Here is a 144,179-nt window from a genome sequence, read left to right as displayed (position 1 = left end):
GGAATCCCCACAGAAAATCCCTCCACCACACGGACACAGGGAATCCCTCCCCCTCACGAAAACTGGGAATTCTCCCCCTCACGGACACGGGGAATCCCCACAGGGAATCCCTCCCCCTCATGGACACAGGGAATCCCCACAGAGAATCCTCCCCCTCACGGACACGGGGAATTCCCATAGAGAATCCCTCCACCTCACAGACACAGGGAATCCCCACAGGGAATCCCAATCCCCCCCTCACGAACACAGGGGTCCCCACAGGGAATCCCGCCCCCTCACGGACACTGGGAATCCTCCCCCTCACGGACACGGGGAATCCCCATAGAGAATCCGTCCCCCTCACGGGCACTGGGAATCCTCCCCCTCACGGACAAGGGGAATCCCCTTGGGAATCCCTCCCCCTCACAGACACTGGGAACACTCCCCCTCACGGACACGAGGAATTCCCATCGAGAACCCCTCCCCCTCACGGACACTGGGAATCCTTCCCCTCACGGACACAGGGAATCCCCACAGTTAATCCCTCCCACTCACGGACACGGGGAATCCCCCTCTCACAGACACAGGGAATCGTCCCCCTCACGGACACGGGGAATCCCCACAGGGTATCCTCCCCCTCACGAACACAGGGAATCCCCACAGAGAATCCCTCCCCCTCACGGACACGTGAAATACCCCCCCTCACAGACACGGGGAATCCCCATTGAGAATCCCTCCACCTCACAGATACGGGGAATCCCCACAGAGATTCCTACCCCTCACGGACAGAGGAATCCGGACAGGGAATCCTCCCCCACACGGACACAGGAATCCCCACATGGAATCCTCCCCCTCACGGACACTGGGAACCCCACAGGGAATCCCTCCCCCTAACGGACACGAGGAATCCCTCCCCCTCACGGACAGGGGAATCCCCACAGGGAATCCTCCCCCTCACAGACACGGGGAACCCCACAGGGAATTCCCTCCTCCTAACGGACACGAGGAATCCCTCCCCCTCACGGACATGAGGAATCCCTCCCCCTCACGGACACGGGGAACCCACAGAGATCCCTACCCCTCACGGACAGAGGAATCCCCACAGGGAATCCACCCCCTCACGGACACAGGAATCTCCACAGGGAATCCTCCCCCTCACGGACACGGGGAATCCCACAGGGAATCCCTCCCCCTCACGGACACGAGGAATCCCTCCGCCTCACGGACAGGGGAATCCCACCCTCAAGGACACAGGGAATCCCCACAGGGAATCCTTCCCCCTCACGGACACGGGGAATCCCCATAGAGAATCCCTCCCCCTCACGGACACGGGGAATCCCTCCACCTCACAGACACGGGGAATCCCCACAGAGAATCCCTCCCCCTCACGGACACAGGGAATCCCCACCTCACGGAAACGGGGAGTCCCCCCCTCTCATGGACATGGGGAATCCCCCCTCACGGACATGGGGAATCCCCCCCTCACGGACACAAGGAAACCCCACAGGGAATCCCTCCCCTCACGGACATGACGAATCCCCCCTCACAGACACGGGGAATCCTCACCCTCACGGACACAGGGAATCCTCACCCTCACAAACACATGGAATCCTCCCCCTCACTGACACGGGGAATCCTCCCCTTCAGGGACACAGGAAATCCTCCCCCTCACGGATACAGGGAATCCTCCCCCTCACGGACACAGGGAATCCCCACCCCTCATGGACACAGGGAATCCTCCCTCTCAAGGACACGGGGAATCCTCCCCCTCACGGACACGGGGAATCCACACAGGGAACCCTCCCCCTCACGGACACGGGGAATCCCCATAGAGAGTCCCTCCCCCTCACGGACACGGGGAATCCCTCCACCTCACAGACACGGGGAATCCCCACAGAAAATCCCTCCCCCTCACGGACACAAGGAATCCCCGCCTCACGGACACGGGGAATCCCCCCCTTCATGGACATGGGTAATCCCCCCTCACGGACACTGGGAATCCCCCATCACGGACATGGGGAATCCCCCCTCACGGACACTAGGAAACCCCACAGGGAATCCCTCCCCTCACGGACACGGGGAATCCCCCCTCACAGACATGTGGAATCCCCCCTCACGGACACAGGGAATCCCCACAGGGAATCCCCCCCTCACGAACACAGGGAATCCCCACAGGGAATCCCTCCCCCTCACGAAAACTGGGAATTCTCCCCCTCACGGACACGGGGAATCCCCACAGGGAATCCCTCCCCCTCATGGACACAGGGAATCCCCACAGAGAATCCTCCCCCTCACGGACACGGGGAATCCCCATAGAGAATCCCTCCACCTCACAGACACAGGGAATCCCCACAGGGAATCCCAATCCCCCCCCTCACGAACACAGGGATCCCCACAGGGAAACCCGCCCCCTCACGGACACTGGGAATCCTCCCCCTCACGGACACGGGGAATCCCCATAGAGAATCCGTCCCCCTCACGGGCACTGGGAATCCTCCCCCTCACGGACAAGGGGAATCCCCATAGAGAATCCCTCCCCCTCACAGACACTGGGAACCCTCCCCCTCACGGACACGAGGAATTCCCATCGAGAACCCCTCCCCCTCACGGACACTGGGAATCCTTCCCCTCACGGACACAGGGAATCCCCACAGTGAATCCCTCCCACTCACGGACACGGGGAATCCCCCCCTCACAGACACAGGGAATCGTCCCCCTCAGGGACACGGGGAATCCCTCCACCTCACAGACACGGGGAATCCCCACAGAAAATCCCTCCCCCTCACGGACACAGGGAATCCCCGCCTCACGGACACGGAGAATCCCCCCCCTTCATGGACATGGGTAATCCCCCCTCACGGACACTGGGAATCCCCCCTCACGGACATGGGGAATCCCCCCCTCACGGACACAGGGAAACCCCACAGGGAATCCCTCCCCTCACGGACACGGGGAATCCCCCCTCACAGACATGGGGAATCCCCACTCACGGACACAGGGAATCCCACAGGGAATCCCCCCCTCACGGACACGGGGAATACTCTCCTCACGGACACGGGGAATCCTCCCCCTCACGGACACAGGGAATCCTCACCCTCACAAAAACATGGAATCCTCCCCCTCACGGACACGGGAAATCCCTATCCCTCACTGACACGGGGAATCCTCCCCTTCAGGGACACGGGAAATCCTCCCCCTCACGGATACAGGGAATACTCCCCCTCACGGACACAGGGAATCCCCACCCCTCACGGACATGGGGAATGCCCACAGGGAATCCCCACCCCTCATGGACACAAGGAATCCTCCCTCTCAAGGACACGGGGAATCCTCCCCCTCACGTACACGGGGAATCCCCACAGGGAATCCTTCCCCCTCACGGACACGGGGAATCCCCACAGGAAATCGTCCTGCTCACGGACACGGGGAATCCCTCACTCACGGACAAAGGGGAATCCTCCCCCTCACAGACATGGGGATCCCACCCCTCGTGGACACATGGAACCCTCCCCCTACGGGGAGTCCCCCCCTCTCATGGACATGGGGAATCCCCCCTCACGGACATAGGGAATCCCCCCCTCACGGACATAGGGAATCCCCCCCTCACGGACACAAGGAAACCCCACAGGGAATCCCTCCCCTCACGGACATGACGAATCCCCCCTCACGGACACGGGGAATCCTCACCCTCACGGACACAGGGAATCCTCACCCTCACAAACATATGGAATCCTCCCCCTCACTGACACGGGGAATCCTCCCCTTCAGGGACACAGGAAATCCTCCCCCTCACGGATACAGGGAATCCTCCCCCTCACGGACACAGGGAATCCCCACCCCTCATGGACACAGGGAATCCTCCCTCTCAAGGACACGGGGAATCCTCCCCCTCACGGACACGGGGAATCCACACAGGGAACCCTCCCCCTCACGGACACGGGGAATCCCCATAGAGAGTCCCTCCCCCTCACGGACACGGGGAATCCCTCCACCTCACAGACACGGGGAATCCCCACAGAAAATCCCTCCCCCTCACGGACACAGGGAATCCCCGCCTCACGGACACGGGGAATCCCCCCCTTCATGGACATGGGTAATCCCCCCTCACGGACACTGGGAATCCCCCCTCACGGACATGGGGAATCCCCCCTCACGGACACAGGGAAACCCCACAGGGAATCCCTCCCCTCACGGACACGGGGAATCCCCCCTCACAGACATGGGGAATCCCCCCTCACGGACACAGGGAATCCCCACAGGGAATCCCCCCCTCACGAACACAGGGAATCCCCACAGGGAATCCTTCCCCCTCACGAAAACTGGGAATTCTCCCCCTCACGGGCACGGGGAATCCCCACAGGGAATCCCTCCCCCTCATGGACACAGGGAATCCCCACAGAGAATCCTCCCCCTCACGGACACGGGGAATCCCCATAGAGAATCCCTCCACCTCACAGACACAGGGAATCCCCACAGGGAATCCCAATCCCCCCCCTCACGAACACAGGGATCCCCACAGGGAAACCCGCCCCCTTACGGACATTGGGAATCCTCCCCCTCACGGACACGGGGAATCCCCATAGAGAATCCATCCCCCTCACGGGCACTGGGAATCCTCCCCCTTACGGACAAGGGGAATCCCCATAGAGAATCCCTCCCCCTCACAGACACTGGGAACCCTCCCCCTCACGGACACGAGGAATTCCCATCGAGAACCCCTCCCCCTCACGGACACTGGGAATCCTTCCCCTCACGGACACAGGGAATCCCCACAGTGAATCCCTCCCACTCACGGACACGGGAAATCCCCCCCTCACAGACACAGGGAATCGTCCCCCTCAGGGACACGGGGAATCCCTCCACCTCACAGACACGGGGAATCCCCACAGAAAATCCCTCCCCCTCACGGACACAGGGAATCCCCGCCTCACGGACACGGGGAATCCCCCCCCTTCATGGACATGGGTAATCCCCCCTCACGGACACTGGGAATCCCCCCTCACGGACATGGGGAATCCCCCCCTCACGGACACAGGGAAACCCCACAGGGAATCCCTCCCCTCACGGACACGGGGAATCCCCCCTCACAGACATGGGGAATCCCCCCTCACGGACACAGGGAATCCCCACAGGGAATCCCCCCCTCACGGACACGGGGAATACTCTCCTCACGGACACGGGGAATCCTCCCCCTCACGGACACAGGGAATCCTCACCCTCACAAAAACATGGAATCCTCCCCCTCACGGACACGGGAAATCCCTATCCCTCACTGACACGGGGAATCCTCCCCTTCAGGGACACGGGAAATCCTCCCCCTCACGGATACAGGGAATACTCCCCCTCACGGACACAGGGAATCCCCACCCCTCACGGACATGGGGAATCCCCACAGGGAATCCCCACCCCTCATGGACACAAGGAATCCTCCCTCTCAAGGACACGGGGAATCCTCCCCCTCACGGACACGGGGAATCCCCACAGGGAATCCTTCCCCCTGACGGACACGGGGAATCCCCAAAGGAAATCGTCCTGCTCACGGACACGGGGAATCCCTCACTCACGGACAAAGGGGAATCCTCCCCCTCACAGACATGGGGATCCCTCCCCTCATGGACACATGGAACCCTCCCCCTCACGGACACAGGGAATCCCCGCAGGGAATCTCCCCCTCATAGAGGGAATCCTCCCGCTCATGGACACGGGGAATCCCCCCTCACGGACACGGGGAATACCCCCCAACACAGACACGGGGAATCCCCCCCTCACAGACATGGGGAATCCCACCCCACGGACACGGGGAATCCCCCCCCCTCACGGACACATGGAATCCTCACAGGGAATCCTCCCCCTCATTGACACAGGGAATCCCCACAGGGAATCCTCCCGCTCACAGACACGGAGGATCCTCACCTCATGGACACGGGAAATCCTCCCCCTCACGGACAGAGGGAGTCGCGGCAGGGAATCCTCCTCCTCACGGACATGGGTAATTCCCCCCCTCACGGTCACAGGGAATCCGCACAGGGAATCCTCGCCCTCACGGACACAGGTAATCCTCCTGCTCACGGACATGGGTAATCCTCCCCCTCACGGACACAGGGAATCCCCACAGGGAATCCTCTCCCTCACGGACACAGGGAATCCTCCCCCTCATGGACACGGGGAATCCCTCCCCCTCGCGGACACAGGGAATCCTCCCCTTCAAGGACACGTGGATTCCCCTCTCCTCACGGACACCGGGAATCCTCCCCCTCACGGACACAGGGAATCCCCACAGGGAATCCCCCCCTCACAGAGGGAATCCCCCCACTCACGGACATGGGGAAACCCCCCCACGGACACGGGGAATCCCCCCTCACGGACACAGGGAATCCTCACAGGGAATCCTCCCCCTCATTGACACAGGGAATCCCCACAGGGAATCCTCCCACTTACAGACGCGGAGAATCCTCCCCTCATGGACACGGGAAATCCTCCCCCTCACGGACACAGGGAATCGCGACAGGGAATCATCCCCCTCACGGACATGGGTAATCCTCGCCCCCACGGACACAGGGAATCCTCCCCCTCACGGACACGGGGAATCCCTCCCACTCACGGACACAGGGAATCCCCACAGGGAATCCTCGCCCACACGGACACAGGGAATCCTCCCCCTCACGGACACGGGGAGTCCCTCCCCCTCACGGACACAGGGAGTCCTCCCCTTCACGGACACGGGGAATCCCTCCCCCTCACGGACACGGGGAATAACCCCCTCACGGACACGGGGAATCCTCCACTTCACGGACACGGGGAATCCTCCACCTCACGGACACGGGGAATCCCCACCGGGAATCCCTCCCCCTCACGGACACAGGAATCCACACAGGGAATTATCCCCCTCACCGACACAGGAATCTCCACAGGGAATCCTCCCCCTCACGGACACGGGGAATCCCCCCCCTCACAGACACGGGGAATCCTCCCCCTCACAGACACAGGGAATCCTCCCCCTCACGGACACGGGCAATTCCTCCACCTCACGGACACAGGGAATCCTCCCCCTCACAGACACGAGGAATCCCCACAGGGCATCCCTCCTCCCCACGGACATAGGAATCCCCACAGGGAATCCTCCCCCTCACGGACACGGGGAATCCCCACAGGGAATCCTCCCCCTCATTGACACAGGGAATCCCCACAGGGAATCCTCCCACTTACAGACGCGGAGAATCCTCCCCTCATGGACACGGGAAATCCTCCCCCTCACGGACACAGGGAATCGCGACAGGGAATCATCCCCCTCACGGACATGGGTAATCCTCGCCCTCACGGACACAGGGAATCCTCCCCCTCACGGACACGGGGAATCCCTCCCACTCACGGACACAGGGAATCCCCACAGGGAATCCTCGCCCACACGGACACAGGGAATCCTCCCCCTCACGGACACGGGGAGTCCCTCCCCCTCACGGACACAGGGAGTCCTCCCCTTCACGGACACGGGGAATCCCTCCCCCTCACGGACACGGGGAATAACCCCCTCACGGAAACGGGGAATCCTCCCCTTCACGGACACGGGGAATCCTCCACCTCACGGACACGGGGAATCCCCACCGGGAATCCCTCCCCCTCACGGACACAGGAATCCCCACAGGGAATTATCCCCCTCACCGACACAGGAATCTCCACAGGGAATCCTCCCCCTCACGGACACGGGGAATCCCCCCCCTCACAGACACGGGGAATCCTCCCCCTCACAGACACAGGGAATCCTCCCCCTCACGGACACGGGCAATTCCTCCACCTCACGGACACAGGGAATCCTCCCCCTCACAGACACGAGGAATCCCCACAGGGCATCCCTCCTCCCCACGGACATAGGAATCCCCACAGGGAATCCTCCCCCTCACGGACACGGGGAATCCCCACAGGGAATCCTCCCCCTCACGGACATGGGGAATCCCCACAGGGAATCCTCCCCCTCACGGACACCGGAATCCCCACAGGGAATCCTCCCCCTCACGGACACGGGGAATCCCTCCCAATCACGGACATGGGGAATCCCTCCCCCTCACGGACACGGGGAACCCCACAGAGATCCCTACCCCTCACGGACACAGGAATCCCCACAGGGAATCCTCCCCCTCACAGACACGGGGAATCCCCCACCTCACGGACACGGGGAATCCTCACCCTCACGGACACAGGGAATCCTCCCCCTCACGGACACAGTGAATCCCTCCCCCTCACGGACACGGGGAATCCTCACCCTCACGGACACGGCAAATCCTTCCCCTCACGACACGGGGAATCCCCCCCTCACGGACACGGGGAATCCCCCTCCTCACGGACACAGGGAATTCTCCCTCTCACATCGACGGGGAATCCCCACAGGGAATCCCTGCCCCTCACACACACAGGGAATCCTCCCCTTCACGGACACAGGGAATCCTCCCCCTCACGGACACGGGGAATACTCTCCTCACGGACACGGGGAATCCTCCCCCTCACGGACACAGGGAATCCTCACCCTCACAAAAACATGGAATCCTCCCCCTCACGGACACGGGAAATCCCTATCCCTCACTGACACGGGGAATCCTCCCCTTCAGGGACACGGGAAATCCTCCCCCTCACGGATACAGGGAATACTCCCCCTCACGGACACAGGGAATCCCCACCCCTCACGGACATGGGGAATCCCCACAGGGAATCCCCACCCCTCATGGACACAAGGAATCCTCCCTCTCAAGGACACGGGGAATCCTCCCCCTCACGGACACGGGGAATCCCCACAGGGAATCCTTCCCCCTGACGGACACGGGGAATCCCCACAGGAAATCGTCCTGCTCACGGACACGGGGAATCCCTCACTCACGGACAAAGGGGAATCCTCCCCCTCACAGACATGGGGATCCCTCCCCTCATGGACACATGGAACCCTCCCCCTCACGGACACAGGGAATCCCCGCAGGGAATCTCCCCCTCATAGAGGGAATCCTCCCGCTCATGGACACGGGGAATCCCCCCTCACGGACACGGGGAATACCCCCCAACACAGACACGGGGAATCCCCCCCTCACAGACATGGGGAATCCCACCCCACGGACACGGGGAATCCCCCCCCCTCACGGACACATGGAATCCTCACAGGGAATCCTCCCCCTCATTGACACAGGGAATCCCCACAGGGAATCCTCCCGCTCACAGACACGGAGGATCCTCACCTCATGGACACGGGAAATCCTCCCCCTCACGGACAGAGGGAGTCGCGGCAGGGAATCCTCCTCCTCACGGACATGGGTAATTCCCCCCCTCACGGTCACAGGGAATCCGCACAGGGAATCCTCGCCCTCACGGACACAGGTAATCCTCCTGCTCACGGACATGGGTAATCCTCCCCCTCACGGACACAGGGAATCCCCACAGGGAATCCTCTCCCTCACGGACACAGGGAATCCTCCCCCTCATGGACACGGGGAATCTCTCCCCCTCGCGGACACAGGGAATCCTCCCCTTCAAGGACACGTGGATTCCCCTCTCCTCACGGACACCGGGAATCCTCCCCCTCACGGACACAGGGAATCCCCACAGGGAATCCCCCCCTCACAGAGGGAATCCCCCCACTCACGGACATGGGGAAACCCCCCCACGGACACGGGGAATCCCCCCTCACGGACACAGGGAATCCTCACAGGGAATCCTCCCCCTCATTGACACAGGGAATCCCCACAGGGAATCCTCCCACTTACAGACGCGGAGAATCCTCCCCTCATGGACACGGGAAATCCTCCCCCTCACGGACACAGGGAATCGCGACAGGGAATCATCCCCCTCACGGACATGGGTAATCCTCGCCCCCACGGACACAGGGAATCCTCCCCCTCACGGACACGGGGAATCCCTCCCACTCACGGACACAGGGAATCCCCACAGGGAATCCTCGCCCACACGGACACAGGGAATCCTCCCCCTCACGGACACGGGGAGTCCCTCCCCCTCACGGACACAGGGAGTCCTCCCCTTCACGGACACGGGGAATCCCTCCCCCTCACGGACACGGGGAATAACCCCCTCACGGACACGGGGAATCCTCCACTTCACGGACACGGGGAATCCTCCACCTCACGGACACGGGGAATCCCCACCGGGAATCCCTCCCCCTCACGGACACAGGAATCCACACAGGGAATTATCCCCCTCACCGACACAGGAATCTCCACAGGGAATCCTCCCCCTCACGGACACGGGGAATCCCCCCCCTCACAGACACGGGGAATCCTCCCCCTCACAGACACAGGGAATCCTCCCCCTCACGGACACGGGCAATTCCTCCACCTCACGGACACAGGGAATCCTCCCCCTCACAGACACGAGGAATCCCCACAGGGCATCCCTCCTCCCCACGGACATAGGAATCCCCACAGGGAATCCTCCCCCTCACGGACACGGGGAATCCCCACAGGGAATCCTCCCCCTCATTGACACAGGGAATCCCCACAGGGAATCCTCCCACTTACAGACGCGGAGAATCCTCCCCTCATGGACACGGGAAATCCTCCCCCTCACGGACACAGGGAATCGCGACAGGGAATCATCCCCCTCACGGACATGGGTAATCCTCGCCCTCACGGACACAGGGAATCCTCCCCCTCACGGACACGGGGAATCCCTCCCACTCACGGACACAGGGAATCCCCACAGGGAATCCTCGCCCACACGGACACAGGGAATCCTCCCCCTCACGGACACGGGGAGTCCCTCCCCCTCACGGACACAGGGAGTCCTCCCCTTCACGGACACGGGGAATCCTTCCCCCTCACGGACACGGGGAATAACCCCCTCACGGAAACGGGGAATCCTCCCCTTCACGGACACGGGGAATCCTCCACCTCACGGACACGGGGAATCCCCACCGGGAATCCCTCCCCCTCACGGACACAGGAATCCCCACAGGGAATTATCCCCCTCACCGACACAGGAATCTCCACAGGGAATCCTCCCCCTCACGGACACGGGGAATCCCCCCCCTCACAGACACGGGGAATCCTCCCCCTCACAGACACAGGGAATCCTCCCCCTCACGGACACGGGCAATTCCTCCACCTCACGGACACAGGGAATCCTCCCCCTCACAGACACGAGGAATCCCCACAGGGCATCCCTCCTCCCCACGGACATAGGAATCCCCACAGGGAATCCTCCCCCTCACGGACACGGGGAATCCCCACAGGGAATCCTCCCCCTCACGGACATGGGGAATCCCCACAGGGAATCCTCCCCCTCACGGACACCGGAATCCCCACAGGGAATCCTCCCCCTCACGGACACGGGGAATCCCTCCCAATCACGGACATGGGGAATCCCTCCCCCTCACGGACACGGGGAACCCCACAGAGATCCCTACCCCTCACGGACACAGGAATCCCCACAGGGAATCCTCCCCCTCACAGACACGGGGAATCCCCCACCTCACGGACACGGGGAATCCTCACCCTCACGGACACAGGGAATCCTCCCCCTCACGGACACAGTGAATCCCTCCCCCTCACGGACACGGGGAATCCTCACCCTCACGGACACGGCAAATCCTTCCCCTCACGACACGGGGAATCCCCCCCTCACGGACACGGGGAATCCCCCTCCTCACGGACACAGGGAATTCTCCCTCTCACATCGACGGGGAATCCCCACAGGGAATCCCTGCCCCTCACACACACAGGGAATCCTCCCCTTCACGGACACAGGGAATCCTCCCCCTCACGGACACAGGGAATCCTCCCCCTCACGGACACGGGGAATCCTCCCCCTCACGGACACAGGGAATCCCCCCCCTCACGGACCCGGGGAATCCCCACAGGGAATTCTCCCCCTCACGGACACAGGGAATCCCCACAGGGAATCCTCCCCCTCACGGACACATGGAATCCCCACAGGGAATCCTCCCCCTCACGGACACGGGCAATCCCCACAGGGAATCCCTCCCCCTACCGGACACGAGGAATTCCCACAGGGAATCTCCCCTCACGGACATGGGGATTCCCCACAGGGAATCCCTCCCCCTCACGGACAGGGGGAATTCTCCCCCTGATGGACACAGGGACTCCTCCCCCTCACGGACACGGGGAATCCTTCTCCTCACGGACAGGGTGAATCCCCACAGGGAATCCCTCCCCCTCATGGACACGGGGAATCCTCGCCCTCACGGACACGGGGAATCCTTCCCCTCACAGACAGGGGGAATCCCCACAGGGAATCCCTCCCCCTCACGGACACGGGGAATCCCCATAGAGAATCCCTCCCCCTCACGGACACAGGGAATCCCCACCTCACGGACACGGGGAGTCCCCACCCCTCATGGACATGGGGAATCCCCCCTCACGGACATGGGGAATCCCCCCCTCACGGACACAGGGAAACCCCACAGGGAATCCCTCCCCTCACGGACATGGGGAATCCCCCCTCACGGACACGGGGAATCCTCACCCTCACAAACACATGGAATCCTCCCCCTCACTGACACGGGGACTCCTCCCCCTCACGGACACGGGGAATCCTTCTCCTCACGGACAGGGTGAATCCCCACAGGGAATCCCTCCCCCTCATGGACACGGGGAATCCTCGCCCTCACGGACACGGGGAATCCTTCCCCTCACAGAGAGGGGGAATCCCCACAGAGAATCCCTCCCCCTCATGGACACAGGGAATCCTCCCCCTCATGGACACGGGGAATCCTCACCCTCACGGACACAGGGAATCCTTCCCCTCACGGACACGGGGAATCCCACCCCTCACGGACACGGGGAATCCCCCTCCTCACGGACACGGGGAATCCCCCTCCTCACGGACACAGGGAATCCTCCCTCTCACATCGACGGGGAATCCCCACAGGGAATCCCTCCCCCCCCACACACACAGGGAATCCTTCCCCTCACGGACACGGGGAATCCTCCCCCTCACGGACACGGGGAATCCCTCGCCCTCACGGACACGGGGAATCCTTCTGCTCACAGAGACGGGGAATCCCCACTGGGAATCCCTCCCCCTCAGGGACACAGGAATCCCCATAGAGAATCCCTCCCCCTCACGGACAGGGGGAATCCCTCCACCTCACAGACACGGAGAATCCCCACACAGAGTCCCTCCCCCTCACGGACACAGGGAATCACCACAGGGAATCCCCCCTCACGAACACAGGGAATCCCCACAGGGAATCCCTCCCCCTCACGAACACTGGGAATTCTCCCCTCACGGACACGGGGAATCCCCACAGGGAATCCCTCCCCCTCATGGACACAGGGAATCCCCACAGGGAATCCTCCCCCTCACGGACATGGGGAATCCCCATAGAGAATCCCTCCACCTCACAGACACAGGGAATCCCCACAGGGAATCCCAATCCCCCCCTCACGAACACATGGATCCCCACAGGTAATCCCACCCCCTCACGGACACTGGGAATCCTTCCCCTCACGGACACGGGGAATCCCCATAGAGAATCCCCCCCCCTCACGGACACTGGGAATCCTCCTCCTCACGGACAAGGGGAATCCCCATAGAGAATTCCTCCCCCTCACAGACACTGGGAATCCTCCCCCTCACGGACACGAGGAATCTCCAAAGAGAATCCCTCCCCCTCACAGACACTGGGAATCCTCCCCCTCACGGACACAGGGAATCCCCACAGGGAATCCCTCCCACTCATGGACACGGGGAATCCCCCTCTCACAGACACAGGGAATCGTCCCCCTCACGGACATGGGGAATCCCCACAGGGTATCCTCCCCCTCACGAACACAGGGAATCCCCACAGGGAATCCCTCCCCCTCACGGACACGGCGAATCTCCATTGAGAATCCATCCCCTTCACGGACAAGGGGAATCCCTCCACCTCACAGACACGGAGAATCCCCACACAGAATCCCTCCCCCTCACGGCCACAGGGAATCCCCACATGGAATCCCCGTCCCCCTCACGAACACAGGGAATCCCCACAGGGAAAAACTCCCCCTCACGAACACTGGGAATTCTCCCCCTCACGGACACGGGGAATCCCCACAGGGAATCCCTCCCCCTCATGGACACAGGGAATCCCTACAGGGAATCCTCCCCCTCACGGACACGGGGAATCCTCATAGAGAATCCCTCCACCTCACAGACACAGGGAATCCCCACAGGGAATCCCAATCCCCCCCTCACGAACACAGGGATCTCCACAGGGAATCCCGCCCCCTCACGGACACTGGGAATCCTCCCCCTCACGGACATGGGGAATCCCCATAGAGAATCCCTCCCCCTCACGGACACTGGAAATCCTCCCCCTCACGGACAAGGGGAATCCCCATAGAGAATCCCTCCCCCTCACAGACACTGGGAATCCTCCCCCTCACGGACACGAGGAATCCCCATAGAGAATCCCTCCCCCTCACAGACACTGGGAATCCTCCCACTCACGGACACAGGGAATCCCCACAGGGAATTCCTCCCACTCATGGACACGGGAAATCCCCCCCCCACAGACACAGGGAATCGTCCCCCTCACGAACACAGGGAATCCCCACAGGGAATCCCACCCCCTCACGGACACGGCAAATCCCCATTGAGAATCCATCCCCCTCACGGAAACTGGGAATCCTCCCCCTCACGGACACGGGGTATCCCTATAGAGAATCCCTCCACCTCACAGATACGGGGAATCCCCACAGAGAATCCCTCCACCTCACGGACACAGGGAATCCCCACAGAGAATCCCTCCCCCTCACAGACACGGTTATCCCCCACCTCAGGGATGCCGGGAATCCTCCCCCTCACGGACACGGGGAATCCCCACAGGGAAGCCTCCCCATCACGGACACGGGGAATCCGTCCCCCTCACGGACATGGGGAATCCCCACAGGGAATCCTCACCCTCACGGACACGGGGAATCCCTCCCCCTCATGGACATGGGGATTCCCCACAGGGAATCCCTCTCCCTCAAGGTCACGGGGAATCCCTCCCCCTCTTGGACACGGGGAATCCCCCCCTCACGGACACACGGAAACCCCACAGGGAAACCCTCCCCGTCACGGACACGGGGAATCCCCAGAGAGAATCCCTCCCCCTTACGGACACGGGGAATCCATCCACCTCACAGACACGGGGAATCCCCACACAGAGTCCCTCCCCCTTACGGACACAGGTAATCGCCACAGGGAATCCCCCCCCCTCACGAACACAGGGAATCCCCACAGGGAATCCCTCCCCCTCACGGACACTGGGAATCCTCCCCCTCACGGACAAGGGGAATCCTTCACCTCACGGACACAGGGAATCTTCCCCCTCTCGGACATGGGGAATCCCCACAGGGAATCCTCCCCCTCACGGACACGAGGAATCCTCCCCCTCTCGGACACGGGGAATCCCTCCCCCTCACGGACACAGGGAATCCTCCCCCTCACGGACACGGGGAATACCCCCCTCACGGACACGGGGAATCCCCCACAGGGAATCCCCCCCCTCACAGACACAGGGAATCCCCACAGGAAATCCTCCCCCTCACGGACACTGGGAATCCTCTCCCTCACCGACACGGGGAATCCCCCCCTCACAGACATGGGGAATCCTCCCCCTCACGGACACGGGGAATCCCTCCACCTCACGGACACAGGGATCCCCTCCCCTCACGGACACGGGAAATCCCCCTCCTCACAGACACAGGGAATCCTCCCCCTCACAGAGACGGTGAATCCCCACAGGGAATCCCTCCCCCTTACAGACACGTGAAATTCCCCCCCTCACAGACACGGGGAATCCCCCCCCTCACGGACACTGGGAATCCTCCCCCTCACGGACACGGGGAATCCCCATAGAGAATCCCTCCACCTCACAGATACGGGGAATCCCCACAGAGAATCCCTCCCCCTGACGGACACGGGGAATCCCCCCCCTCACGGACACGGGGAATCGTCCACCTCACGGACACGAGGAATACTCCCCCTCACGGACATGGGGTATCCCCACAGGGTATCCTCCCCCTCACGAACACAGGGAATCCCCACAGGGAATCCCACCCCCTCACAGACACTGGGAATCCTCCCCCCTCATGGACACGGGGAATCCCCATAGAGAATCCCTCCACCTCACAAACATGGGGAATCCCCACAGGGAATCCCTCCCCCTCACAGACACTGGGAATCCTCCCCCCTCACGGACACGGGGAATCCCCATAGAGAATCCCTCCACCTCACAAACATGGGGAATCCCCACAGGAAATCCCTCCCCCTCACAGACACTGGGAATCCTCCCCCCTCACAGACACAGGGAATCCCCACAGGAAATCCCTCCCCCTCACGGACACGGGGAATCCCCCCCTCACGGACACAGGGAATCCTCTCCCTCACGGACACGGGGAATCCCCCCCTCATGGACACAGGGAATCCTCTCCCTCACGGACACGGGGAATCCTCCCCCTCACGGTCACGGGGAATCCCCACAGTCAATCCTCCCCCTCATGGACACGGGGAATCCTCCCCCTCACGGACACAGGGAACCCTCCCCCTCACAGACACGGGGAATCCTCCCCCGCACCGACACAGGTTATCCCCCACCTCACGGAAACGGGGAACCCTCCCCCTAACGGACACGGGAATCCTCCCTCTAACGGACACGAGGAAACCTCCCCCTCACGGACATGGGAATCCTCCCCCTCATGGACACGGGGAGTCCTCTCCCTCACGGACACGGGAATCCTCCCCCTAATGGACACGGGGACTCCTCCCCCTCGCGGACACACGGGAATCCTCCCCCTAACGGACACAGGGAATCCTCCCCCTCACGGACACGGGAATCCTCCCCCTAACGGACACGGTGAATCCCCACAGGGAATCCTCCCCCTCACGGACACGGGGAATCCTCCCCCTCACGGACACAGGGAATCCTCCCCCTCACAGACACAGGGAATCCCCACAGGGAATCCTCCCCCTCACGGACACAGGTAATCCTCCCCCTCACGGACACGGGGAATCCCCACAGGGAATCCTCCCCCTCACGGACATGGGGAATCCTCCCCCTCATGGACACGGGGAATCCCCCACCTCACGAATACGGGTAATTCCCTCACCTCACGGACACAGGGAATCCTCCCGCTCACGGACACAAGGAATCCTCCTCATCACTGACACAGGGAATCCCTCCAACTCACGGACACGGGGAATCCCTCCCCCTCACGGACACGGGGAATCCCCACAGGGAATCCTCTCCCTCACGGACACGGGGAATCCTCCCCCTCACGGTCACGAGGAATCCCCACAGTCAATCCTCCCCCTCATGGACATGGGAAATCCCTCCCCCTCACGGACACAGGGAACCCTCCCCCTCACAGACACGGGGAATCCTCCCCCGCACCGACACAGGGTATCCCCCACCTCACGGAAACGGTGAACCCTCTCCCTAACGGACACGGGAATCCTCCCTCTAACGGACACGAGGAATCCTCCCCCTAACGGAAACGAGGAATCCTCCCCCTCATGGACACGGGAATCCTCCCCCTCATGGACACGGGGAATCCTCCCCCTCACGGACACGGGAATCCTCCCCCTAACGGACACAGGGAATCCTCCCCCTCACGGACACGGGGAATCCTCCCCCTCACGGACACAGGGAATCCTCCCCCTCACGGACACAGGGAATCCCCACAGGGAATCCCCCCCTCACAGAGGGAATCCTACCGCTCACGGACACGGGGAATCCTCCCCTCACGGACACAGGGAATACCCCCCCACACAGACACGGGGAATCCCCCCCCTCACGGACACGGGGAATCCCTCCCCACACAGACACGGGGAATACCCCCCTCACGGACACGAGGAATCCCTCCCCCTCACGGACACAGGGAATCCCCACAGGGAATCCATGCCCCTCACGGACACAGGAATCCCCACAGGGAATCCTCCCCCTCACGGACACAGGTAATCCTCCCCCTCACGGACACGGGGAATCCCCACAGGGAATCCTCCCCCTCACGGACACGGGGAATCCTCCCCCTCATGGACACGGGGAATCCCCCCACCTCACGAATACGGGTAAATCCCCCACCTCATGGACACGGGGAATCCCCACAGGGAATCCTCCTCATCACTGACACAGGGAATCCCTCCAACTCACGGACACGGGGAATCCCTCCCCCTCACGGACACAGGAATCCCCACAGGGAATCCCTCCCCCTCACGGACCCAGGGAAACCCTCCCTCTCACGGACACGGGGAATCCCCACAGGGAATCCTCCCCCTCACGGACACGGGTAATCCCCCACCTCACGGACACAGGGAATCCTCCCCCTCACGGATACGGGAATCCCCACAGGGAATCCCTCCCCCTCACCGACACGGGGAATCCTCCCCCTCACGGACACGGGGAATCCTCCCCCTCACGGACACGGGGAATCCTCCCCCTCACGGACACGGGAAATCCTCCCCCTCACGGACACGGGTAATCCCCCACCTCACGGACACGGGGAATCCCCCCCCCGTCACAGACACGGGGAATCCACCCCTCACGGACACATGGAATCCACCCCTCACGGGCACGGGGAATCCCCCCCCTCGCGGCACGGGGAATCCCCCCCTCGCGGTCACGGGGAATCCCCCCCCTCACGGACACAGGGAATCCCCCCCCTCACGGACACGGGGAATCCACCCCCCTCACGGACACGGGGAATCCCCCCCCTCACGGACACGGGGAATCCACCCCCCTCACGGACACAGGGAATCCCCCCCCTCACGGACACGGGGAATCCTCCCCCTCACGGACACGGGGAATCCCCCCCCTCACGGACACGGGGAATCCACCCCCCTCACGGACACGGGCAATCCCCACAGGGAATCCCCCCCTCACGGACACGGGGAATTCCCCCCCCTCACGGACACGGGGAATCCTCCCCCTCACGGACACGGGGAATCCTCCCCCTCACGGACACGGGGAATCCCCCCCCTCACGGACACAGGAAATCCCCGCAGAGACATGGGGAACACCCACAAGAAATTACCGCCCCACAGAAACAGGAAAACCCCACAATGGATCCGTCCACCTCATGGGGAACCCCACCCACCCCCACACCTTAAAACCCGGGAATGCCTCCCAGGGTTTTCTCCTCCTCCCCTTAAGAACATGGGAAACCACAGCCCATGGACCTCTGTATCGGAAAGCTATGAGATGCCTGTGGGGTGGTGGGGTCGGGGATGGGGGCATTGCCGAGGTACTGCCCAGGCATGACCCTGTCCGCCTCAGGATGTACCTACCTGTGTGTCCCCAGGGAATTCCCTTCGCAAACCCGTCACCGTCACAGAATGTAGACAGGAGGGATAATGATCGAGCAGGTATGTCCGCCAATGTGTGCTAATCGGGAACCTAAGAGCACGTCTTTCGGGACTTGTGGGAGGAAACCGGAGCGCCCGGAGGAAACCCGCGCAAGACACGGGGGAGAACGTGCAGACTCCGCGCAGACAGTGACCCCAGCCGGGAATCGAACCCGGGACCCCTGGCGCTGTGAAGCAACAGTGCTAGCCACTGTGCCACCGTTCCTCCCATCGCCGTTCCTTCACTGTTGCCGGGTTAAAATCCTCCCTCCCTGATCGGGGACAATCGAAAGGCGAAAACGCACCATTTGGGGGCTCCCGCTGGATTTTCCGCCCCTCCGGGCATTGCCGCCTGCCGAGAACGAGGGGAGGGAGAATCTCCCCCACCCTCCCTCCCGAGAAGCTAAGCTCGCACCGAAAGCAACGCTCCAGTCTGAGAAAAGTTGGCACCCAGTTGGCCCACAGGAAGCTCCCACAAACCAACGTCGTCAGAAGCCCATCATCTGCTGCTACCGATGTTGAGTAAGGGTCCAGGACCCCGCAGGGAACTCCCCGATCTGCTCTTCCCTCACTAATAGCTGGTGGGGGGTCCAGTACGCTCCCCCCCCCCCCCCCCCCCCGCAGGGGGCGGGCAGGGCCTCGGGTTTGATGTGCCGATGGAGGGACGGCACACTGTCAATGGAGCCTCCGGGCCTCCTTCCTTCTCACCGAAGCTCGATAACCTCCTCCCAAAGTGTTCGGTATCCCCGGAAAAAGAGGCAGGGAGCCAGACCGTTTGATCGGGAACAAGGACAATTGTTCTGTTCATTCACGAGGTGGGTGCGTCGCAAAGGCCTTGTTACCCATCGCTCGTTGAAAGTGGGGGTGAGCTGCCTTCTTGAACCGCTGCAGTCCCCGAGGGGCAGGTACACCCACTGTGCTGTTGGGGAGGGAGCGCCAGGGTTTCAACCCGGCCGCCGTGAAGGAACGGCGATGAGAGGAACGGTAGCACAGTGGTAAGCGCTGTTGCTTCACAGTTCCAGGGTCCCGGGTTCGATTCCCGGCTTGGGTCACTGTGTGGAGTCTGCACGTTCGCCCCGTTGCGTGGGTTTCCTCCGGGCGCTCCGGTTTCCGCCCACAAGTCCCGAAAGACGTGCTCTTAGGCGACTGGAGAAGTAAAACTGCATTGCAGTGTTAATATAAGCCTACTTGTGACGCTAATAAATATTATTATCTCTTTGCAAGTCGGGGCGGCGAGTGACTCGGAGGGGGACCTCCAGGTGGTGGGGTTCCCAGGTATCTGCTGCTCTTGTCCTTCGAGATGGTCGTGGGTTTGGAAGGTGCTGCCTAAGGAAACTTGGTGGGTTCCTAACTCACCAAGTGCATCTTGTAGATGGTACACAAGGCAGCGTCGATGGTGGAGGGGGTTAGGGTTAGGGTTAGGGTTAGGGTGGAGGGAGTGCATGTTTAAATCTTTTCCGTTTCAGGGGGCAAGTTTAGTAATAATAAGAATAAGGATAATACTTGCTGGAGGCATTTACAGTATATCCTTTGCATGGCCAAAGGGCATCGAAGAGGAATTTCCCTGAGAATTCTTTCTTTTTGGTGTTTTTCTTTCGAGGCTTGTGTGACGTGAGTAGAAGAGGAGGGAAAGGGATTGGGGATGGAGGGGGGGGGTTCTGGTGGGTGAGTCTAGATGCTGCACTGTACCTGGATAAGGGAGGGTTTAATCTGCCATCTCATCTGGCATCAAATCCAGCCGCTCCAGTCCTCCCATTGCAGGCCGATGTGATATTCACAGTTATAATCACACTCACTCCCCCTTCAATCACTCATACACCACACGGTTCGAAATTTTACAATGATCCTTTTTTTATTTTTACAAATTTTACAGAACAGGGCAACAGGTTCAGGTCAAACAAAAGTTCAGATGTTAATTTCCAGACGGACAGAATTGAAAAACATTCAATTTATTACATTCATTGTTGTTTATATGACAATAAGTACGTTCCCTTGATATCAAATCTTGGGTTAGCCCACACTGGGAGTCACTGTGCACAGTTCCTGTCTCCGAATCACACTGGGAGTCACTGTGCACAGTTCCTGTCTCCGAATCACACTGGGAGTCACTGTGCACAGTCCCTGTCTCCGTATCACACTGGGAGTCACTGTGCACAGTTCCTGTCTCTGTATCACACTGGGAGTCACTGTGCACAGTTCCGGTCTCCGTATCACACTGGGAGTCACTGTGCACAGTTCCTGTCGCTGTATCACACTGGGAGTCACTGTGCACAGTTCCTGTCTCCGTATCACACTGGGAGTCACTGTGCACAGCTCCTGTCTCTGTATCACACTGGGAGTCACTGTGCACAGTTCCGGTCTCCGTATCACATTGGGAATCACTGTGCACAGTTCCTGTCTCAGTACCACACTGGGAGTCACTGTGCACAGTTCCTGTCTCTGTATCACACTGGGAGTCACTGTGCACAGTTCCTGTCTCCGTATCACACTGGGAGTCACTGTGCACAGTTCCTGTCTCTGTATCACACTGGGAGTCACTGTGCACAGTTCCTGTCTCCGTATCACACTGGGAGTCACTGTGCACAGTTCCTGTCTCTGTATCACACTGGGAGTTACTGTGCACAGTTCCTGTCTCCGTGTCACACTGGGAGTCACTGTGCACAGTTCCGGTCTCCGTATCACACTGGGAGTCACTGTGCACAGTTCCGGTCTCCGTATCACACTGGAAGTCACTGTGCACAGTTCCTGTCTCTGTATCACACTGGGAGTCACTGTGCACAGTTCCTGTCTCCGTATCTCACTGGGAGTCACTGTGCACAGTCCCTGTCTCCGTATCACACTGGGAGTCACTGTGCACAGTTCCTGTCTCCGTATCACACTGGGAGTCACTGTGCACAGCTCCTGTCTCCGTATCACACTGGGAGTCACTGTGCACAGTTCCTGTCTCCGTATCACACTGGGAGTCACTGTGCACAGTTCCTGTCTCTGTATCACACTGGAAGTCACTGTGCACAGTTCCTGTCTCTGTATCACACTGGGAGTCACTGTGCACAGTTCCTGTCTCCGTATCTCACTGGGAGTCACTGTGCACAGTTCCTGTCTCCGTATCACACTGGGAGTCACTGTGCACAGTTCCTGTCTCCGTATCACACTGGGAGTCACTGTGCACAGTTCCTGTCTCTGTATCACACTGGGAGTCACTGTGCACAGTTCCTGTCTCTGTATCACACTGGGAGTCACTGTGCACAGTTCCGGTCTCCGTATCACACTGGGAGTCACTGTACACAGTTTTTCAGGACAATTTAGGAACACTTCTACCTGTTAGCTGAACCTGTCATTGTGATGAGGCAAAGGTGAGCTTGTGCAATTAGACCACTGATCAAACATAAACTCATTTGGTGGTGGGACAGGCTCGAGGGGCTGAAAGGGTTCTGCACAGTGCAAAAGGATATTGTGGCCCGGGAGTGGGTGCAACAAATATTTCCTGGATTGTTTTGGGAATGAGAGTTTGTGACCTGTCAGGAAAAATTGGATGGTTCTGAGACCCGTCCCCTTGGGAACGAGGTTGTCCGAAGGATGATCTGGCCCAGGTGCGGAAAATGAAGGAAGGGTTCGGCTGGGCCGATACAGAGGATTGTGGGCGAGACCAGAACCAGGGGGGGGGGCCACAAATAAACTGTCCAATTCAGGAGAAACGTCTTCAGCCAGAGAGCGGTGAGGATGTGGTAACTCGCTCCCACAGGGAGTGGTGGAGGGTGAATAGTGGGGCTGCATTTCGGGGGGGAAGGTGGATGAACCCACCAATGAGAGCGAGAGACTGATGGTGACTGAAGCGACCAGGCTCTGCTCAATGTCCTTTGGGGTTTCCCACTGCCCCCCGCAAGTCTAGGAGGTCCCCCCCCCCCAATCCCCACCCAGGCTCCACTCCAGCTGGTGACAGACTCTGCAGTTGCCCCCAGTTACCCCCCCCCCCCCCACCCCCCGGCACTTTACATGATGGAGCAGTTACCCTTATGAGACTTGGTGGCAAACAGCTGCTGATACAAGGGGCGGTCGGCGACACTGATGCTTGCGGCGACGGCCTGGATGGTCGGGCCAAACTCAACGACCCGCTCCTTATATTTGTAACCCCCGGCGTGCATGCCCACCAACCCGCCGTAGAAGCTAATGACAGGCGAGCCAGAGGCGGCGGGGTCGTGGAGGAACTCCTTGTCGTAGGGCACCCGCTCGGGCCTGGCCTGCTGGGCGAACGTGTTCCCGGAGAAAGCCTGGAAACTCTGGCGGCCGGACAGGTCATCGTCCTCCTCCTGGATCAGGGGGACGAGCACGAGCGCCTCGGTGTACTGGCGGCCCACGTTGTACACGACCCCTTGGGCGATGGGCTTGGTGGCAAAGGCGGCCAGGCCAGGCCTCAACTCGGTCCCTCGGCCTTCGGGGATCTGCAGGGCCAGCACGGCATAATCCAGCTCCGGGGAGAAGGCCTTCAGACCGCCACTGGCCACCTTCCACTGGGTCTCGCCGGTTGTGCGGAAGGTGAAGCTCACGTTGGCTGCCTCTCTCACCACTGTGCCCCACTCACTCTCGGGCACCCCCTCCCCCACCATCATTTTGACCGCGTGGTAGCAGGTCAGCACGTGGCCCTGGGCGAGGTGGAAGCAGGAAGCCTTGCCTTCGTTGCCGGGTCGATTCCAGTACAGCGTGCCCACAGACTCGTTCATGCCCAAGGGCAGCTTGGCGATGTTGCTGGGCACCCGGTTAGGCACGGAGCCTCCGGTCAGCTCTTCAAACTCCTTTTGCGCCGCCTCCCAGGGCCCCCCGGCCCCAGGCCGCCCCTTCAAGTACTCGTCGAGCTCCTGGGCCAGATCGCAAAGGTTTGGCCTCCCCCCAGGCAGGGGGGCCTGGCCGCAGGCCCCCGCCCCCTCGGAGCCCAGCTCGTAAGCCCCGCCCTGCAGCTGCTTGGCAGCCAGGGTCAACTGGAAGGCCTGGCGGCTCTGCCGCTCCACCAGCTGCCAACCCTCGCCCCCCACCTCGGGTAGGAACCTGCCGTCCTTGCTCAGGGCCTCGCCCGCCGTCTCGCCTCCCAAAGCGAAGACACAGATGTCCACCCCGGGCGCGGGGTCCTTCAGAATTCCGGGAGCAGGGACAACAGTAAACATCACGCACTCCTGGTCTCCGGCAACGTCCTCTCGGCCTTGGGAGCCACCGCCGCTCCCTGCGAACAACACCTCCAGGTGGGCGTTCTCTGGCAGGCATCTGCAGGGCATCCCCAAATTGAGGGCCCCTCGGAGGTGCTCCCGCTCCAGGAGCTGGATCGTCTTTCCCTCGTTTTTCTTCTCCTCCTCGCCGAACACATTGGCTGAGTTCCTCAGGGCGGAAAGTAGAGACTCGTCGTGCCTGCCCTTGGCTGCGTGTCTCTCGCCCTCAGAGCTTTGAAAGGCAAATGTGAATCCTCTCTCGGTATCCGCTGACGCCATTGTGACTGCTCTGGACGATCGTTTCAATCAGAAAGGCCTCTCTAACCAAGATATTGAATCGGACCAGGAATTCACCTGTGGAGAAAACAAATAATGTCCAGTTAGGAACTAGAATACTCCAAAAACAATCAAGATGGTTAGCATCATCCAGGACAACTTCGACATTCAAAATTTCTAATTAGAAAACATAATTTTGTCAATCAAAACCCAATTTATAAATTAGAAACACAGTTTCTCAATTAGAATCCCAATTGTTACATTAAAAACAGAAATTCTAAATTTGAAACAGAATATCTAAATTTGAAACAGTATTTCTAAATTTGAAACAGAATTTCTAAATTTGAAACAGAATTTCTAAATTTGAAACAGAATTTCTAAATTTGAAACAATATCTAAATTTTAAACATAATTTCTAAATTTGAGGGTCGCATGGCGGCGCAGTGCTTAGCACTGCTGCCTCACGGCGCCGAGGACCCGGGTTCGATCCCGGCCCTGGGTTCACTGTCCGTGTGGAGTTTGCACATTCTCCCTGTGTCTACGTGGGTCTCATCCCCACATCCCAAAGATGTGCAACGTAGGTGGATTGACCACGCTAAATTGCCCCTCAATTGGGAAAAAAAAAGACTTGGACACTTTAAATGTATAAAAAAAAAGAAAAAATAATTTGAAAGAGAATTTGTAATTTTTAAAATAAATTTAGAGTACTCAATTCTTTTTTTTCCAATTAAGGGGCAATTTAGCGTGGTCAATCTACCGAGCCTGTACATTTTTGAGTTGTGGGGGTGTGACCTACACAGACACGGGAAGAGTGTGCAAACTCCACATGGACAGTGGCCCAGGGCCGGGATCGAATGCGGGTCCTCAACTGCTGCACCACTGTGCTGTCCCAGAGGAATTGTAAATTTAAAACATAATTTCTAAATTTGAAACATAATTTCTAAATTTGATTCAGAATTTCTAAATTTGATTCAGAATTTCTAAATTTGATTCAGAATTTCCATATTTGAAACAACACTTCTAAATTTGAAACCGTTTCCAACTTAGAAACAACATGTCTAAATTAAAAACCCAATTTCTAAATTCAAACCGCAACTTGAAATTTCAAAACACAATTTCTAAATTGAAAACACAGTGGGCTGGATTCTCCGCCGGCGGGATGCTCCATTTTGCCGACAGCCCGGGGATTTCCTGACGGCGTGGGGCTGCCCCGCAATGGGAAACCCAGTTGACCAGCCGGCGTAACGGAGAATCCCGCCGGCGGGGTGAACCAGGAATGTGGTGAGCGGGAGAATCCAGCCCACAATTTTGAAATTCCAAACACAATTTCCTAACTTAAAACAGGGCCCTTCCCGCTGGCGAATCTTCCGGTCCCGCCGATGGTGACACTCCCCCCCCCCCCCCACCCCTCCACTCCGCCTGCGGGTTCCCCAGTGGCGGAGGGCGCGAGCAACAGGAAAAGCCATTGAAAGTGGATGGACTGGAAGATCCCGCTGTTGGTCAATAGCAGGCCGCCTCTGTCTCCGCCACCAATCACGTGCCGGGTGCAGAAAATCCCACCCGCAATTTCAAAACAGAATGTCTACGTCCAAAACACAATTTGTGGAGGGCGCAAGGTTGTTGTGGGGAAACAGTCAAGACAACAATTTGTCAGGAGGCGTTGAGAAACATGCAAAAGGGACACAGGACTGCCAGGAAAGTTCAGAACAGACCAATATGAAGTGCAGCATCTTGTTCGGAAAAATAAGAGGGAAGCCTGTTATCAGGAGAATAAAGTAATCTGCTGAAATGCGATGCTGGGTAAAGTGAGCTTGGCGACGTTCACTCCCGGCCACCCCCTCCAGAGAGAGAGCGAGAGAGAGAGAAGCCAGGAGAAGAGTGGTGGGAGAGAGAGGGAAAGAGAGGTGGGAGAGAGGAGTGAGGAGGGGGGAAAAGGGGAGGGAGGGGGGCAGAGTGAGGGGGGGGGACAGAGAAAGGGGGGAGAGGGAGGTGGAAAAAGTTGAGGGGGGGGAGGAAGAGGGGAAGATAGAGGGAGGAGAGAAAGGGGGGGGAAAGAGAGGGAGGGAAAGTGACAGGGGTAGAGAGAGAGAGAGAGAGAGGGGAAAAAGTGAGAAGGGTGAGAGAGAGGATGGGAGAGACGAAAGAGAGAGGGGAGGCGACAGTGGAGAGAGAGAGAGAGAGAGAGAAAGGGAGAGACTGAAAGACGCAGTTGTAACCAAATTGGAACAGAGTCCCACGGCGAGCACGTTTAGCCGGGTGTTTTGTCAGCGAAGAATGTCCTGTTGAGGCCACCGTTTCCTGCACTGAGGGGCTTTGGTCGCTGGAATTCCTTGGTGCAGGAAGTCATCGGGACCCCATTTGTAAACGGCGTCTCTATTTCCCGAACCCCCTCCCCCCCCGACACAACCCCCTGAACCCCGACAAAGCCCAAAATCACCGAGAAGGGGGCCCCTCGGGCTACCCCGCAGCCCCCGCCTCACAGGCGCAGGGCACCGTTCGTATGCGCCTGCCGCCCTCCTCCACCGGTGTCTGACCCCGGTCACACTATTCACCTCGACCTACCCACTCTCCGGGTGGACAAGCTCCTCCGGAACATTCCCTGTTGGGTTTCCGGGGGGCCTCCCCCCCCCCCCCCCCAGGTTCTGCCCTCTCGCCCGCCAGAGGGGACATTCTCTCCGTTTCCCCGCTCGATCGAACCCCTTTCCGGGGTCTGAAGACCTCGATCAGGCCACCTGCCCCTCGGGCTTTCTCTTTCCGGGAGGGGAGGGAAGCCGGCCAGTGATTCTTGGGATGCGGATTCCTGGGCAGTAGGTGCCACTCCCAACAGAGTGGGGGGGGGGGCAACTGAGTGAGGCAGTCAACCTAAGCGTTTAAACAAGGGCGACTTAGCTCTGGGGCTCGAACAAGGAACACCGAAGGTTAGCGCGCAGGGCGATGGACCGGGTGCAGGCGGGTGGGATTGGAAAGAGTACCTGGGTGTCCTCGGGCTAGCACGGACAAGATGGGACGGATGGCCTCCTTCTGTGCCGTAGATTTACGATGGTTCTCGGCCTTGCTGCAGGTTGGACAGGGTGTTGGTGAGGCCACATCTGGAGTACCACAAGCAGCTTGGGTCTCCCAGATTTCAGGAGAGAAGTACTGGGAGCAGAGACAGATAGAATGAAGACTCAGGAGATTGGTCCCTAGTATGAGGTGGGGGGGGGGGAAAGAGTCGGCTGGGGGGGGGACCTCTGGGTGCTCCGGTTTCCCCCTCCAGGTGTTCGTTTCCTCCCACAGTCCAAATTTGTGCAGGCTAGGTGGATTGGCTATGCTAAATTGCCCCGAGATTGTACGGGGATTGGGCCGAGGTCGGGTGGGTGCAGACCCGACTGGTCCAATTGTCTACCCCTGCCCGTTTAAAAAATATATATATCTTTGTCTTCCTGAACTTTGGCCATCTGGAGCAGAGGGGAGTTGGGAAGACCTGGGATTGTTCCTGGCACTCCTGAATTACAGATGCGGGCAGAGCACAGCTGATGGGAGTGTCTCAGAACTTGCTGCTCATCTCTCTCTCTCTCTCTGTTCCGGCCAAGCCTGTCCCTGCATGATCCCGGTGAGGGAGCGCAGGGCATTGACCTCCAGCCAGGAGGCCTTGGCCCAGCCACAGCTCCAAGAGGGACCGATCAACGCCAGAGGCAAGCACCGTGATCTAATCTGCGAAGCGGTCTTTCTCAGTTTATTGAGGGGTGCTTGTCAACGGTGGAGGAGGCGCCCTCTAAGGTGGCGATGAACCGAATGCGTGGGTGGAGCAGCGAGGCAGCTTTGCGATTCGGTCACCAAAGTGAGGGAAATCTCGCGCAATGGGAAGTTACGTCCTCAGCCATCGACAGAAACTATGCATCTGAAAAGTTCAACCCAACATTCAAAATGACACGAGGGAGTCAACTCACCGAGAGTTCCCCGCAACAGCTGAGGTGACGACCAGCGAATGATTTGTGACGCTCATTCAAGGACCTCCTTTGAAGTCCTCCTTTCCGCTCCTTCACCTCGAGTGGCGCTGGCCAAAAACATCCTCCTCCTTATATCAAGGACAGGAGGGAGTGAGGGGTGGAGTTTGTGACAACCGTAGGGGGAAGGCCAACAGAAACGATCAAACCCAGGCCCTCATTAGCCAACAGTGGCAGCCAATCGGAAGAAATCAGGATGCCGCCACGTCAGGTGTATGCAAGTGCGGTTGGGTCGCGGCCAAACCACGGTGAGTCACAGAGGCTGCAGGATCTGACGGAGCCAGGAATCTGGGCCGCGGAATGATAGGATCTCACCAACCCTTTCGAAACACGGTGCCTCAGGCAAATAGAATAGATGCCTGTGAAGGGAAGCAAGGTGGTCAGGTGCAGGAGAAAGGAACAGGAGGAGATGACGACGAGGCTGAGATGCACAGGGTCGAGGGGACGCAGCCGAAACGCGAGCACGGACCAGAACGACTTCTTCCTGAGCTCCATGCAAGTCATTCACAGACCACACATTTTGACAAAGCACACTCGGGAAGGCACTGTGAGGGTCCTTTTTAAAAAGAGTACCCAATTCTTTTTTTTCCAATTAAGGGGCAATTTAGGTTGGTCATTCAGCCCCTTCTCCGGCCTGTTACACAGGAACAGGAGGAGGCCCCATTCAGCCCCTTCTCCGGCCTGTTACACTGGAACAGGAGGAGGCCCCATTCAGCTCCTTCTCCAGCCTGTTACACAGGAACAGGAGGAGGCCCCATTCAGCTCCTTCTCCGGCCTGTTACACAGGAACAGGAGGAGGCCCCATTCAGCCCCCTCTCCAGCCTGTTACACAGGAACAGGAGGAGGCCCCATTCAGCCCCTTCTCCAGCCTGTTACACAGGAACAGGAGGAGGCCCCATTCAGCCCCTTCTCCAGCCTGTTACACAGGAACAGGAGGAGGCCCCATTCAGCCCCTTCTCCAGCCTGTTACACAGGAACAGGAGGATGCCCCATTCAGCCCCTTCTCCCGCCTGTTACACAGGAACAGGAGGAGGCCCCATTCAGCCCCTTCTCCAGCCTGTTACACAGGAACAGGAGGAGGCCCCATTCAGCCCCTTCTCCAGCCTGTTACACAGAAACAGGAGGAGGCTCCATTCAGTCCCTTCTCCCGCCTGTTACACAGGAACAGGAGGAGGCCCCATTCAGCCCCTTCTCCAGCCTGTTACACAGGAACAGGAGGAGGCCCCATTCAGCCCCTTCTCCCGCCTGTTACACAGGAACAGGAGGAGGCCCCATTCAGCCCCTTCTCCTGCCTGTTACACAGGAACAGGAGGAGGCCCCATTCAGCCCCTTCTCCAGCCTGTTACACAGGAACAGGAGGAGGCCCCATTCAGCCCCTTCTCCAGCCTGTTACAAAGGAACAGGAGGAGGCCCCATTCAGCCCCTTCTCCAGCCTGTTATACAGGAACAGGAGGAGGCCCCATTCAGCCCCTTCTCCAGCCTGTTACCCAGGAACAGGAGGCCAGATTGAGACATGAGGGGCAACCTTCATTATGATAGGATCTCACCAACCCTTTCGAAACACGGTGCCTCAGGCAAATAAAATAGATGCCTGTGAAGGGAAGCAAGGTGGTCAGGTGCAGGAGAAAGGAACAGGAGGAGATGACGACGAGGCTGAGATGCACAGGGTCGAGGGGACGCAGCCGAAACGCGAGCACGGACCAGAACGACTTCTTCCTGAGCTCCATGCAAGTCATTCACAGACCACACATTTTCCCAAAGCACACTCGGGAAGGCACTGTGAGGGTCCTTTTTAAAAAGAGTACCCAATTCTTTTTTTTCCAATTAAGGGGCAATTTAGGTTGGTCATTCAGCCCCTTCTCCGGCCTGTTACACAGGAACAGGAGGAGGCCCCATTCAGCCCCTTCTCCGGCCTGTTACACTGGAACAGGAGGAGGCCCCATTCAGCTCCTTCTCCAGCCTGTTACACAGGAACAGGAGGAGGCCCCATTCAGCTCCTTCTCCGGCCTGTTACACAGGAACAGGAGGAGGCCCCATTCAGCCCCCTCTCCAGCCTGTTACACAGGAACAGGAGGAGGCCCCATTCAGCCCCTTCTCCAGCCTGTTACACAGGAACAGGAGGAGGCCCCATTCAGTCCCTTCTCCCGCCTGTTACACAGGAACAGGAGGAGGCCCCATTCAGCCCCTTCTCCAGCCTGTTACACAGGAACAGGAGGAGGCCCCATTCAGCCCCTTCTCCAGCCTGTTACACAGGAACAGGAGAAGGCCCCATTCAGCCCCTTCTCCAGCCTGTTACACAGGAACAGGAGGAGGCCCCATTCAGCCCCTTCTCCAGCCTGTTACCCAGGAACAGGAGGCCAGATTGAGACATGAGGGGCAACCTTCATTATTAGACGGGGGTCAAGTCCGGCACTTGATAGGATATCCCCTGTCGATTCCCCTTCTGAATAAATTTGGAGCCAAGCTGCAGGGGTTTGATTGATTGTTGACCCACTGAACAGCAACGTGGTCCCCACCGCGTCGCCCACATAGACAGTGGGTGAAAAATACACAGGCGCCCAGGACGTGGTTAAAACTAACAGTTTATTATAAATCTGCTTCTGGATATGTATAACACCAATGTAAGGAATCGTTAAGTTAACTGTCGAGAGACACAACACAAAATGAACAAGCAAGTTAATTTCCGTGGCCAATAGGAGAGACACCGTCAGCTTCTGCGTGGGCGCTTTCGAGGAAGGTCAACAGGTTTTGCATGGCAGGGGAACGTTGAATCGTCTGAAGGTCCTGAAGGAGTGCGTCACGATTTCCGATGTCCATCAGCTTCTCCTGTGAGCACAGAACAGACAGATGGTCACAGGGGAGCCACACAGTTATCACGTTTTCTCCCACACCATGTGGGTAAAGATGCTGCCCTGATATAGCAGGATAAGAGGGGTGGGGACGATGTACAGAACCTGCCACTGGCTTCAGTAATTTTAAGTGGGGAAAGAATTCCTGCTGTGTGGTTGGGGGTGTCATGATATTCAAACACACACATCATGATGGACACACTAACAGGCAAATCAGAGTACACAACACCACAACCAATCACAGACAAGAACACCAACCACATAAAAAGCACGAGCACGACACCTGGTGGTCAGTAGGTCTGGGGAGAAGGGAACAAGAAAGAGCTGTTGAAACACCACAAGCAGGGAACCCCCCACGTGCAGAGTGCAAAGACCAAACTGTAAATAGTAAGTTTAAATAAAGAAGCGTTGTACCATATGCAACTGTGTTGGCTCATCTGTGTGTCAGAACACCCAACACCACATGGTACAGGAGTGGATCGATACCTGCCTACTAACCTGCCATTCTGGACATGGACCACACCGGCAAACCGCAGCCGATGCAAGTCACGGGGAACCTAGGTACCAACTGGAAGCTCTACAGGCAGCGATTTGACCTGTACATCCGTGCCACCGAAAAACAGAATGTCTCGGATGACTCGAAGATTGCAATGCTCCTCTTCTACGCAGGTCCGCACGCAACCGACGTCTTCAACTCACTGGTGTTCGAAGAAGGCGAAAGCCAAGCCAAATATGACACGGTCATCCTCAAACTGGACCAGCACTTTCAAGTTGAAGTAAATGAAAGTTTTGAAAGATACCTCTTTCAGCAACGCCTGCAAGGTAAGGAGGAGCTTTTTCAACCCTTTTTGACGCACCTCCGGATTCTAGCGCAGTCCTGCGGTTACGGCACCACCACAGAGTCCATGATCAGGGACCAGATTGTTTTTGGCGTTGCCTCTAGTGGCCTACGCCAGCAGCTTCTTAAAATGAAAAGCCTCACCTTAGCGTCTGCTGTGGAAGCCTGTGTCCTCCACGAAAATGCTACCTGCCGTTTTGCCCGATTTCAGGCGTCCGAGTTGGCACGGAGGGGGTCCCCAGCCGTCGAATCGGCAAGCCAGGCCGCCCACGACGTCGAACGCATCCAGGCCGTCGATTACTTCCCGACCCACGGCCCAGACAACAGCGGCCGCTTCCCGCGCTTTTCGCGGTCTCCCGCGCAGGTGCGCGCCAAAAATAACGGCCACAACGAGGGACGCACTGCGCAGGCGCGCCCACCGCAAGATCGCACTGTGCATGCGCAGTGGCGCAACGAACGCCGTGACGTCATGACGTGCGGCAATTGTGGAGCTCTACATTTAAAAGGGCAATGTCCTGCAAAAAACCGACAGTGCCACAGATGTGGCACGATGGGCCACTACGCAGCCCACTGTCGTTCGGCTCAACCCATGGATCCGGCGCATCCTCGACAACCTCGCAGACGAGTCAGGACCGTCCAGCCCACGCATCAAGACTTCCAGTTAAGTGATGCAGATGACCAGGATGCCTTCCGAGTTTCCGTCATTGATGTCAACAAGGTCAATGCCATCAATCCAGCCGATGAGTGGTGTGCCACCCTGACGGTCAACCCGAACTCGTCGCAAGCCCATTAGACTGGACTTATAATACCGTTCATATGTTTAACAAGTTGCACAATTTTACATGATAACCTGTTGTTGTTTATCGTTCCAGAGGTCGTCTGACTGGACAACTGTTCAAGTTTTTTTTCTTCTTCTCTCGTTCGCATTTATGTTATGTTATGGTACAACTTGGCTCATGTGACGCACCCGACATCGCCCCATGTACATAGTTCCGTCATATGCACATGCTGCACACGACACACACACACTCCTAGATGCACTCACGACACGATCATATTTATCACCACGTAGGCACATATCTTTGTAAAAAGGGGGGATGTCATGATATTCAAACACACACATCATGATGGACACACTAACAGGCAAATCAGAGTACACAACACCACAACCAATCACAGACAAGAACACCAACCATATAAAAAGCACGAGCACGACACCTGGTGGTCAGTAGGTCTGGGGAGAAGGGAACAAGAAAGAGCTGTTAAAACACCACAAGCAGGGAACCCCCCACGTGCAGAGTGCAAAGACCAAACTGTAAATAGTAAGTTTAAATAAAGAAGCGTTGTACCATATGCAACTGTGTTGGCTCATCTGTGTGTCAGAACACCCAACACCACAGGGGGTAGTGGATTGTAGAGTCTGCAGAAGCTGGAATTGTTTTACTTACGGTAAAGAACCAAGGACGCTGAGGAAAAATCTGTTTCACATTGCGAGTTGTTGGAATATGGAATGCGCTTCCTTAAAGTGCAAATTCAACTGCAACTTTCAAAGAGGGAAATTAGATGAATGCGGTCTTAAACATTTGCTCCCACCACCATCGATGAACAGTTGCATCCGTGTGTACCACCTACAAGATGCACTGCAGGAACTCACCAAGGTTCCTCAGGCAGCACCTTCCAAACCTACGACCCCACCACCTGGAGGGTCTCTTCCAAGTCACTCACCACCCTGACTTGGAAATATATCACCGACCCTGCGCTGTCTCTGGGCCAAAGTCCTGGAACTCTCTCCCTAACAGCACTGTGGGTGTACCTACACCTCAGGGACTGCAGCGGGTCAAGAAGGCAGCTCACCACCACCTTCTCAAGGGGCAATTAGTGATGGACAATAAATGATGACTTAGCCAGTGATGCCCACATCCTGTAAATGAATAAGAAACAAAGTGGCCACGAGGACAGGAACAATTTGGGCTACAATTGAGCTGTGGACACTTGCAGAGAGACTGGAGGAGTTGACATTGCTCTCTTTAAAGCAGAGAAGATTGAACAGAATGGTTCCAGGGATAATTCCAGTTAACTGGAGAGTCAGAATTTTATAGCACAAAAAGAAGTCCTTCGGCCCATCACTTCTGTGCCGGCCATCCAGCCCCGATCTACTCTAATCCCATTTCCCAGCACTTGGGCCGTAGCTGTGTGCTGTGGTGTTTCAAGTGCACATCAAAATGCTTCTTAAATGTTGTGAGGGTTCCCGCCTCCACCACCCTTTCAGGCAGCGAGTTCCAGACTCCTCCCCCCCCTCCCGTGTGAAAAACAGTTTCCTTAAATCCCCTCGAAACCTCTTTATCGTTAAACCGATGCCTCTTTAATTATTGACCCCTCTGCAAAGGAGAAAGGTTTCTTCCTATCTGCCCCATCGATGCCCCTCCTAATTTATGTGGAGATGCTTGTTTTACTTATGGTAAAGACCCAGGGGCGCCTGGGGGAAACATCTATTTCACACTGCGAGTTGGTGGGATATGGAATGCGCTGCCTGAAATGCGCTGTTCGAATCCCGGGTCCCTGGGTCACTGTCCATGAGGAGTTTGCACATTCTCCCCGTGTCTGCGTGGGTTTCACCCCCACAACCCAAAAGATGTGCAGGATAGGTGGATTGACCACGCTAAATTGCCCCTTAATTGGGTACTCTAAATTCCAGGTGAGGGAAGGTTGTTTTACAGCTTTAACAGATTTTTGTTTTTTTGATTTGGGACGTTTCCCTTTTAAATTGGATTTGGGACGTTTCCCTTTTAAATTGGTGCGGTCTGGGGCCTCTGACATCCTGACGCTCGGTATGTAGCACGTAGGAAGCGACTGCGCATGCTCAGATCGCTGTTCCTTTACCGATGGCCGTTTTCTTGACTGCGCATGCGCAGCATCTCGCGCATGCGCAAACGAAACTTCCGGTTCTGCGCACTGCTCGCGCAACTGTGCTAGCGTGATACCTTTAGCAAGATGGCCGCCGACCTCGACCCAGCCCTCTCTCAGGCCCGGGATTTCGGGCTCCGGGATCCCAGCCACGAGGTGAGTACTGCAGCTTTTCTTACCTTTACTTGCCGATTGGATTGCGTTTTCTTCACAGTACTTGGACAATTTGTCCAGGACTGCCTGGTAATCGTACCTTTGCTGCCTCCTGAAGAACCTGAACCTTGTGAATATTTCTCTTGCCCTTGCACCGGCGACGGTGAGGAGAAATTCAATTTTTTCGCTATCATCCAGGTCTTGGAGTTCAGCTGCCGCCAGGAACAACTCGAACATTTGCCGGAATCGCCGCCAGTTTTCGCGGAGATCGCCGTGGCACTGGAGCGGCTGCGGAACCGGGAGCTCGTACATCATGCCTGGGCACTGCTGGTTGTCTGTGTACACGGAGGTATGCCGGCAGGTATCGATCCACTCCTGTACCATGTGGTGTTGGGTGCTCTGGTGCACAGATGAGCCAACACAGTTGTATGTGGTACAACTCTATTTTATTATAACTCTTATAATACAGTTCGTTCTGGATACTCTGCACGTGCGGTCTCCCTGAGTGTGTTTGGTAGCAGATGTGTCCTGGTTCTCCTCTGCAGCTAATACTGACCACCGGGGGTCGTGTCTGTGCTTTTATATCTTTCTGTCATTGGTTGTGGTGTTGTGTGTTCTGATTTGTCTGTTGGTGTGTCTATCATGATGTGTGTGTTTGAATATCATGACAACGGACACGAGGAATCCTCCCCCTCACGGACACGGGAATCCTCCCCCTCACGAACACGGGAATCCTCCCCCTCATGGACACGGGGAATCCTCCCCCTCACGGACACAGGAATCCTCCCCCTAATGGACACGGGGAATCCTCCCCCTCACGGACACGGGAATCCTCCCCCTAACGGACACGAGGAATCCTCCCCCTCACGGACACGGGAATCCTCCCCCTAACGGACACGGGGAATCCCCACAGGGAATCCTCCCCTCACGGACACGGGGAATCCTCCCCCTCACGGACACGGGGAATCCTCCCCCTCACAGACACAGGGAATCCCCACAGGGAATCCTCCCCCTCACGGACACAGGGAATCCCCACAGGGAATCCATGCCCCTCACGGACGCAGGAATCCCCACAGGGAATCCTCCCCCTCACGGACACAGGTAATCCTCCCCCTCACAGACACGGGGAATCCCCACAGGGAATCCTCCCCCTCACGGACACGGGGAATCCTCCCCCTCACGGACACGGGGAATCCTCCCCCTCACAGACACAGGGAATCCCCACAGGGAATCCTCCCCCTCACAGACACAGGGAATCCCCACAGGGAATCCATGCCCCTCACGGACGCAGGAATCCCCACAGGGAATCCTCCCCCTCACGGACACAGGTAATCCTCCCCCTCACGGACACGGGGAATCCCCACAGGGAATCCTCCCCCTCACGGACACGGGGAATCCTCCCCCTCATGGACACGGGGAATCCCCCCACCTCACGAATACGGGTAATTCCCCCACCTCACGGACACAGGGAATCCTCCCGCTCACGGACACGGGGAATCCTCCCCCTCACGGTCACGAGGAATCCCCACAGTCAATCCTCCCCCTCATGGACATGGGGAATCCCTCCCCCTCACGTACACAGGGAACCCTCCCCCTCACAGACACGGGGAATCCTCCCCCGCACCGACACAGGGTATCCCCCACGTCACGGAAACGGGGAACCCTCCCCCTAACGGACACGGGAATCCTCCCTCTAACGGACACGAGGAATCCTCCCCCTAACGGACACGAGGAATCCTCCCCCTCACGGACACGGGAATCCTCCCTCTAACGGACACGGGGAATCCTCCCCCTCACGGACACGGGAATCCTCCCCCTATTGGACACGGGGAATCCTCCCCCTCACGGACACGGGAATCCTCCCCCTAACGGACACGGGGAATCCCCACAGGGAATCCTCCCCCTCACGCACACGGGGAATCCTCCCCCTCACGGACACGGGGAATCCTCCCCCTCACGGACACAGGGAATCCCCACAGGGAATCCTCCCCCTCACAGACACAGGTAATCCTCCCCCTCACGGACACGGGGAATCCCCACAGAAAATCCTCCCCCTCACGGACACAGGGAATCCTCCCCCTCATGGACACGGGGAATCCCTCCCCCTCACGGACACAGGGAATCCTCCCCCTCATGGACACGGGGAATCCCTCCCCCTCACGGACACAGGGAATCCTCCCCCTCATGGACACGGGGAATCCCTCCCCCTCACGGACACAGGGAATCCTCCCCCTCATGGACACGGGGAATCCCTCCCCCTCACGGAAACGGGGAACCCTCCCCCTAACGGACACGGGAATCCTCCCTCTAACGGACACGAGGAATCCTCCCCCTAACGGACACGAGGAATCCTCCCCCTCACGGACACGGGAATTCTCCCCCTCATGGACACGGGGAATCCTCCCCCTCACGGACACGGGAATCCTCCCCCTATTGGACACGGGGAATCCTCCCCCTCACGGACACGGGAATCCTCCCCCTAACGGACATGGGGAATCCCCACAGGGAATCCTCCCCCTCACGGACATGGGGAATCCTCCCCCTCACGGACACAGGGAATCCTCCCCCTCACGGACACAGGGAATCCCCACAGGGAATCCATGCCCCTCACGGACACAGGAATTCCCACAGGGAATCCTCCCCCTCACGGACACAGGTAATCCTCCCCCTCACGGACACGGGGAATCCCCACAGGGAATCCTCCCCCTCACGGACACGGGGAATCCTCCCCCTCATGGACACGGGGAATCCCCCCACCTCACGAATACGGGTAATTTCCCCACCTCACGGACACAGGGAATCCTCCCGCTCACGGACACAAGGAATCTTCCTCATCACTGACACAGGGAATCCCTCCAACTCACGGACACGTGGAATCCCTCCCCCTCACGGACACGGGGAATCCCCACAGGGAATCCCTCCCCCTGACGGACACATGGAATCCCCACAGGGAATCCCTCCCCCACACGGACCCAGGGAAACCCTCCCTCTCACGGACACAGGGAATCCCCACAGGGAATCCTCCCCCTCACGGACACGGGTAATCCCCACAGGGAATCCTCCCCCTCACGGATACGGGAATCCCCACAGGGAATCCCTCCCCCTCACCGACACGGGGAATCCTCCCCCTCACGGACACGGGAAATCCTCCCCCTCACGGACACGGGAAATCCTCCCTCTCACGGACACGGGTAATCCCCCACCTCACGGACACGGGGAATCCCCCCCCCTCGCGGTCACGGGGAATCCACCCCTCACGGACACGGGGAATCCACCCCTCACGGACACGGGGAATCCCCCTCCCTCGCGGTCACGGGGAATCCCCCCCTCACGGACACGGGGAATTCCCCCCCCCCTCATGGACACAGGGAATCCCCCCGTCACGGACACGGGCAATCCCCACAGGGAATCCCCCCCTCACGGACAAGGGGAATCCACCCCCCTCACGGACACGGGGAATCCTCCCCCTCACGGACACGGGGAATCCCCCCCCTCACGGACACGGGGAATTCCCCCACCTCATGGACACAGGGAATCCCCCCCCTCACGGACACGGGGAATCCCCCCCTCACGGACAAGGGGAATCCACCCCCCTCACGGACACGGGGAATCCTCCCCCTCACGGACACGGGGAATCCCCCCCCTCACGGACACGGGGAATTCCCCCCCCTCACGGACACGGGGAATCCCCCCCCTCACGGACACGGGGAATCCCCCCCCTCACGGACACGGGGAATCCCCCCCCTCACGGACACGGGGAATCCCCCCCCTCACGGACACGGGGAATCCCCGCAGAGACATGGGGAATCCCCCCCTCACGGACACGGGGAATCCTCCCCCTCACGGACACGGGGAATCCCCCCCCTCACGGACACGGGGAATTCCCCCCCCTCACGGACACGGGGAATCCCCCCCCTCACGGACACGGGGAATCCCCCCCCTCACGGACACGGGGAATCCCCCCCCTCACGGACACGGGGAATCCCCGCAGAGACATGGGGAATCCCCACAAGAAATTACCGCCCCACAGAAACAGGAAAACCCCACAATGGATCCGTCCACCTCATGGGGAACCCCACCCACCCCCACACCTTAAAACCCGGGAATGCCTCCCAGGGTTTTCGCCTCCTCCCCTTAAGAACATGGGAAACCACAGCCCATGGACCTCTGTATCGGAAAGCTATGAGATGCCTGTGGGGTGGTGGGGTCGGGGATGGGGGCATTGCCGAGGTACTGCCCAGGCATGACCCTGTCCGCCTCAGGATGTACCTACCTGTGTGTCCCCAGGGAATTCCCTTCGCAAACCCGTCACCGTCACAGAATGTAGACAGGAGGGATAATGATCGAGCAGGTATGTCCGCCAATGTGTGCTAATCGGGAACCTAAGAGCACGTCTTTCGGGACTTGTGGGAGGAAACCGGAGCGCCCGGAGGAAACCCGCGCAAGACACGGGGGAGAACGTGCAGACTCCGCGCAGACAGTGACCCCAGCCGGGAATCGAACCCGGGACCCCTGGCGCTGTGAAGCAACAGCGCTAGCCACTGTGCCACCGTTCCTCCCATCGCCGTTCCTTCACTGTTGCCGGGTTAAAATCCTCCCTCCCTGATCGGGGACAATCGAAAGGCGAAAACGCACCATTTGGGGGCTCCCGCTGGATTTTCCGCCCCTCCGGGCATTGCCGCCTGCCGAGAACGAGGGGAGGGAGAATCTCCCCCACCCCCCTCCCGAGAAGCTAAGCTCGCACCGAAAGCAACGCTCCAGTCTGAGAAAAGTTGGCGCCCAGTTGGCCCACAGGAAGCTCCCACAAACCAACGTCGTCAGAAGCCCATCATCTGCTGCTACCGATGTTGAGTAAGGGTCCAGGACCCCGCAGGGAACTCCCCGATCTGCTCTTCCCTCACTAATAGCTGGTGGGGGGTCCAGTACGCTCCTCCCCCCCCCCCCCCCCGCAGGGGGCGGGCAGGGCCTCGGGTTTGATGTGCCGATGGAGGGACGGCACACTGTCAATGGAGCCTCCGGGCCTCCTTCCTTCTCACCGAAGCTCGATAACCTCCTCCCAAAGTGTTCGGTATCTCCGGAAAAAGAGGCAGGGAGCCAGACCGTTTGATCGGGAACAAGGACAATTGTTCTGTTCATTCACGAGGTGGGTGCGTCGCAAAGGCCTTGTTACCCATCGCTCGTTGAAAGTGGGGGTGAGCTGCCTTCTTGAACCGCTGCAGTCCCCGAGGGGCAGGTACACCCACTGTGCTGTTGGGGAGGGGGCGCCAGGGTTTCAACCCGGCAGCCGTGAAGGAACGGCGATGAGAGGAACGGTAGCACAGTGGTAAGCGCTGTTGCTTCACAGTTCCAGGGTCCCGGGTTCGATTCCCGGCTTGGGTCACTGTGTGGAGTCTGCTAGTTCTCCCCGTTGCGTGGGTTTCCTCCGGGTGCTCCGGTTTCCGCCCACAAGTCCCGAAAGACGTGCTCTTAGGCGACTGAAGAAGTAAAACTGCATTGCAGTGTTAATATAAGCCTACTTGTGACGCTAATAAATATTATTATCTCTTTGCAAGTCGGGGCGGTGAGTGACTCGGAGGGGGACCTCCAGGTGGTGGGGTTCCCAGGTATCTGCTGCTCTTGTCCTTCGAGATGGTCGTGGTCGTGGGTTTGGAAGGTGCTGCCTAAGGAACCTTGGTGAGTTCCTAACTCACCAAGTGCATCTTGTAGATGGTACACAAGGCAGCGTCGATGGTGGAGGGGGTTAGGGTTAGGGTTAGGGTTAGGGTGGAGGGAGTGCATGTTTAAATCTCCAGCCGCTCCAGTCCTCCCATTGCAGGCCGATGTGATATTCACAGTTATAATCACACTCACTCCCCCTTCAATCACTCATACACCACACGGTTTGAAATTTTACAATGATCCTTTTTTTATTTTTACAAATTTTACAGAACAGGGCGACAGGTTCAGGTCAAACAAAAGTTCAGATGTTAATTTCCAGAAGGACAGAATTGAAAAACATTCAATTTATTACATTCATTGTTGTTTATATGACAATAAGTACGTTCCCTTGATATCAAATCTTGGGTTAGCCCACACTGGGAGTCACTGTGCACAGTTCCTGTCTCTGTGTCACACTGGGAGTCACTGTGCACAGTTCCTGTCTCAGTATCACACTGGGAGTCACTGTGCACAGTTCCTGTCTCAGTATCACACTGGGAGTCACTGTGCACAGTTCCTGTATCCGTATCACACTGGGAGTCACTGTGCACAGTTCCTGTCTCTGTATCACACTGGGAGTCACTGTGCACAGTTCCTGTCTCCGTATCACACTGGGAGTCACTGTGCACAGTTCCTGTCTCTGTATCACACTGCGAGTCACTGTGCACAGTTCCGGTCTCCGTATCACACTGGGAGTCACTGTGCACAGTTCCGGTCTCCGTATCACACTGGGAGTCACTGTGCACAGTTCCTGTCGCTGTATCACACTGGGAGTCACTGTGCACAGTTCCTGTCTCCGTATCACACTGGGAGTCACTGTGCACAGCTCCTGTCCCTGTATAACACTGGGAGTCACTGTGCACAGTTCCGGTCTCCGTATCACATTGGGAGTCACTGTGCACAGTTCCTGTCTCAGTATCACACTGGGAGTCACTGTGCACAGTTCCTGTCTCTGTATCACACTGGGAGTCACTGTGCACAGTTCCTGTCTCCGTATCACACTGGGAGTCACTGTGCACAGTTCCTGTCTCTGTATCACACTGGGAGTCACTGTGCACAGTTCCTGTCTCCGTATCACACTGGGAGTCACTGTGCACAGTTCCTGTCTCTGTATCACACTGGGAGTTACTGTGCACAGTTCCTGTCTCCGTGTCACACTGGGAGTCACTGTGCACAGTTCCGGTCTCCCTATCACACTGGGAGTCACTGTGCACAGTTCCGGTCTCCGTATCACACTGGAAGTCACTGTGCACAGTTCCTGTCTCTGTATCACACTGGGAGTCACTGTGCACAGTTCCTGTCTCCGTATCTCACTGGGAGTCACTGTGCACAGTTCCTGTCTCCGTATCACACTGGGAGTCACTGTGCACAGTTCCTGTCTCCGTATCACACTGGGAGTCACTGTGCACAGCTCCTGTCTCCGTATCACACTGGGAGTCACTGTGCACAGTTCCTGTCTCCGTATCACACTGGGAGTCACTGTGCACAGTTCCTGTCTCTGTATCACACTGGAAGTCACTGTGCACAGTTCCTGTCTCTGTATCACACTGGGAGTCACTGTGCACAGTTCCTGTCTCCGTATCTCACTGGGAGTCACTGTGCACAGTTCCTGTCTCCGTATCACACTGGGAGTCACTGTGCACAGTTCCTGTCTCCGTATCACACTGGGAGTCACTGTGCACAGTTCCTGTCTCTGTATCACACTGGGAGTCACTGTGCACAGTTCCGGTCTCCGTATCACACTGGGAGTCACTGTGCACAGTTCCTGTCTCCGTATCACACTGGGAGTCACTGTGCACAGTTCCTGTCTCTGTATCACACTGGGAGTCACTGTGCACAGTTCCGGTCTCCGTATCACACTGGGAGTCACTGTGCACAGTTCCTGTCTCTGTATCACACTGGGAGTCACTGTGCACAGTTCCGGTCTCCGTATCACACTGGGAGTCACTGTACACAGTTTTTCAGGACAATTTAGGAACACTTCTACCTGTTAGCTGAACCTGTCATTGTGATGAGGCAAAGGTGAGCTTGTGCAATTAGACCACTGATCAAACATAAACTCATTTGGTGGTGGGACAGGCTCGAGGGGCTGAAAGGGTTCTGCACAGTGCAAAAGGATATTGTGGCCCGGGAGTGGGTGCAACAAATATTTCCTGGATTGTTTTGGGAATGAGAGGTTGTGACCTGTCAGGAAAAATTGGATGGTTCTGAAACCCGTCCCCTTGGGAACGAGGTTGTCCGAAGGATGATCTGGCCCAGGTGCGGAAAATGAAGGAAGGGTTCGGCTGGGCCGATACAGAGGATTGTGGGCGAGACCAGAACCAGGGGGGGGGCCACAAATAAACTGTCCAATTCAGGAGAAACGTCTTCAGCCAGAGAGCGGTGAGGATGTGGTAACTCGCTCCCACAGGGAGTGGTGGAGGGTGAATAGTGGGGCTGCATTTCGGGGGGGAAGGTGGATGAACCCACCAATGAGAGCGAGAGACTGATGGCGACTGAAGCGACCAGGCTCTGCTCAATGTCCTTTGGGGTTTCCCACTGCCCCCCGCAAGTCTAGGAGGTCCCCCCCCCCCAATCCCCACCCAGGCTCCACTCCAGCTGGTGACAGACTCTGCAGTTGCCCCCAGTTACCCCCCCCCCACCCCCCGGCACTTTACATGATGGAGCAGATACCCTTCCGAGACTTGGTGGCAAACAGCTGCTGATACAAGGGGCGGTCGGCGACACTGATGCTTGCGGCGACGGCCTGGATGGTCGGGCCAAACTCAACGACCCGCTCCTTATATTTGTAACCCCCGGCGTGCATGCCCACCAACCCGCCGTAGAAGCTAATGACAGGCGAGCCAGAGGCGGCGGGGTCGTGGAGGAACTCCTTGTCGTAGGGCACCCGCTCGGGCCTGGCCTGCTGGGCGAACGTGTTCCCGGAGAAAGCCTGGAAACTCTGGCGGCCGGACAGGTCATCGTCCTCCTCCTGGATCAGGGGGACGAGCACGAGCGCCTCGGTGTACTGGCGGCCCACGTTGTACACGACCCCTTGGGCGATGGGCTTGGTGGCAAAGGTGGCCAGGCCAGGCCTCAACTCGGTCCCTCGGCCTTTGGGGATCTCCAGGGCCAGCACGGCATAATCCAGCTCCGGGGAGAAGGCCTTCAGACCGCCACTGGCCACCTTCCACTGGGTCTCGCCGGTTGTGCGGAAGGTGAAGCTCACGTTGGCTGCCTCTCTCACCACTGTGCCCCACTCACTCTCGGGCACCCCCTCCCCCACCATCATTTTGACCGCGTGGTAGCAGGTCAGCACGTGGCCCTGGGCGAGGTGGAAGCAGGAAGCCTTGCCTTCGTTGCCGGGTCGATTCCAGTACAGCGTGCCCACAGACTCGTTCATGCCCAAGGGCAGCTTGGCGATGTTGCTGGGCACCCGGTTAGGCACGGAGCCTCCGGTCAGCTCTTCAAACTCCTTTTGCGCCGCCTCCCAGGGCCCCCCGGCCCCAGGCCGCCCCTTCAAGTACTCGTCGAGCTCCTGGGCCAGATCGCAAAGGTTTGGCCTCCCCCCAGGCAGGGGGGCCTGGCCGCAGGCCCCCGCCCCCTCGGAGCCCAGCTCGTAAGCCCCGCCCTGCAGCTGCTTGGCAGCCAGGGTCAACTGGAAGGCCTGGCGGCTCTGCCGCTCCACCAGCTGCCAACCCTCGCCCCCCACCTCGGGTAGGAACCTGCCGTCCTTGCTCAGGGCCTCGCCCGCCGTCTCGCCTCCCAAAGCGAAGACACAGATGTCCACCCCGGGCGCGGGGTCCTTCAGAATTCCGGGAGCAGGGACAACAGTAAACATCACGCACTCCTGGTCTCCGGCAACGTCCTCTCGGCCTTGGGAGCCACCGCCGCTCCCTGCGAACAACACCTCCAGGTGGGCGTTCTCTGGCAGGCATCTGCAGGGCATCCCCAAATTGAGGGCCCCTCGGAGGTGCTCCCGCTCCAGGAGCTGGATCGTCTTTCCCTCGTTTTTCTTCTCCTCCTCGCCGAACACATTGGCTGAGTTCCTCAGGGCGGAAAGTAGAGACTCGTCGTGCCTGCCCTTGGCTGCGTGTCTCTCGCCCTCAGAGCTTTGAAAGGCAAATGTGAATCCTCTCTCGGTATCCGCTGACGCCATTGTGACTGCTCTGGACGATCGTTTCAATCAGAAAGGCCTCTCTAACCAAGATATTGAATCGGACCAGGAATTCACCTGTGGAGAAAACAAATAATGTCCAGTTAGGAACTAGAATACTCCAAAAACAATCAAGATGGTTAGCATCATCCAGGACAACTTCGACATTCAAAATTTCTAATTAGAAAACATAATTTTGTCAATCAAAACCCAATTTATAAATTAGAAACACAGTTTCTCAATTAGAATCCCAATTGTTACATTAAAAACAGAAATTCTAAATTTGAAACAGAATATCTAAATTTGAAACAGTATTTCTAAATTTGAAACATAATATCTAAATTTGAAACAGAATTTCTAAATTTGAAACAGAATTTCTAAATTTGAAACAATATCTAAATTTTAAACATAATTTCTAAATTTGAGGGTCGCATGGCGGCGCAGTGCTTAGCACTGCTGCCTCACGGCGCCGAGGACCCGGGTTCGATCCCGGCCCTGGGTTCACTGTCCGTGTGGAGTTTGCACATTCTCCCTGTGTCTACGTGGGTCTCATCCCCACATCCCAAAGATGTGCAACGTAGGTGGATTGACCACGCTAAATTGCCCCTCAATTGGGAAAAAAAAAAAGACTTGGACACTTTAAATGTATAAAAAAAAAGAAAAAATAATTTGAAAGAGAATTTGTAATTTTTAAAATAAATTTAGAGTACTCAATACTTTTTTTTCCAATTAAGGGGCAATTTAGCGTGGTCAATCTACCGAGCCTGTACATCTTTGAGTTGTGGGGGTGTGACCTACACAGACACGGGAAGAGTGTGCAAACTCCACATGGACAGTGGCCCAGGGCCGGGATCGAATGCGGGTCCTCAACTGCTGCACCACTGTGCTGTCCCAGAGGAATTGTAAATTTAAAACATAATTTCTAAATTTGAAACATAATTTCTAAATTTGATTCAGAATTTCTAAATTTGATTCAGAATTTCTAAATTTGATTCAGAATTTCCATATTTGAAACAACACTTCTAAATTTGAAACCGTTTCCAACTTAGAAACAACATGTCTAAATTAAAAACCCAATTTCTAAATTCAAACCGCAACTTGAAATTTCAAAACACAATTTCTAAATTGAAAACACAGTGGGCTGGATTCTCCGCCGGCGGGATGCTCCATTTTGCCGACAGCCCGGGGATATCCTGACGGCGCGGGGCTGCCCCGCAATGGGAAACCCAGTTGACCAGCCGGCGTAACGGAGAATCCCGCCGGCGGGGTGAACCAGGAATGTGGTGAGCGGGAGAATCCAGCCCACAATTTTGAAATTCCAAACACAATTTCCTAACTTAAAACAGGGCCCTTCCCGCTGGCGAATCTTCCGGTCCCGCCGATGGTGACACTCCCCCCCCCCCCCCCACCCCTCCACTCCGCCTGCGGGTTCCCCAGTGGCGGAGGGCGCGAGCAACAGGAAAAGCCATTGAAAGTGGATGGACTGGAAGATCCCGCTGTTGGTCAATAGCAGGCCGCCTCTGTCTCCGCCACCAATTACGTGCCGGGTGCGGAAAATCCCACCCGCAATTTCAAAACAGAATGTCTACGTCCAAAACACAATTTGTGGAGGGCGCAAGGTTGTTGTGGGGAAATAGTCAAGACAACAATTTGTCAGGAGGCGTTGAGAAACATGCAAAAGGGACACAGGACTGCCAGGAAAGTTCAGAACAGACCAATATGAAGTGCAGCATCTTGTTCGGAAAAATAAGAGGGAAGCCTGTTATCAGGAGAATAAAGAAAACTGGGTAGGGGAACAAAACGCATACTCAAATATTCAAACCTGTAATAATGGCCACGGGGCGTTCAAAAATAGAGGTAAGCTAACCCATGTCTGGAGGGTTAGAACGGAAAAGCAGTTCCGCTGAACCGGTTTCGAACCTTGGCTGGACCACGCCCAGAACACGGTGTGCAATTCAGGTCACAAACTATCGCGGCATTGAAGAGGGTGCAAAAAAAACGGTGCGGGAGGACGATACCAGGGAGATGGGGATTGAGAATTCTGCTGGTAGTTTTAGATGGGCTGAATGGCAATTTTCGTTGCCACATAATCTGATGAAATGCGATGCTGTGTAAAGTGAGCTTGGCGACGTTCACTCCCGGCCACCCCCTCCAGAGAGAGAGCGAGAGAGAGAGAAGCCAGGAGAAGAGTGGTGGGAGAGCAAGGGAAAGAGAGGTGGGAGAGAGGAGTGAGGAGGGGGGAAAAGGGGAGGGAGGGGGCCAGAGTGAGGGGGGGACAGAGAAAGGGGGGAGAGGGAGGCGGAAAAAGTTGAGGGGGGGAGGAAGAGGGGAAGATAGAGGGAGGAGAGAAAGGGGGGGGGAAAGAGAGGGAGGGAAAGTGACAGGGGTAGAGAGAGAGAGAGAGAGAGGGGAAAAAGTGAGAAGGGTGAGAGAGAGGATGGGAGAGACGAAAGAGAGAGGGGAGGCGACAGTGGAGAGAGAGAGAGAGAGAGAGAGAGAGAAAGGGAGAGACTGAAAGACGCAGTTGTAACCAAATTGGAACAGAGTCCCACGGCGAGCACGTTTAGCCGGGTGTTTTGTCAGCGAAGAATGTCCTGTTGAGGCCACCGTTTCCTGCACTGAGGGGCTTTGGTCGCTGGAATTCCTTGCTGCAGGAAGTCATCGGGACCCCATTTGTAAACGGCGTCTCTATTTCCCGAACCCCCTCCCCCCCCGACACAACCCCCTGAACCCCGACAAAGCCCAAAATCACCGAGAAGGGGGCCCCTCGGGCTACCCCGCAGCCCCCGCCTCACAGGCGCAGGGCACCGTTCGTATGCGCCTGCCGCCCTCCTCCACCGGTGTCTGACCCCGGTCACACTATTCACCTCGACCTACCCACTCTCCGGGTGGACAAGCTCCTCCGGAACATTCCCTGTTGGGTTTCCGGGGGACCTCCCCCCCCCCCCCCCCCCCCCAGGTTCTGCCCTCTCGCCCGCCAGAGGGGACATTCTCTCCGTTTCCCCGCTCGATCGAACCCCTTTCCGGGGTCTGAAGACCTCGATCAGGCCACCTGCCCCTCGGGCTTTCTCTTTCCGGGAGGGGAGGGAAGCCGGCCAGTGATTCTTGGGATGCGGATTCCTGGGCAGTAGGTGCCACTCCCAACAGAGTGGGGGGGGGGGGGGGGGGGGGGGGGCAACTGAGTGAGGCAGTCAACCTAAGCGTTTAAACAAGGGCGACTTAGCTCTGGGGCTCGAACAAGGAACACCGAAGGTTAGCGCGCAGGGCGATGGACCGGGTGCAGGCGGGTGGGATTGGAAAGAGTACCTGGGTGTCCTCGGGCTAGCACGGACAAGATGGGACGGATGGCCTCCTTCTGTGCCGTAGATTTACGATGGTTCTCGGCCTTGCTGCAGGTTGGACAGGGTGTTGGTGAGGCCACATCTGGAGTACCACAAGCAGCTTGGGTCTCCCAGATTTCAGGAGAGAAGTACTGGGAGCAGAGACAGATAGAATGAAGACTCAGGAGATTGGTCCCTAGTATGAGGTGGGGGGGGGGGAAAGAGTCGGCTGGGGGGGGGACCTCTGGGTGCTCCGGTTTCCCCCTCCAGGTGTTCGTTTCCTCCCACAGTCCAAATTTGTGCAGGCTAGGTGGATTGGCTATGCTAAATTGCCCCGAGATTGTACGGGGATTGGGCCGAGGTCGGGTGGGTGCAGACCCGACTGGTCCAATTGTCTACCCCTGCCCGTTTAAAAAATATATATATCTTTGTCTTCCTGAACTTTGGCCATCTGGAGCAGAGGGGAGTTGGGAAGACCTGGGATTGTTCCTGGCACTCCTGAATTACAGATGCGGGCAGAGCAGAGCTGATGGGAGTGTCTCAGAACTTGCTGCTCGTCTCTCTCTCTCTCTCTCTGTTCCGGCCAAGCCTGTCCCTGCATGATCCCGGTGAGGGAGCGCAGGGCATTGACCTCCAGCCAGGAGGCCTTGGCCCAGCCACAGCTCCAAGAGGGACCGATCAACGCCAGAGGCAAGCACCGTGATCTAATCTGCGAAGCGGTCTTTCTCAGTTTATTGAGGGGTGCTTGTCAACGGTGGAGGAGGCGCCCTCTAAGGTGGCGATGAACCGAATGCGTGGGTGGAGCAGCGAGGCAGCTTTGCGATTCGGTCACCAAAGTGAGGGAAATCTCGCGCAATGGGAAGTTACGTCCTCAGCCATCGACAGAAACTATGCATCTGAAAAGTTCAACCCAACATTCAAAATGACACGAGGGAGTCAACTCACCGAGAGTTCCCCGCAACAGCTGAGGTGACGACCAGCGAATGATTTGTGACGCTCATTCAAGGACCTCCTTTGAAGTCCTCCTTTCCGCTCCTTCACCTCGAGTGGCGCTGGCCAAAAACATCCTCCTCCTTATATCAAGGACAGGAGGGAGTGAGGGGTGGAGTTTGTGACAACCGTAGGGGGAAGGCCAACAGAAACGATCAAACCCAGGCCCTCATTAGCCAACAGTGGCAGCCAATCGGAAGAAATCAGGATGCCGCCACGTCAGGTGTATGCAAGTGCGGTTGGGTCGCGGCCAAACCACGGTGAGTCACAGAGGCTGCAGGATCTGACGGAGCCAGGAATCTGGGCCGCGGAATGATAGGATCTCACCAACCCTTTCGAAACACGGTGCCTCAGGCAAATAGAATAGATGCCTGTGAAGGGAAGCAAGGTGGTCAGGTGCAGGAGAAAGGAACAGGAGGAGATGACGACGAGGCTGAGATGCACAGGGTCGAGGGGACGCAGCCGAAACGCGAGCACGGACCAGAACGACTTCTTCCTGAGCTCCATGCAAGTCATTCACAGACCACACATTTTGACAAAGCACACTCGGGAAGGCACTGTGAGGGTCCTTTTTAAAAAGAGTACCCAATTCTTTTTTTTCCAATTAAGGGGCAATTTAGGTTGGTCATTCAGCCCCTTCTCCGGCCTGTTACACAGGAACAGGAGGAGGCCCCATTCAGCCCCTTCTCCGGCCTGTTACACTGGAACAGGAGGAGGCCCCATTCAGCTCCTTCTCCAGCCTGTTACACAGGAACAGGAGGAGGCCCCATTCAGCTCCTTCTCCGGCCTGTTACACAGGAACAGGAGGAGGCCCCATTCAGCCCCCTCTCCAGCCTGTTACACAGGAACAGGAGGAGGCCCCATTCAGCCCCTTCTCCAGCCTGTTACACAGGAACAGGAGGAGGCCCCATTCAGCCCCTTCTCCAGCCTGTTACACAGGAACAGGAGGAGGCCCCATTCAGCCCCTTCTCCAGCCTGTTACACAGGAACAGGAGGAGGCCCCATTCAGCCCCTTCTCCCGCCTGTTACACAGGAACAGGAGGAGGCCCCATTCAGCCCCTTCTCCAGCCTGTTACACAGGAACAGGAGGAGGCCCCATTCAGCCCCTTCTCCAGCCTGTTACACAGAAACAGGAGGAGGCTCCATTCAGTCCCTTCTCCCGCCTGTTACACAGGAACAGGAGGAGGCCCCATTCAGCCCCTTCTCCAGCCTGTTACACAGGAACAGGAGGAGGCCCCATTCAGCCCCTTCTCCCGCCTGTTACACAGGAACAGGAGGAGGCCCCATTCAGCCCCTTCTCCTGCCTGTTACACAGGAACAGGAGGAGGCCCCATTCAGCCCCTTCTCCAGCCTGTTACACAGGAACAGGAGGAGGCCCCATTCAGCCCCTTCTCCAGCCTGTTACAAAGGAACAGGAGGAGGCCCCATTCAGCCCCTTCTCCAGCCTGTTATACAGGAACAGGAGGAGGCCCCATTCAGCCCCTTCTCCAGCCTGTTACCCAGGAACAGGAGGCCAGATTGAGACATGAGGGGCAACCTTCATTATGATAGGATCTCACCAACCCTTTCGAAACACGGTGCCTCAGGCAAATAAAATAGATGCCTGTGAAGGGAAGCAAGGTGGTCAGGTGCAGGAGAAAGGAACAGGAGGAGATGACGACGAGGCTGAGATGCACAGGGTCGAGGGGACGCAGCCGAAACGCGAGCACGGACCAGAACGACTTCTTCCTGAGCTCCATGCAAGTCATTCACAGACCACACATTTTCCCAAAGCACACTCGGGAAGGCACTGTGAGGGTCCTTTTTAAAAAGAGTACCCAATTCTTTTTTTTCCAATTAAGGGGCAATTTAGGTTGGTCATTCAGCCCCTTCTCCGGCCTGTTACACAGGAACAGGAGGAGGCCCCATTCAGCCCCTTCTCCGGCCTGTTACACTGGAACAGGAGGAGGCCCCATTCAGCTCCTTCTCCAGCCTGTTACACAGGAACAGGAGGAGGCCCCATTCAGCTCCTTCTCCGGCCTGTTACACAGGAACAGGAGGAGGCCCCATTCAGCCCCCTCTCCAGCCTGTTACACAGGAACAGGAGGAGGCCCCATTCAGCCCCTTCTCCAGCCTGTTACACAGGAACAGGAGGAGGCCCCATTCAGTCCCTTCTCCCGCCTGTTACACAGGAACAGGAGGAGGCCCCATTCAGCCCCTTCTCCAGCCTGTTACACAGGAACAGGAGGAGGCCCCATTCAGCCCCTTCTCCAGCCTGTTACACAGGAACAGGAGAAGGCCCCATTCAGCCCCTTCTCCAGCCTGTTACACAGGAACAGGAGGAGGCCCCATTCAGCCCCTTCTCCAGCCTGTTACCCAGGAACAGGAGGCCAGATTGAGACATGAGGGGCAACCTTCATTATTAGACGGGGGTCAAGTCCGGCACTTGATAGGATATCCCCTGTCGATTCCCCTTCTGAATAAATTTGGAGCCAAGCTGCAGGGGTTTGATTGATTGTTGACCCACTGAACAGCAACGTGGTCCCCACCGCGTCGCCCACATAGACAGTGGGTGAAAAATACACAGGCGCCCAGGACGTGGTTAAAACTAACAGTTTATTATAAATCTGCTTCTGGATATGTATAACACCAATGTAAGGAATCGTTAAGTTAACTGTCGAGAGACACAACACAAAATGAACAAGCAAGTTAATTTCCGTGGCCAATAGGAGAGACACCGTCAGCTTCTGCGTGGGCGCATTCGAGGAAGGTCAACAGGTTTTGCATGGCAGGGGAACGTTGAATCGTCTGAAGGTCCTGAAGGAGTGCGTCACGATTTCCGATGTCCATCAGCTTCTCCTGTGAGCACAGAACAGACAGATGGTCACAGGGGAGCCACACAGTTATCACGTTTTCTCCCACACCATGTGGGTAAAGATGCTGCCCTGATATAGCAGGATAAGAGGGGTGGGGACGATGTACAGAGTACAATTGGAGGGGAAACCTGCCACTGGCTTCAGTAATTTTAAGTGGGGAAAGAATTCCTGCTGTGTGGTTGGGGGTGTCATGATATTCAAACACACACATCATGATGGACACACTAACAGGCAAATCAGAGTACACAACACCACAACCAATCACAGACAAGAACACCAACCACATAAAAAGCACGAGCACGACACCTGGTGGTCAGTAGGTCTGGGGAGAAGGGAACAAGAAAGAGCTGTTGAAACACCACAAGCAGGGAACCCCCCACGTGCAGAGTGCAAAGACCAAACTGTAAATAGTAAGTTTAAATAAAGAAGCGTTGTACCATATGCAACTGTGTTGGCTCATCTGTGTGTCAGAACACCCAACACCACATGGTACAGGAGTGGATCGATACCTGCCTACTAACCTGCCATTCTGGACATGGACCACACCGGCAAACCGCAGCCGATGCAAGTCACGGGGAACCTAGGTACCAACTGGAAGCTCTACAGGCAGCGATTTGACCTGTACATCCGTGCCACCGAAAAACAGAATGTCTCGGATGACTCGAAGATTGCAATGCTCCTCTTCTACGCAGGTCCGCACGCAACCGACGTCTTCAACTCACTGGTGTTCGAAGAAGGCGAAAGCCAAGCCAAATATGACACGGTCATCCTCAAACTGGACCAGCACTTTCAAGTTGAAGTAAATGAAAGTTTTGAAAGATACCTCTTTCAGCAACGCCTGCAAGGTAAGGAGGAGCTTTTTCAACCCTTTTTGACGCACCTCCGGATTCTAGCGCAGTCCTGCGGTTACGGCACCACCACAGAGTCCATGATCAGGGACCAGATTGTTTTTGGCGTTGCCTCTAGTGGCCTACGCCAGCAGCTTCTTAAAATGAAAAGCCTCACCTTAGCGTCTGCTGTGGAAGCCTGTGTCCTCCACGAAAATGCTACCTGCCGTTTTGCCCGATTTCAGGCGTCCGAGTTGGCACGGAGGGGGTCCCCAGCCGTCGAATCGGCAAGCCAGGCCGCCCACGACGTCGAACGCATCCAGGCCGTCGATTACTTCCCGACCCACGGCCCAGACAACAGCGGCCGCTTCCCGCGCTTTTCGCGGTCTCCCGCGCAGGTGCGCGCCAAAAATAACGGCCACAACGAGGGACGCACTGCGCAGGCGCGCCCACCGCAAGATCGCACTGTGCATGCGCAGTGGCGCAACGAACGCCGTGACGTCATGACGTGCGGCAATTGTGGAGCTCTACATTTAAAAGGGCAATGTCCTGCAAAAAACCGACAGTGCCACAGATGTGGCACGATGGGCCACTACGCAGCCCACTGTCGTTCGGCTCAACCCATGGATCCGGCGCATCCTCGACAACCTCGCAGACGAGTCAGGACCGTCCAGCCCACGCATCAAGACTTCCAGTTAAGTGATGCAGATGACCAGGATGCCTTCCGAGTTTCCGTCATTGATGTCAACAAGGTCAATGCCATCAATCCAGCCGATGAGTGGTGTGCCACCCTGACGGTCAACCCGAACTCGTCGCAAGCCCATTAGACTGGACTTATAATACCGTTCATATGTTTAACAAGTTGCACAATTTTACATGATAACCTGTTGTTGTTTATCGTTCCAGAGGTCGTCTGACTGGACAACTGTTCAAGTTTTTTTTCTTCTTCTCTCGTTCGCATTTATGTTATGTTATGGTACAACTTGGCTCATGTGACGCACCCGACATCGCCCCATGTACATAGTTCCGTCATATGCACATGCTGCACACGACACACACACACTCCTAGATGCACTCACGACACGATCATATTTATCACCACGTAGGCACATATCTTTGTAAAAAGGGGGGATGTCATGATATTCAAACACACACATCATGATGGACACACTAACAGGCAAATCAGAGTACACAACACCACAACCAATCACAGACAAGAACACCAACCATATAAAAAGCACGAGCACGACACCTGGAGGTCAGTAGGTCTGGGGAGAAGGGAACAAGAAAGAGCTGTTAAAACACCACAAGCAGGGAACCCCCCACGTGCAGAGTGCAAAGACCAAACTGTAAATAGTAAGTTTAAATAAAGAAGCGTTGTACCATATGCAACTGTGTTGGCTCATCTGTGTGTCAGAACACCCAACACCACAGGGGGTAGTGGATTGTAGAGTCTGCAGAAGCTGGAATTGTTTTACTTACGGTAAAGAACCAAGGACGCTGAGGAAAAATCTGTTTCACATTGCGAGTTGTTGGAATATGGAATGCGCTTCCTTAAAGTGCAAATTCAACTGCAACTTTCAAAGAGGGAAATTAGATAAATGCGGTCTTAAACATTTGCTCCCACCACCATCGATGAACAGTTGCATCCGTGTGTACCACCTACAAGATGCACTGCAGGAACTCACCAAGGTTCCTCAGGCAGCACCTTCCAAACCTACGACCCCGCCACCTGGAGGGTCTCTTCCAAGTCACTCACCACCCTGACTTGGAAATATATCACCGACCCTGCGCTGTCTCTGGGCCAAAGTCCTGGAACTCTCTCCCTAACAGCACTGTGGGTGTACCTACACCTCAGGGACTGCAGCGGGTCAAGAAGGCAGCTCACCACCACCTTCTCAAGGGGCAATTAGTGATGGACAATAAATGATGACTTAGCCAGTGATGCCCACATCCTGTAAATGAATAAGAAACAAAGTGGCCACGAGGACAGGAACAATTTGGGCTACAATTGAGCTGTGGACACTTGCGGAGAGACTGGAGGAGTTGACATTGCTCTCTTTAAAGCAGAGAAGATTGAACAGAATGGTTCCAGGGATAATTCCAGTTAACTGGAGAGTCAGAATTTTATAGCACAAAAAGAAGTCCTTCGGCCCATCACTTCTGTGCCGGCCATCCAGCCCCGATCTACTCTAATCCCATTTCCCAGCACTTGGGCCGTAGCTGTGTGCTGTGGTGTTTCAAGTGCACATCAAAATGCTTCTTAAATGTTGTGAGGGTTCCCGCCTCCACCACCCTTTCAGGCAGCGAGTTCCAGGCTCCTCCCCCCCCCCCCCCCCGTGTGAAAAACAGTTTCCTTAAATCCCCTCGAAAACTCTTTATCGTTAAACCGATGCCTCTTTAATTATTGACCCCTCTGCAAAGGAGAAAGGTTTCTTCCTATCTGCCCCATCGATGTCCCTCCTAATTTATGTGGAGATGCTTGTTTTACTTATGGTAAAGACCCAGGGGCGCCTGGGGGAAACATTTATTTCACACTGCGAGTTGGTGGGATATGGAATGCGCTGCCTGAAATGCGCTGTTCGAATCCCGGGTCCCTGGGTCACTGTCCATGAGGAGTTTGCACATTCTCCCCGTGTCTGCGTGGGTTTCACCCCCACAACCCAAAAGATGTGCAGGATATGGAATTGACCACGCTAAATTGCCCCTTAATTGGGTACTCTAAATTCCAGGTGAGGGAAGGTTGTTTTACAGCTTTAACAGATTTTTGTTTTTTTGATTTGGGACGTTTCCCTTTTAAATTGGATTTGGGACGTTTCCCTTTTAAATTGGTGCAGTCTGGGGCCTCTGACATCCTGACGCTCGGTATGTAGCACGTAGGAAGCGACTGCGCATGCTCAGATCGCTGTTCCTTTACCGATGGCCGTTTTCTGGACTGCGCATGCGCAGCATCCCGCGCATGCGCAAACGAAACTTCCGGTTCTGCGCACTGCTCGCGCAACTGTGCTAGCGTGATACCTTTAGCAAGATGGCCGCCGACCTCGACCCAGCCTTCTCTCAGGCCCGGGATTTCGGCCTCTGGGAATTCGGGCTCCGGGATCCCAGCCACGAGGTGAGTACTGCAGCTTTTCTTACCTTTACTTGCCGATTGGATTGCGTTTTCTTCACAGTACTTGGAGAATTTGCCCAGGACTGCCTGGTAATCGTACCTTTGCTGCCTCCTGAAGAACCTGAACCTTGTGAATATTTCTCTTGCCCTTGCACCGGCGACGGTGAGGAGAAATTCAATTTTTTCCCTATCATCCAGGTCTTGGAGTTCAGCTGCCACCAGAAACAATTCGAACATTTGCCGGAATCGCCGCCAGTTTTCGCGGAGATCGCCGTGGCACTGGAGCGGCTGCGGAACCGGGAGCTCGTACATCATGCCTGGGCACTGCTGGTTGTCTGTGTACACTGAGGTATGCCGGCAGGTATCGATCCACTCCTGTACCATGTGGTGTTGGGTGCTCTGGTGCACAGATGAGCCAACACAGTTGTATGTGGTACAACTCTATTTTATTATAACTCTTATAATACAGTTCGTTCTGGATACTCTGCACGTGCTGTCTCCCTGAGTGTGTTTGGTAGCAGATGTGTCCTGGTTCTCCTCTGCAGCTAATACTGACCACCGGGGGTCGTGTCTGTGCTTTTATATCTTTCTGTCATTGGTTGTGGTGTTGTGTGTTCTGATTTGTCTGTTGGTGTGTCTATCATGATGTGTGTGTTTGAATATCATGACAACGGACACGAGGAATCCTCCCCCTCACGGACACGGGAATCCTCCCCCTCACGAACACGGGAATCCTCCCCCTCATGGACACGGGGAATCCTCCCCCTCACGGACACAGGAATCCTCCCCCTAATGGACACGGGGAATCCTCCCCCTCACGGACACGGGAATCCTCCCCCTAACGGACACGAGGAATCCTCCCCCTCACGGACACGGGGAATCCTCCCCCTCATGGACACGGGGAATCCCCCCACCTCACGAATACGGGTAATTCCCCCGCCTCACGGACACAGGGAATCCTCCCGCTCACGGACACAAGGAATCTTCCTCATCACTGACACAGGGAATCCCTCCAACTCACGGACACGGGGAATCCCTCCCCCTCACGGACACGGGGAATCCCCACAGGAAATCCCTCCCCCTCACGGACACGGGGAATACCCCCTCACGGACACGGGAATCCTCCCCCTCACGAACACGGGAATCCTCCCCCTCATGGACACGGGGAATCCTCCCCCTCACGGACACAGGAATCCTCCGCCTAATGGACACGGGGAATCCTCCCCCTCACGGACACGGGAATCCTCCCCCTAACGGACACGAGGAATCCTCCCCCTCACGGACACGGGAATCCTCCCCCTAACGGACACGGGGAATCCCCACAGGGAATCCTCCCCCTCACGGACACGGGGAATCCTCCCCCTCACGGACACGGGGAATCCTCCCCCTCACAGACACAGGGAATCCCCACAGGGAATCCTCCCCCTCACGGACACAGGGAATCCCCACAGGGAATCCATGCCCCTCACGGACGCAGGAATCCCCACAGGGAATCCTCCCCCTCACGGACACAGGTAATCCTCCCCCTCACGGAGACGGGGAATCCCCACAGGGAATCCTCCCCCTCACGGACACGGGGAATCCTCCCCCTCATGGACACGGGGAATCCCCCCACCTCACGAATACGGGTAATTCCCCCACCTCACGGACACAGGGAATCCTCCCGCTCACGGACACAAGGAATCTTCCTCATCACTGACACAGGGAATCCCTCCAACTCACGGACACGGGGAATCCTCCCCCTCACGGTCACGAGGAATCCCCACAGTCAATCCTCCCCCTCATGGACATGGGGAATCCCTCCCCCTCACGGACACAGGGAACCCTCCCCCTCACAGACACGGGGAATCCTCCCCCGCACCGACACAGGGTATCCCCCACGTCACGGAAACGGGGAACCCTCCCCCTAACGGACACGGGAATCCTCCCTCTAACGGACACGAGGAATCCTCCCCCTAACGGACACGAGGAATCCTCCCCCTCACGGACACGGGAATTCTCCCCCTCATGGACACGGGGAATCCTCCCCCTCACGGACACGGGAATCCTCCCCCTATTGGACACGGGGAATCCTCCCCCTCACGGACACGGGAATCCTCCCCCTAACGGACACGGGGAATCCCCACAGGGAATCCTCCCCCTCACGGACATGGGGAATCCTCCCCCTCACGGACACAGGGAATCCTCCCCCTCACGGACACAGGGAATCCCCACAGGGAATCCATGCCCCTCACGGACACAGGAATTCCCACAGGGAATCCTCCCCCTCACGGACACAGGTAATCCTCCCCCTCACGGACACGGGGAATCCCCACAGGGAATCCTCCCCCTCACAGACACGGGGAATCCTCCCCCTCATGGACACGGGGAATCCCCCCACCTCACGAATACGGGTAATTTCCCCACCTCACGGACACAGGGAATCCTCCCGCTCACGGACACAAGGAATCCTCCTCATCACTGACACAGGGAATCCCTCCAACTCACGGACACGGGGAATCCCTCCCCCTCACGGACACGGGGAATCCCCACAGGGAATCCCTCCCCCTGACGGACACATGGAATCCCCACAGGGAATCCCTCCCCCACACGGACCCAGGGAAACCCTCCCTCTCACGGACACAGGGAATCCCCACAGGGAATCCTCCCCCTCACGGACACGGGTAATCCCCCACCTCACGGACACAGGGAATCCTCCCCCTCACGGATACGGGAATCCCCACAGGGAATCCCTCCCCCTCACCGACACGGGGAATCCTCCCCCTCACGGACACGGGAAATCCTCCCTCTCGCGGACACGGGTAATCCCCCACCTCACGGACACGGGGAATCCCCCCCCCCGTCACGGACACGGGGAATCCACCCCTCACGGACACGGGGAATCCACCCCTCACGGACACGGGGAATCCCCCCCCCTCGCGGTCACGGGGAATCCCCCCCTCACGGACACGGGGAATTCCCCCCCCTAATGGACACAGGGAATCCCCCCTCACGGACACGGGCAATCCCCACAGGGAATCCCCCCCTCACGGACACGGGGAATCCACCCCCCTCACGGACACGGGGAATCCTCCCCCTCACGGACACAGGGAATCCCCCCCCTCACGGACACGGGGAATCCTCCCCCTCACGGACACGGGGAATCCTCCCCCTCACGGACACGGGGAATCCTCCCCCTCACGGACACGGGGAATCCACCCCCCTCACGGACACGGGGAATCCCCGCAGAGACATGGGGAATCCTCCCCCTCACGGACACGGGGAATCCTCCCCCTCACGGACATGGGGAATTCCCCCCCCTCATGGACACAGGGAATCCCCCCGTCACGGACACAGGGAATCCCCCCCCTCACGGACACGGGGAATCCTCCCCTCACGGACACGGGGAATCCACCCCCCTCACGGACACGGGGAATCCCCGCAGAGACATGGGGAATCCCTCCCCCTCACGGACACGGGGAATCCTCCCCCTCACGGACACGGGGAATTCCCACCCTCACGGACACGGGGAATCCCCCCCTCACGGACACAGGGAATCCACCCCCCTCACGGACACAGGGAATCCGCCCCCCTCACGGACACGGGGAATCCTCCCCCTCACGGACACGGGGAATCCACCCCCCTCACGGACACGGGGAATACCCCCAGAGACATGGGGAATCCCTCCCCCTCACGGACACGGGGAATCCCCCCTCACGGACACGGGGAATCCCCGCAGAGACATGGGGAATCCCCCCCCTCACGGACACGGGGAATCCCCGCAGAGACATGGGGAATCCCCCCCTCACGGACACGGGCAATCCCCACAGGGAATCCTCCCCCTCACGGACACGGGAATCCTCCCCCTCACGGACACGGGGAATCCTCCCCCTCACGGACATGGGGAATCCTCCCCCTCACGGACACGGGGAATCCCCGCAGAGACACGGGGAATCCTCCCCCTCATGGACACGGGGAATCCTCCCCCTCACGGACACGGGAATCCTCCCCCTCACGGACACGGGGAATCCCCCCCCTCACGGACACGGGGAATCCTCCCCCTCACGGTCACGGGGAATCCCCCCCTCACGGACACGGGGAATTCCCCCCCTCATGGACACGGGCAATCCCCACAGGGAATCCCCCCTCACGGACACGGGGAATCCTCCCCCTCACGGACACGGGGAATCCTCCCCCTCACGGACACAGGGAATCCACCCCCCTCACGGACACGGGGAATCCTCCCCCTCACGGACACGGGGAATCCACCCCCCTCACGGACACGGGGAATCCCCGCAGAGACATGGGGAATCCCTCCCCCTCACGGACACGGGGAATCCCCGCAGAGACATGGGGAATCCCTCCCCCTCACGGACACGGGGAATCCCCGCAGAGACATGGGGAATCCCTCCCCCTCACGGAGACGGGGAATCCCCCCCTCACGGACACAGGGAATCCTCCCCCTCACGGACACGGGGAATCCCCCCCTCACGGACACGGGGAATCCTCCCCCTCACGGACACGGGGAATCCCCCCCTCACGGACACGGGGAATCCTCCCCCTCACGGACACGGGGAATCCTCCCCCTCACGGACACGGGGAATCCCCGCAGAGACATGGGGAATCCTCCCCCTCACGGACACGGGGAATCCCCGCAGAGACACGGGGAATCCCCCCCCTCACGGACACGGGGAATCCCCCCCCTCACGGACACGGGGAATCCCCCCCCTCACGGACACGGGGAATCCCCGCAGAGACACGGGGAATCCCCGCAGAGACACGGGGAATCCCCCCCTCACGGACACGGGGAATCCTCCCCCTCATGGACACGGGGAATCCCCCCCTCACGGACACGGGGAATCCCCCCCTCACGGACACGGGGAATCCTCCCCCTCATGGACACGGGGAATCCCCCCCTCACGGACACGGGGAATCCCCCCCTCACGGACACGGGGAATCCTCCCCCTCATGGACACGGGGAATCCCCGCAGAGACACGGGGAATCCCCCCCCTCACGGACACGGGGAATCCCCCCCTCACGGACACGGGGAATCCTCCCCCTCACGGACACGGGGAATCCCCCCTCATGGACACGGGGAATCCCCGCAGAGACACGGGGAACACCCACAAGAAATTACCGCCCCACAGAAACAGGAAAACCCCACAATGGATCCGTCCACCTCATGGGGAACCCCACCCACCCCCACACCTTAAAACCCGGGAATGCCTCCCAGGGTTTTCGCCTCCTCCCCTTAAGAACATGGGAAACCACAGCCCATGGACCTCTGTATCGGAAAGCTATGAGATGCCTGTGGGGTGGTGGGGTCGGGGATGGGGGCATTGCCGAGGTACTGCCCAGGCATGACCCTGTCCGCCTCAGGATGTACCTACCTGTGTGTCCCCAGGGAATTCCCTTCGCAAACCCGTCACCGTCACAGAATGTAGACAGGAGGGATAATGATCGAGCAGGTATGTCCGCCAATGTGTGCTAATCGGGAACCTAAGAGCACGTCTTTCGGGACTTGTGGGAGGAAACCGGAGCGCCCGGAGGAAACCCGCGCAAGACACGGGGGAGAACGTGCAGACTCCGCGCAGACAGTGACCCCAGCCGGGAATCGAACCCGGGACCCCTGGCGCTGTGAAGCAACAGTGCTAGCCACTGTGCCACCGTTCCTCCCATCGCCGTTCCTTCACTGTTGCCGGGTTAAAATCCTCCCTCCCTGATCGGGGACAATCGAAAGGCGAAAACGCACCATTTGGGGGCTCCCGCTGGATTTTCCGCCCCTCCGGGCATTGCCGCCTGCCGAGAACGAGGGGAGGGAGAATCTCCCCCACCCCCCCCTCCCGAGAAGCTAAGCTCGCACCGAAAGCAACGCTCCAGTCTGAAAAAAGTTGGCACCCAGTTGGCCCACAGGAAGCTCCCACAAACCAACGTCGTCAAAAGCCCATCATCTGCTGCTACCGATGTTGAGTAAGGGTCCAGGACCCCGCAGGGAACTCCCCGATCTGCTCTTCCCTCACTAATGGCTGGTGGGGGGTCCAGTACGCTCCCCCCCCCCCCCCCCCCCCGCAGGGGGCGGGCAGGGCCTCGGGTTTGATGTGCCGACGGAGGAACGGCACACTGTCAATGGAGCCTCCGGGCCTCCTTCCTTCTCACCGAAGCTCGATAACCTCCTCCCAAAGTGTTCGGTATCCCCGGAAAAAGAGGCAGGGAGCCAGACCGTTTGATCGGGAACAAGGACAATTGTTTTATTCATTCACGAGGTGGGTGCGTCGCAAAGGCCTTGTTACCCATCGCTCGTTGAAAGTGGGGGTGAGCTGCCTTCTTGAACCGCTGCAGTCCCCGGGGGGCAGGTACACCCACTGTGCTGTTGGGGAGGGAGCGCCAGGGTTTCAACCCGGCAGCCGTGAAGGAACGGCGATGAGAGGAACGGTAGCACAGTGGTAAGCGCTGTTGCTTAACAGTTCCAGGGTCCCGGGTTCGATTCCCGGCTTGGGTCACTGTGTGGAGTCTGCACGTTCTCCCCGTTGCGTGGGTTTCCTCCGGGCGCTCCGGATTCCGCCCACAAGTCCCGAAAGACGTGCTCTTAGGCGACTGGAGAAGTAAAACTGCATTGCAGTGTTAATATAAGCCTACTTGTGACGCTAATAAATATTATTATCTCTTTGCAAGTCGGGGCGGCGAGTGACTCGGAGGGGGACCTCCAGGTGGTGGGGTTCCCAGGTATCTGCTGCTCTTGTCCTTCGAGATGGTCGTGGTCGTGGGTTTGGAAGGTGCTGCCTAAGGAACCTTGGTGAGTTCCTAACTCACCAAGTGCATCTTGTAGATGGTACACAAGGCTGCGTCGATGGTGGAGGGGGTTAGGGTTAGGGTTAGGGTTAGGGTGGAGGGAGTGCATGTTTAAATCTCCAGTCGCTCCAGTCCTCCCATTGCAGGCCGATGTGATATTCACAGTTATAATCACACTCACTCCCCCTTCAATCACTCATACACCACACGGTTCGAAATTTTACAATGATCCTTTTTTTATTTTTACAAATTTTACAGAACAGGGTGACAGGTTCAGGTCAAACAAAAGTTCAGATGTTTATTTCCAGACGGACAGAATTGAAAAACATTCAATTTATTACATTCATTGTTGTTTATATGACAATAAGTACATTCCCTTGATATCAAATCTTGGGTTAGCCCACACTGGGAGTCACTGTGCACAGTTCCTGTCTCTGTATCACACTGGGAGTCACTGTGCACAGTTCCTGTCTCCGAATCACACTGGGAGTCACTGTGCACAGTTCCTGTCTCCGTATCACAGCGGGAGTCACTGTGCATAGTTCCTGTCTCCGTGTCACACTGGGAGTCACTGTGCACAGTTCCTGTCTCCGTATCACACTGGGAGTCACTGTGCACAGTTCCGGTCTCCGTATCACATTGGGAGTCACTGTGCACAGTTCCTGTCTCAGTATCACACTGGGAGTCACTGTGCATAGTTCCTGTCTCTGTATCACACTGGGAGTCACTGTGCACAGTTTCTGTCTCTGTATCACACTGGGAGTCACTGTGCACAGTTCCGGTCTCCGTATCACATTGGGAGTCACTGTGCACAGTTCCTGTCTCAGTATCACACTGGGAGTCACTGTGCACAGTTCCTGTCTCCGTATCACACTGGGAGTCGCTGTGCACAGTTCCTGTCTCTGTATCACACTGGGAGTCACTGTGCACAGTTCCTGTCTCCGTATCACACTGGGAGTCACTGTGCACAGTTCCTGTCTCTGTATCACACTGGGAGTTACTGTGCACAGTTCCTGTCTCCGTATCACACTGGGAGTCACTGTGCACGGTTCCGGTCTCCGTATCACACTGGGAGTCACTGTGCACAGTTCCGGTCTCCGTATCACACTGGGAGTCACTGTGCACGGTTCCGGTCTCCGTATCACACTGGGAGTCACTGTGCACAGTTCCGGTCTCCGTATCACACTGGGAGTTACTGTGCACAGTTCCGGTCTCTGTATCACACTGGGAGTCACTGTGCACAGTTCCTGTCTCCGTATCTCACTGGGAGTCACTGTGCACAGTTCCTGTCTCCGTATCACACTGGGAGTCACTGTGCACAGTTCCTGTCTCTGTATCACACTGGGAGTCACTGTGCACAGTTCCTGTCTCAGTATCACACTGGGAGTCACTGTGCACAGTTCCGGTCTCCGTATCACACTGGGAGTCACTGTGCACAGTTCCTGTCTCAGTATCACACTGGGAGTCACTGTGCACAGTTCCTGTCTCCGTATCACACTGGGAGTCACTGTGCACGGTTCCGGTCTCCGTATCACACTGGGAGTCACTGTGCACAGTTCCGGTCTCCGTATCACACTGGGAGTTACTGTGCACAGTTCCGGTCTCTGTATCACACTGGGAGTCACTGTGCACAGTTCCTGTCTCCGTATCTCACTGGGAGTCACTGTGCACAGTTCCTGTCTCCGTATCACACTGGGAGTCACTGTGCACAGTTCATGTCTCTGTATCACACTGGGAGTCACTGTGCACAGTTCCTGTCTCTGTGTCACACTGGGAGTCACTGTGCACAGTTCCTGTCTCCGTATCACACTGGGAGTCACTGTGCACAGTTCCTGTCTCCGTTTCACACTGGGAGTCACTGTGCACAGTTCCTGTCTCAGTATCACACTGGGAGTCACTGTGCACAGTTCTGGTCTCCGTATCACACTGGGAGTCACTGTGCACAGCTTTTCAGGACAATTTAGGAACACTTCTACCTGTTAGCTGAACCTGTCATTGTGATGAGGCAAAGGTGAGCTTGTGCAATTAGACCACTGATCAAACATAAACTCATTTGGTGGTGGGACAGGCTCGAGGGGCTGAAAGGGTTCTGCACAGTGCAAAAGGATATTGTGGCCCGGGAGTGGGTGCAACAAATATTTCCTGGATTGTTTTGGGAATGAGAGGTTGTGACCTGTCAGGAAAAATTGGATGGTCTGAAACCGAGGTTGTCCGAAGGATGATCTGGCCCAGGTGCGGAAAATGAAGGAAGGGTTCGGCTGGGCCGATACAGAGGATTGTGGGCGAGACCAGAACAAGGGCGGGGGGCCACAAATAAACTGTCCAATTCAGGAGAAACGTCTTCAGCCAGAGAGCGGTGAGGATGTGGTAACTCGCTCCCACAGGGAGTGGTGGAGGGTGAATAGTGGGGCTGCATTTCGGGGGGGAAGGTGGATGAACCCACCAATGAGAGCGAGAGACTGATGGCGACTGAAGCGTCCAGGCTCTGCTAAATGTCCTTTGGGGTTTCCCACTGCCCCCCGCAAGTCTAGGAGGTCCCCCCCCCCCCCCCCCCCCCAATCCCCACCCAGGCTCCACTCCAGCTGGTGACAGACTCTGCAGTTGCCCCCAGTTACCCCCCACCCCCCGGCACTTTACATGATGTGGCAGCCATTCAGCCGAGTCTTGGTGGCAAACAGCTTCTGATACAAGGGGCGGTCGGCGACACTGATGCTTGCGGCGACGGCCTGGATGGTCGGGCCAAACTCAACGACCCGCTCCTTATATTTGTAACCCCCGGCGTGCATGCCCACCAACCCGCCGTAGAAGCTAATGACAGGCGAGCCAGAGGCGGCGGGGTCGTGGAGGAACTCCTTGTCGTAGGGCACCCGCTCGGGCCTGGCCTGCTGGGCGAACGTGTTCCCGGAGAAAGCCTGGAAACTCTGGCGGCCGGACAGGTCATCGCCCTCCTCCTGGATCAGGGGGACGAGCACGAGCGCCTCGGTGTACTGGCGGCCCACGTTGTACACGACCCCTTGGGCGATGGGCTTGGTGGCAAAGGCGGCCAGGCCAGGCCTCAACTCGGTCCCTCGGCCTTTGGGGATCTCCAGGGCCAGCACGGCATAATCCAGCTCCGGGGAGAAGGCCTTCAGACCGCCACTGGCCACCTTCCACTGGGTCTCGCCGGTTGTGCGGAAGGTGAAGCTCACGTTGGCTGCCTCTCTCACCACTGTGCCCCACTCACTCTCGGGCACCCCCTCCCCCACCATCATTTTGACCGCGTGGTAGCAGGTCAGCACGTGGCCCTGGGCGAGGTGGAAGCAGGAAGCCTTGCCTTCGTTGCCGGGTCGATTCCAGTACAGCGTGCCCACAGACTCGTTCATGCCCAAGGGCAGCTTGGCGATGTTGCTGGGCACCCGGTTAGGCACGGAGCCTCCGCTCAGCTCTTCAAACTCCTTTTGCGCGGCCTCCCAGGGCCCCCCGGCCCCAGGCCGCCCCTTCAAGTACTCGTCGAGCTCCTGGGCCAGATCGCAAAGGTTTGGCCTCCCCCCAGGCAGGGGGGCCTGGCCGCAGGCCCCCGCCCCCTCGGAGCCCAGCTCGTAAGCCCCGCCCTGCAGCTGCTTGGCAGCCAGGGTCAACTGGAAGGCCTGGCGGCTCTGCCGCTCCACCAGCTGCCAACCCTCGCCCCCCACCTCGGGTAGGAACCTGCCGTCCTTGCTCAGGGCCTCGCCCGCCGTCTCGCCTCCCAAAGCGAAGACACAGATGTCCACCCCGGGCGCGGGGTCCTTCAGAATTCCGGGAGCAGGGACAACAGTAAACATCACGCACTCCTGGTCTCCGGCACCGTCCTCTCGGCCTTGGGAGCCACCGCCGCTCCCTGCGAACAACACCTCCAGGTGGGCGTTCTCTGGCAGGCATCTGCAGGGCATCCCCAAATTGAGGGCCCCTTGGAGGTGCTCCCGCTCCAGGAGCTGGATCGTCTTTCCCTCGTTTTTCTTCTCCTCCTCGCCGAACACATTGGCTGAGTTCCTCAGGGCGGAAAGTAGAGACTCGTCGTGCCTGCCCTTGGCTGCGTGTCTCTCGCCCTCAGAGCTTTGAAAGGCAAATGTGAATCCTCTCTCGGTATCCGCTGACGCCATTGTGACTGCTCTGGACGATCGTTTCAATCAGAAAGGCCTCTCTAACCAAGATATTGAATCGGACCAGGAATTCACCTGTGGAGAAAACAAATAATGTCCAGTTAGGAACTAGAATACTCCAAAAACAATCAAGATGGTTAGCATCATCCAGGACAACTTCGACATTCAAAATTTCTAATTAGAAAACATAATTTTGTCAATCAAAACCCAATTTATAAATTAGAAACACAGTTTCTCAATTAGAATCCCAATTGTTACATTAAAAACAGAAATTCTAAATTTGAAACAGAATATCTAAATTTGAAACAGTATTTCTAAATTTGAAACATAATATCTAAATTTGAAACAGAATTTCTAAATTTGAAACAGAATTTCTAAATTTGAAACAATATCTAAATTTTAAACATAATTTCTAAATTTGAGGGTCGCATGGCGGCGCAGTGCTTAGCACTGCTGCCTCACGGCGCCGAGGACCCGGGTTCGATCCCGGCCCTGGGTTCACTGTCCGTGTGGAGTTTGCACATTCTCCCTGTGTCTACGTGGGTCTCATCCCCACATCCCAAAGATGTGCAACGTAGGTGGATTGACCATGCTAAATTGCCCCTCAATTGGGAAAAAAAAAAGACTTGGACACTTTAAATGTATAAAAAAAAAGAAAAAATAATTTGAAAGAGAATTTGTAATTTTAAAAATAAATTTAGAGTACTCAATTCTTTTTTTTCCAATTAAGGGGCAATTTAGCGTGGTCAATCTACCGAGCCTGTACATTTTTGAGTTGTGGGGGTGTGACCTACACAGACACGGGAAGAGTGTGCAAACTCCACATGGACAGTGGCCCAGGGCCGGGATCGAATGCGGGTCCTCAACTGCTGCACCACTGTGCTGTCCCAGAGGAATTGTAAATTTAAAACATAATTTCTAAATTTGAAACATAATTTCTAAATTTGATTCAGAATTTCTAAATTTGATTCAGAATTTCTAAATTTGATTCAGAATTTCCATATTTGAAACAACACTTCTAAATTTGAAACCGTTTCCAACTTAGAAACAACATGTCTAAATTAAAAACCCAATTTCTAAATTCAAACCGCAACTTGAAATTTCAAAACACAATTTCTAAATTGAAAACACAGTGGGCTGGATTCTCCGCCGGCGGGATGCTCCATTTTGCCGACAGCCCGGGGATATCCTGACGGCGCGGGGCTGCCCCGCAATGGGAAACCCAGTTGACCAGCCGGCGTAACGGAGAATCCCGCCGGCGGGGTGAACCAGGAATGTGGTGAGCGGGAGAATCCAGCCCACAATTTTGAAATTCCAAACACAATTTCCTAACTTAAAACAGGGCCCTTCCCGCTGGCGAATCTTCCGGTCCCGCCGATGGTGACACTCCCCCCCCCCCCCCCACCCCTCCACTCCGCCTGCGGGTTCCCCAGTGGCGGAGGGCGCGAGCAACAGGAAAAGCCATTGAAAGTGGATGGACTGGAAGATCCCGCTGTTGGTCAATAGCAGGCCGCCTCTGTCTCCGCCACCAATCACGTGCCGGGTGCGGAAAATCCCACCCGCAATTTCAAAACAGAATGTCTACGTCCAAAACACAATTTGTGGAGGGCGCAAGGTTGTTGTGGGGAAATAGTCAAGACAACAATTTGTCAGGAGGCGTTGAGAAACATGCAAAAGGGGCACAGGACTGCCAGGAAAGTTCAGAACAGACCAATATGAAGTGCAGCATCTTGTTCGGAAAAATAAGAGGGAAGCCTGTTATCAGGAGAATAAAGAAAACTGGGTAGGGGAACAAAACGCATACTCAAATATTCAAACCTGTAATAATGGCCACGGGGCGTTCAAAAATAGAGGTAAGCTAACCCATGTCTGGAGGGTTAGAACGGAAAAGCAGTTCCGCTGAACCGGTTTCGAACCTTGGCTGGGCCACGCCCAGAACACGGTGTGCAATTCAGGTCACAAACTATCGCGGCATTGAAGAGGGTGCAAAAAAACGGTGCGGGAGGACGATACCAGGGAGATGGGGATTGAGAATTCTGCTGGTAGTTTTAGATGGGCTGAATGGCAATTTTCGTTGCCACATAATCTGATGAAATGCGATGCTGTGTAAAGTGAGCTTGGCGACGTTCACTCCCGGCCACCCCCTCCAGAGAGAGAGAGAGAGAGAGAGAGAAGCCAGGAGAAGAGTGGTGGGAGAGAGAGGGAAAGAGAGGTGGGAGAGAGGAGTGAGGAAAAGGGGAGGGAGGGGGCCAGAGTGAGGGGGGGGGGGGGAAGAGAAAGGGGGGAGAGGGAGGCGGAAAAAGTTGAGGGGGGGTGGAAGAGGGGAAGATAGAGGGAGGAGAGAAAGGGGGGGGGGGAAAGAGAGGGAGGGAAAGTGACAGGGGTAGAGAGAGAGAGAGAGAGAGGGGAAAAAGTGAGAAGGGTGAGAGAGAGGATGGGAGAGACGAAAGAGAGAGGGGAGGCGACAGTGGAGAGAGAGAGAGAGAGAGAAAGGGAGAGACTGAAAGACGCAGTTGTAACCAAATTGGAACAGAGTCCCACGGCGAGCACGTTTAGCCGGGTGTTTCATCAGCGAAGAACGTCCTGTGAAGGCCACCGTTTCCTGCACTGAGGGGCTTTGGTCGCTGGAATTCCTTGGTGCAGGAAGTCATCGGGACCCCATTTGTAAACGGCGTCTCTATTTCCCGAACCCCCTCCCCCCCCGACACAACCCCCTGAACCCCGACAAAGCCCAAAATCACCGAGAAGGGGGCCCCTCGGGCTACCCCGCAGCCCCCGCCTCACAGGCGCAGGGCACCGTTCGTATGCGCCTGCCGCCCTCCTCCACCGGTCTGACCCCGGTCACACTATTCACCTCGACCTACCCACTCTCCGGGTGGACAAGCTCCTCCGGAACATTCCCTGTTGGGTTTCCGGGGGGGCCTCCCCCCCCCCCCCCCAGGTTCTGCCCTCTCGCCCGCCAGAGGGGACATTCTCTCCGTTTCCCCGCTCGATCGAACCCCTTTCCGGGGTCTGAAGACCTCGATCAGGCCACCTGCCCCTCGGGCTTTCTCTTTCCGGGAGGGGAGGGAAGCCGGCCAGTGATTCTTGGGATGCGGATTCCTGGGCAGTAGGTGCCACTCCCAACAGAGTGGGGGGGGGGGGGGGGGGGGGGGGGCAACTGAGTGAGGCAGTCAACCGAGCGTTTAAACAAGGGCGACTTAGCTCTGGGGCTCGAACAAGGAACACCGAAGGTTAGCGCGCAGGGCGATGGACCGGGTGCAGGCGGGTGGGATTGGAAAGAGTACCTGGGTGTCCTCGGGCTAGCACGGACAAGATGGGACGGATGGCCTCCTTCTGTGCCGTAGATTTACTATGGTTCTCGGTCTTGCTGCAGGTTGGACAGGGTGTTGGTGAGGCCACATCTGGAGTACCACAAGCAGCTTGGGTCTCCCAGATTTCAGGAGAGAAGTACTGGGATCAGAGACAGATAGAATGAAGACTCAGGAGATTGGTCCCTAGTATGAGGTGGGGGGGGGGGAAAGAGTCGGCTGGGGGGGGGACCTCTGGGTGCTCCGGTTTCCCCCTCCAGGTGTTTGTTTCCTCCCACAGTCCAAATTTGTGCAGGCTAGGTGGATTGGCTATGCTAAATTGCCCCGAGATTGTACGGGGATTGGGCCGAGGTCGGGTGGGTGCAGACTCGACTGGTCCAATTGTCTACCCCTGCCCGTTTAAAAAATATATATATCTTTGTCTTCCTGAACTTTGGCCATCTGGAGCAGAGGGGAGTTGGGAAGACCTGGGATTGTTCCTGGCACTCCTGAATTACAGATGCGGGCAGAGCACAGCTGATGGGAGTGTCTCAGAACTTGCTGCTCATCTCTCTCTCTCTCTCTGTTCCGGCCAAGCCTGTCCCTGCATGATCCCGATGAGGGAGCGCAGGGCATTGACCTCCAGCCAGGAGGCCTGGGCCCAGCCACAGCTCCAAGAGGGATCGATCAACGCCAGAGGCAAGCACCGTGATCTAATCTGCGAAGCGGTCTTTCTCAGTTTATTGAGGGGTGCTTGTCAACGGTGGAGGAGGCGCCCTCTAAGGTGGCGATGAACCGAATGCGTGGGTGGAGCAGCGAGGCAGCTTTGCGATTCGGTCACCAAAGTGAGGGAAATCTAGCGCAATGGGAAGTTACGTCCTCAGCCATCGACAGAAACTATGCATCTGAAAAGTTCAACCCAACATTCAAAATGACACGAGGGAGTCAACTCACCGAGAGTTCCCCGCAACAGCTGAGGTGACGACCAGCGAATGATTTGTGACGCTCATTCAAGGACCTCCTTTGAAGTCCTCCTTTCCGCTCCTTCACCTCGAGTGGCGCTGGCCAAAAACATCCTCCTCCTTATATCAAGGACAGGAGGGAGTGAGGGGTGGAGTTTGTGACAACCGTAGGGGGAAGGCCAACAGAAACGATCAAACCCAGGCCCTCATTAGCCAACAGTGGCAGCCAATCGGAAGAAATCAGGATGCTGCCACGTCAGGTGTATGCAAGTGCGGTTGGGTCGCGGCCAAACCACGGTGAGTCACAGAGGCTGCAGGATCTGACGGAGCCAGGAATCTGGGCCGCGGAATGATAGGATTGATGGGATCTCACCAACCCTTTCGAAACACGGTGCCTCAGGCAAATAGAATAGATGCCTGTGAAGGGAAGCAAGGTGGTCAGGTGCAGGAGAAAGGAACAGGAGGAGATGACGACGAGGCTGAGATGCACAGGGTCGAGGGGACGCAGCCGAAACGCGAGCACGGACCAGAACGATTTCTTCCTGAGCTCCACGCAAGTCATTCACAGACCACACATTTTGCCAAAGCACACTCGGGAAGGCACTGTGAGGGTCCTTTTTAAAAAGAGTACCCAATTCTTTTTTTTCCAATTAAGGGGCAATTTAGGTTGGCCATTCAGCCCCTTCTCCAGCCTGTTACACAGGAACAGGAGGAGGCCCCATTCAGCTCCTTCTCCAGCCTGTTAACACAGGAACAGGAGGAGGCCCCATTCAGCCCCCTCTCCAGCCCGTTACACAGGAATAGGAGGGGCCCCATTCAGCCCCTTCTCCCGCCTGTTACACAGGAACAGGAGGAGGCCCCATTCAGCCCCTTCTCCAGCCTGTTACACAGGAACAGGAGGAGGCCCCATTCAGCCCCTTCTCCAGCCTGTTACACAGGAACAGAAGGAGGCCCCATTCAGCCCCTTCTCCAGCCTGTTACACAGAAACAGGAGGAGGCTCCATTCAGTCCCTTCTCCCGCCTGTTACACAGGAACAGGAGGAGGCTCCATTCAGTCCCTTCTCCCGCCTGTTACACAGGAACAGGAGGAGGCCCCATTCATCCCCTTCTCCAGCCTGTTACACAGGAACAGAAGGAGGCCATTCAGCCCCTTATCCAGCCTGTTACACAGGAACAGGAGGAGGCCCCATTCAGCCCCTTCTCCAGCCTGTTACACAGGAACAGGAGGAGGCCCCATTCAGCCCCTTCTCCAGCCTGTTACACAGGAACAGGAGGAGGCCCTATTCAGCCCCTTCTCCAGCCTATTATACAGGAACAGGAGGAGGCCCCATTCAGCCCCTTCTCCAGCCTGTTACACAGGAACTGGAGGAGGCCCCATTCAGCCCCTTCTCCCGCCTGTTACACAGAAACAGGAGGAGGCCCCATTCAGCCCCTTCTCCAGCCTTTTACACAGGATCAGGAGGAGGCCCCATTCAGCCCCTTCTCCAGCCTGTTACCCAGGAACAGGAGGAGGCCCCATTCAGCCCCTTCTCCAGCCTGTTACCCAGGAACAGGAGGCCAGATTGAGACATGAGGGGCAACCTTCATTATTAGACGGGGGTCAAGTCCGGCACTTGATAGGATATCCCCTGTCGATTCCCCTTCTGAATAAATTTGGAGCCAAGCTGCAGGGGTTTGATTGATTGTTGACCCACTGAACAGCAACGTGGTCCCCACCGCGTCGCCCACATAGACAGTGGGTGAAAAATACACAGGCGCCCAGGACGTGGTTAAAACTAACAGTTTATTATAAATCTGCTTCTGGATATGTATAACACCAATGTAAGGAATCGTTAAGTTAACTGTAGAGAGACACAACACAAAATGAACAAGCAAGTTAATTTCCGTGGCCAATAGGAGAGACACCGTCAGCTTCTGCGTGGGCGCTTTCGAGGAAGGTCAACAGGTTTTGCATGGCAGGGGAACGTTGAATCGTCTGAAGGTCCTGAAGGAGTGCGTCACGATTCCCGATGCCCATCAGCTTCTCCTGTGAGCACAGAACAGACAGATGGTCACAGGGGAGCCACACAGTTATCACGTTTTCTCCCACACCATGTGGGTAAAGATGCTGCCCTGATATAGCAGGATAAGAGGGGTGGGGACGATGTACAGAGTACAATTGGAGGGGAAACCTGCCACTGGCTTCAGTAATTTTAAGTGGGGAAAGAATTCCTGCTGTGTGGTTGGGGGTAGTGGATTGTAGAGTCTGCAGAAGCTGGAATTGTTTTACTTACGGTAAAGAACCAAGGGCACTGAGGAAAAATCTGTTTCACATTGCGAGTTGTTGGAATATGGAATGCGCTTCCTTAAAGTGCAAATTCAACTGCAACTTTCAAAGAGGGAAATTAGATAAATGCGGTCTTAAACATTTGCTCCCACCACCATCGATGAACAGTTGCATCCGTGTGTACCACCTACAAGATGCACTGCAGGAACTCACCAAGGTTCCTCAGGCAGCACCTTCCAAACCTACGACCCCACCACCTGGAGGGTCTCTTCCAAGTCACTCACCACCCTGACTTGGAAATATATCACCGACCCTGCGCTGTCTCTGGGCCAAAGTCCTGGAACTCTCTCCCTAACAGCACTGTGGGTGTACCTACACCTCAGGGACTGCAGCGGGTCAAGAAGGCAGCTCACCACCACCTTCTCAAGGGGCAATTAGTGATGGACAATAAATGATGACTTAGCCAGTGATGCCCACATCCTGTAAATGAATAAGAAACAAAGTGGCCACGAGGACAGGAACAATTTGGGCTACAATTGAGCTGTGGACACTTGCGGAGAGACTGGAGGAGTTGACATTGCTCTCTTTAAAGCAGAGAAGATTGAACAGAATGGTTCCAGGGATAATTCCAGTTAACTGGAGAGTCAGAATTTTATAGCACAAAAAGAAGTCCTTCGGTCCATCACTTCTGTGCCGGCCATCCAGCCCTGATCTACTCTAATCCCATTTCCCAGCACTTGGGCCGTAGCTGTGTGCTGTGGTGTTTCAAGTGCACATCAAAATGCTTCTTAAATGTTGTGAGGGTTCCCGCCTCCACCACCCTTTCAGGCAGCGAGTTCCAGACTCCTCCCCCCCTCCCCCCCCCCCGTGTGAAAAACAGTTTCCTTAAATCCCCTCGAAACCTCTTTATCGTTAAACCTATGCCTCTTTAATTATTGACCCCTCTGCAAAGGAGAAAGGTTTCTTCCTATCTGCCCCATCGATGTCCCTCCTAATTTATGTGGAGATGCTTGTTTTACTTATGGTAAAGACCCAAGGGCGCCTGGGGGAAACATCTATTTCACACTGCGAGTTGGTGGGATATGGAATGCGCTGCCTGAAAGCAGATTCAGTAGGAACTTTCAAAAAGGGGAATTGGATAAACACTGGAGCAGGAAAAAGCTTCCAGAGCAATGGGAAAAGAGGAGAGTGGGGCTAATTGAGCAGATTCCTTCAAAGAGCCAGCAGAGGCAGGATGGGCTGAAAGGCTGCGATGTGAGGCCTGCTGTAAGACAAGATGGGAGAGAAACATGTGTTGGCAACGTGACGTACAGCACTCTCTTCTTCCCTCCCCCTGCTGCCCCTGTAAAGTGTTGAACTGACTGAGCTGCTGGAGACTGTATCCCGTTCCACTGACGGTCATTTGTAACTCGTTATTCCTGCTGTCCAAATGCTTGTAATAATAGTAATAATCTTCATTATCACAAGTAGGCTGACAGTTACACTGCAATAAAGTTACTGTGAAAAGCCCCTAGTCACCACAATCCGCGCCTGTTCGAGTACACAGGGAGAATTCAGAATGTCCAGTTCACCTAACAGCATATCTTTTGGGACTTGTGGGAGGAAACCGGAGCGCCCGGAGGAAACCCACGCAGACACGGGGAGAACGTGCAGACTCCACACAGACAGTGACCCAAGCCGGGAATCGAACCTGGGACCCTGGCGCTGTGAATCAGCAGTGCTAACCACTGTGCCACCGTGCACTACTCCAGCCGAAGCCAAACAAGTGATCAGTAACAGGCTCTCTGGGCAAATGTGCCAGCAACCAGCACAACACGCTAAAATAGGCAAAGGAACTGCAGCCAGCTCCACCTACTCCACACTCATAATCACTCGCACCATAGCCCTCCCTGCAACGGAGCCAAGGGAATAGACTTTCCAATGTTTGAATGCAATCACCACTCTAAGTTTCGATTTCCATTCAAAATGATCCACGTGTAAAATCTTGCCCAACAGTTTGTGCAGCATTGAATTGTTTTCCCTTTGCGTTACAAAGTGTGAGAGACCTGGTTCGTGTTTATTAATAAAGCTGAAAAATGGGGTGGATCACCAAAAGTAAGCGATTTTAATCCACCAGTTCTGAAGGATTAGTATTTGGATCATTGAAAATGACTTGTAACTACATAGGAAACATTTTCTTGTTTTATTGGTGTACAAAAGTCATTTTCCCAGCAAATTAATTCTCCAATATTTAAAAACTTTGAAACAGTCCAACCCTCATCTCCCCAAAAATGTAAGAGGCTCCATCTGGAGGCGTGTCCAGTTTTGTGGGCATGAATTTAAACCCAATGATTTTTCAGAATCAGTGAAAATATGCTACTTGTAGGGCAGCACGGTGACACAGTGGTTCATCATATTGCTGCCTACGGCGCTGAGGACCCGGGTTCGAATCCCGGCCCTGGGTCACTGTCCATGAGGAGTTTGCACATTCTCCCCGTGTCTGCGTGGGTTTCACCCCCACAACCCAAAAGGTGTGCAGGATAGGTGGATTGGCCACGCTAAATTGCCCCTTAATTGGGTACTCTAAATTTAAAAAATATATATATGCTACTTATGCTCTCAATTCCTTCCTCTTCCCAGCTGCTTTAGTTGACTTTGGGCGAATCGTGATCAATAAAAACCCACACGAGCACAGTGGAAATGCGACACTGTAGACTTGGTTGAAAGAGGGACAGGATTGGCAACTAAACATTCCAGGAGTTAGATGCTTCAGGCAGGATAGAGGGGATTGCAAAAGGGGTGGGGGAGTTGCATTATTGGTTAAGGGGAATATCACAGCTGTGCTGAGGGAGGACACCTTGGAGGGTTCAGGCAGCGAGGCAATCTGGAATAGAGCTCAGGAATAGGAAGGCTGCGGTCACAATGTTCGGGGTTTACTACAGACCTCCTCACAGCCAGTGGGAGATAGAGGAGCAGATATGCAGACAGATCTTGGAGAGATGCAGAAACAATAAGGTTGTTGTGGTGGGTGATTTTAACTTTCCCTATATTGACTGGGACACACTTACTGCTAGAGGCATGGATGGAGCAGAAGTTGTAAGGAATGTCCAGGAGGGTTTCTTGAAACAATATGTAAAAAGCCCAACTCTGGAAGGGGCCATATTAGACCTGGCGCTGGGGAATGGGCCCGGCCAGGTGATCAAAGTTTCAGTAGGAGATCATTTCAGGAACAGTGATCATAATTCTGTAAGTTTTAAGCTGCTTATGGATAAGGACAAGATTGGTCCTCAGGTGAAGTTGTTAGACTGGGGAAGGCTATTTACAACAGCATTGAGCAGGATCTGGAGAGTGTTGACTGGGCAAAGCTGTTCAAGGGAAAATCAACACCCGGCATGTAGGCTTTCAAATGTCAGTTGATTAGAATTCAGGGTCAGCATGTACCTGTGAGGACGAAAGATAAGGGTGGCAAGTTTCGGGAACCCTGGATAACGAGGGATATTATGAACCTTGTCAAAAAGAAAAAGGAAGCATTCGCAGGGTGTAAAAGGCTTAGGACAGAGGAAGCCCTTGAAGAATATAAAGAAAGTAGGAAGGAACTTAATGTAGGAGTTAGGAAGGCTAAAAAGGGGTCATGAAATGTCATTGGGAAACAGGATTAAGGAAAATCCTCAGGCGTTTTATTCTTATGTAAAGAGCAGGAGGGTAGCTCGACAAAGGGTTTGGCCATTCAAGGAGATTGGAGGGAATCTATGTATGGAACCAGAGGAAATGGGAGAGATACTGAATGAATACTTTGCCTCAGTATTCACCAAAGGGAATACCCTATAGTATAGGGTAAAGTGTATAGATATTCTCACTGGAACGACGGAGGTTGAAAGGCGACCTGATAAGTGGTCTCGGAGATTATGAGTGGCATGGACAGAGTGGATAGTCAAATGCTCGTTCCTCGGGTAGGAGAGTCAAGTACTCGGGGATATAGGTTTAAAGTGCATGGGGAAAAGTTTAGAACAGATGTGCGAGGCAAGTTTTTTTACACAGAGTGGTAAATATATGGAACGCGCTGCCTGGGGAGGTGGTGGGAGCAGGTACGACAGTGACATTTAAGGGGCATCTAGACAAATATATGAATAGGGTGGGAATGGAAGGATACGGACTCCTAAGTGCAGATGGTTCTAGTTTAGGCGGGTACCATGGTCGGCGCAGGCTTGGTGGTCCAAGGGGCCTGTTCCTGTGCTGTATAGTTCTTTGTATAACCCCACTACCATCCTCGTCCCACCATCCCAAATATACTTTTCCCCAATTGTTTATGCTTTAATGAAAAATCTCAGACTGGGCTGCACGCAACCTTCTGACACGAGATCGGGGAAAAATCGCCCCTATCCTTCTCTCATTGCTGTTCCTTGTTTCTTTTCTTCTCAAATGTTCCACTTATATGAACAGGAGGGGGCCATTCAGCCCCTCAAGCCTGTTCCTGCATTGAACGGGATCACGGCTGTTCTGTGATCTAAGTCCATAACTCTGGCTTTGCTCCATATCTAACAATCTTCACAGATTTGAAGTGAACTGATCTGGCACCAATTGCGGTTTGTGGAAGAGTTAGTGGGTATAAGTCTTTCAGAATTTCACACCTGAAAGGTTTACCTCTAATTTTTAGAAGCTGTCTAAATTCCCCAACTGATGGAACTACTTTACCTCCATCTATCCTATTTGTCCACTGTACCATCTTCAAAATTTCAATCAAAAATCACCCTATAATCATCCAAATTCCAAGGAATGCAAACTTGGCTGTGTAAACTCTCTCCGTAATTACATTTCTGAAGTAAAGAAGCCAGTCAAGTAAATCTACAATGCACTTCCTCCAAGGTCAGTATATCCTTCTCACAGTATGGTACCGAGAACTGCTCCCAGTATTCCACATGTAGTCTAACCTGGGCTTTGTTTAGCTGAAACATAACTTCTATTCATATTCCTGTTCATGACATTTTAATGGCCCGTTTAGTTGAACACCACTACTGCCAACGTCCCTCCCCAACACCACACGTCCCTGTGGATCGCCACTCTTTCGAGGTGACCACCATTCAGAAAGTAGAGGCTGGTTGTCCAAATCTGGCTGCCTGAAAACCAGACGTTATTGAAAACATTCCCATTTGACATTGGGTTCAATGGAATTCAGACTTGTCCAAACACTGGGACAATTTGGCTTGCCGCTAATTCCTGCCGCTGGTGTGCCCAACTAGTTATTGGCTTTGCATTACATTTATAGTGGTGTGCCAGTCTGGTCCCCATGATCCGGGACTGCCTCGTAAGACCCTCAGCTCCACCAACCCCTGGTGAACAGAACCCGGGAAAATCCAAAATCTGGCACACCTTCGGTCCCCAGGGTGCTGGCTTTTGGATCCCAACCCGTGGTGTCTGTCCCAATAATCCATCCATTTTCGATCCAAGATGGATCCAGTTGCCACAATTATGCCCATTCACTTAATCCATTAATAGCTTTGCAGTGTCGTGCCTACACCGACACTGCTTACAATGCTTCCTATATGCCATGTTCAATTTTTCAGCACTGCTTCCACCTTATTTTGAGGCAGGATGTAGCTGCTTCCCTCACTTTGCTGGCCTATTTCCGCATGCTGTGGGCACTCACCTGAAGGGTGGCCTGCTGGAAACTGGCTTCGGGGAGCTCGGGGAGGTTTAGAACACCAGTATCCACATTCTGCAGAAACACAAAAAGAGAAAAGGGTCAGTTGTCCTGTGTCGAGGAGAGTACAGCTTGTCCAAGGGCTCGGGGATGGAAACAAAAAGGCTTTCAGCATACATTCATGATCTGGAAGAAGGAACTGAAGGCACTTCCCTAAGTTTGCAGATGATACAAAGATCTGCAGAGGGGCAGGTAGTTTTGAGGAAGCAGGGGGCTGCAGAAAGACTTGGACAGGCGAGGAGAGTGGGTAAAGAAGTGGCAGATGGGATACAATGTGGAAAAGTGTGAGGTTGTGCACTTTGGTAGGAAGAATAGAGGCACAGACTATTTTTTATATGGCAAAAGCTTCGGAAATCAGAAGCACAAAGGGACTTGGGAGTCCTTGTTCACGATTCTCTTAAGGTTAATGTGCAGGTTCAGTCGGCAGTTCGGAAGGCAAATACAATGTTAGCATTCATGTCGAGAGGGTTGGAATAGAACAGCAGGGAAGTACTTCTGAGGCTGTATAAGGCTCTGGTCAGACCCCATTTGGAGTATTGTGAGCCGTTTTGGGCCCAGTATCTAAGGAAGGATGTGCTGGCCTTGGAAAGGGTCCAGAGGAGGTTCACAAGAATGTTCCCTGGAATGAAGAACCTGTCGTATGAGGAATGGTTGAGGACACTGGGTCTGTACTCGTTGGCGGTCAGAAGGATGAGGGGGGATCTTATTGAAACTTACAGGATACTGCGAGGCCTGGATAGAGTGGACGTGGAGAGGATGTTTCCACTTGTAGGAACAATTAGAAGCAGAGGACACCATCTCAGACTAAAGGGACGATCCTTTAAAACAGAGATGAGGAGGAATTTCTTCAGCCAGAGGGTGGTGAATCTGTGGAACTCTTTGCCGCAGAAGGGTGTGGAGGCCAAATCACTGAGTATCTCTAAGACAGAGATAGATAGGTTCTTGACCAATAAGGGGATCAGGGTTTATGGGGAGAAGGCAGGAGAATGGGGATGAGAAAAATATCAGCCATGATTGAATGGCGGAGCAGACTCGATGGGCCGACTGGCCTAATTCCTCGGCTATGTGTTAATGGTCTTATTTCCACAGTGTATTTTTCAACCTCTGGACGTCTTAAAGTGCTCTGCAGTCAATAAAGTTGTAGGACAGCTGAAAATCCATTTGCGCACAGCAATGTTCAACAGACAGAACTGTGCAAGCGAACGGATAATTATTTTTTAATATAAAGTGACATCAACTGAAGGACAAATATTGGTCATGACACCAGGGACAGCTGATCTTCTTCAAAATAATAGCTGTGGGATCTTTTATGTCCATCTGGAGGTTCCCAAATTGTGGGCCGTGACCCCCAGTGGGGTTGCAGGATGAGATTTTGGGGTTGTGAGCTCTGAGGCAGCAATAGCAGCGGAATGTGGCGACTAGGGGCTTTTCACAGTAACTTCATTGAAGCCTACTTGTGACAATAAGCGATTATTATTCTTATTATCAGACTTAGTTTGGGAAGCTGAAAGGCCTCTCTAAATGCTTGCGCTTTGCCTCTCATTGTCGGGATTGGCTCAATCATCCATTCTCCAAGATCCAACTCCTGCTGTAAGCGTGGCCTGTTTAAAAAAGGTGGGCCTCGCTTTTTTTCAGGGCAGAGCCAGAAGCTCAACAATTCTCTAACCCCTGCAATTCCACGCTGTTCATTTCTTACTCTGGAGTCACATGAAGTCACATTAGGGCAGCACGGTAGCCTTGTGGATAGCACAATTGCTTCACAGCTCCAGGGTCCCAGGTTCGATTGCGTCTTGGGTCACTGTCTGTGCGGAGTCTGCACGTCCTCCCCCGTGTGTGCGTGGGTTTCCTCCGGGTGCTCCGGTTTCCTCCCACAGTCCAAAGATGTGCAGGTTAGGTGGATTGACCATGATAAATTGCCCTTAGTGTCCAAAATTGCCCTTAGTGTTGGGTGGGGTTACTGGGTTATGGGGTTATGGGGATAGGGTGGAGGTGTTGACCTGGGGTAGGGCGCTCTTTCCAAGAGCCGTGCAGACTCGATGGGCCAAACGGCCTCCTTCTGCACTGTAAATTCTATGATTCTATTCTAAGTCGGAGGTATTAAAATGGGCTCACGTGGGAAAGAGTTTAGGAAGCACTGGTTTAACATCTGATCTGAAGGGGAGTGCAGCATTCCCTTGATAATGAAGAGGTGCCTCGAATTTTGTGCTAAGTCTCGGGAGTGGAATGAAGGTGTTTCTCTTGTATGGAAAGGTTTAACGGGTTGGGTCGCTGTCCCTTGGGAGTCGAGAAGAATGAGAGGTGATCATATGAGGAGAGATTGGGTCGACAGGGTCTGACTTCACTGGAGCTTTGAAGAATGAGAGGGGATCGAATTGAAATATAAAATTCTGACAAGTCCGGGCAAACTGGATGCAGAGATACTGCTTCCTCTGTCTGGAGCGGGTGGCTGTTCTAAAACGAGGGGTCACAAGTGTCAGGATACCGGGGAGGCCATTTCGGACGGAGATTAGGAGAAACCTCTTCACTCAGACGGTGATGATCCTGTGGAATTTTCGACCACAGAAGCTGCAGAGGCCAAACCACAGAATATATTTAAGAAGTAAATAGGTGGATTTCCAGACTGTAAAGGGGTACGGGGAGGATGCGGGAGTGTGACGCTGAGATAGAGAATCAGCCTTGATCGTATTGAATGGCAGAGCAGGCTCGAAGGGCTGAATGACCTATTCCTGCTTGTAGTTTCTATTTTTCTATCTCATTTAAAACAAGTAACATCCTAAGGGGGCTTGATTGGGTAGATGCCGAGAGGATTGTTCCCCTCCTCGTGGGGAAATCTGGAATTAGGGGCCACAAAATAAGCGCTCTCCCGACTGGGTAAGAGGAAAGAAGGCATTTCTTCTCTCAGAGGATGGTTGGTTTTTGGAACGCTGCCTCAGAGAGCAGTGGAGAACTGCCTTATTCAATTTACTCATGGTCAAGTTAGACTGGCAAGGGAGACACGCGTCATGGGGGACAGGCTGGAATGTGGATGTCAGGCCACAATCAGATCAGCCATGAACTTACTGAACAGCAGAGCAGGCTCGAGGGGCTGAATGGCCTACTCCTGCTCTGATTTTCCATGGTACTTTCTCGTGGAACATTGAACTTGTTGATTTGGAGGCCGGAATGCGATCCACTGAGAGCCACAGTCGAGACTCGTCTTGGGCCATTTTTCAGGAGGGTTTCTGTTTGAGAGCGCTTGGTTAACGGTGAGAGACTGGCGAAGCTGGGATCGTTCTCCTACTTTAATCAAGGTGTTCAAGTTGGAGTAAATCAGGAGAAAGTGTTTCCAGTAGCAGGAGGGTTGAGAACCAGATGGACGAAGATTGAAGAGAATTGGCAAAGTGCCGGGGTGGGGCGGAACAAGAAAAACCTGTTTTACCCGGCAAGTTGGCAGAGCTGGAATGTGCGGAAAAAGATGGTGGAAGCAGATTCAATAGCAGGAACTTTGTGACCTACGAAATAGGATCAGGAGACGTCCACAAGGCCCATGGAACGTGCTCTGCCATTCAATCAAATAATGGCGGCTCTGTGGCTTCGTCTCCACTTGGCGTTCAATTGTCAAGAGGGAACTGGATAGTTCACAGAGCAAGATTTGCAGGAATATAGGAAAGAGCAGGGGGGGGCATGGGGCTTATTCGATAAATCCTTCATAGAGCTGGTCTAGGAAAGATGGGCCAAATAGCCTCCTGTGCTGTCCCTTTTATTTTAATGGGTGACAGGATCAGGGTTGGACAACGCTCACAGCCTAGGTGAGCAAGGGAAGACCATCTTCAAGGGAGTAGGAGACGAGGACAAGTGAGAATGAGGTGGTTAAGCTGCGGATAGTGACTGAGGCCACAGATCAGTGGCCACAACGGGTAAGACCGACCTGGAATTCATCATTTTCCGTCTCATCCAGAAAGGCTCTCAAGCGACTGATCTCATCCTGAAGCTTCTCCACCTCTTCGCTGTTCCGCTCCAATGTATCGAGAGTCTTGTCCAACTCGTTCTGTAGCACAAGGATACTCATTATGGTAACGGAGATGACACCAAATTGGGGATTTGGAGAGGGAATTGTTGATAGAATCATAGAATCATAGAAGTTTACAGCATGGAAACAGGCCCTTCGGCCCAACCAGTCCATGCCGCCCAGTTTTTACCATTAAGCTAGTCCCAGTTGCCCGCACTTGGCCCATAACCCTCTATACCCATCTTACCCATGTAACTATCTAAATGCTTTTTAAAAGACACAATTGTACCCGCCTCTACTACTACCTCTGGCAGCACATTCCAGACACTCACTACCCTCTGAGTGAAGAAATTGCCCCTCTGGGCCCTTCTGAATCTCTCCCCTCTCACCTTAAACCTATGCCCTCTAGTTTTAAACTCCCCTACCTTTGGGAAAAGATGTTGACTATCTACCTTATCTATGCCCCTCATTATTTTATAGACCTCTATAAGATCACCCCTAAGCCTCCTACGCTCCAGGGAAAAAAGTCCCAGTCTATCCAGCCTCTCCTTATAACTCAAACCATCAAGTCCCGGTAACATCCTAGTAAATCTTTTCTGCACTCTTTCCAGTTTAATAATACCCTTTCTATAATAGGGTGACCAGAACTGCACACAGTATTCCAAGTGTGGCCGTACCAATGTCTTGTACAACTTCAACAAGGCGTCCCAACTCCTGTATTCAATGTTCTGACCAATGAAACCAAGCATGCCGAATGCCTTCTTCACCACCCTGTCCACCTGCGACTCCACCTTCAAGGAGCTATGAACCTGTACTCCTAGATCTCTTTGTTCTATAACTCTCCCCAACGCCATGCCATTAACTGAGTAGGTCCTGGCCTGATTCGATCTGCCAAAATGCATCACCTCACATTTATCTAAATTAAACTCCATCTGCCATTCGTCGGCCCACTGGCCTAATTGATCAAGATCCCGTTGCAATCCTAGATAACCTTCTTCACTATCCACTGTGCCACTGATACTGAAGAGAACGGCAACACATTACAGGGCGACATTAATAAATTTCCAGAACAGGCGAATAATTGGCAAGTGAAGTTCAACTTCCCTTATCACAGATCAATGGGAGAAAGAACAGACAGGTCACCTCGTACATTGAACGGATGTGCCCAGGTGGGGTAGATGGGCAAAGGCATCGCAGGACACAAATGCTCCAATGAATAAAAGTTGTGCCTCAGGTTAGCAAGGTCAGGAAGAAGCAAACCAAGCACTAGCCTTTATTTCTGGAGGGATAGAATTGAAAAGTAGCTAGGTTAAACCTCTATCAAAACCTTGGTTAGACCACTTTTGGAGCACTGTGTGCAGTTTGCATAAGAGTCATAGATTTTTACTGCACAGAAAGAGGCCCTTCAGTGTATCGGCACAGGCCTTCAAGCCCCTATCTATGGGGAAGTGGTGGCACAGTGATATTTTTCAGAGACCCAGAGTAATGCTCTGGGGATCCAGATTCAAATCCACCCATGGCAAAATTTTAATTCAATAAAAATCTGGAATGAACAATCTAACTACAGGGCAGGGTGGTGAGGTGGTTAGCACTGCTTCCTCACGGCGCTGAGGACCCGGGTTCGACCCGGCCCTGGGTCACTGTCCGTGTGGAGTTAGCACATTCTCCCTGTGCATGCGTGGGTCTCACCCCCACAACCCAAAGATGTACAGAGTAAGTGGATTGGCCACGCTAAATTGCCCCTTAATTGGAAACATTTTTTAAAAAGTCTAACGATGACCATGAAACCATTGTCGATTGTCGTAAAAAAACATCTGGCTCAATAATGTCCTTTAGGGAAGGAATGGGCGGCACTGTAGCACAGTGGTTAGCACTGTTCCTTCACAGCTCCAGGGTCCCAGGTTCGATTCCCCCCTGGGTCACTGTCTGTGTGGAGTCTGCACGTTCTCCCCGTGTCTGTGTGGGTTTCCTCCGGGTGCTCCAGTTTCCTCCCACAGTCCAAAGACGTGCAGGTTAGGTGAATTGGACATTCTGAATTCTCCCTCTGTGTGTACCCGAACAGGTGCCTGAATGTGGCGACTAGGGGATTTTCACAGTAACTTCATTGCAGTGTTAATGTAAGCCGACTTGTGACAATAATAAAGATTATTATATTGGCCCTGATTTCAAGGTAAGTCTTGCTGCATCTGCACAAGGTACTGATGAGACCACATCTGGAGTACTGGGAGCAGTTTTGGGTCCCTTCTTTAAGTAAATATATTATTTCATTGAAGGTGGTTCAGAGCAGGTTCACGAGGATGATCCCCAGTATGGAGGGATTGTCTTCTGAGCAAAGGTTAAACAGGTTGGGGCTCTACTCACTAGAATTTAGAAGAACGAGGGGTGATCTCATTGAATCATTTAGAATTCTTAAAGGGTTTGACAGGGTAAATGCTGAGAGGATGCTTCCTCTTATGAGAGAGCAGAGTCTCAGAATGTAGGGGAGCCAATTTAATCCTGAGATGAGGAGGAATTTCTTTGCTCACAGGGTTGGGAGTCTGTGGAGCTCCTTGTCACAGAGAGCTGTGGGGAAGAGTCCTGGTGGATATTTAAAGCGGAGATAGATTCTTGATCAGTAAAGAAATCAAGGGTGAGGGGGAAAAGGGCAGGAAAGTGGACGTGAGGAATTCCGGATCAGCCATGATCCTATTGAATGGTGGAGCAGGATCGAGGGGCCAAACGGCCTCCTCCTCTTCCTGTTTCTTATGGTCACCCTGCTTTTATATTCTACGCCCTCAGCGATTAAAGGCAAGTATCCCATATGCCTTTTAACCACCTTATCTACCTGCTGTGCTGCCTTCAGGGACCTATGGAGATGCACCATCCCTCTGGTGCTCTGTACTTTATAGCAACCTACTGTTCATTGCATATTTCCTTGCCTTGTTAACCTTCCCAAAATGCATCACCTAACGCATCTAGTCACATTACAAAACGGATATAAAGGCAGGAGAGAGACTGCGAAGAGTGTTTACAAGGATGATGCCACAAACGTGTTGCTATAAATGCCAGGAAAGGACCGACAGGCTGGGTCTCTTTTCTCTTGACAAAAGACTGAGGGGTCACCCAATAGAGAGAAGACAGAGGAAAATGCTGCCTCTGGTGGAAAAGAGCATAACCAGAGGCTGTCCATATCTGATCACCATGAGGAGAAACCTCTTCACCCGAAGAGCGATGAGAATGTGGAACTCACGAGCACAGGGCGAGATGAAAGGGTATCATATGTAAGGCATTCTATATGCAGAGAAGGAGGTTTAGACTCTAAACAGCAGCAAAAGTGTCAATGTGGGGGAGAGAGTGGAGAGAGCGAGAGAGAGATAGGGGGAAGGATTGGGAACAGAGGGAGAGACAGGGAGAAGGATTGGGAACAGAGGGAGAGACAGGGAGAAGGATCGGAAACAGAGAGAGAGACAGGGAGAAGGATCAAGAACAGATGGAGAGACAGGGAGAAGGATTGGGAACAGAGGGAGAGACAGGGAGAAGGATCGGAAACAGAGAGAGAGACAGGGAGAAGGATCAAGAACAGATGGAGACAGGGAGAAGGATTGGGAACAGAGGGAGAGACAGGGAGAAGGATCGGGAACAGAGGGAGAGACAGGGAGAAGGATCGGGAACAGAGGGAGAGACAGGGAGAAGGATCGGAAACAGAGAGAGAGAGACAGGGAGAAGGATCAAGAACAGATGGAGACAGGGAGAAGGATTGGGAACAGAGTGAGAGACAGGGAGAAGGATCGGGAACAGAGGGAGAGACAGGGAGAAGGATTGGGAACAGAGGGAGAGACAGGGAGAAGGATCAAGAACAGAGTGAGAGACAGGGAGAAGGATCGGGAACAGAGGGAGAGACAGGGAGAAGGATCAAGAACAGAGGGAGAGACAGGGGGAAGGATTGGGAACAGAGGGAGAGACAGGGAGAAGGATCGGGAACAGAGTGAGAGACAGGGAGAAGGATTGGGAATAGAGGGAGAGACAGGGAGAAAGATCGGTAACAGAGGTAGAGACAGGGAGAAGGATCGGAAACAGACGGAGAGACAGGGAGAAGGATCGGAAACCGAGGAGAGACAGGGAGAAGGATCGGAAACAGAGGGAGAGACAGGGAGAAGGATCAGAAACCGAGGAGAGACAGGGAGAAGGATCGGGAACAGAGGGAGAGACAGGGAGAAGGATCGGGAACAGAGGGAGAGACAGGTAGAAGGATCGGGAACAGAGGGAGAGACAGGGAGAAGGTTCGGGAAGATAGGGAGAGACAGGGAGAAGGATCAAGAACAGAGGGAGAGACAGGGAGAAGGATCGATAACAGAGGGAGAGACAGGGAGAAGGATCGGGAACAGAGGGAGAGACAGGGAGAAGGATCGGGAATAGAGGGAGAGACAGGTAGAAGGATCGGGAACAGAGGGAGAGACGGGGAGAAGCATTGGGAACAGAGGGAGAGACAGGGAGAAGGATTAGAAACAGAGAGAGAGAGACAGGGAGAAGGATCGGAAACAAAGGGAGAGACAGGGAGAAGGATCGGAAAGAGAGAGAGAGACAGGGAGAAGGATCAGAAACAGAGGGAGAGACAGGGAGAGGGATCAAGAACAGAGGGAGAGACAGGGAGAAGGATCAGAAGCAGAGGGAGAGACAGGGAGAAGAATCGGGAACAGAGGGAGAGACAGGGAGAAGGATCAAGAACAGAGGGAGAGACAGGGAGAAGGATCAGAAGCAGAGGGAGAGACAGGGAGAAGAATCGGGAACAGAGGGAGAGACAGGGAGAAGGATCGGGAACAGAGGGAGAGACAGGGAGAAGGATCAAGAACAGATGGAGACAGGGAGAAGGATTGGGAACAGAGGGAGAGACAGGGAGAAGGATCGGGAACAGAGGGAGAGACAGGGAGAAGGATCGGGAACAGAGGGAGAGACAGGGAGAAGGATCGGAAACAGAGAGAGAGAGACAGGGAGAAGGATCAAGAACAGATGGAGACAGGGAGAAGGATTGGGAACAGAGGGAGAGACAGGGAGAAGGATCGGAAACAGAGAGAGAGACAGGGAGAAGGATCAAGAACAGATGGAGACAGGGAGAAGGATTGGGAACAGAGGGAGAGACAGGGAGAAGGATCGGGAACAGAGGGAGAGACAGGGAGAAGGATCGGGAACAGAGGGAGAGACAGGGAGAAGGATCGGAAACAGAGAGAGAGAGACAGGGAGAAGGATCAAGAACAGATGGAGACAGGGAGAAGGATTGGGAACAGAGTGAGAGACAGGGAGAAGGATCGGGAACAGAGGGAGAGACAGGGAGAAGGATTGGGAACAGAGGGAGAGACAGGGAGAAGGATCAAGAACAGAGTGAGAGACAGGGAGAAGGATCGGGAACAGAGGGAGAGACAGGGAGAAGGATCAAGAACAGAGGGAGAGACAGGGGGAAGGATTGGGAACAGAGGGAGAGACAGGGAGAAGGATCGGGAACAGAGTGAGAGACAGGGAGAAGGATTGGGAATAGAGGGAGAGACAGGGAGAAAGATCGGTAACAGAGGTAGAGACAGGGAGAAGGATCGGAAACAGACGGAGAGACAGGGAGAAGGATCGGAAACCGAGGAGAGACAGGGAGAAGGATCGGAAACAGAGGGAGAGACAGGGAGAAGGATCAGAAACCGAGGAGAGACAGGGAGAAGGATCGGGAACAGAGGGAGAGACAGGGAGAAGGATCGGGAACAGAGGGAGAGACAGGTAGAAGGATCGGGAACAGAGGGAGAGACAGGGAGAAGGTTCGGGAAGATAGGGAGAGACAGGGAGAAGGATCAAGAACAGAGGGAGAGACAGGGAGAAGGATCGATAACAGAGGGAGAGACAGGGAGAAGGATCGGGAACAGAGGGAGAGACAGGGAGAAGGATCGGGAATAGAGGGAGAGACAGGTAGAAGGATCGGGAACAGAGGGAGAGACGGGGAGAAGCATTGGGAACAGAGGGAGAGACAGGGAGAAGGATCAGAAACAGAGAGAGAGAGACAGGGAGAAGGATCGGAAACAAAGGGAGAGACAGGGAGAAGGATCGGAAAGAGAGAGAGAGACAGGGAGAAGGATCAGAAACAGAGGGAGAGACAGGGAGAAGGATCAAGAACAGAGGGAGAGACAGGGAAAAGGATCAGAAGCAGAGGGAGAGACAGGGAGAAGAATCGGGAACAGAGGGAGAGACAGGGAGAAGGATCAAGAACAGAGGGAGAGACAGGGAGAAGGATCAGAAGCAGAGGGAGAGACAGGGAGAAGAATCGGGAACAGAGGGAGAGACAGGGAGAAGGATCGGGAACAGAGGGAGAGACAGGGAGAAGGATCAAGAACAGAGGGAGAGACAGGGAGAAGGATCGGGAACAGAGGGAGAGACAGGGAGAAGGATCGGGAACAGAGGGAGAGACAGGGAGAAGGATCGGGAACAGAGGGAGAGACAGGGAGAAGGATCGGGAACAGAGGGAGAGACAGGGAGAAGGATCAGAAACAGAGGTAGAGACAGGGAGAAGGATCGGAAATAGAGAGAGAGAGACAGGGAGAAGGATCAGAAACAGAGGGAGAGATAGGGAGAAGGATCGGGAACAGAGGGAGAAGGATCAAGAACAGAGGTAGAGACAGGGAGAAGGATCGCAAACAGGGAGAGACAGGGAGAAGGATCGGGAACAGAGGGAGAGACAGGGAGAAGGATTGGGAACAGAGGGAGAAACAGGGAGAAGGATCGGGAACAGAGGGAGAGACAGGGAGAAGGATCGGAAACAGAGGGAGAGACAGGGAGAAGGATCGGAAACAGAGGGAGAGATAGGGAGAAGGATCGCAAACAGAGGGAGAGATAGGGAGAAGGATCGCAAACAGGGAGAGACAGGGAGAAGGATCGGGAACAGAGGGAGAGACAGGGAGAAGGATTGGAAACAGAGGGAGAGACAGGGAGAGGGATCGGAAACAGAGGAAGAGACAGGGAGAAGGATCGGGAACAGAGGGAGAAGGATCAAGAACAGAGGTAGAGACAGGGAGAAGGATCGGGAACAGAGGGAGAGACAGGGAGAAGGATTGGGAACAGAGGGAGAAACAGGGAGAAGGATCGGGAACAGAGGGAGAGACAGGGAGAAGGATCGGAAACAGAGGGAGAGACAGGGAGAAGGATCGGAAACAGAGGGAGAGATAGGGAGAAGGATCGCAAACAGAGGGAGAGATAGGGAGAAGGATCGCAAACAGGGAGAGACAGGGAGAAGGATCGGGAACAGAGGGAGAGACAGGGAGAAGGATCGGGAACAGAGGGAGAGACAGGGAGAAGGATTGGAAACAGAGGGAGAGACAGGGAGAAGGATTGCAAACAGAGGGAGAGACAGGGAGAGGGATCGGAAACAGAGGAAGAGACAGGGAGAAGGATTGGGAACAGAGGGAGAAGGATCAAGAACAGAGGGAGAGATAGGCAGAAGGATCAGGAACAGAGGGAGAGATAGGCAGAAGGATCAGGAACAGAGGGAGAAGGATCAAGAACAGAGGGAGAGACATGGAGAAGGATTGGGAACAAAGGGAGGGACAGGGAGAAGGATCGGGAACAGAGGGAGAGACAGGGAGAAGGATTGGGAACAGAGGGAGAAACAGGGAGAAGGATCGGGAACAGAGAGAGAGACAGGGAGAAGGATCGGAAACAGAGGGAGAGACAGGGAGAAGGATCGGAAACAGAGGGAGAGATAGGGAGAAGGATCGCAAACAGAGGGAGAGATAGGGAGAAGGATCGCAAACAGGGAGAGACAGGGAGAAGGATCGGGAACAGAGGGAGAGACAGGGAGAAGGATTGGGAACAGAGGGAGAAACAGGGAGAAGGATCGGGAACAGAGGGAGAGACAGGGAGAAGGATCGGAAACAGAGGGAGAGACAGGGAGAAGGATCGGAAACAGAGGGAGAGATAGGGAGAAGGATCGCAAACAGAGGGAGAGATAGGGAGAAGGATCGCAAACAGGGAGAGACAGGGAGAAGGATCGGGAACAGAGGGAGAGACAGGGAGAAGGATCGGGAACAGAGGGAGAGACAGGGAGAAGGATTGGAAACAGAGGGAGAGACAGGGAGAAGGATTGGAAACAGAGGGAGAGATAGGGAGAAGGATCGCAAACAGAGGGAGAGACAGGGAGAGGGATCTGAAACAGAGGAAGAGACAGGGAGAAGGATCGGGAACAGAGGGAGAAGGTTCAAGAACAGAGGTAGACAGGGAGAAGGATCGCAAACAGGTAAAGGCAGGGAGAAGGATCGGGAACAGAGGGAGAGACAGGGAGAAGGATTGGGAACAGAGGGAGAAACAGGGAGAAGGATCGGGAACAGAGGGAGAGACAGGGAGAAGGATCGGAAACAGAGGGAGAGACAGGGAGAAGGATCGGAAACAGAGGGAGAGATAGGGAGAAGGATCGCAAACAGAGGGAGAGATAGGGAGAAGGATCGCAAACAGGGAGAGACAGGGAGAAGGATCGGGAACAGAGGGAGAGACAGGGAGAAGGATCGGGAACAGAGGGAGAGACAGGGAGAACGATTGGAAACAGAGGGAGAGACAGGGAGAAGGATTGGAAACAGAGGGAGAGACAGGGAGAGGGATCGGAAACAGAGGAAGAGACAGGGAGAAGGATTGGGAACAGAGGGAGAAGGATCAAGAACAGAGGGAGAGATAGGCAGAAGGATCAGGAACAGAGGGAGAGATAGGCAGAAGGATCAGGAACAGAGTGAGAAGGATCAAGAACAGAGGGAGAGACATGGAGAAGGATTGGGAACAAAGGGAGGGACCGGGAGACGGATCGGAAACAGAGAGAGAGAGATGGGGGAAGGATTGGGAACAGAGGGAGAGACAGGGAAAAGGATTAGAAACAGAGGGAGAGACAGGGAGAAGGATCGGGAACAGAGGGAGAGTCTGGGAGAAAGATAGGGAACAGAGGGAGAGGCAGGGAGAAGGATCGGGAACGGAGCTTGAGACAGGGAGAAGGATCAGGAATTTGGGGAGACAGGGAGAAGGATCCTGAACAGAGAGACAGATGGGCAGACAGATCGGGAATAGAGGAAGAGATGGTGAAGGGTCGGGAACAGAGGGAGAGATGGGAAGGATCGGGCACAGAGGGAGAGACAGGGAGAAGTGGTAGGAATGTGGGGAGACAGGGAGAAGGATCAGGAATAGAGGGAAAGATGGGCAGAAAGGTCGGGAATAGAGGGAGAGACATGGAGAAGGATCAGAAACAGAGGAAGAAACACGGTGAACGATTGGGAACAGAGAGAGACAGGGTGAAAAATCGGGAATAGAGGGAGAAACAAGGAGGATTTAACCCTGAAATGATGGAATATATCTCTATAACGTGTGAGGAGATGAATTTTGGGAGGACTAACCAGGGAATATAAAAATGAATGGTGGGCTGTTAGGAAGTACAGAGATGTGGATGGAGTCAATGGATGGCAGGCAGGTTCGTGTGATGGACTGGGCTGTTTTCTATGCTTTCTATGGTGCATCTGTAAAAGTTGGTAAGGGTTAATGTGGACATGCCGTATTTCCTTAGTTTCCTGAGGAAGTATAGGCACTGTTGTGTTGTGCTTTCTTGGTGGTAGCGTCAACGTGGGAGAGATTGTTGTCGCTGCACCATTCCATTGGCACACCAGTTGAGGAAGCAAGAGGCGGCAAGGTAGATCGGAAAGGTGAAGGATAGGAGGGGGATCTCGGTCTGAGACTCGGTGGAGCGAATGGGGTATTTGAAGACTTTTACAAAAGGCTATATGATTCGGAGCCCCCAGCCAGGATGGAGGGAATGAAGTGATTTTTGGAGGGGTTGGACTTCCCCAAGGTGGAGGAGGATCTGGTGGAGGGGCTGGGTGCCCCATTGGATTGATGGAGGGTATGGAAGCGATGCAGGAGGGGAAGGCCCCAGGCGGCTTCCCGGTGGTTTTATAAAAGGTTCTCGGGAACCTGGGGCCCCTGCTGGTAAGGGCATTAAATGAGACAAAGAAGAAGGAGGAGCTTCCCCCCACCCCACCACGTTGTCGCAGGCCTCGATTTCCTTAATTTCAAAGAAGGATAAGGACCCGGAGCAGTGTGGGTCCTACCGCCCAATTGGATTGCTGAATGTAGATGCCAAGAGGGCAACATGGTGGTGCAGTGGTTAGCAGTGCTGCCTAACGGCGCCGAGGTCCCAGGTTCGATCCCGGCTCTGGGTCACCGTCCGTGTGGAGTTTGCACATTCTCCCCGTGTTTGCATGGGTCTCACCCCCACAACCCAAAAGATGTGTGCAGGGCAGGTGGATTGAACATGCTAAATTGCCCCTTAATTGGAAAAAAATGAATTAGGTACTCTAAATTAAAAAAAGAATGTGGATGCCAAGTTGCTGGCCAAGGTCTTGGCCTCACGGATTAGGGCTGTGTGCCGGGAGTGATAGGGGAAGATCAGACGAGGTTTGTAGAGGGGATGCATCTGTTGGCCAATATTAGGAGTTTGTTGAACGTTATAATGATGCCACTGGAGGACGGGATGTGGAGGTAGCGGTCGCTATGGACGTGGAGAAGGCCTTTGACTGGGTGGAATGGGCTTACTTGTGGGAGGTGCTGGGGTGGTTTGGGTTTGGGCAGGGTTTGTGGATTGGGTCTGGTTGTTGTACCGGGCGCCGGCAGTGAGTGTGCGGACGAACCGGGTAAGTTCAGGGTATTTTAGGTTGCATCGTGGGACGAGGCAGGGGTGCCCACTCTCCCCGCTGCTTTTTGCCTTGGCGATAGAGCCACTGGCAATGGCACTTATAACGTCGAGGGGTTGGCAGGGGATAGTGCGGGGGTTGGGGTGGAGCACAGAGCCTCGCTGTATGCGGACGATTTATTGCTCTATATATCAAACCCACTGGAAGGTATTGGGGGGGGATCATGGGCATATTGAAGGAATTTGGACGGTTCTCTGGGTACAAATTAAGCATGGGGAAGAGTGAGGTCTTCCCGATCCAGGTGTGGGGGCAGGAAAGGAGGCTGGGGGAGCTGCCGTTCAAGGTAGTGGGGGTGAGTTTCAGGTATCTGGGCATCCAGGTGGCGTAGGGGTGGGAGCAGCTACACAAGTTGAATTTGGCTGGCTGGGGGAGAAAAAGAAGGGGATTTTAAGAGGTGGGACGTGCTTCACTGTCGGTGGCGGGGTGGGTGCAGTCTGTGAAGATGACGGTTCTCCCGAGGTTGTTATTTGTGTTCCCGAACCTCCCAATCTTTAGTCCAAAGGCTTTTTTTAATGAGGGTTAATGCACTGATTTTGGAGTTTGTGTGGGCGGGTAAGGGGGATGCGGGGGAATTTGATGAATTATTATGGAGCAGAAAATATAGCCATGGTCAGGAAGTGGACAATGGGGGAGGGGTCGGTATGGGAGCAGATGGAGGCAGCCTTGTGTAAGGACCCGAGCTTAGGGGCAGATTTTCTCAGATTTAGTTGGCAGACAGGGAAGTCTGACTGCTGCTTGGATCTGATGTTAATCCCATCATGCTGACCGACATGTTGGACCAACCCATCTCAATCTCCATTTGTCACCAAATTGGTGTGAAGTTGAGGAAAAAGGGCATTCTTCCCAAATCACCAAACGTGACACGTTGCCAATTACTTGACGGAAATCAACAAAATCTGCATTTGTGTGTTGTGAAACGGCCAAAAGCTCAGCCAGAGGAATATTTTGGAGGAGGTAAACAAGGCAGACAGAAGGAGAGGTTTTCGGGAGGGAATTACAAAGCTTAGCTCCCACAGGCATTCACCAGCATTGTGAAGCAATTAAAATCAGACCCACAAGGCATAAACAGAGCCCGTCAATTTAAATCAACAGCCAGTCGTACAGGATTTGCCTTAATTGCATCCTGATCACAGGGAAAGGCATGTGCATTCATCTCATTCCAACCCACACAAAGCCACCAAACCAGTGGGTGGCGCGGTGGTTCGAATCTCGGCCCTGGGTCACTGTCCGTGGAGTTTGCCCATTTTCCCGTGTCTGCGTGGGTCTCACCACCCACAACCCAAAGATGTACAATCTTGGCAATAGTACATTCACTTCCCTTGTCAAAGTCATTGATAATACAACGAATTGCAGCCCCAGCACTGATTCCTGTGTTATGGTTTGTCATCCTGAGAATGCCCCTCTTATCCCAACTTTCTTTCTTCTATCAGTTAGCCAATCCTTCATCCATGCCAGCCACCATGGGTGCTTATTAAGCAACCTTTCGTCCGATACCTTATTGAATGGGAGGGAGAAACAGAAGCAGATGTTGGCGGGTTGAGATGAAGAGTGGGTAGGAGAAGGCTTGTGAGGAGCTGAATGGCCTGTTCTTGTGCAGTAAATACTATGGAATTCTGTGAAGCAAATGTTCAGACCACTTTTCAACTAACTCAGCCATCACCCAGAGGAAGAATTGCCCAATTCTATGCTGTAGCATTCCAATCCGATAGTATTTCCAAAGAGCCAGCAGAGGGACAATGGGCCCAAATGTCTTGTAGGACTCTGACGACACGTGCTTTCAATCCAAATTCTTCAGGATTTTCATCCCCATTGTTTCATGAGTTCTTTGCATATCAGTTTCGCCAAACCATTGGTGAAAGTCGTCAAACATGAAGGCCATGATTCAGGAGGAACCAATCTTCTGGTGAAAGTGAGTTTGTTCTTCATAGGCTTGGGTGCACCAGCTGGCCTTAGAGAGTATCTGGAGGACTGCTGCTCTGACAAGAGTTCACTGAACTAGATTGGTCTCCAAAACTGAGCTTCAATCCTTGCTCCCTCGAATTTCTCCGTAGGGCCCCTGTTCAAAGGGACTACGCACAGCCCAGATACAATCATCAGCCCCAAGGTTTCAATGAAGTTACTGTGAAAAGCCCCTAGTCGCCACATTCCGGCGCCTGTTCGGGGACGCTGGTACGGGAATTGAACCTGCTGCTGGCCTGCCTTGGTCTGCTTTCAAAGCCAACGATTTAGCCCAGTGTTTTGGATCTGACTAAAGGAGCCCAAGGGAATCACTGCATTCACATGGACGTACAAAATAGGAGCAGTTGTATTTGAGCCCTCCAGCATGCTCTGCCATTGCTGATCTGTTTGTGTTTCAAGTTCTACATTCCCATCTGCTCCTGATAACCATTGACCCCTTTGTCCAACAAGAATCTATCTGTCTCCACCTTAAACAATATTCAATGACCCTGCCTCCACCGCCTTCTGAGGCAGAGGTTGAAAGAAGCACAACCCCCTGAGAGAAAGAAATGCCTCCTCACCTCTGTCCTAAAAGGGTAACCCGTATTTTTGAAACAGTACCCTCTAGTTCCGGACTCACCCACAGGAGGAAACTGTTCAGGGTCTTATGCACTTCAATGTGGTCACTCTTCCAAACTTCACGGAAACAAGTCCAACCGATCCACATGAGACACCCAACTCATTCCAGGTATCAATCTGGTAAACCTCCGCTGAACCGCCTACAACCCATTTCTATCCGGCCTTAAATAAGGAGGCTAAAACTGTGCGCAGTCTTGGGAGACGAGGTCTCACCAATGCCCTGTATAACTGAAACTGAACATGCTTCCTTCATGGCAGAACCAGGCTACGCTCACAAGCAGGATGTAGGAAGTTTTCTCCTTATGGGGGAGTCTAGAACTAGGGGAAACAGTTTAAAAGTTAGGGGTCTCCGATTTAAGACGGGGATGAGGAGGGATGAATCTTTGGAATTCTCTTCCTCAGAGAGCTGCGCAGGCAGGGTCACTGAATTTATTCCAGGATGAGTTGGGCAGATTTTTTAATAATAATCTTTATTATTGTCACAAGTAGGCTTACATTAACACTGCAATGAGGTTACTGTGAAAATTGTGACTGGTAAGGGGGGGTTTAAAGGTTATGGGGGAAAAGGAGGAAAATGGGATTGAGATCACAATTAGTCATAGAATTTACAATGCAGATGGAGCCATTCGGCCCATCGAGTCTGCAACAGTGCTCTTCTTCAGCCCACGCCTCCACCCTATACCTGGAACCCAGCAACACCGTCCAACCTTTTGGACACTAAGGGGCAATTTAGCATGGGCAATCCACCTAACTACACGTTTGGACTGAAACAGGAGCACCTGGAGAAAACCTACGTAGACACAGGCAGAACGTGCAAACTCCACACAGACAGTCACCAAAGGCAGGAATTGAACCCGGGTCCCTGGAGCTGTGAGGCAGCAGTGCTAACCACTGTGTCACCATGATCCTATTGACTGGCAGAGCAAGATTGAGGGTCTGAAAGGCCTACCCTTGATCCGAACTCTTGTGGAACACTGTCCGAAAGGGGGGTGGACGCAGGTACAATAATTACTTTCAAAATGGGAAATTGGAAATACTTAGGAGAGGATAACATTTTCACGGCTTGGGAGGGGTCAAACAGCTAGGCTGAAGTCGAACACGAGCACGATGCGTCAAGTGGCCTCCTTCTGTAAAAAGATGGAGGTCGACACTGGGGCTGTCAGACTGCCTCTTACTGCACTTAATGACTGGCCACGTTGTGTGGGACAGAAATACCTGCAGCATTTTCAGGGAAGCTTCATCCTCGCGCAGGTATTCTTCCTGCGACGCACAACATTTCTTGATGTTTTTTAAATCTTTCAGTTTGCTCACAGGGGCTTGGATGGAAGAACATCGATCCAGAAACCTAGAAACAAAGAAGGCAGGAATGTCACTGGGCTTGTGTGAAAACGCCTCGAACCCCGAATGCTTGGGGTGTTTCACTCTGGGTCGGATACCTGCTGCTGAACAGGGTCAACACTTGGTTTGAGACTCGTGGCATAACTGGCGAGTCTTTCGTTATGAACTGTCTTCAGAAGGTGCCCACCCTCACGTCCCTCACCGCGCCCCCCCCCCCCGAAACGAGGGCTGAAATTAATTCCAGCAATTGTTTTTCCAACCAAACTGTCTTGTTTGGCCACTTGAGAGGGCATTTCAGGTCAACCCTGCCTGGATAGCACACGTCATGTTTCAGCTACACAAATCGCTGTTTCGACCACGCCAGAGCAGAGTTCTGGGCACCAGAGTGAAGAAAAACACATTAGCCTTGGAGGGAGTGCAGTTGAGTTACTAGTGTGACATCTGGACTCAAAAACATGAATTATAAGAAGGGTGTAGACAAACTAGCATTGTATTCGCTGCAACTTATAAAGTAAAAGGGTGAGTTGCTCAAAGATATGTAGGGGAACAGATGGGGCAATAGAGGTGAACTATTTCTCCTGTCTGGGATTCTCGCACTAGGATTACAGTGAAGTTAGGAAACTACACACCCAGAATGTCAGAAAATTGGAATTCTCATCTGCAAACAGCAAGTGATGCTCATTCAGTTGTGAATTTTAAATCTGAGATTTTTGTTATCGAAAGTTGTGATATGGGGAAAAAGATAGAACATAGAACAGCGCAGTACAGGCCCTTCGGCCCTCGATGTTGCGCCGACCTGTGAAACCACTCTAAAGCCCATCTACACTATTCCCTTATTGTCCATATGTCTATCCAATGACCATTTGAATACCCTTAGTGTTGGCGAGTCCACTACTGTTGCAGGCAGGGCATTCCACACCCTTACTACTCTCTGAGTAAAGAACCTACCTCTGACATCTGTCTTATATCTATCTCCCCTCAATTTAAAGCTATGTCCCCTCGTGTTAGACATCACCATCCGAGGAAAAAGGCTCTCACTGTCCACCCTATCCAATCCTCTGATAATCTTGTATGCCTCAATTAAGTCACCTCTTAACCTTCTTCTCTCTAACGAAAACAGCCTCAAGTCCCTCAGCCTTTCCTCATAAGATCTTCCCTCCATACCAGGCAACATTCTGGTAAATCTCCTCTGCACCCTTTCCAATGCTTCCACGTCCTTCCTATAATGCGGCGACCAGAATTGCACGCAATACTCCAAATGCGGCTGCACCAGAGTTTTGTACAGCTGCAATATGGCCTCATGGCTCCGAAACTCAATCCCTCTACCAATAAAAGCTAACACACCGTATGCCTTCTTAACAACCCTCTCAACCCGAGTGGCAACTTTCAGGGATCTATGTACATGGACACCGAGATCTCTCTGCTCATCCACACTCCCAAGAATCTTGCCATTTGCCCAGTACTCTGTCTTCCTGTTATTCCTTCCAAAATGAATCACCTCACACTTTTCCACATTAAACTCCATTTGCCACCTCTCAGCCCAGCGCTGCAGCTTATCTATGTCCCTCTGTAACTTGTAACATCCTTCCTCACGTTCCACAACTCCACCGACTTTAGTGTCATCTGCAAATTTACTCACCCATCCTTCTACGCCCTCCTCCAGGTCATTTATAAAAATGACAAACAGCAGTGGCCCCAAAACAGATCCTTGTGGTACACCACTAGTAACTGGACTCCAGTCTGAACACTTCCCATCAACCACCACCCCTTGTCTTCTTCCAGCTAGCCAATTTCTGATCCAAACTGCTAAATCTCCCTGAATCCCATGCTTCCGTATTTTCTGCAGTAGCCTACCGTGGGGAACCTTATCAAACGCTTTACTGAAATCCATATACACCACATCAACTGCTTTACCCTCATCCACCTGTTTGGTCACCTTCTCAAAGAACTCAATAAGGTTTGTGAGGCACGACCTACCATTCACAAAACCGTGTTGGCTATGTCTAATCAAATTATTCCTTTCCAGATGATTATACATCCTATCTCTTATAAACCTTTCCAAGATTTTGCCCACAACAGAAGTAAGGCTCACTGGTCTGTAGTTATGGGACAACAAGGGGACAACATTTGCTATCCTCCAGTCTTCTGGCACTATTCCTGTTGACAAAGATGACTTAAAGATCAAAGCCAAAGGCTCAGCAATCTCCTCCCTAGCTTCCCAGAGTATCCTAGGATAAATCCCATCCGGCCCTGGGGACTTATCTATTTTCACCCTTTCCAGAATTGTTAACACCTCCTCCTTATGAACCTCAAGCCCTTCTAGTCTAGTAGCCTGAATCTCAGTATTCTCCTCGACAACATTGTCTTTTTCCTGTGTGAATACTGACGAAAAATATTCATTCAGCACCTCTCCTATCTCCTCGGACTCCAAGCACAACTTCCCACTACTGTCCTTGACTGGCCCTACTTTTACCCTAGTCATTCTTTTATTCCTGACATATCTTTTGAAAGCTTTAGGATTATCCTTGATCCTACCAGCCAAAGACTTCTCATGTCCCCTCCTGGCTCTTCTTAGCTCTCTCTTTAGGTCCTTCCTAGCTAACTTGTAACTCTCGAGCGCCCTTACTGAACCTTCATGTCTCATCTTTACATAAGCCTCCTTCTTCCAATTGACAAGTGTTTCGACTGCCTTAGTAAACCACGGTTCCCTTGCTCGACCACTTCCTCCCTGCCTGACAGGTATATACTTATCAAGGACACGCAGTAGCTGTTCCTTGAACAAGCTCCACATTTCCATTGTGCCCATCCCCTGCAGTTTTCCTCCCCATCTGGTGCATCCCAAGTCTTGCCTCATCGCATCATAATTGCCTTTCCCCTAGATATAACTCTTGCCCTGCGGTATATACCTTTCCATCACGAAAGTAAATGTAATCGAATTGTGGTCACTATCACCAAAGTGCTCACCTACCTCCAAATCTAACACCTGTCCTGGTTCATTACCCAGTACCAAATTCAATACGGCCTCGCCTCTCGTTGGCCTATCTACATACTGTCAGGAAACCCTCCTGTACACATTGGACAAAAACGGCCCCATCTAAAGTACTCGAACTATAGCGTTTCCAGTCAATATTTGGAAAGTTAAAGTCCCCCATAACAACTACCCTGTTGCTTTAGTAGATGCAGTTAGAATACAGATCAACAATGATCTTGTTACATTGCGCAATGCAGCCCCAAGAAACTGAATGGTCCCTTCTGTTCCTGTGTGACAGGTTCGAGAAGAGGCTGAATGGCTTCCTCCTGGTTACTGTGCAACAGGCTCGAGGAGGCTGAATGGCCTACTCCTCGTACTGTGTATCAGGTTCGAGGGGCTGAACGGCCTCCTGCTCCTATGTAATAGGCTCAAAGGAGCTGAACGGCCTCGTCCTGTTCATGAGTTCCCAAAGTGCTCGGGTTCTGCTACCTTGTCGGTGGTGTTACATTTGAGCCTGAACAGTGTGTATGGGCAGATATTTAACTGTTCGATGTTTTGCAGCAGCCAGCTTCTGCACTGCAAGCTTCCACAAACTTCAAAGGATTAATGATCAACTCATCTCTTTTTACGAATGCTAGTTGAGGGATAAATATTGGCCCCTATCTACGCTTGAGCAGTTCCCCCCCTGCACTTTAACAGAACAGCACAATAAACATTTCCATCCACTTGAAAGACCAGACTGGACTTGGATTGAAGTGTCATTGAAAGACTGCAGCTCTGACAGTGCAGCTCTCCCTCAGTACTGACCCTTTGACAGTGCAGCTCTCCCTCAGTACTGACCCTCTGACAATGCAGCACTCCCTCAGTATTCACCCTCTGACAGTGCAGCACTCCCTCAGTACTGACCCTCTGACAGTACAGCCCTCCCTCAGTACTAACCCTCTGACAGTGCAGCACTCCTCAGTACTGACCCTCTGACAGTGCAGCACTCCCTCAGTACTGACCCTGACAGTGCGGCTCTCCCTCAGTACTGACCCTCTGACAGTGCAGCACTCCCTCAGTACTGACGCTCTGACAGTGCAGCACTCCCTCAGTACTGACTCTGACAGTGCAGCACTCGCTCAGTACTGACCCTTTGACAATGCAGCACTCCCTCAGTACTGACCCTCTGACAGTGCAGCTCTCCCTCAGTACTGACCCTCTGACAGTGCAGCACTCCTCAGTACTGACCCTCTGACAGTGCAGCACTCCCTCAGTACTGACCCTCTGACAGTGCAGCACTCCCTCAGTACTGACCCTCTGACAGTGCAGCAGTCCCTCAGTACTGACCCTCCGACAGTGCAGCTCTCCCTCAGTCCTGACCCTCTGACAGTGCAGCACTCCCTCAGTACTGGCCCTCTGACAGTGCAGCACTCCCTCAGTACTGACCCTCTGACAGTGCAGCACTCCCTTGGTACTGCACTGAACGGTCAACCGGGACTTGGTGGTTAAATGTTTCCACAAACCTGAAACTTCCCGGTTCGGCGGTGAGGGTTTTACCAACATAAGCCAATGGCTGACACCTCATTGACTCTAAGAGCGAGACGGTGGGTGTTTCCCCCCTGATGCCTGGCAATTTCAGCTTTGGACTTGAGCTCTTGCTCAATTGCTCCACATGGATTTTGAAATATTCTGTAAAATGGTGGAACTCCTACTCCGTGCCTCCTGTGGCTTTTGTAACTTGAAACGTAACGCTGCTGCAAGGCGAGCAATTCATTCTCTAAACCTTACATACCTGCACGCTGCATGTGCAAGGATCCGAGCGCCACAATTACCTTTGTCTCAGCTGGCTCAGATGCTCCTCACTGGCGTCTCTTTTGGAACCCTTCTGCGGCAATGAATTGCTGTGGGAATCAAAGCACGGCAGTTAAAAAAGCCGCAATTTGGCAGATAGGGAGAGAGGAGTGATGCAGGGATTGGAATACTGACCGTTCGGAATGGGGCGACGAGCCACGAGACCCAGGCATAAGACAATGAACACCTCAAGCACTGACCACAGGTTCCAACATTACCCAGCCACCATTCCCCAGGAACTGACTTGCTACCTCTGCTGCTTCAGCCGCTGAACGCTGCGAGCAGAAGGCTGAAATATTTGGAGAGGCGGACACCAGCAGAGAGGTCACCCCCCCACCCCCCCCGCCCCCCCTCACCCCCCTCAGCCCTTCACAACTGTGTCAGTGGTCGTGGCACAGGCCTCACTGCCTGCCTCAGCCAGAAGATAGTTAGGAAAAGGACGCTGAACTCATTTTCTGAATAAAGTTCACATGTTGGTCGCATGACCGTGTCTGGATGAATCGTATCCACTGGTAAATTGGACCACATTACAGGACTGCCGCACGCTGGTACATAGAAAGCAGCCAGCACACTAGCATTCCTCAGTGTCTCTCTACTGCTGAGGTTTCCTACTCGTACAGGTGAGTGTTGCAAGGGATTACAAAGAAGTTACCGCACAGAACCAGGCCCTTCAGCTCTATGCTGGTAGTTATGTTCCACACAAGCCTGCTCCCATTCCCCCTTCAACCTCTCCATCTATTCCTTTCTCCCTCACGTGTTTACCCAGCTTCCTTCTTAAAAGCATTTCTGCTATTCACCTCAACAACTCCCTGTGGTCGCCAGTTCCACATTCTCACCATTCCCTGGATGATTCCGGAATTCCCCATTCGAGAAATTAGTGACTCTCTACATTTTGTGTCCCTGGTTCTGGTTTCCAGTGCAGGCTGACTGCATCAAACCCTTTCATTATTTCAAACTGTTCTAATGAGTGCAGAATTTCTTGATAATCTCTTAGCCTTTTGAAATCTGTTTGACACCTACCCAAGTCCTCTTTTGACCCATTTTATCATATGGAAACCAGAATGGTTGACACTAACTCCAAGCAGCCTGTTCTCGGAGGGTTGGCTCGGTAGCACTGCTGCCTCACAGGGACCCAGGTCCGATTCCCGGCTTGGGTCACTGTCTGTGCGGAGTCTGCACGCCCTCCCCGTGTGTGCGTGGGTTTCCTCCGGGTGCTCCGGTTTCCTCCCACAGTCCAAAGATGTGCAGGTTAGGTGGATTGGCCATGATAAATTGCTCCAAGTGTCCAAAGGTAAGCTGGGGTTCCGGGGATAGGGCGGGGGAGTGGGTGCTCTTTCGGAGGGTCGGTGCAGACTCGATGGGCTGAATGGCCTCATTCTGTGCTGTAATTTTTCTACGACTCCATGGATTTAGGAGGAGTCGGAGGGTTGGGACGGGCTGTGGAGAAGGCACTTGGCTGAAGGTTCGTCTCGGGCAAATACCGCTGCAGAGGCCCTGACACACGCTAGGAATGCAGTCAGCATCAAACACACCCATATCAGGTAGGGTGTTGACTGCGGCTTAACATTGCTCTACTTAATCACCTTAGTTGTAGTGTAAGGATGTCTTGGTTTTAATTCAAATGCCCGGTTTTAATTCCCATCTTTTTTTTAAAAGCTGGACCCCCCACCAAATCTTACCACCTCGGCGAGCACCTAGTTCGCCTCGTGGCCACCAAGGCTCTGGGGGGGTGGTGTTGATTTGCAAACCAAGTGATTCCCTGGCCCACTTCAGAGGAATGACCCAGTCTCCTATAGGCCCAGGCCTGGTGAGAACAGCACATTCTCTTCGCGAAAGAGACATCAGTGAATCAGTTAGGCTTTTAATCCAATCGTTTCAGAGAATGCCAGAACGATGCAGTGCAGTGACGCAGTGGGAATATCGCAGGACTCGGAACCCTGAGATCCAGGCTAATACTGTGGGGTCATGGGTTCATAATCCCACCAGGCCCGCTGGTGGAGTTTAAATTCAATTTATAACTCAGGAACAGAAAGCTAGTGTCAGTAACGTTAACCATCATTGATTGCCGTAAACAACCTATCTGGTATTCCTTTAGGGAGGGAAATCTGCAGCCATTACCCCGGTCTGGCCTACGGGTGACTCGAGAACCCACCAGAACCCACAGTGATGCAGTTGACTCTTAACTGCCTCTCTGAAATGGTCGAGTGAGACACTCAGTTCAAGAGAAATTAGGGATAGGCAGCAAATGGTGGGCCCAACCAACGGCACCCGCACCCCATGAAGGAATAAACAAAATCACAGGAGGTTGATCAGTCATCGTGTCTATCCCAGCACTTTGACGATGCTTTCCAATAAGCTCCACTTCTCCCCAGTGCTCATTCCACACCCTGTGCAAATTCTCTCCCCAAGAAGTTTTGAAAGTTACTCTTGGATTTTGCTTCCGCTGCCCTTTCAGACAGCACCTTCCAGATCCCATTCTCCCCCCTTATATCATTTCTGTTCACCTGCCTCTTCCAGTTAGCGACCCTTCTGTCACTGGGAACAGTTTCTGTTGAGTTAATTGAATACGTGATGGCTTAGGTACCAGGTGAGCACTTTGTAACTGTCTTTACCAAGGAGGGAAATACTGCCCAGGTCACAATGAAAGAGGGGGTGTAAGGATGAGGTGTGGGATAGGTTTCCGGTATTTAAAGACGATAAGGCACCGGGACTGCATGAGATACTTCCGAGGTTTCTGAGGGAAGTCAGAGTGGAAATTGCAGAGGCGCTGGCAGAATTTTTCTGTCTTCTTTAGGCTCAGTGGTGGTGCCAGAGGACCAGAGAATTGCAACTGTTAGCATCCCTGTTCAAAAAAAGGTACGCCTGTACCTGCAAGTGAGGGATTTTATACAGAGGCAGGTCTTGAGCTTTCCACGCCTCTCGCAAAGGGGGCTACAGGATAAGGTAATGCTGAGAACTGGAGTTGGGGAGGGGAATGTCTCGGAGATCTATAAGGAGCTGATGGAGTGGGAGGGAGCCCCCAATAGCGGAGGTGAAGAGAAAGTGGGAAGAAGAGTTGGGGGAGGAGGCCCTGCGGTGAGTTAACGCGCCCTCGCCGTGTGTCAGGCTCAGCCTGATCCAATTCAAGGTGGTCCACAGGGCTCATATGACTGTGGCCCGAATGAGCAGGTTCTTTGAGGAGGTGGAGGACAGGTGCTGGTGATGTGGGGGAAGTCCTGCGAATCACGTACACATGTTGCGGACGTGTCCGAGACGGAGGTGCTTTTGGCAGGGATTTGCGGACATCATGTCAGAGGTCCTGCAAGGGAGGGTGGCTCCGAGTCCAGAGGTGGCGATCTTTGGAGTGTTGGAAGACCCGGAAGCCCAGTGGGGGGGGGGGATCTTTGGAGTGTTGGAAGACCCGGAAGCCCAGTGGGGGGGGGGGGAATCTTTGGAGTGTTGGAAGACCCGGAAGCCCAGTGGGGGTGAGGGGGGGGGGGGGGGGAGAGAGAGGCTGACGTTTAGGCCTTTGCTTCCCTGGTGGCCCGGCGACGGATTTTACTGGGGTGGAGGGATTCGGAGCCCCCAAAGTCGGGGGTTTGGGTTACCGACATGGCGGAGGTTCTCAGGCTTGAGAAAATAAAATTCGCCTTCAGGGGTTCGTTACAGGAGATCGCTCGGAGGTGGCAGGCGTTCATCGACTTCTTCGAGAAAAATTAGACTGTCGGGGGGGGGAGGATGAAAGGGACGAATAAGGGTCGGAAAACCAAAGGCGGGAGGGCCGGGAAGGGCTGGCGGTGTTTTCATAAGCCATGTTGGTTGGGTTTATGTTCGGGGGAGGGGCGGGGGTGGGGGGGGGGGGGGGGGGGGGGGGGGGGTGATGGTTATTTTATTGTGGGTTCTGTCTCTGTTGGATGTTGTTGTTGAAAAGTGTTAAAATTATAAATGCCTCAATAAAATATTTCCTAAAAAAAAAAGGTACACCTATTATTTACAGGCCATTTAATTTATTCTCAATGGTGGGAGGGCTTCTCGAAATGATATTTCAGAACAAAATGGGTTAATTACTGCTCAGGTCTGTTGAGGGAAAACTGTGTTTAACAAACTTGCCTGAGATTTTTGATGAGGTGACATGTTGATGAGAGTAATGCTGTTGTGGTTCCAAAAGGCATTTGACACGAAGCTGCACAATAGACTTGCGAGAAGAGTCAGAGCTCATGGAGTAAAAGGCACAATAGAGGTACGCGTACGAAATTGGCTGAAGGCCAGGAAACAGAGAGTATTAGCCAATGGATATTTCAAAGACAGGAGAAATGTTTGTCATGGAATTCTCCAGGTCTTGCTATTGGGACCCTGGCTCTTCCTGATATATGTATATATATATATACACAAGGTCTACATCCACCGAGGTGCACAGGGAACAATTTAAAATTTGAAAACGATACAAAACTTGGAACTACTGTGAACTGGGAGGAGGATAGCATGAAACTTCAGAAGGACTGAATTTGGTGCACTGGGCAGACAAGTGGTGGGTGAAACCGAATTTAGAGAAATATGAAATGATTCATTTTGGTAGGAGCGACAATATAAAATAAAGGGTACAATTGTAAAGGGGGTGTAGGGACAGAGGAACCTGGGGGGTATGTGAGCAAAGATTAGCCGGGCGGAGATGGGAGAGAACAGTTGATAAAGCTTATAGCATTGTGGGGCTTCATTATTACAGCACGAGCAAGGAAGTGGTTAAACTTGTATAAAACATTGGTAGAGGCTGGTTTAGCTCAGTGGGCTAGACAGCTGGTTTGTGATGCAGAACAAGGCCAGCAGTGCGGGTTCAATTCCCTTACCAGCTTACCCGAACAGGCGCCTGAATGGGGCGACTAGGGGCTTTTCACAGTAACTTCAATAAAAAGGTTATTATTATTATTATAACTGGAACCTTGCGTCCAGTTCTGAGCACCACACTTTAGGGCGGATGTGAAGAAATGAGAGCGAGCGTAGAAAAGATTCACGAGAATGGGAGCAACGATGAGGAACCTCAGTTACGAAGAAAGACTGGAGGTTTTGACTATTCTTAGAGGATAAGGTTGAGAGGAGATTTGGGAGTGCTGTTCAAAATCATCAGGAATCTGGGCAGAGTAGACAGGGGAGAAACTGTTCCCGTTGGTGGAAGGATTGAGAACAAGTGAGCACAGATTAAAGGTGACTGGCAAAAGAAGCGCTGGCGTTATGAGGAAAAACCTGTTCGCACAGTGAGTGGGTAGGATCTGGAATGCACTGCCTGAGGGTGCGGTGGATGAAGGTTCAATCGATGCTTGCAAAAGGGAATTGCGACATTATCTGAAGAGGAAAGATATGCAGGGGGGTGGCACCAGATGAATTATTCCTTCAGGGGGCCAGAACAGCCATGACAGGCTGAATGGCCTACTTGTGTTTGTTATGGTTCTGTGACAGCTTCAAGGTTACCACTTTGGCTGATCATAGCTTTCTAAACTGAACATAAAATCTCAAACTACCACTTGGTTATGGGCCCACTAACACCACGCTATCCTCGACTTGGGATTTTGTGGTGGGGCAGTGGAGGGTAGAGAGAGCTTTACTTTGCATTAATCTACACTGTAGAAGGGTTGGTATTGTGTGGCGAGGCAAGTATGGAGTTGGGGGGGAGGGGGGAGAATTACCCCTGGGTGTCTGAAGTGGAAAATGCTTCATGATATAGAATAGAGTGGATAGCGCAGAAAGACTATGTGACCCCAAAGGGCCGGTGCTCCACACCAACCTGCACCCACACCACCCCTCTCCATCTCACCCCATCAACGCCTATTCTTTTCTCCCTCATGTGTTTTATCCCGCTTTCCTCCCCCATTAAATACATCCACACTGTTCACCTCATACTCCCATCGGAAGGGAGTTCAATTCTCAGCAATCTCTGGGTAAAGATCTTGCTCCTGAATTCTCCATTGGGTTTTTTAGTGGCCATCTTATATTGATGGCAATTGGTTTTGGCCTCCCACAAATAGTGAAAGCTTCTTCGCTCCAGCTACCATAGCAAATGCTTTCAGAATTTTCAACGTCTCTAGTCAGGCCACCGTCCCAACCCCAAGCTTTATCTTTTGGCTTTGGTATCAGCCTCGTTGAGCACCACAGTTCTTCATTCAATAAATCCAAGCCATTCATGAAACATCTTACAGTCAACTGAACACATTGGTAACTGATTGAGTACATACTACACAGCTATGTCGACTGTTGCAGCAATGTAGTCTCTGGTTCTCTGGGGTAGTGGTTTCCACCGAGCAGTCTTCGCAGTGGCCTCCTTCACCTTCTTGTGTCTGGGATCTGTTCAGAAACCATTTCGTAAAGAGCATGAGTTACTGTAATGGTCTGGGCCATCACGCAACGAGCTGTTATCTCTGATTTACGATAAATGACCCGAGATTCTTTTGCCCACTATGAAACCTTTCTCTTTAGCTCAGAAACTGGTAGCTCAGTAAATGTAGCGGATGCTGCAGGGAAATCGCAAATGAAATCTGATTCGGCCATGATGTCATCCAGTGGGCTGCCATATGGGCCCTCCATGGAAAAACAGAATTAACGTTTCCTGTCACTGCCTCTTCTTCAGGGTTCTGGTGAAGGGTCATTGACCTGAAACGTTCACCAGTGGGATCTTTCAGTCCCGCTGAAGTTAAGGGTAATTTGTGTAGCTCGCTGGCCGTGCCGCCGGGGGAAGCCGCTGCATGGGCGGAGGCAAAACCAGAAGATCCCAGCAGCAGGAAGGGACGGAAACGTCTGCCCCCATTAACTCGCAGCTTGTCTCACCCTCATATTCAATCGGATCGGCTGAGTATTTCCAGTATTTTTTGTTTTTCTGTCCTAATTACAAGCCCAAATGAAAGTTAAGTTCTGAACAGGTACCAAAAGTCACTATTTGACACAAAGGATGATAAATGACGAGATTAATCTGCGTGTCAGGCAGCTCTGGGGAAAAATACCGAACATAGTTGCCATGAGGTGAATAAGCTTCAGTGGGCTGGAAGTTTAGACTCTCCACATCGATAACTCCCTCAGCTTCACAGTGGGATTGTATTCACGGAGCAAATTAACACCGACCTATAAAGGTTATCCATGAAGGTTCTGCCTTGTCGTTCTTGCCCCTCGCCTGAGGTGTGGAGACCCTCAGGTTAAATCCCCACCATTAGCTCTCCCCCTCAAAGGGGAAAACAGCCTGTGATCATCTGGGACTATGGTGACTTTTACTATAGAGGCGGGAGCCCCTCATCATCTCGGTCTTGTGCTGGATCTTGACTCTAGGTCCCTGAGGGGCAAAGTCTACCACCACCAATCTACACTCTTTTAAAAAAAATATTTTGTTATTAAAGTTTTGCAAAGTTTTTCATAATAAATGGTAATAAGCCTAACACAGCAAAATAGAGTGAACATTAACATAGTGCAAAAAGAGAATATACAATAGCAATTGACTAGACGTGACCCCATGTGCCTCAGTCTTCCTACACCCTCCCAACGGAGCACTCACCCCCACTCCTCTACTGGTCGCTGCTGCTGACGTTTTAATTTTCCCTGAGAAGCCATCGGACGGTATTATGCCCCCGCTCAACAGCAGCAGCTCTGTACACTTGGCAAAATTATTTACACACATAAGTAGGCATCTGTTCGTGGTGTTGTCGTCCCTTGCTTCTCCCAGACGGAGTTCGCTGCCGTTGTCGTCGCGTTCCGCTTCTGCGCACTTCCGCTTCTGCGGCCCTCCCGTCCTTCCCCGTTTTCTCTGTTCCTTTGGACGTTAAGTTTGTTAACGTTTCCCGCCTCCCCCCTCCCTGGCTCTCCTCTATTGTTCCCAGTCTCTTCCCTCTACCCCCCCTCTCCCCGCTCCTGCCAGCCCCCCCCCGCTCCTGCCCCCCCCCCCACCCCCCCCTCCCCCCCCCCCCCCCCCCCCGGCTCACCTTTCCTTCCTCGTAGATTTAGCTGTCCCCACCCCCCACCTCCCGGTCTATCTCTCCCTCTCATGCTTTGGCTACTCTCCCCTGCTTCTTGGCTACCTGGCTATTCTTCTGCTTGTTTGTTGGCCACAAACAGGTCCCGGAACAATTGGGTGAATGGCTCCCACGTTCTGTGGAAGCTGTCGTCTGCCCCTTGGGTGGTGAATTTGATTTCTCCATTTGGAGAGATTCCGAGAGGTCGGACAGCCAGTCTGCAGCTTTGGGTGGTGCTGCTGACCGCCAGCAGAACAGGATTCTATGGCGGGCGATCAGGGAGGCAAAGGCAAGGGCATCCGCCCTCCTCCCCAGGAATAGATCTGGCTGGTCTGAAACCCCGAAGACCGCCACTTTCGGGCATGGCTCCACCCTCACCCCCACCACTTTGGACACTGCATTAAATAAGGCTGTCCAGTACTCCACGAGTCTGGGGCAAGACCAGAACATGTGGGCGTGGTTGGCCGGGCCTCCTTGGCACCGTTCACATCTATCCTCCACCTCCGGGAAGAACCTACTCATACGGGTTCTTGTTAAGTGGGCTCTATGTACCACTTTTAGTTGCGTCAGGCCGAGCCTTGCGCACGTGGAGGTGGAGTTGACCCTATGCAGTGCTTCGCTCCAGAGTCCCCACCCTATTTCGATCCCCACTCTCAGTCCCCAACACCTTGCTGATTTAAAACAATTCAAGCTTCTTTCCCTCAAACTGGAAAATTGGTTTGAAATAAGACTCAAGAGTACTCACTTATTTGACTGGAAGTGCCTGCAGTTTTTCTCTGCCTTTTGGCAGGCGGCTCACTCTTGTAAACAGGAGAGACAAGTTAACAAGTGGGATCGGAAGTTATGAAGTGAAAATGCAGTGATTTCAATGGTCTTATTTGTAAAATGCAAAATATCTAAATGGACTCTCTTCCCGTTTTAGACCTTGCATTGCAAAATTCTTCGCTTTATCAATGAGGTGGTGATTAGCAGATGTTGAAAAACAATGCTGAAATGCTGTTTATTGTCTTCCCACTAATGGATGGTGAATTCAGATTCGATCATGGCATTCAACAAAGAATTGGATTAATTCTTGAAGGACCGAATATTGTGGGGATGTGAGGGAAGAGTGGGAGTAACTTGATTGCTCCGTGAAGGAGCCAGTGCAGATTTGAAGGTGGCCTCCTGCACTACACTGTTCCATTATTCTGCTTTTCTATTCTTGTGCCCTCTGCTGGCTGACCTCTGCTGCAATATAACTCCCCGGTTTCAGCCCATACAACCCCATCACTGTAACCCCCTCCTGTCCTTACAACCCAATCACTGTAACCCTCTCCTGTCTTTACAACCCAATCACTGTAACCCCCTCCTGTCCTTACAACCCTCCCAATCACTGTAACCGCCTCCTGGCTTTACTCCCCTCCCTATCACTGTAACCCCCTCCTGTCCTTACAACACTCGCTATCACTGTAACCCCCTCCTGTCCTTACAACCCTCCCTATCACTGTAACCCCCTCCTGTCCTTACAACTCTCCCTATCACTGTAACCCCCTCCTGTCCTTACAACACTCGCTATCACTGTAACCTCCTCCTGTCCTTACAACTCTCCCTATCTCTGTAACCTCCTCCTGTCCTTACAAGCCTCCCTATCACTGTAACCCTCTCCTGTCTTTACAACTCTCCCTATCACTGAAACCTCCTTCTGTCCTTACAACTCTCCCTATCTCTGTAACCTCCTCCTGTCCTTACAAGCCTCCCTATCACTGTAACCCTCTCCTGTCTTTACAACTCTCCCTATCACTGTAACCCCCTCCTGTCTTTACAACTCTCCCTATCACTGAAACCTCCTTCTGTCCTTACAACCCTCCCTATCACTGTAACCCCCTCCTGTCCTTACAACTCTCCCTATCACTGTAACCTCCTTCTGTCCTTACAACCCTCCCTATCACTGTAACCCCCTCCTGTCCTTACAACTCTCCCTATCACTGTAACCCCCTCCTGTCCTTACAATCCTCCCTATCACTGTAACCCCCTCCGCTCCTTACAACGCTCCCTATCTCTGTAACCTCCTCCAGCCCCTACAACCCTCCCTATCTCTGTATCCTCCTCCAGCCCGGCAACCCTCCCTGTCTCTGTAACCTCCTCCAGCCCCTACAACCCTCCCCATCTCTGTAACCTCCTCCAGCCCCGACAACCCTCCCTGTCTCTGTACCCTCCTGCAGCCCCAACAATCCTCCCTGTCTCTGTAACCCCCTCCTGTCCTTACAACCCTCCCTATCTCTGTAACCTCCTCCTGTCCTTACACCCCTCCCTATCTTTGTAACCTCCTCCAGCCCTACAACTCTTCCCATCTCTGTCACCTCCTCCAGTCCCTATAATAATAATAATAATAATAAATGCTTATTGTCACAAGTAGGCTTCAATGAAGTTACTGTGAGAAGCCCCTAGTCACCACATTCCTGCACCTGTTCGGGGAGGCCGAACAACACTCCCTATCTCTGTTACCTCCACCAGTCCCAAAACCCTCCCTAGCTCTGTAACCTCCTCCATCCCCCACAGCTCTCCCGATCTCTGCAACCTTAGTGTAGAGAGACTATTACAGTTGTTTTAGTTGTGGACTCTGAATCAAAGGTTGTTTTTCAATGAACTAAGGCAGCCTTCTTAACTCTTCTAAACCAGCTTGCATAGACCAACCTTGCCCCAACATACTACAGGGTGTTTATATAGTTCAGGATCCTGTGCGTGTGCCTTACTAATCACTCTCTTAACCTGTCCTGCCACTTTCAATAATTTGGGCACCGATATCCCCAGATCCCTCTCCTTCTGCACCCCTTTTACAACATTGGGCACGATTCTTCGACCCCCCCGCCGGGTCGGAGAATCGCCGGGGGCTGGCGTGAATCTCGCCCCCGCCGTGTCCCGAATTCTCCGCTACCAGAGAATCGGCGGGGGCGGGAATCGCGCCGGTCGGCGGGCTCCCCCGGCGATTCTCCGACCCGCGATGGGCCGACGTCCCGCCGCTGTCAACCCTCGCCAGCCGGCGTGGATTGAACCACCTACCTTACCGGCGGGAGCAGACGGCGCAGGCGGGCTTCGGGGTCCTGGGGGGGGGGGCGCGGGGCGATCTGGACCCAGGGGGTGCCCCCACGGTGGCCTGGCCCGCGATCGTGGCCCACCGATCGGCGGGCGGGCCTGTGCCGTGGGGGCACTCTTTTTCTTCCGCCTTCGCCATGGTCTTCACTATGGCGGAAGCGGTAGAGACCCCCTCCCCTGCGCATGCGCGGGGATGCCGTGAGCGGCCGCTGACGCTCCCGCGCATGCGTCGCCCAGCTAAGTCCTTTCGCCGCCGGCTGGCGTGGCGCCAAAAGCCTTTCCCGCCAGCCGGCGGGGCGGAAACCACTCCTGCGCGGGCCTAGCCCCTCAAGGTGAGGGCTTGGCCCCTAAAGGTGCGGAGAATTCCACACCTTTGGGGCGACGCGACGCCGGAGTGGTTCCCGCCACTCCATAACGCCGGAACCCCCCGCCCCGCCGGGTAGGGGAGAATCCCAGCCTTTATTTTATATTATCTCTCTCTCCGTGTTATGCCTTCCAAAATGGACCACGTCACACTTCCCTGCATTAAATGTCATCTGTTACTTGTCTGCCTTTTTCATTGACCAGTCGTTCCCACTTGAAGTCTATCCCTGTCCTCCTGCCAGTTCATAACAATTCCAAATTTTGAGCCATCTGCAAACTTTAAAGTCTGCCCGACATCATAGTTCTCCAGACAACTAATGGGTTGTCACGACATTACCACTGATCATGAACTCAGCACAGGCAAGTGATCGAGCTTGAGGTTAGCTTGCTCTGTATACGCCACATGTGTCCATTCCCTTAAAATGGGTGCGTGGCCAAAGGAGTGGAGTGCTAACTATTTGTATAAAACCACAGCTGGTTTGAAATCCTGATGCAATAGCACATGAGCATTGCCTACCCACATACTCCAGGGAGGAGGCGATTTAACTTGCTGGTTTCCTCATTTTATCCGTGCTGCTGTCGGGGCCTGAGGAATGAAGGCCAAACCATAAGGAAGAAGAGAGCAATCATTGGGACATTTCCCAGCAGTTATACCCTCCCACTTTCCACATTTTCTGCTTATTTCACAATCTCTTTCACTGTGATGGACTTCACTGTAACTTTTAATATATTTTGGGGTGGCATGGTGGCACACTGGTTAGTACCGCTGCCTCACAGCGCCAAGGACCTGGGTTCACGTCTGGCCTTAACTGACTGTCTGTCCGGAGTTTGCATCTTCTCCCCCGGTGTGTGCGTGGGTTTCCTCCGGGTGCTCCGGTTTCCTCCCACAGTCCAAAAGATGTGCAGGTTAAGAGGATAGGCCATGCTAAATTGCCCTTAGTGTCCAAAATGGTTAGGTGGAGTGACTGGGATAGGGTGGAGGTGTGGGCTTGGGTAGGGTGCTCTTGCAAGGGCCGGTGCAGACTCGATGGACCGAATGGCCTCCTTCTGCACTGCAAATTCTATGATTGACAAACAACCGACAAACAACCCCTGGGGAATGCACATCCTTACTTCAAAGGGTGCTACATCGAAGGCCTTCATACTTGATAACCCTGGCTGCCAGCAGACACGGAAAATCTACAAAGACAATGAATGGCCTCTCAAATATTCTTTTCGACCCATAATGGCAATCCTGAAGACTCTGGACCTGTGTCAGAGATGGTGGAGAGGCACGAGTCATGTAACATGGGACTCCAGCTTGAACTGAAAAGCTCGATCTGCTGTTTACTATCGAACAGGCAATGAGCTCTGCCGAGATTCAGCACCTGGGCCCCCATCTACACTTTGACAAACTACATTCATCCAGACTCGAATCGCTAGCTCCCTTCTCTCTCCACAGACGCTGCTGAGATTGTCCAGCATTTTCTCCTTTTGTCCTACCTTCACTCTTTCTGCGGGAAATTCTGTACCGTCACCGACGAGATCGGCTCACCGGAAAAATGAACTGTCCAGCACTGGTGTTCAACAGATTGACCTGGACTTTGACTGGGGACTCTGGAACCCATGTAAAACAAGATTTGCTTTCTCGGTGCGTGCTGTACTCTTTACTATCTGAAGGCAAGGGGGTCATTGTGAACCCTCCTCCAGCAATTTTGAGCGGGCGCAAAAAAAAGTTGATCCCATCTTGAGTTTGTTGGCAAGTTATTAATTGTAAATTGGCTCACACCAATATATTGCTGCCTATAAAGAGGGAAGGAAATCAAAACACTTCTCTGTTTATAAGCAAGAGGAGAAATGAGTTCTATTTAAATTAACCCATGTCCTGTCTGTAATACTCTTTCTTGCCACGCTCTGATTTCTAATTGCTGTCCCTCTTGGTTTTCATGTACTCTCTGTTGACTTAGTTACATTCTGTACCTCTCTGTATCCCATTTCAACATTCTCTTTCCCTGCAGATGTTGCTGACGTGACCTTGGATGGTTTCTTCCTTGGCTTCATACTCTGGTTCTCAGGGTCTTTTCCGCTGGCTCTACGGTTGCTATTGGTCTCGCGTTTCTATTTGGTTAGTTCCTGCAGACACAGAACACGAAACACAATTTAGAATTCAATTTTCCTCCATCCTCTTTGCAACCTCTAAGGTGATGCCGAGTCCCATCCTGACTTCGACAGGGATTTGCACTCGAGTATTTTTGCAGCAGGCGTCACCGCAGGATACAAGAAGCCCCGGAATACATTCTTTCGCAAGATGCTAAGGCGGGAATTGCTGGGTTTCTGCTCCCAGTGTACAACCAAAGCTCAACTTTTGAACTGGGGGAGTTGTGCACCTCAAGCCTCAAGTGCAATTTCCTATTCGGAGCCAGTTGGAGTCGATGGTAATTCACCACACTTCCATTGCCGTGAACAACAACTTCAGGAAAAAAGCAGTACCTTTACCATAGCGAACAGGTCCCACGGCACTTCCTGGAAAACTTAACCAAATAAAAATTTGACATTGAATTAAGGAGATACCTGAGCTCGTGAACAGAAGTTTGGTAAAGAGGGGTGTTTTAAGGAGTGTCCTGGAGAAGAAGAGACAGAGAGCTGGAGAGGTTTAGAAAGGGAATTGTAGACTAGAACTTCAGGCCCGGGTAGCTGAAGGCATGGCTTCCAATGGTGACACAATTGACGAGAAACTAATTATCATAAGAGCATAAGAACTTGGAGCAGGAGTAGGCCACCTGGCCCCTCGAGCCTGCCCCACCATTCAATGAGATCATGGCTGATCTTTTGTGGACTCAGCTCCACTTTCCCGCCCGAACACCATAACCCTTAATCACTTTATTCTTCAAAAAATTATCCATCTTTATCTTAAAAACATTTAATGAAGGAGCCTCTACTGCTTCACTGGGCAAGGAATTCTATAGATTCACAACCCTTTGGGTGAAGAATTTCCTCCTAAACTCAGTCCTAAATCTACTTCCCCTTATTTTGAAGCTATGCCCCCTAGTTCTGCTTTCACCCGCCAGTGGAAACAACCTGCCCGCATCTATCCTATCTATTCCCTTCATAATCTTATATGTTTCCATAAGATCCCCCCGCATCCTTCTAAATTCCAACGAGTACAGTCCCAGTCTACTCAACCTCTCCTCGTAATCCAACCCCTTCAGCTCTGGGATTAACCTAGTGAATCTCCTCTGCACACCCTCCAGCGCCACTTAAGCCCCATTTCCATACAATTAACGGGAGTGACCCCGTGATCCAGCCGCCTCCCAGCAAGTGGTCAGGCTGGAGCCGATTAGTACTCCTTTTTAAAAAAGTGCTTCTGTGGGAAGCCAAGGAGGTGAGTAACCATCTTTGCTCACAGGCAAAGAGCCCGGGCGCTGGGCTTGCCGCCCCATTGCTCGGGGAGGGGGGGGGGGGGGGAAGAGGGGGCCGCCATGGGAGGGTGGGGTTGAGGCATTGGGGGCAACCGGGGGGCAACCGCTCGCAGCACCACCATGCCAACCCATGGATCGTGAGTACCCATTCTGGGGACAACCCTTGTCCCTGCCCATCTGCCCCAATGACCACCCATAACACCCACCGACTGCCGAGGCCTCCGGCTGTGCGACTGAAGGCTATCGCTAATTGGGAATTGGCAATCGTGGTTAAGTGGGCACTTCACACAACCCAAGTGGATTCCCATGGGTGGGCGGGCCATGTAGCCTGTGGGAGTCATTGCCTAGCATTCCAATCAGACCGCAATGCCTGGACACTGTGCCTGAATACTGCAGGAGGCAACACCACACACTGCAACCAACATCCGAACACCCAGGGATGTGTCACAGCTTCGGGGGTAAGTCCACAACCGGAGGGTGGGCAAGAGCCACAGGGAGGGGCCCAGCGTCTGGTCCAGGCGATGTTATGAGCGGGTGTCCAGGGTACAGGGTCGAGAATCCAGTGAGGGAAGCCCCCTGCCACCGGGTGTGCGTGGGCAGGGTGTTCCGGGTGAGGGGGTGGGGATCAATGGGGGGTTGGAGCCACCACTGTCTGCCAGTCTGACACCCTCTCCCAATGCCTTACAGATATTTAACACTATGGCAGGGGTTTTGGACCCAGAACTTGCCCTAGTGGTGCTGCTGGCAGATGCTCGAGGCGCAGATCATGTGCCGGACCCCGTCCCACATCCTGAGGACCTGGAACCTGTCAGGCCAGGGAGGGACCCAGGGTGTTTAGGCGTCGCCGGTCATTCAAGCAGATGAGACAGCGTGTGCTACTGGAGGCTCTACCTTAACAAGGCGACAGTGCGGCATCTGTGCCATGTCCTCGCAGATGTGGCACCACATGGAATCATAGAATTCACAGTGCAGAAGGAGGCCATTCGGCCCATCGAGTCTGCAGTGGCCCTTGGAAAGAGAACCCTACCTAAGCCCACACCCCCACCCTAACCCAGTAACCCCACCCAACCCAACCTTTTTGGACATGAAGAGCAATTTGTCATGGCCAATCTGCCTAACCTGCACGTCTCTGGACTGTGGGAGGAAACCGGAGCACCCGGAGGAAACCCACGCAGACACGGGGAGAAAGTGCAAACTCCGCACAGACAGTGACCCAAGCCGGGAATCGAACCTGGGACCCTGGAGCTGTGAAGCAACGGTGCTAACCACTGTGCTACCGTGCTCCCCTGGAGGAGGACACCCGCTCCCAGTGGCTGTAAATGTCACTGCAGCACTGAATTGTTACGCCTCAGGATCATTCCAGGGCTCAAGCGGGACCTGTGTGGCATCTCACAGGTCGCAGCCCACAGGTACATCCGACAGGTCACGGATGCCCTGTTTGCCCGGGCGGAAAACGACATCAATTTTGACATGGACCAGGCCAGCAAGTTGCCCGGGCAACAGGTTTCTCCACCATCGCCGGGATGCCCCAGGTCCAGGGGGTAATAGACGCCACGCATGTTGCCCTGCGCTCAACAGGCCATCTGGGAGTACTCTATGTAACAGAAAGGGAACATGAGCGACCACCAGATGACGATAATGCACGCGTGCCCGCTTCCCCGGGGAGCGTCCACGACAACTCCATCCTTGGGCAGTCAGAGATCCCTGGCCTCTTTAAGGAGCATTCCAGGATGGGCGGCTGGCTCTTGGAGATAAGGGGTACCCGCTGGGATCCTGGCTAATGACGCCATTACGGAGGGCGGGGACCGAAGCGGAGATCCGGTACAATGAGGCCCATTCAGCCACCCGTGCTGTGATTAAGCGATGCATTGGACTGCTCAAGATGTGATTCTGAAGCCTCGACTGTTTCAGTGTCGCACTCCAGTACTCTGCTCGGAGGGTCGCCTGCTCTGTGATGGTCTGCTGTGCCCTCCACAACGTCGCACAGCAGCAAGGCGACATTGGTTGGTGATGGGGAGCATGTGGCCATCTCCGAGGAGGAGGACGGCGAGAACTTGGCACCGCAGGGGCTGGAGGACGAGGCCAGGGAATAACCAGAGAACCAGCCAGAGGCTGCAGGCGAGGGTCTGGCAAGCCCAGAGGACCTCATACTCGCCTGATTCACTTAGGTCGTGGCCGCGTCAGTCACCCTCCACTCCCATTTCCCACCCTCTCAGAGTCTGCGTCACACCACTCCAGGGTGCTGGGACTGTGTCAGCACCGTCAGAGGACAGTGGGGGGTGATGATAACATGCAGAGGTCTGAGCGCCAGTGCTCCTCAATCCATGCCATAGTCTGACCTCTATCTATGTGCTGAGTGCTCGCTCACACCTATCACCTGCACGCGGTGTGCCGGAGAGGGGGGGGGCGCGACCTGGATAGATGGGCCAAGGGTACGGAGGTCGGCCCATCTTGCGGAAGAAAGTGACAGAGGCGCCATACTGGTTGTGCTCAAGGGTGTTTATTGTGTGTAACAATTCCCCACTCTCCCAATGGTGCTGACGCCACCCCAACCGGACCCCCTCCCCACCACCACCTCGTTCCTCCCCCTCACCAGGTGCTCTGGGTGATCCTCGATGTTCTTTGCCTTCCTAGCTCTACTGCTATGTCTAGGTGTGTCGCCAGGATTCACATCTGAGGTGGAGGCAGCCAGCTGCTTTACCACGTCCCATCTGGGGGTGGATTGCTCCGGCTCAATTGTCGGTGGCACAGCCATGCTGCACTGTCCCGTGTGCTGGCTGTGAGAGCTGCCTCATCAGGGTGTGTAACTCGGGGAAGGTGCTGGTCACCATCACCACTCCATGGGGCTCCATGCACCCCCTTCTCCCACTCAGTGCCTATAGGGCCCTGGGTTCACCTTGGGACGGAGGGGGAGCTAGTTCGAACCCTGGCTGCCACTTGATCATCTAGCTCTGCCAGCCCTGGCGGTTTCACATAGTCCCCACCATCATGTCGACGCCCTCGGCGATGCTCCTCAGTGACTGGGACATACTCTGCAGTGCCTTGGCAATATGCACCAACTGGGACAAGCTCCGCAGAGCCTCAGCCATTCCCATCTGAGAGCGGGACATGTCCCGCAGAACCTCGAGGTCGTCCTGGTACTGGGTCATGTCCCCCAGTGATTAGGGCATTCTGCCTAGACCCTCAGCCATGGCCGTCACCGACAACGCAACGTCCTGGATACCTTCACTAATGTGCCAACGTTGTGCAGCAGGCTCTCCACTGCGGTCGCCACCCTAGCAGTGTTGGCCTTGGTGCCACTCATTGCCGGCAACATCTCCTACCGTCGTAGCCTCTAGGTCTCCTCCAATCGTCTATGGAAATGCTGGAGTGTCGCTGACGTGCACCCCTGAATGTCCCAGCCGCTCCTTATCATCTCCATCAGCTTCGGGTAACCCTGTTCCACAGGCTCAGCATCGGGTCCTGGGATCCAGCAGCCCTCGGATTGCTGTCTCATCTGGGAGTTCCTGCCTCCACCAGATGTGCATCATTAGCAGTGTAGTGTTCACCAGATTGTATCCCAGAAGGCTGACCCCAAACATTTCCCACCGAGGTGTGTGTATCTGCGCTGGTGGAGGGTGGGTATTATAGCTGTGCTGTGACGATTATGGTGGCATCCTCGGCGTTCTTCTCCGAAGTGGTCTCATGGGAGGCTGGAGAGGGAGCCAACTTGGATGGGCCGGCACCGCCGGCTGGAGAACGGACATATGATCAGTGGGAGGGATGGATCAGTCAGTAAGGCAATGACAACTCACGTTTGACAGGTCCTTTGGCTGTGGCCCACTGGTTCTTCACCTTTGCAGCATCCGCCAGCCTCCACGTTCGTAACTGCTCTATCCTCGGCCAGCTGGGTCACCTCCAGGGCCTGCTCCTCGGAGGAGAGGATTCTTATGTCCGACACCTGACACCAGTCTGGGCCCTCTACCGGCGATTGTAGGAGAGCTTTTCCTGACATAGAGAGGGCATTGTTAGCCACACGTGCAATTCAGTGGTGGATTGGGAGGAGAAGGGGGGTGGGGAAGGGTTGGGGGCGGATGTTTGCTTGGGGGTCTCGGGAGCTCTGGCGTCGGAGAATCACACCCTAAGAGCCAATGAATAGCAGTGGGGAACTCGCCGGGAGATCCATCAGGAAACTCCCTGAAAAACCTGCCACAAACAAATTTAAGGAATTTTTGAAGAATTGAGCCCAATGGGTTTTATAGCTATTTGCCATAAGTTCCTCGCTTTTGTACTCTCTACTTCTATGATGCCCAGAATGCCTTTTTTACTGTTTTCTCAATTTTTAATGATATGTGCACATATAACCCCCTATGCCTCTCTCTTCCTGAAGGGCTAACGCCTCTTTAGTAAATTACCCTTCTTTGTTCTTCTTACACAGATACCCCACTTCACACTGCTCTGTCCCCTTTTTTCTTTCGCTATCTCTTACAACTATTTTTCCTTCATCTTGTTTGTTACCTCTTTCATCTTTCAGGGTGCCCTACATTTTTTTTGCTGGTGAGAATGCATTTTAACTTTATGCTTCTTCTGAATTTCTTCTTGATCCATTCGATGGCTTACCTAAACTTTCTATTATGATCATTGTTTCCTAAACGTTCCCCTACTGAGACTTGATCTACCTCATTCTCCAAGAACCAAAAAATACCTCCTTCCTCATTGGATCAGAAACATACCGATTGAGAAAATTCTCCTGAACACACTTCAGTGACACTTCGCCCTTTCTTCTCTGCACTACCACTATCCCAATCTATATTAAGATAATTAATGTGCAGGGCAGCACGGTGGCACAGCGGGTTCGTCCTGCTGCCTCACGGCGCCGAGGTCCCAGGTTCGATCCCGGCTCTGGGTCACTGTCCGTGTGGAGTTTGCACATTCTCCCCGTGTTTGCGTGGGTTTCGCCCCCACAACCTAAAGATATGCAGGGTCGGTGGATTGAACACGCTAAATTGCCTCTTAATTGGAAAAAAATTAATTGGGTACTCTAAATTTTTTTTTTTTTTTAAAGATACCCATTACCACTATTGTATAGTTTTTGAACCCCTTTGTAATTTCCCTGCGAATATGATCCTCTATGTTTCCTGTTCATTGGTGATCTAAGAATAAATCCAGTAGTGTAAAAGAACTATTATTGTTTAGCTCAAAACTAGATTTCATTATTTCTCAGGTACTACATTATTCTCCTTAATCCAAACTGCTGTCCCTCCCTTTCTTTCTTTCCTGCCCTTCATGAAAATCTTGTACCCAGGATCATTTAGTACCTCGTCCTGCCACTTTTTTGAGCCAGCTCTCCATTTTCACCAAGATATCATATTTCCAACTAGCCGGGCAGCACGGTGGCGGAGTGGTTAGCTGAGGACCTGGGTTTGATCCTGGCCCTAGGTCATTGTCTGTGTAGAGTTTGCACATTCTCCCTCCCCTGCATGGGTCTCACACCCACAACGCAAAGATGTGCATGGTAGGTGGATTGGCCACGCTAAATTGCCCATTAATTTGAAAAAAAAAATTGGATACTCTAAATTATTTTAAAAAAATATTTCGAAGTCGCTATTTGCAACCCAAGTCACAAAGCTTTATGTATTTTCACTATAAACCTAATCTAGATCTTTTGGAATCCCTTAGTCTGTCCCTCACCTAATATTTCATCAATTAGTACTCCCGTGCTATCTGTCTCTGCCAATATTTTATTCATCTTATTTCTCCTTCCAGGATAATTCCAAGTTACCACCACCCTGCCAAGTTAGTTTAAGCCTGCCTCAATAACAATAGCAAATTGCTTAATTAATGCCTGCTAAATATAATGGAAGTAGAGGGAAACTGCATTTGGCACTGCAGGTATTGTCTCACCAAAGTCCTTTTTAATTGCAGCAAGATGCCCCTGCTGGCAGTGGAAAAATTTGCCTCGGGGGCTAGAAAATTCTGGCAATAAAAACAAGTTTGCTGCATGGCACTTAACTACTACTTCACATTTCCTTCTCTTAAAAATTTGGTGATTCCCTGTATTATTAGAGGTTTGGCACAGTATAAAAAAAACAAAAGTAATTGGAATTCACTCGCCAGAAAGGATCCAGCTTTGAACAGAAATATATGAACAGAAATAAGCCGCTCCTCAAGAATGTTTTGCCACTTACTGATTATGGCTCCAGCTGTATCCTAGTTTCATTTATCTGCTTCAGTTACATACTCTTAATATTCTTCTCACAAATATCTATCAAACTTTATACTTTTTTGCTACTGAATATTAATAATCACGGAAACAAAATTAATTTGCATTCACCTTTTAAACAATTGGATTTCACAGATTTGAAAGTAGTTATCAGCAATTTATGAATATTCTAAGGCATAGGTTCTCGTGGCCATAGAACACTTTCACGCCTAGGCTCTCTCTGCAAAGCTGCGTTATCAGGTGCTGCAGCTTCTTCCCCAACCGCATTAGGCCCTGGACCTCTCTGTGCCTCTACATTCTGGGGACAAGATCCACGTGGCCATTCAACACTCTCACGCTGAGGCTCTCTTTGTAAACCTGCGTTATCAGGAGCCGCGGCTTCTCCCTCAACTGGGTTAGGACCTGGAGCCCTCTGTGCCGCTATATTCTGGGGGCAGGAATCCCGTGGCCACAAAACACTCTCACGCCGAGGGTCTCTTTGTGAAACTGCGTTGTCAGGTACTGCAGCTTCTCCCTGAATTGGGATAGGACCTGGATTGCCCCGTGCTTCTACACCCTGGGGCAAAGTGTCTCGTGGCCACACTACAGTTTCTCGACGAGTTTCCCTGGGAGATCCCAAGTTGTTGTGAGCCTGGTCCCTCTGTGACGCTGTGTTTAAAGGGAAGGGATCTCTTGGCCAAGCTGAACCTGCACGCCGAGGATCCCAGGGCAATGCAATGTTATTGGGAGTACGGTTTCTCTGCAATATTGCGTTTGGAGGCAACTGGTCTCTTGGCCCAACAATACTTCTGCGACAAGGATCCCAAGGAAATGTCACGTTATCAGGGGGGCGGCCCCTCTGTAACACTATGTTTGAGGGAAAAGAGTCTCTTGGCCACACAACACTGTCACGTCGAGGATCTCTTGCCAATGCTACGTTATTAAAATCAGAATCAAGCACCCTCTGTAATAGTGCATTTGGGGGAATAAAATCTCTTGGCCATGCAACACTTCCACGTCGAGGGTCCCCAGCTGATGCTATGTTTTGAAGAGCACGGTCCCTCTGTACCAGTGTATTGGGAGGCAGACAATCTCTTGGCCACACAACACTCTCACGCCGAGGCTCTCTTGCCAATCCTATGTTGTCAAGATCAGAATCTGGGTCCCTCTGCGTCAGTGCACTTATGGGTGGATGATCTCTTGGCCATGCAACACTTCCACGTCGGGGGTCACCTTGTGCTGCAACATTTGGAGAGATTACAACACTCCTACGTCGAGGATCTCTGGTCAAAGCTCTATTATCAGGAACTTCGCACGGAGGGTCACTGGGAAATGCTCTTCTGGGATCAAGGTTCGAATTATTCTCATTTAAATTGATATTATCTGTATCAGGGCTTCTTTGTAACACGGCACTGAGGTTGCATGAAATTAGGTTGTTGTTGTTATTATTTCTATTGTCTTCATCAAAGCCTCTTAGTTGCGCAATGTTCCCATACCTACATTCGCTAGGCAATGGATCAGCAGGATCAATATCACTTTGCAACAATGCAGGCACAGCGAGATTAAAGTCCCTCTGTAGCACAGTATTCTGTGATCCTGTGTCTTCTGGCCAAGGAGCAGTCTCACGCGGTTGCAGTCTTGGTCTGTTCAGATCTGCACCCAATAATGGAGAATTATCAATTTGAAAATCTCTTTGCAACCCAATGTTCTGAGGAAGAGAGATTTGTGGCCAAACAATATATTCACTCTGATGCTCTCTCTGCAGCACTATGTTACTGGGAATAGATAGCCCACATGTATTCGGGAATGAAGATTCACCTTGTGGCACAATACTACTACTACTATGCTGAGTTAGCCTTGGTATAAGAGCTACATTACTTGACACATCACTTTGAGGCCATGGATAATTCCGCAAGCTTGTAACCTGCCTCTGACCTCCTCTTGGTAATGCAATACATTTATTTGACAGATGTCTGCTGAAAACATTGATATCGCGCTCAGGGTATCTCCGCAATGGATGGATATCTCGCTGAGGATATCTTCGTGACTCAAATGCCAGACCATTTTGTTGTGGTGGCCATAACCCACGCTGGTTCCAACCTGACAGTCCTAAAGCCCTTGCATTAAAATTGCTTTGGTTATATGCTCCTGGTCGACAATGCAAAGGGCCACAAAATGCCTTTGCAACAATGCTCTTCCTAACACAAGCTGTGTTTTTAAAAGCAGCCTTCTTTTTGCACTGGCATGATGCTCGGCCACGTGGAGATGCAACAGTCTTTTTCTTACAAGGCGCTTTTGCACCAACAGATTGTCGATTAATCCGTGCTTTTAAAATGGTCTGTGGTTGACGAGTTGCTCTGAAACGAACACGTGCTCGGCATGGTGAAGTTTTCACTTGCGAACGAACTCGCTGACCTTGTTGACGTGTTCTTCTCAAATGTATCTTTTTGTTTGGTGCTTTTGTGCTAGCAGCCTTACGCTTACAAGCCGCTTTCTTAAGAGCACCCTTCTGACTGACCGGCGTTCGTTTAAGAGTAGCCCTTAGTCTTGTCTTGGCAGCCCGTTGCCGAGTAGATGCTCTCGCACATACAGTACCTTGTCGACGAGATGCCCTTGCACCAGCAGCCGGTTTGCGTCGGAGGGTTCTTGCAGTTTGTCTCCGTTGTGCAGCTCTTGCTCGGGCTGCCCCTTGTGGACATGGTGGCCTGCCGCAGGTCCCCCTGTGCCTGCACACATACCTCGCTGTTACTTTTGGTCGGCGTCGCCTTTTAGCGCCACATGGCGCTCTTGCGCCTGTAGTCCGTCGCAACTTCGCCACTCTGCTGTTGAAGGTCTCAGTTACACCTCTTGCCAGCTAAAGAATCACCTACACCACCTTTAGCTTACGGGTTAGTCAGCAGCAGGAGGAATGGGGTTGAGGGAGTTCTCCCATTCACTGGGCTATTGGAAGGAGGTTGGTTACATTGCTCACAATCACAATTAACCTGGTGTCTTGCTAGCCTCTTGTTGATGGAGCTTCAGTCCTGCAGCTACGTCTCTCTCTCTCTGGATGGAGCCCTCTCAGTCACGCTAACGCACTTGGAGGCTGTTCCGCTCCTTCTTTGTTCTCTTATTGACAAGCGGGTATGCTTACCTGTCAGGATTAGGAATTTGACTGAAAACTTTTGTCAAATTGCTAAACCTGGAAGGAGTGGTGGGGGGGGCGGGCAAAGTCTCAGATCACATTGCCTTCCTTCGGCATTTCTGATGCCAACTTTGGGCTCTGGTCGAACGTGGTCTCGACCCCGAGTCTGTCAATTCTTCGTGATGCTAAGCTGGCCGAGCTGTTGTTGGTGGGGAGGAGGGGGGGGGAGATGAAAGAAGGGGGGGGGGGTGAGGGCTGGCAGTAGGGAGTGCAGAGGGGGGACTTGGCCTGTCAGATAACAATCTTTGGAGACGCCGGCCTGAAGGGGCGAGGCGGTCGGGGATTAAAAGTAAAAATGAAACGGCTTGAGAAGCCCAGTCACACGCCACTATCTCGCCGTGGCATGGCGGCGATCGACACGGCGGCCCCCTCCCTCGCTCACGCGGCGTCACCCTGGGGCGGCGGTCTTCCAGCCGTCAGCCTCGCCATCCGTCCTCTCCTTCCTCCAGACCGAAACCGCCCTCTGCTGGGAGTTATTTTTTTTCCTGAAGGTGAGCAGGGCCCAGTTTCCCTCCCCCTCCCCTCTTGGTTTCAAGCAGTCCACCCCGAACAGCTGCAGCAGAAGAGAAAGACCGGCGCACTGCCCCCCCAGCCCCCTCCTCACAAACAGACACTCGCAACCATCGGAAGCTCGAATCAACACATTTTAATTCAATGGGCGAACGGTCGCTTCCAACCGTCGTCGCCCGAACGGCGGTTGGAAACTGGCGGCGTGACGGGGAGGCACGCGCTGGGGTGGGAGGCGGCGCACGCGCAGGAGGTGGAGAGGGGGGGGGAGGTGCCGGCCAGACGCAGGCCCAGGAGGCGGGGTTGCCGCCCAGACGCGCGCGCGCAGGGGGTGGGGGAGAGGGGAGGGGCAGACGCAAGCGCAGGAGGAGGGTTGCCGGCCAGACGCTCGCGCAGATCGTGGGGGGAGGGGTTGGGGGGGGGTGCTCCCGGCCTGACGCTTGCGCAGGAGGAGGGGTTGCCGGACTGACGCACGCGCAGGAGGGGGGGAGGGGGTTTGGGGAGTGTTCTCGGCCTGACGCTTGCGCAGGAGGAGGGGTTGCCGGCCAGACGCACGCGCAGGAAGGGGAGGCGCGCGGTGATGAGCTGCCCACGCAGCACGAGACCCCGCCCAAGTCACCCACCCAACTGTCAAACCGAGCGGGGCGCCTCGAGACCGACAGGTCACCCGCGCCCGAAGCAGAGGGAACGAAAGTGGAGAGCGGGCCCTTTGAAACCGTCCGCCCGAGTGGGCGTGGCCCTCCCCTCCCCTCCCCCACCACTATCAAATGGGTCTTTGCTGGCCAGATCCTCACTGTGGACAAGCTGGGCTGAGGGACTTCTAATGACCTCCTCCTCATCCCCAACCACCAATTAAATAATTACAAATTAATTAACACCAGACAAGAAACATGAAAGGAGATGAGGAGAAATGCACACAGCCATTTGGCCCATCGTCCCGTGCCAGGTTGCACCCCGGCCGCCACATTTCCTTGCCGCCCATTCATGCCAACCTGCGGAATGGGGGCAGGGTGGACCCGGCCATTCGGCCCCTCCAGCCGGCTCACTCCGCCCCCACCGCCAGCCTCCCCCGGAAAACAGAATTGGCAGTCACGCCGATTTGGCCGAGGGGGAAACCGCGTTTTGCGGACTTGCGAAGAGCTCGCAGAGAGGGTCGACGGGGGGTGACGCCGCGGATGTGGTGCGCGTGGACTTTCAAGAGACGTCCGACGCAGTGCCACGCGAGGCTAGTGAGAAAAGCTCACGGGGGTGAAAGGGTCAGTGGCAACGTGGATACAAAATTGGCGGAATAATAGGGATTGCGGTCAATGGCTATTTTTCAGGCTGAAGGAAGGTTTTCATAGATAATTTTCATAGAATTTACAGTGCAGAAGGAGGCCATTCGGCCCATCGAGCCCACACCGGCTCTTGGAAAGAGCACCTTACCCAAGGTCCACACCTCCACCCTATCCCCAAAACCCAGTAATCCCACCCAACACGAAGGGCAATTTTGGACACTAAGGGCAATTTATCGCGGCCAATTCACCTAACCGGCCCATCTTTGGACTGTGGGAGGAAACCGGAGGACCCCACGCACACACGGGGAGGATGTGCAGACTGCCCACAGGCAGTGACCCAAGCCGGAACCGAACCTGGGACCCTGGAGCTGTGAAGCAGTTGTGCTATCCACAATGCTACCGTGCTGCCCTTGTAGTGGTGTTCCCCAGGGGTCGGTATTGGGAACCTTCTCCTGATTATTTTTTTTTTTAAGATACAAGATCCTGGTGTGCAGGTGACAGTTTCAAAGTTTGCAGATGGTGCAAAATCGGGAAGTACAGTAAATTGAAGATGAAGGTGTTGAACTTCATAAGGACATAGACAGGTTGGTGGAGTGGGCAGATAATGTTTAGTGCAGAGAAGTGTGAGATGGTTCATTTTGCTAGCAAAAACATGGAGAGACCAGACAAGATAAGCGGTAGAATGCTTCAGGGGCGGGAGCAGAGGGACCTCGCTGTATTTGTGCACAGAGCATTGACGGCGGCAGGACAGGTGGGGAGAGCAGTGAATGAAGCAGATAGTATCTGGGATTTATTAATGGGGATATAGAGCAAGGGGGTTATTCTGAACTTAAACAAGGCACTAGTTAGACCCCAGCTGAAGTGGGGTCCCTTCTGGGAGCCACACTACAGGAAGGATGTGAACACGTTGGAGCGAGTGTGGAAGAGGTTCACAAGACTGGTTCCAGGGATGAGAAACTTCTGTTATGAGGATAGATTGGAGAGGTTGGGACTCTTCCCCTTGGAGGCTCAGAGATGTTCAAAATCATAAGGGGGCTGGACCGAGTCGATGGGGTAAAATGTTCTCTCTCGTCAAAGGATCCAGGACGAGAGGGCACAGATTGAAGTGATTTACAAACAATCAAATGGGATGTGAGAAAAAACCTTTTCACACAGCGAGCGGTTCGAGTCAGGAATGCACTGTCTGGAAGTGTGGGCGGAGGCAGCTTCACTCGAGGGACTTAAGAGGGTTTTAGGTGATTATTTGAATGGAAACAATGTGTAGGATACGGGGAAAAGGCTGGGGATTGGCACAAAGTCATTTTGGGGGCAGCTGCAGACACAATGGGCCAAATGATCCTCCTTCTGTGCCATAACATTTGTGATACTGTGAAGATCATGATTGATCTTCAGAAAATACGGAGGCATGGGATTCAGGGTGATTTAGCAGTTTGGATCAGAAATTGGCGAGCTGGAAGAAGACAAAGGGTGGTGGTTGATGGGAAATGTTCAGACTGGAGTCCAGTTACTAGTGGTGTACCACAAGGATCTGTTTTAGGGCCACTGCCGTTTGTCATTTTTATAAATGACCTGGAGGAGGGCGTAGAAGGATGGGTGAGTAAATTTGCAGATGACACTAAAGTCGGTGGAGTTGTGGACAGTGCGGAAGGATGTTACAAGTTACAGAGGGACATAGATAAGCTGCAGCGCTGGGTTGAGAGGCGGCAAATGGAGTTTAATGCAGAAAAGTGTGAGGTGATTCATTTTGGAAGGAATAACAGGAAGACCGAGTACTGGGCTAATGGTAAGATTCTTGGCAGTGTGGATGAGCAGAGAGATCTCGGTGTCCATGTACATAGATCCATGAAAGTTGCCACCCAGGTTGAGAGGGTTGTTAAGAAGGTGTACGGTGTGTTAGCTGTTATTGGTAGAGGGATTGAGTTTCGGAGCCATGAGGTCATGTTGCAGCTGTACAAAACTCTGGTGCGGCCGCATTTGGAGTATTGCGTGCAATTCTGGTCGCCGCATTATAGGAAGGATGTGCAAGCATTGGAAAGGGTGCAGAGGAGATTTACCAGAACGTTGCCTGGTATGGAGGGAAGATCTTATGAGGAAAGGCTGAGGGACCTGAGGCTGTTTTCGTTAGAGAGAAGGTTAAGAGGTGAATTAATTGAGGCATACAAGATGATCAGAGGATTGGATAGGGTGGACAGTGAGAGCCTTTTTCCTCGGATGGTGATGTCTAGCACGAGGGGACATAGCTTTAAATTAAGGGGAGATAGATATAAGACAGATGTCAGAGGTAGGTTCTTTACTCAGAGAGTAGTAAGGGTGTGGAATGCCCTGCCTGCAACAGTAGTGGACTCGCCAACACTAAGGGCATTCAAATGGTCATTGGATAGACATATGGACGATAAGGGAATAGTGTAGATGGGCTTCAGAGTGGTTTCACAGGTCGGCGCAACATCGAGGGCCGAAGGGCCTGTACTGCGCTGTAATGTTCTATGTTGTATAATCTGTGTTTCGAATTCCACATTCCCATCTACCCCGATAACATTTGATCCCCTTGCCCATATATGAATCCACCCACCTCCACTTAAAATATTCAATGAAGCCCAACTCCACTGTCTTCTGAGGCAGAGAGTTCCAAAGTCATGCAACACTCAGAGGATAAATATCTCCTCACCTTTGTCCCGTAAGGACGAACCCTAATTTTACGAGTGTCCCCTCATTTCGGACTCGCCCACAAGAGGAAACATGCTTTCCACGTCCACCTTGTCAACACCGTTCAGGATTTTATAAACCTCAATCAAGTCCGTCGTCACTCTTCTAAACTCCAGTGGGAACAAGCCCAGTCGGGGGGTCCCGGCGGGATGGAGTGGCGGGAACCCCTCCGGCGTCGGGCCGCCTCAAAGGTGCGGATTTCTCCACAACTTTCGGTGCCAAGCCCTCACCTTTAGGTGCTAGGCCCGCGCCGGAGTGGTTGCCGTCCCCCCGGCTGGCGTGGAAGGCCTTTGCCGCCATGCCAGTTGGGGCCGAAGGGACTCCGCCGGCCGGCGGAAGTCCGCGCATGCGAGGGAGCGTCAGCGGCTGCTGACATCATCCCCGTGCATGCGCGGGGGGGGGGGACACCTACGCATCAGCCATCGCGGAGACCTACACGACCGATGCGCAGTAAAAGAGTGCCCCCACGGCACAGGCCCGCAGCGGGGACTTCGGCCCATCGCGGGCCGGAGAATCGCCGGGGGGGAGGGGGGGGGGCCACGCCGACCGGGGCGGCACGATTCCCGCCCCCGTCGAATCTCCGGTGCCGGAGAATTCGACGGCCGGCAGATTTCCTTGCCTGAAGTACATTAGTGAACCAGATGGGGTTTGGACTGTAGTTTCATTGTCATGCGGGCTGGTTTAGCTCAGTGGGCTGGACGGCTGGTTCATGACGCACAGCGAGGCCAGCAGCGTGGGTTTGATTCCTGTCCCGGCTGAGGCCTTCTCAACCTGGTCCCTCGCCTGAGGTGTGGTGATCCTCAGGTTAAACCATCACCCCCTCAAAGCAGCTTCGGGCCATCTGATTCTAATGCTGTCAGACACCCAGGGATTGTGGCCTGCCCGTCCGCAACAGCTATGGAGGAAAAAGGCAGCATAGTGGCCACATCGCAGGACTTGTAATCCAGAGGCCCAGGCTATTTCTCCAGAGGACAAGGGTTCAAACCCCATCAGGGAAACTGGTGGAACTTAAATTGAATTGCTAAATCTGAAATTGAACAGCTCGTCTCTGCAACGGTGAATCCAACAATCGTCATCAGTTGTTGTAAAAACCCAACTGGTTCACTAATGTCCCTTTAGGGAGGGAGATCTGTCCTTACCCCGGACTGGCGACTCCAGATCCCACACAGCGATGCGGTTGACTGCTAACTACATCAGAAGTAGGAGCAGGAGTAGGCCATTTGGGCAGCACAGTGGTTAGCACTGTTGCTGCACAGCGCCAGGGTCCCAGGTTCGATTCCGGCTTGGGTCGCTGTCTGTGCGGAGTCTGCACGTTCTCCCCGTGTCTGCGTGGGTTTCCTCCGGGTGCTCCGGTTTCCTCCCACACGCCAAAGATTTAGGTGGATTGGCCATGCTAAACTGCCCTTATTGTCCAATAAGGTTAAGTGGGGTTACTAGGGTTACGGGGATAAGGTGGAGGTGTGGTGCTTAATTGGGGTGCTCTTTCCAAGGGCTGGTGCAGGCCCGATGGGCCGAATGGCCTCCTTCTGCACTGCAAATTCTATGTAATCTGGTCCCTCGTACCTGCTCCGCCATTCAATGAGATCATGGCTGATCTTTTTGTGGACTCAGATCCACTTACTACCTGCTCACCATAACCCTTAATTCCTTTACTGTTCAAAAATCTATCTATCTTTACCTTAAAAACATTCAGCGAGGTACCCTCAACTGCTTCACTGGGCAGGGAATTCCACAGATTCACAATCCTTTGGGTGAAGAGGTTCCTCTTCAACTCAGTTCTAAATCTGCTCCCACTTATTTTGCAGCTATACCCCCTAGTTTTAGTTTCAACTACGTGGAAAGCTCCCTACTTCTATCTATTCCCTTCAGAACTTGATATGTTTCTATAAGATCCCCCTCTCATTCTTCCAAATTCCAATGAACATAGTCCCAGTCTACTCAGTCTCTCCTCATATCCCAATCCTCTCAACTCCGGAATCAACCGAGTGAATCTCCTCTGCATCCCTTCCAGTGCCAGTACAGCCTTTCTCAAGTAAGGAGACCAAAACTGTACAGAGTACTCCAGGTGTGGCCTCACCAGCAACCTGTACAGCTGCAACATAACAACATAACTCCATCCCTCTCGCAATGGAGGACAAAATTCCATTTGCCTTCTTAATTACCTGCTGCACCTGCAAACCAACTTTTTGCAATTCATCCACAAGGATACCCAGGTCTCTCTGCACGGCAGCGTACTGTAATTTTTTTTACCAGTTAAATATTATTGCCACCAAAATGGATGATCTCGCATTTACCAACATTGAACTCCATCTGCCGGACCCTTGCCCACTCAGTAAAACTATCTATATATCTTTCAGTGTCCTCTGCACACTTTGCTCTACCACTCTTCTGAGTTCATCTGTGAACTTTGACACAGTGCACTTAGTCCCCAACTCAAATCATCTGTGTAAATTGTAAACAGTTGTGGTCCCAACACTGAGGCACGCCACTAGCCACTGATTGTCAACCAGAGAAACACCCATTTATCCCCACTGTCCGCCAAATTTGCCAAGCAAGCAACTCAAGGGCAATAAGGGATGGAACAAAAGAGATTGGAAAATATTCGCAAAAGCCCTGGCTAAGCGTAACTTCATTGCAGTGTTAATGTAAGCCTACTTGTGATCCTAATAAAGGTTATTATTTTTATGATAGGCTTTGTTCAGGGTAGACAACTAACTGCGAACGTCAAACGACTGCTGAAGGTGATAATGACTCTATCCGGGGAGGGAACACCAGAGGTGGCCGTCTCCCTGGACGCAGGAAAGGCCTTCGACAGAGTCGAGTGGAAATACCTCTTTTGAGGTACGAGAGCGGTTTGGCTGGGGACAGGATTCACCTCCTGGGTGAAACTCCTGTACAACGCCCCCGAGGCAGGCGTACGGACCAATGCCACCAGCTCCGAATACTTCAAGCTGCACGGAGGCACAAGGCAGGGGACGCCCGCTGTCCCCGCTCTGGTTCGCCCTGGCAATCGAGCCGCTGACGATCGTCCTGAGAGTGGCGAGACGCGGGAAGGGAATCGGGAGAGGAGGCAGAGAGCACAGAGTCTAGCTCTACGCGCTGACTTGCTCCTCTACATCTCGGACCCGCAAAGCGGAATGAACGGAATCATGAAACTCCTGGGAGAGTTCGGCGCCTTCTTGGGCTCCAAAGTCATCCTGGGCAAAAAGCGTATTATTCCCAGTGTACCCGAGAGTGGGAGGGCCAGAGCTGGAGGGGCTGCCATTTAAACTAGGCCAAAGTAAGTTCCACTACCTGGGATCCCGATTGCCCAGGACGGGACACGGATCTACAAGTGGAACCTGGCCAGGCTGGCGGAGAAAGTAAAAAGGACCGACTGAGATGGAATGCACTCCCGCGTTCCCTGGCAGGAAGTGTACAGATGATCAAGCTGTACGTACTGCCCAGCTTCCTCTTCAGTCTACATCCCCAAGGCCTTTTTCCATTCAATAGACAAGATGATTATTATGGGGTGGGGGGGGGAAGAATCCGAGAATCCCCAAAACAGTACTACAAAGAAGAAGAAACATGTGGAGGGCCTGGCCCCCCGAACTTGTAATACTACCGCTGGGCAGCCACGGTCGAAGGAGCGAGGGGATGGGTGAAGGAGCCAGACACGGAATGGGTGAGGATGGAGGAGAACTCCTGTACAGGAATAGCACTCCGGGCCCCAACCACGGCAGCGCTCCCAGCCCTGCCAGCAAAACACACAGCAAGCCCAGTGCTGAGAATTTGGAACCAAATGAGGCAGCATTTCGGTCCGGAAGAAGTGTCCATCATGGCCCCCATCTGCGGCAACCATACGTTTGCACCAGCCTTGCTCAACGCCACCTTTAAGAGGAGGAAATATGACCAGGAGGGAGCGGGGGCGGGTGGGGGGGGGTTGGACACTGACGGTTAGAACGTTTACACGGAAGACAGACGAGCAACCTTGGAGCAACTTGCAGAGAGACTGGAATGACCAATTGGGAACGAACTCCAACATCTACAGGCCAAAACTTTTCTTCGCAAGGAGATGACAGCTTACTCATGGACCTCGAAAAGCAATCAGGAGGAGTTACTGGACGCGGACGGTCTGGGAGAGGAAACTGGGATCCTTGAAGGACGCTCCCCACTGGACGCGACACGGGGAATATGGGAGGAGGAGCTCGAGATGGAAACAGGGTGGGGACTCTGGAGCGAACCACTGTGCAGGGCCAACTCCACATGTGCAAGGCTCAGCCTCATGCAGTTTGAAAGTGGTGCGCAGAGCTCACCTGACCAGAACCCGAATGAGCAGGCTCTTCCCCGGAGGTGGTGGACAAATGTGAGCGGTGCCAAGGAGGCCCGGCCAACCAGGCCCACATGTTCTGGGCCTGCCCCAGGCTTGTCGGGTACCGGACAACCTTCTTCGAGGCAACGTCCAAGGTTGTGGGGGTTGAGGGTCGAGCCACGCCCGAGCGTCCTGGTGACGGGCCGACCAGAACTATTCATGGGGGGGGGGGGAAGAGGGCCGAGGCCCTTGCCGAGGACACACGAGAGCCAACGGGACCGCAGGGAACGGGAGACTAGAGAACGAGAGAGAGAGAGAGAGGCCGGAAAACGGCCAATACAGAGGCCAGGGGGCCGATAACAAGGCCACAAGAAAAGGAGCCCCCAGGGAAATGCCAAAAACAGGACAGGGGGAGGGAGAAGAGAGGGGGGAGAGTGGAGGGAAGGGAAGGACACCTCGCATGTAAATAGCAGATAACTGCCCATTGTACCGTAAGGGACCCAGGAAAGGACCCTGAAACAACCAATTAAGCGGGATGGGAAAATGACCGGAACATTGTAACCAACGCATTTATCCTTACTGAATGTAGAGTGCATGAAATGTAAAAACTTCAATAAAAACATTTTAAAAATGGATTCTTACACTGTTCCCCAATGACAGATGTTAGACGAACTGGCCTGATATTTCCCGCTTTCAGTCTCCCCCTATTCTTGAATAGAGGGGTTATATCTGCCATTGTTCAATCCACTGGGATCTTTCCAGAATGTTGGAAATGTTGGAAGATTACCACCAATGCATCCACTACCTCTGTAGTACAAAGAAATGTACAGCACAGGAACAGGCCCTTCGGCCCTCCAAGCCCGTGCCGACCATGCTGCCCGACTAAACTACAATCTTCTACACTTCCTGGGTCCGTATCCCTCTATTCCCATCCTATTCATGTATTGGTCAAGATGCCCCTTAAATGTCACTATCGTCCCTGCTTCCACCACCTCCTCCGGCAGCGAGTTCCAGGCACCCACTACCCTCTGTGTAAAAAGCTTGCCTCGTACATCTCCTCTAAACCTTGCCCCTCTCACCTTAAACCTATGCCCCCTAGTAATTGACCCCTCTACCCTGGGGAAAAGCCTCTGACTATCCACTCTGTCTATGCCCCTCATAATTTTGTAGACCTCTATCAGGTCGCCCCTCAACCGCTTCGTTCCAGTGAGAACAAAGCAAGTTTATTCAACCGCTCCTCATAGCTAATGCCCTCCATACCAGGCAACATCCTGATAAATCGCTTCTGCATCCTCTCTAAAGCCTCCACATCCTTCTGGTAGTGAGGTGACCAGAATTGAACACTATACTCCAAGTGTGGTCTAACTGAGGTTCTATACAGCTGCAACATGACTTGCCAATTCTTATACTCAATGCCCCGGCCAATGAAGGCAAGCAAGCCGTATGCCTTCGTGACTACCTTCGCCGCCTGTGTTGCCCCTTTCAGTGAGCTGTGGACCTGTACACCTAGATCTCTCTGACTTTCAATACTCTTGAGGGTTCTACCATTCACTGTATATTATCATAGATTATCATAGAATTTACAGTGCAGAAGGAGGCCATTCGGCCCATCGAGTCTGCACTGGCTCTTGGAAAGAGCACCCTACCCAAGGTCAACACCGCCACCCTATCCCCATAACCCAGTAACCCCACCCAACACTAAGGGCAGTTTTGGACACTCAGGGCAACTTAGCATGGCCAATCCATCTAACCTGCACATCTTTGGACTGTGGGAGGAAACCAGAGCACCCGGAGGAAACCCACGCACACACGGGGAGGACGTGCAGACTCCGCACAGACAGTGACCCAAGCTGAAATCGAACCTGGGACCCTGGAGCTGTGAAGCAATTGTGCTATCCACAAGGCTACCGTGCTGCCCAAGTTATTTCAATATTCCCTACCTGCATTCCAAAAATGCATTACCTCACATTTGTCCGGATTAAACTCCATCTGCCATCTCTCCGCCCAAGTCTCCAGACAATCTAAATCCTGCTGTATCCTCTGACAGTCCTCATCGCTATCCCCAATTCCACCAACCTTTGTGTCGTCTGCAAACTTACTAATCAGACCAGTTACATTTTCCTCCAAATCATTTATATATACTACAAAGAGCAAAGGTCCCAGCACTGATCCCTGTGGAACACCACTGGTCACAGCCCTCCAACCAGAAAAGCACCCTTCCATTGCTACTCTCTGCCTTCTATGACCGAGCCAGTTATTTCAATACCCTGGGCTGCAGGTCATCGGGCCCAGACGACATGTTAGCCTTCAGTCTTGTTAGGTTTCCTCAAACATTTTCCCCAGTGAACAAAAATACAAAGAACAGCATAGGAACACGCCCTTCGGCCCTCCAAACCTGCGTCGATCATGATGCCAGTCTAAATTGAAACCTTCTCCACTTCCGGGCTCCTTATCCCATATTCCCATCCTATTCACGGTAGCACAATGATTAGCACTATTCACAGCGCCAGGGAACCAGGTTCGATTCCCGGTGGGTCACCGTGAGGAGTCTGCACATTCTCCCTGTTTTCTGTGTGGTTTTCCTCCGGGTGCTCCGGTTTCCTCCCACAAGCCCTGAAAGACATGCTGTTCGGTAATTTGGACATTCTGAATTCTCCCTCCGTGTACCCGAACAGGCGCCGGAGTCTGGTGACTAGGGGATTTTCACAGTAACTTCATTGCAGTGTTAATGTCAGCCTACTTGTGAGACCAAGATTATTATTCATGTATTCGTCAAGACGTCTCCTCAACGTCACTATCGTATCTGCATTCACCACCTCTCCCGGCACCCACCACCCTCTGTGTAAAAAAAACTTCCCTCGCACATCTCCTGTAAACTTTGCCCCTCACACCGTAAACCTATGTTCCCTAGTAATTGACTCTTCCACTTCTGACTATCCACTCTGTCCGTGCCCCTCATAATTTTGTAGACCTCTATCAAGTCGCCCCTCAACCTCCGTCGTTCCAGTGAGAACAAACTGGGTTTATCCTACCTCTCTACAGAACGATTGGGAATGTTTTTAGTTCCACGTCTCGATTCTGCTGTTCTTTGGATGCTTTTTGTGTCTGGTCCTGTGAAGAGGGAAACTAAATACTTGTTCAAAGTCTCCGCTAATTCCTCATTTCCCATTGTTTATTCCCCAGTCCTTTCCTCCAATCCAGCTCCTTTTTATATATTTCGGGAAGATTTTACCGATTATATTTCTTGCTAGTTTTCCCCCGTGCTCTCATTCTTTTAAACTATCCTCCGTGGGTTTGCAAAAAAAGTTCCCAGTGGTTAGCACTGCTGCCTCACGGCGCCAAGGCCCAGGGTTCGATCCTGGCCCTGGGTCACTGTCCGCGTGGAGTCCGAATGTCCTCAGCTAGTCACGGATGCTGGATTCTCCTTGCCGAGTCTTTCTCAATGGAATATATATCTTGTTGGGAGTTACAAAAAAAAAAGCCTTAAATCTCTGCCATTGGTTTTTTGCCTGTTAATCTGATTTCACCATCCTTTTCAGGTGTTCATTAACTGGTAATTTCAGACACAAACTGATCACTCACAATTCTCATCCTCAGACAGCTAAAGTCACAGCCGGCGAGAGGTACCGAAATTGTGGTTGGCGGGCGTAGGGTTTCAAAAGGTGCTGGGATTAGATGAGAACAGAGAGATGGCAGAAGGCAGAGAGTTGGGATAAAAGGTTCTTTTTCGGAATGGCAACCGGTGACGAGTGGTGTCCCGCAGGGTTCAGTGTTGGGGCCACAGCTGTTCTCTTTACATATTAACGATCTAGATGACGGGACTGGGGGCATTCTGGCTAAGTTTGCCGATGCTACAAAGATAGGTGGAGGGACAGGTAGTATGGAGGAGGTGGAGAGGCTGCAGAAAGATTTAGACAGTTTAGGAGAGTGGTCCAAGAAATGGCTGATGAAATTCAACGTGGGCAAGTGCGAGGTCTTGCACTTCGGAAAAAAGAATAGAGGCGTGGACTATTTTCTAAACGGTGACAAAATTCATAATGCTGAAGTGCAAAGGGACTTGGGAGTCCTAGTCCAGGATTCTCTAAAGGTAAACTTGCAGGTTGAGTCCGTAATTAAGAAAGCAAATGCAATGTTGTAATTCATCTCAAGAGGCTTGGAATATAAAAGCAGGGATGTACTTCTGAAGCTTTATAAAGCATTAGTTAGGCCCCATTTAGAATACTGTGAGCAATTTTGGGCCCCACACCTCAGGAAGGACATACTGGCACTGGAGCGGGTCCAGCGGAGATTCACACGGATGATCCCAGGAATGGTAGGCCTAACATACGATGAACGTCTGAGGATCCTGGGATTATATTCATTGGAGTTTAGGAGGTTGAGGGGAGATCTAATAGAAACTTACAAGAAAATGAATGGCTTAGATAGGGTGGATGTAGGGAAGTTGTTTCCATTAGCAGGGGAGACTAGGACCCGGGGGCACAGCCTTAGAATAAAAGGGAGTCACTTTAGAACAGAGATGAGGAGAAATTTCTTCAGCCAGAGAGTGGTGGGTCTGTGGAATTCATTGCCACAGAGGGCGGTGGAGGCCGGGACGTTGAGTGTCTTTAAGACAGAAGTTGATAAATTCTTGCTTTCTCGAGGAATTAAGGGCTATGGAGAGAGAGCGGGTAAATGGAGTTGAAATCAGCCACGATTGAATGGTGGAGTGGACTCGATGGGCCGAATGGCCTTACTTCCGCTCCTATGTCTTATGGTCTTATGGTCTAAGATGGGGATTGTCAAGGCTGGAAGAGATTCGGGATTGTCAAGACTGGAAGAGATTCGATAGGGAGGGGTGCAGGCAATGGAGGAGGTTCGAGGGAGTGAATTGCATCCTCCTGTTCCTGTGTTATAGGTTTAAAGGGCTGAATGGCCTGTTCCTGGGTAACGGGGGACGGCGGGGGGGGGGGGGGGGGGGGGGGGGGTTGAATGGCCTCCTCCTGTTCCTGGTAATCATAATGTTTTTAGTGTCACACGTTGGCTTGCATCAACACTGCAATGAAGTTACTGTGAAAATCCCCTCGTCGCCACATTCCGGCTCCTGTTCGGGTACACGGAGGGAGAATTCAGAATGTCCAATCCACCTAACAGCACGTCTTTCGGGGTTCGTGGGAGGAAACCGGAGCACCCGGAGGAAACCCGCGCAAGACACGGGGAGAACGTGCAGATTCCGCACAGACAGTGACCCGAGCCGGGAATCGAACCCTGGTGCTGTGAAGCAACTGTGCTAACCACTGTGCTACCGTGCCGCCCAGGTAATAGGCTCGAGGGACTCAGTGGCCTCCTCCTGTTTCCCGCCAACAGGCGCGAGGGGCGAAATCATTTGCAGGTTTAGAATATTGTCTGCAAGCTCTTACATTGCGTTTGCAGCAGGGAGTAGCTGAGGGAGGTCAGATTTGGTAGTTTAAAATACACCAGCACTGTTTCTAATCAGGAAAAAGGCTTAATGGAAAGGCTGAATGGGGTGGTGTCATAATCCCAGTTGATGTTATAACTGGACATGAAGGTCTCAGAATGGAAACCTGATTCAAAAGACCATAACTTTTAACATTTAAAAAATAAAACAATGAGGAACAAAGTCACAAGACCGCAAATTAAATTTAACAAGAAAACAATATTCACTAAACATAGAAAAAAATGAACATAATATCCTTTACTGCTCCTTAAATTAACAAATGGACACAGATTTTAAGGTTAACATGGAGTACAAGGGGCGGGATTCTCCGAAATGGAGACAGAGTGTTTGCGCCGTCGTGAACGCCGTCGAGGTTCACGACGGCGCGAAACGGCCCCTATCCCGACCGATTCAGGGCCCGATAATGGGCTAGGAGCGGCGGGGGGAGGGGACACCCGCCATTTTGGGCTGGCCGCTCGGCCCATCTGGGCCTGAGAATAGCAGGGGTGCCGGAGAATCGCCATTTTGGATGTCTCGGGCGATTCTCCGGCCTGCGCCATGCGGAACTCGACGGGGCCGTTCTCGCCGCTTGGGAGAATCGCGGGAGGGCGTCAGACCGGCGTCGCAGGAATATTTGGCGACCCGGGCGATTCTCCGAACCGGTGCGGGAGCGGAGAATCGCCCCCAAGGTACACCCTAAGCTACAGTGGGCTCATTGACATACAAAGTTCCTTTTAAGCACACAATATGACAATGGTCAAATACACACTAAACCGTAAGTTAATGTCTGAAAATGGCTCTTCAGAATCCCACTCAGACGATTGTCATGTAAGAGTTTCCAATATCCACTCCCAAAACAAGCTCTAAAATCTTCTCTCATAACAATGCTTCCCCTTGGTGGTTTGCATGCTGAAATCCAGTCCATGTTTTCCAAATGACTCTTGAACTGAGCTTCTGCTCCACTTTTATCAGTGAATCCAATCCAGGACTTCACAACAACCCCTTTCGGAGATCTTTGTCTTGACTGCAGTCCAACTGCTTTCACTCGCTATTCCCAGACAGTATTAAAATGGCATGAAAAGTTTCATTTACCGCTGAAGTCTGCTGTTCCACTTTTAAATCTAGTTACTGAAACTGTCTCTTTAACTCAGTACACTTTGGAGTGGCACGGTGGTTAGAACGTCTGCCTCACGGCGCCGAGGACCCGGGTTCGATACCGGCCCTGGGTCACTGTCCATGTGGAGTTTGCACATTCTCCCTATGTCTGCGTGGGTCTCACCCCCTACAACCCAAAGACGTGCTTGACGGGTGGATTGGCCATGCTAAATTGCCCCTTAATTGAATTTTTTTTTAATTTAAAACTCCGCACACTTTGTTTACTCTTCCTTGAATTCTTCTGAACAATGCCTTGGACTCTGTTCATTTAACTTCAGTCATGATAAACTTTCTTTCTGTCCAAATTCCTTGGATATCTAGAGGGTAATCACACTAATCACACTACACTAAATTAGATGCAAACATATTATTAAGGAATTAGTTGAGCAAATACATTTCACATCTACACTATTAACTATGCTATTAGTTTAACTATCTCACAACTACTCTTGTCTTTTTCTCTCCATTTATCTTCCAGAGGTCAAGAAGGCATTTGATATTTATATGGTTGCTCTATAGCACCATCTAGTGACTGGAGTAGTAAAATTACATGAACCCTTTATGTGCTTTACAATATCCACATATGGTGACACAGTTCAAATTAAGAACAAAGGCAAGCCCTTCCCTCAGAGATGTGGGTCCTTGTTGCTAAGCATCGCCCCTGCTATTAGTATTTATTCATCATGCCGTAGCCCTCTCTAAGCACAACAGCAACACAGTTGGAAATTAAGCAACCCCAACACATGTCCAGCATGAATCTACCGATAGGTTTTACCCGTCCAGGCACATAAATGTTACCCTTAAAACATTACCTTATTTCTCATGTTTACTAATACAAAAATAAATCATTGAAAATTACATTTCTTTTCCCAACAGTGGTGGGACACTAGTAACAGTCCAAAGAGCAAACAAACTTCTCTTTTTCAAAACAGGACACATTCCGGTGCCCTGTGTTTCGAACTGACAGCTGGTGAGGTCTGAACACGGGCCTGCAGCAGGGGCCTCAATTAGAACAACGCCCCCAGGCTGAGTGCTCCACTCCTGGGGATGCTAACTCTGGGCTCTAGGTTGGACAGATGTGTCCAGACAGATTTTCACAATGAATTGACAACTGATTGGGGGTTCAAACACTGCAGTGTGCTATTTGCACACAATATATCTAAAATAGCACAGAGAGAGAGAGAGAGTGTACAAACTCAGACTGAGACAGACCCACCATCTCGAGACTCCACACATTGTCACAGCAGCTTCTGGGAACATGGTTCGAAACGTAAAGGAGGGTCGAGAGCAGAGACTTACCTTCCTGCCACAATTCAGCCCTGTTTCTCTGTCTTTCCCTCCGTCAGCTGCACAGCCGAGACAGATCAGGCCTCCACAGCCCCACACAGTGGCCAGGAGAGTTTGAACCGAACAGGAAGAAATCCCCAACAACAACAACAACAGCTTGCATTCACACAGCACCTTCAGCACAGAGAAAATGTCCCACGGTGGGGGAACGACCAACAGCAGCGAGGGACCGTGCCACCTGGAGGAAATGCGAGCCCGGAGCTTTGTCCATGACTTAACTTTTGAAGGAGAATCCGAAAGCAGGAGAGGTTTAGACAGGAAATTCCAGAATGTGAGGCCCCGACATTGAAAGACAGGGCAACGATCAGCGGAGCGGCCATCGAATTGGAGGAGGAGTGTCTAGGTGCAGGAGGGTTGTTG

General features: G+C 53.7%; 4 protein-coding genes across 7 annotated transcripts; all 4 read right to left on the bottom strand.

Moving 5' to 3' along the window:
- Nucleotides 1–23,288: 23,288 nt before the first annotated feature.
- On the bottom strand, nt 23,289–28,821 carry LOC140411289 (serine protease FAM111A-like). The gene is made up of 2 exons (XM_072500411.1): nt 28,700–28,821; nt 23,289–24,848 (listed from the first exon to the last, which is right to left on the bottom strand). Exon 2 carries the CDS (start codon nt 24,771–24,773, stop codon nt 23,289–23,291), a length of 1,485 nt encoding a protein of 494 aa, XP_072356512.1. The 5' UTR covers nt 24,774–24,848; nt 28,700–28,821.
- A 15,025-nt stretch (nt 28,822–43,846) lies between these two features.
- LOC140411563 (serine protease FAM111A-like) lies at nt 43,847–49,719 on the bottom strand. The gene is made up of 2 exons (XM_072500645.1): nt 49,598–49,719; nt 43,847–45,410 (listed from the first exon to the last, which is right to left on the bottom strand). The coding sequence occupies exon 2, from the start codon at nt 45,333–45,335 to the stop codon at nt 43,851–43,853; it is 1,485 nt and encodes a 494-aa protein (XP_072356746.1). The 5' UTR covers nt 45,336–45,410; nt 49,598–49,719; the 3' UTR covers nt 43,847–43,850.
- Nucleotides 49,720–65,835: 16,116 nt separating this feature from the next.
- Nucleotides 65,836–71,686, bottom strand: LOC140411288 (serine protease FAM111A-like). The gene is made up of 2 exons (XM_072500410.1): nt 71,565–71,686; nt 65,836–67,395 (listed from the first exon to the last, which is right to left on the bottom strand). The coding sequence occupies exon 2, from the start codon at nt 67,318–67,320 to the stop codon at nt 65,836–65,838; it is 1,485 nt and encodes a 494-aa protein (XP_072356511.1). The 5' UTR covers nt 67,321–67,395; nt 71,565–71,686.
- Nucleotides 71,687–73,338: 1,652 nt separating this feature from the next.
- LOC140410140 (centromere protein Q-like) lies at nt 73,339–143,901 on the bottom strand. Of its 4 annotated transcripts, none has more exons than XM_072498093.1 (9): nt 143,772–143,901; nt 116,302–116,454; nt 111,653–111,707; nt 109,150–109,258; nt 102,928–102,996; nt 98,020–98,149; nt 83,423–83,542; nt 79,462–79,530; nt 73,339–73,598 (listed from the first exon to the last, which is right to left on the bottom strand). In XM_072498093.1, the coding sequence occupies exons 2-9, from the start codon at nt 116,380–116,382 to the stop codon at nt 73,449–73,451; spliced, it is 783 nt and encodes a 260-aa protein (XP_072354194.1). In that variant the 5' UTR covers nt 116,383–116,454; nt 143,772–143,901; the 3' UTR covers nt 73,339–73,448. The 4 variants fall into 4 exon arrangements, with proteins under 4 accessions (XP_072354194.1, XP_072354197.1, XP_072354195.1 ...); XM_072498096.1 differs by lacking the exon at nt 143,772–143,901 and adding an exon at nt 143,689–143,707; XM_072498094.1 differs by lacking the exon at nt 143,772–143,901 and adding an exon at nt 124,054–124,199.
- Nucleotides 143,902–144,179: the final 278 nt, after the last annotated feature.

This window comes from Scyliorhinus torazame, chromosome 4 (genome assembly GCF_047496885.1).
Source record: "Scyliorhinus torazame isolate Kashiwa2021f chromosome 4, sScyTor2.1, whole genome shotgun sequence".
Lineage (NCBI taxonomy): Eukaryota > Metazoa > Chordata > Chondrichthyes > Carcharhiniformes > Scyliorhinidae > Scyliorhinus > Scyliorhinus torazame.
The sequence above is the reverse complement of the archived record's forward strand: the minus strand, read 5'-3'. Positions and strand labels throughout refer to the sequence as shown.

Coding starts and splice junctions, on each gene's coding strand:
- LOC140411288 (XM_072500410.1), bottom strand. CDS start 67,320: ATGGCGTCAGCGGATACCGAGAGAGGATTCACATTTGCCTTTCAAAGC.
- LOC140411563 (XM_072500645.1), bottom strand. CDS start 45,335: ATGGCGTCAGCGGATACCGAGAGAGGATTCACATTTGCCTTTCAAAGC.
- LOC140410140 (XM_072498093.1), bottom strand. CDS start 116,382: ATGAAGCCAAGGAAGAAACCATCCAAGGTCACGTCAGCAACATCTGCA. Junction 109,259..111,652: donor AGGCACTTCCAGTCAAATAA/GTGAGTACTCTT, acceptor GTTTCTGAACAG/ATCCCAGACACAAGAAGGTG. Junction 102,997..109,149: donor ACAGTCGACATAGCTGTGTA/GTATGTACTCAA, acceptor TGATTCCCACAG/CAATTCATTGCCGCAGAAGG.
- LOC140411289 (XM_072500411.1), bottom strand. CDS start 24,773: ATGGCGTCAGCGGATACCGAGAGAGGATTCACATTTGCCTTTCAAAGC.